We start from the raw sequence: 131,602 nt of genomic DNA on the forward strand, positions 1-131,602 counted from the left end.
CGCGAGATTTCCCCAAATATCAGGAAATCTATTACGCGCAATGATAGGTAAAAAATCTATTACGGGAGTGACAGGTAATTTTGAGAAATCTTTACGCGTGAGTTTTTGCCTACCCTATCTCTGATTAAAAAAAAATTATCTTATAAGCCCTCTCTTCATAATAACCAGGTGATCCCTCCCTTTTTAAGCTCATCTGAAGGCACCGGCTGTCATATAAAAACAAAAATAATAAAAATAAAAATTAGTAATCAAATAATATATTACACAACACAATCATAATAAAAAATTTCACACAACATAATCCTCATAAGAGATTACTAAAATCTCAATTGAAATAACATATTCTTTAATCTCCTCCAATACCTCAAAATTTTATACTACAATTACTAAACCTTCTAGTTTACTAATCAAACTTTTTCCCCTTTTTTAACTCGTACCTTAGAGATTTTGAATTTAGTATCATAAATTTATTGTTTATTTGAAATTATATAGAGAGACATTTGAAAGACTTCTATAAAAAATAAATAAAAATAAGGCTTAGCATAATAAAATCATGTTATTCCAATCATATTGTTCTAATGACTTATCATGTTGAAACCAATGTCATGGTAGAAACATGTGATTCCATGTAAGTGCCAAAGGCATATAAAATAAGTAGAAAATAAGTAGAAAATGGTGTCATAATGACTGTAAATTGGTACAAGTTATTATTAGAAAATCTTTTTTAAATAGTGATGATGTTATTATCAGAAATCTCTTTGGAATGGTGTGATGATGCTTTTAATTCCGTACTTTAGTGGAATTTTGTGGCAAAAAAGAAAGAAATGATAATTTTACATTTTAGTAGAATTTTGTGACAAAAAAGAAAGAAATGATAGTTTATAGGCACATGCTGGTAAAATGTTGGTAATGCATTTCCTATATTTATTCTAGACATAGCCAAACAATAACAATGTATTTCCCAGGTTGCATTTAAATACTACCCAAATAGTAACAATCATTTACAGGTAATGTATTACCCAGTAATGTATTATGCTAGTAATATATTTCACAGACAATATATTTTTAGATATCCAAACGGCCCCGACTAGGATTACTAGTCGCTCTTCTCTCCCACATAGCTAAAATCATTAATATTGATAGGCTCAGTTGTCTCTCTAGAAAAGTCCTGCAAGACCTCACTATTGAGCTTGAAGTGGATCAATGGCCCCAATACATGATTCATTTGTCCATCTTTTCTTGTAAATCTCCATTATCTCTAAATGGATTGCATATCTGATCCACCAATCGATTTTACGAAGGATTTCCGTCTCTTGATCAGTATACCGAGACTCAGCCGAGTCCAAGTAACTAGGCCTTGCCCTAGTGGTGAGGTGAGATGGGACCCTATGAAAATAAAAAAAGAAATATTAAAAATCCCAAAAAATAGAAATCTAAAAAAAAGAATGGGCCGAATCATGGAATGGAGAATTTTTTTTTACCACTTCACAATTATCTGTTGTGTTTTTATCAAAGCAAATACATCTTAGTAGTTGATTCTAGCTCTTTATAACAATTGGCTTGAATGGGTAGGTTTTTGAGAATTTCCTTTGCATATCCACTTTAGCAAATAAAAATCCCTTCATCAATCACATTGTTAACTTCAATTCCAAGAAAGTAATGTATAAACCTAATATCAGTCATGGATTGCTAAAACCATTAATCATGCTAGGATTGTTCCCATTGAAAATTAAATCATCTACATGTATGCATACTAGCAAGATAGCATAATTGACATTCACCTTGTAATATAAAGCATGATTATAAGGGCATTTAAAAATTTTATTTTATTGAAAATTCTTATCAATTCGTACACTCCAATCTCTAGGTGATTGCTTAAAACCATAAAATGTCTTTTTAAATTTATTTGCATGCCTTTTTGTAATATAACCGGGTCGTTATTCAATGTAAACTTCTCTTTCAAGATATCTATTTAAAAATATGATTTGACGTCCATTTGAAAAAATTTCTATTTATTTTCAGTAAACAAACCAATAATCTAATAGAATCTAATCGAATAATCAGAGCAAATACATCTTAGTAATTGATTCTAGCTCTTTTGTTGTAACTTTGCCCACAATTCTTCTTTGTATCTTTCAACTTCGCCCTTTCCATTCTTCTTTGCCTTGAATCCTATTTCACTGCAATTGCTCTGTCCTTTGGGAAGAGATGTGAGCTTCCATATATTATTCTTCTTGATTGCTTCAATATCTTCATGTATATGCTTTTGTCCATCTTTTGTCTCGGATTGCTTCACTAAAACCTACCCATTCACTATTAATAAAGAAGCAAAACAAAGTATGCTCATTGTTATATCCACAACGTGAGTCTAGTGCATCTCACTCTTTGTTTTCCTGAAGAAGAGTGAGCTGCACTAGACTCATATTATGGATATAAGGGTTGAGCATTTTTTAACTTATTTACTTCCTTCCAATTCAATTGTCAAATCATTTTGCTTTTCATTCTCATTCCAATTTCATGAGGCTTCTTCATTCGGGGCTTGGGGTTTTATTATACCCTTTATCAATTTCCCAAACATTATGTGATCCGAGCAATGCCTTCATTTCAATGCGTCAATTCTTGTAAATTTTCTTAAATGAAGAACTTGTTGTTGAAGCATCGCACTTGAGGAAGTCATACTTTACGTAAAGTGGCTCTGAGACAGGAATGGGATTGGGGTCTCGATGGTAGGACCACGTGAACCTCAGCTGATAGTCTAGGCTTCCATTCCCACTGGCGCATTAAAACTCGCTTACTATTTCTAAAATGGGTAGGGCCTTGTAATCCTAACGATGTTGTTGAAAGGCATAGAGCTTGATTGGTTGTGAAAAGTTATGATAAGAAATCAAATATTGATTTTGATGATATTTTCACTATTGATGTGTGCATGACTATTATTAGAGTTGTTTCGACTATGGCTGTTGTTCTTGATTTAAAGTTGGAACAATTAGATGTGAAACTGCATTTTTGCATGCTAACTTAAAAGAAATGTTTATGAATCAACCAGAAGGTTTTATTGAGGAAGGAAACAAAAATTTAGTTTGTAGGCTCAAGGAATTATTGTATGGGTTGAAACAGGTATCGAGGTGTTTGTACAAATAATTTGACTCTTTCATGGCAAGTTTGAAGTTTCATATATGCGAAGCTCACCATTGTGCCTATGTTTGTGGTTATGGTGATGAAAGTTTTATTATCTTGTTATTGTATATTGATGACATGATTGTTGCAGGACTAAATAAACAAAATATTGCAACACTTAAAGCTCAGTTGGTTAGATAATTTGAGATGAAAGATTTGGGAGCTATTAATCAAATTTTTGGTATGAGTGTACTAAAAAGCATGGTTAACACAAAAGAGTTATGTGGAGAGGCATCAACAACGCTTCAACATGTAGAATGTCAAACCAGTTAGTACCCTATTTCCTATACATATGAAGTTGTCTTAGAAACAATTTCCTAGCATCGAAGTAGAGAAGACATAGATGTCTTGAGTGTAGTATTTTATCAACAATAGGGAGTCTCATGTTTACTACGGTTAACGCCAAACATGACATAGCATAAGTAGTGGGAGTTGCGAGCTGATATATGGCAAATCCTAGTCCTGATCACTAAACTGCTATGAAATGGGTAATTCGGTATTTGAAAGGAACTTATAATGCTGGTATTTGTTACAGTGGGATGAATTTGAAAAGTTGTTGGTTATAGTAATACAGATTTTGCAGGTAACTTTGATAAAAGATCTACTACCGGATATGCTTTTTTGCGAAGTGGTGTTGTTAGTTGATTATTGAGGTAGTGGTCTGTAGTGGCTTTGTCTTCAATAAAGGCTGAGTATTCACTTGGTGCAGAACTTCTTTGAGGCTTGTGGTTATTTGATGATTAGTAATTGGTGGACATCAATTTCTTAGAACAGACTAGTCAGAAACAATTTCTTGGAATAAGCTAGTCAGAATAAAAACGTGTTTTCAAGTGGGAGAATGTTACATGTGAAAGCCATGTATATAAATATTTAGGCGATCACACTACTTCCATATTATTATAGAGTTCCTATTATTTTGGCATGAAATCTTTCAGGGTCGGAAAAGATGATCTTATGTTTGCTAAAAGATATCCTAGTATATGGGATAAAGATTTCCTATTTTGGGGAACGGAGTTTGTAACCCCTTATTATTCGGAAAGTAGTAATGTGAGTCTATGGGAGACATGGATAGACTGGCTATCTCCAATAGGAAAGCAAAAATATGATGGGCTTCATGTGGGTGATATATTGAGTTCTCTCTTTGTAAATTTTATGTTTTGTAGAGAAAAAATGCGGGAGAAGAAAGTATGCAAAGATATAGAGTAATGGTGAGTTTTCTGCAGTCTTTGGGAATTCTAGTGAGAAAAAAACCCTGTTTTAAGGCTAGTGCGAGAATACTTTTAAACTCTTGTATTTTTTATGTCTACATGATGTTTTTTTTATTAGCAGGAGATAGTTTTGTTGGGACGTGGATGAAGGCGTTGAACCGCATAAATCTCTCTGTCTTACTTTTTTTAGTCTTAGGCAATATTTTTCTTTCCCTTTTATATTTTTATTAAAACCTTATTTTTTATCCTTTGCGATCTTTAACTCAAATATATTGCTTACTTTTCTCATATTAGCCTTACTCGATCCTTTTTCGCTTGAAAAGAGTGTCATGTTCTAACAAATAATGATATCCTTCCCCTTGCCCGTTGTGTATTTTTCATCTCAATATTAACTATTATGCAGGAAAAGGACAAAGGAGTTCATAGAAGTCCGATATACAAACAAGGCCTCAAAACCTAGAGATACATATTGGGAACCCCAAAACTGGGTCGGGTTCAGTGGATGGGCCATCTAGGTCGCTACCCCCTTTAATCCCCTCGGTTTTATTTTTTTTAGTTTTTTCCACCAATTCTTTACATCCAGCAATCCCCTTGACTTAATTTCTTATTTTTTTCACCAATTCCTCGCACGTTCATCCGATCCGGTAATCAAGGAAGTTTTTATCAGAACAAGTGTTTGTAAAATCGAACCGGAATGGTTAACCAGACATGGGCACGGAAGTAGTTTAACCGGTAAACCGGTCGATTTAGCCGCTCTAAGCGGGCAAGTCCCGGATGGTAAAAAAAGTGTTGAAAAGAACAAAAAAGATACAAAGAATATACTAAAATATGAAAAGCATGTCAAGAACGATTAAAACAAAATAAACTTAAATGAAGTTAAAAATTAATGAAAAAATGGATTTTAGGGAATCAATTTGTGCCTAAGGGTAATTTTAAAATTTTTTGAAAAAGATGAAAAAATATAAAAGTGAGTATTAATGACCAAAATAAATTTTAATCTTTACCATAATATAAAGAATATTAAAATAGTGCTAAAAAAATTGAGTTGACCAACTCTTTTTTTTAAAAGAAAATGAAGAAAATATTAAGTTATATATAATATAGGCCATTCTTTTTGTCAACCAAGTAGTAAATGGCATAATGGTTAGTGTGCCTAATATTAAAAAACCTCTTTATATGAGGCGCGGGATTCGAACCGTAATTGAGATAAAACTCAATCGTCAAAAGTTTAAATATCGGTTGATCACCAAAACCACCCAAACCCGAAATCGAATAGAATTCAACTCCAAGTTCTACAGCGCCATGTACAAATAAAAATAAAAGGCAAAAATTTAAATTTATATGACCCATTATAGCACTAAGGCAAGGGGAAAAATTGAATATTTCACTAGCCTTGCTTTATGGAGGGATATTTTGTTTATTTTTATTTAATTTATTATATTTTTAAATAGTTTTTATAAATACGTTTATGATGAGAAGTATGGATGTCCAAAATTTGAACTTATTGCATATAAAGAAAAATGAATAAAAATTAAATACAACATTCACTATAAAAAGTTGGACTTAATTGTAAAATATAAAATAAATGAAACTAATTTTAAATTTCTAAAATACAAGAGGGGCTTTTCTTTTAGTTTCCCAATTTGGACTTTGAATCTTTGCTTGTATTTTATATTAAGCTTGTGGCCATATTGTAGATGTGTCATTTCCACACCTATTAAAAACGCATTAGAATAATAATGGGTTTCAAATTTGAAGGATGAGACTCATATTTATTAAATGAAAAATATACAATGGGACCATTTACCTTTAATACGAGTTATACATAAGAGAAGATCCAACTAAAAAAGAACCCCCAGAGAGCAAGAGAGACAGACAGATACTGATTAACTGAATTAAGAACTTTTTATTTAAATTGTCCATTTTATAACAAATGCTATGGATGGGGTGTAACTGAGAAAGTCTCATTCAACAGTGAAATGAGGTGTAACAAAAAGAATCTCATTAAACCGACAAAGTTAAACCTCTAAATCAAGAAACCATGAACAATTAATAAAGGTAAGCTTTCGAACTCCCTAGTGCCCAAGTCTTTGCCAAACAAGTGTTCGCAACTTTCCTAAGGATAGAGTTTCTAGAACTATTTTCAACACATCCCAAGGGTTTTGGGGTAGAAAACGTTTTCTTAGCATCTTTAAGAGTATGTTCGGGTAAAGGAACAAGTCTGTTTATTTTTATTTTTTTTCGAATGCGAGTCTATTGACCCAAAAGTTTATTTTTTTCTTTTCTAGATGTAGTACCACCTTAACTCGAGTTAATGGTCTTAACCTCTATTCTCGCTAACATATTCGAAAAAATTGACTATTTCAAAAACAGATATAACTGGTCATACCTACTAACTTACCCAAAGAGAAAGAAAGTCGGTATCATCGATCTGATGCCCTCGGATCTCCATCTAATCTCACGCACACTCAAAGGCAAACAACCTCTTCCTCTCTCTCAACATCTGTAACACAATCGGTCCCCCTTGAGATATTAAATTCTGGGATAGGTATCAGATTTGTGGTGACTCTTGAGCCAGGTTACAAATGTTGAGCCATGACGATGGCCATGACGACATGAGATAGAGAAAGAGAAAGGGATAAATCTTCTCTCTTCTCTGTCAAGATGTGCCGTTGCCTTTTCCTATATCTCAATGGTTCATAGGTTGTCCGTATTCATGTTAGCTTTGTATTTTCTCGATCCCAATTCCATCCCCTTCCTTTTCCTATTGGGGCCCCATGTTCTTGACGTTTCTTTGCTTCAAGGGGTAAGAAAAGACACTGCATTTTAAAGAGAAAAATCAAACATAGAATAAAAATCCACAAAAAAGCTCTCTCTTTCTCCAAAATCACCTTATTTCATTCCATCAGAAAATAATCACCCCTCTACAATTCACGTCAATCCCTTTTATAAAGGGTCCCATGTTTTTAAAGATCTGACCACTTCTTATCATCCTTAAAGATTAAAGATTTGCTTGCTAAAAAACAAACAACATCTGACTTGTTATACCCACTTCCCTTTTCTAAATGCTTTCCCTTAAAACCACAACTCTACTTATTTTCCTCATAGATACTCCCTATCTCACGACCATCTCAAAAGATGGAACCTTTACTAAAGATTTCTTCCAATTAAAAGATGAACTTCAATGTTAATCTTAGGATATAGATCAACCTATCAAAAACCAACGCCCACAAAAAGAAAGCAAGCAAAAAACGTACTCATCAAACTGAACTTAAAACGTTGGACTAAACATATTTCTAACAATTAATCACAAATAAAATAAACAAGAAGTCTACCCATATTTCTAAAAATAAAATTAAAATTTTGTAACGTGCAACAAAATTTTAATTTTAATTTTATTAATTTTTTTTTTAAAAAAGTGAGCAGACTTTTTAGTTTTTTATTAAGTCCGTTTTTGCTTCCTTTCTTTAATGATACATATATGGTTATTACAAAATTTTAATTTTATTTTAGATATGTGGGTAGATTTTTTATTTATTTCTAACAATTAACCCTATATAAAAAGTAAACAAAAAGTCTACCCACATCTCTAAAAATAAAAATAATAAAATTTAATTTTAAATTTTGTAGGAACCAGGATTTGCATTCAGATCAAGATCTAATTGCTACAATATTTTAATTTTATTTTTAGATGTAGGTAGATATTTTAGTTATTTATTATGTATGTTTTTGCTTCCTTTCTTTAATGATACATTTTATTTTTAGATATGTGGGTGAATTTTTTATTTATTTTAACAATTAAAAATCTACCCACATCTCTAAAAATAAAAATCATAAAATTAAAATTTTGTAGCAACCAATTCTTGATATTCATCAGAACTGAATAAAAAATTTGAATATTTATCATAAAATAGTGTTGGTGTTGAAGCCCACCCCTTTATTTATATATTTGTATTCTTCTCATTTTTTTTTTTAACTTCTATTTTTTAATCTATATAATTTAAGAAAAAAGTTTACATAAGTGCGAGGCTCTAAACAAACAAATCAGAGCATACCTAAAAAATTTCACTAGAAGAGGTGTCTTTGATGCCCAAATATCCTCAAATCGATCATCTCTACATCAAGGCGCATGGACATGAGAAAAAAATGGATTTCGAGTTTTGGAAATACTGCATCTTGTAATACATTTTTAGACAGTCAATTTTTAAGTTTTCTTAGATTTGCTCGATCTACACTTTTTTGAAGTTTTAAATTTTATAATCAAATATAAAAATATATTTAAGACTATCACAAAGATTTTTAGTATTGAAACCATATTTATCAATATTATTTGAAGGTGCACTTTACTTTAATTGTTTATAGCCTTGGTTCTATATAAACCACATCCATAATTTAAAGGAAAAAGTTTATATGGAGCCGAGGCTCTAAACAATCAAATTTGAGCCTACATAAAAAATTTCACTAGAAGAGGTTGTTTTGAAGCCCAAATATCCTCAAATTGATCATCTCGACATCAAGATGCATAGACAAGAGAAAAAAATACATTTCAAGTTTTGGAAATAGTGTATTTTGTAACGTATTTTTGGACCGTCAATTTTCAAGTTTTCATATATCTATCGATCTACATTATTTTTTAAGTTTTAAACTTTATAATTGAACATAAAAATATATTTTAAAGATATCACAAAAATTTCCAGTATTGAAACCGTATTTCTTGACACTACTTGAAGGTAAACTATAATTTGATTGTTTAGAGCCTAGGCTCTATACAAACCCTAGGTGGTTGACGCTCCCAAACCAGTGTTCCTCCAAGTCCCGGTTTCCCTCACCCCCTTTTATCAGCACTTGCCCTAAGAGAGAAAGGGAGAAATGTTCTTGTTGTCTTATCAACCTGGCTAAGACGACGAAAAGTCTTCTAAAGCACTCTCAACCTGGTCTAAAATAATTGGTCTAAAATTGTTGGTCTAATTTAGGAAAGATAAAAGTCTTCGAAAGCGCCCTCGACAAGAAAGAACATAAACAGGTGTGGTGTATGTGCAATCGGGCATGCATCCATGAGTGGTCCAAAATTATTGGTCTAACATTGTTATTAAACAATTATCAGTGCCTTCTCAAGACAATATCAGTGTCTTGTAAAAAATATCTATAATAATAGTTAGAAGTCAAACATAGCATACAGTTTACATTTGAGGATAATAGATTCTCAAATGGATTACGAAATGAAATAAAACAATTTATAAAAATCTAGACAGTGCGTCCAAACATGATAAATCTAAATCCAAAAAATTTATTTATTAAAAATTAATTACTATGAAAACCCTACTTCATGCGAGCGAAACATACACATTGTCCTACAAAACAATCTCACAGGTGTGGTGGATGTGCATGCATCCATGAGTGGTCTAAAGTTATTTTTATTTTTATTTTTTTCGAATATTTCAAAATAGTACTTGCGAGTGGTCTAAAATTATTTTTATTTTTTTAATGTTTCAAATTAGTATATGCGAGAGGTCTAACATTATTTTTATTTTTAATGTCTCAAAGTAGCATATGTGAGTGGTCTAAAATTATAGGGGTAACATTATCTACTCCATAGGCCGCCTGTAATGACCACAAAGGCAACTCACTACAATAGACCAACGCAGATCCTCCCTCTCTCTCTATATATATATATATAAGAAAGCTCTTGCCCCTATCTCTTTCTCTCTCCTGCAAGGAACACAAGTAAAATACAACTTAGACCAATTTCTCTCTCTAAGACTGAGCACGTTGCAATCAACCGTTCAATCTATGTGAAAAATGAAAGTGTGACTAGGAACGTTCAAACAAAAAAAACAAAGTTTTTGGAAGTGACTTAGTGGTCCCAGGGGAAAATTTTCTCTCTTCACCCCCTAGGATAGAATTTTGGGGATGCAATGTCCTCAACCTAGGGACCAACCAGGGTTATCCAGTTTTTGAAGGTTGAATCAAAGTATTCAAGAACTAAAAATCTAATTTTTATCTTAAAAATAAAAGTGATTTACGTACGGACTTTAAAATTTTAGGTAAAATACAAAAAAACTATGTTTATACGTAGAAATTACAAATAATGTTGGTCAATCCAGCTTTTTTTTTTTTTTTAAAAAAAATTGTCCCTCGATCAACCTGAATTTTGATTTTTTTTTTAAAATTTTTTTTGTTGATAGGACAGTGCCCCAAGCTTTAAGACATTGCTCTACTGACTGAGTGACAATTTTGAAAAGAATAAAAAAAATGGGGTTGACTTACTTTCTTTGTAATTTTTGCTTATAATTTTTGCTTATAAGTGAAACATTTTATATTTTATCTAAAATTTTAGGATCCATATATAAATCGCTCTAAAAATAATTATCCAATATTTCTTAAATAAATTTTTTCAAATAAAAAAAATTCCTCCTACTAGCTATTTTGCTCAAAGGAATAAGTGTATAGTTTGCTCGAGCAGAACCATTAACCCATAACCTAACCACAGCTAAAAATACTAATAATAAATAAATAAAATAAAAATCGGATTGAACCCTCTATGTGCTAGGAAAAAAAAAAGTCTCAACTACAGCTAAAAATAATAATAATAAATAAATAAAATAAAATTCGGATTGAACTCTCTATGCGCTAGAAAAGAAAAAAGTCTCAAGATTGTGGAGAGACCGATTAATTTTTAATGGCCGAGATCTAAGTGTCAAAAATCTCAAAATTCAAATTTTTTTCTTTTGAAAATAATCATCTAATAATTCTTAGATGGTCCCTACAATTTCAAACCAAAACAATCTTTTGTTTTTTTGTTGAATAAACTAAATCAATCCTCCCAATAGCTCTTTCAATGAGGGAGTAGAAGTACAAGATGCTCCCGCAAGTACATGCCCTCTTCTTAAACCACATGCCACCAAACCACCCCGCACGATCATGCCTATAAATAACTCCTCTTCACCTACTAAAACACTTGTCTCTCTAAAGGAAAGTAAGTGAAGAAACTGATCCCCATGGCTTCACAAAACTCTTCCCCGCCATTGCAACAGAGGCTCAAAGTTGATAGAAAGTTCATGAATGCTTTCTCCCTCCTCCTCTTGCTACTTCTCCTCTCCTTCATGTCTTATAGATTGGCCACATTACCCACCCTTGAAGGCTTGGAATATTGGTTTTGGGCGCTAGCTTTGGCCTGTGAGACTTGCTTCACTTGGCTCTGGCTTCTCTCAATCAATGGCAACTGGAACCCTGTTCTGTTCAAGACCTACCCTGAAAGACTCCCACTTAGGTATTTCACTTTAACAAATATATGAAAATTTGAAAATCTTGAAAATTGACGGTCTTAAAATGTATTACGAAATGCACTATTTCAAAAAGTTGAAATCCATTTTTTTTCATGTCTATGCGTGTCAAGATAATCAATTTGAGAATATTTAGACATCAAAACAACCTCTCCCCGTAAAATTTTTGAAGTAAACTCAAATTTGATTGTTTAGAGTATGTATAAACTTTCCCTTAAATTTAATTGTTTAATTAAACTGTAATCGTGCTTTTCTTTTTTTAATAAAAAAAGGAACCCCACCTTGACATGATTGTACGGACATACATAACAACCAAGTCAATCAGGGACGCTCACTAATTGAAGTTGTGGATACATAATATATATATATATATAAAATCCGTACACAGTACTTTGCCTATAGTCTTAGGCCGAGTAACTTGGCGGAGTCCAAAAACACTATAATATTTTTGATATTTTTAATAACTGGTTGTAGTCATGAATGATGATGAACCATGAGATTAATGAATGTTTTCAAGGTTTAAATCCGAATTGGAGTTACCGGCGATAGACGTGTTTGTGACCACGGCCGACCCATTCATGGAACCTCCAATTATCGTCATCAACACTGTGCTCTCGATCTTGGCCGTAGATTACCCTACGAGCAAGTTCGCAGTATATGTATCGGACGATGCATGCTCCATCATCACTTTCTACTCTCTGTCAATGGCTTCTGAGTTTGCTAGGACTTGGGTGCCATTTTGCAAGAAACACAATGTGAGTGTTCGGGCCCCGTTCATGTACTTTTCAGACAACAAGGCTGCCTCCGATTCTTTCTCACCGGAGTTTCTCTCAGAGTGGAAAATGGTGAAGGTATTTTCTGTAGGAAAAGTATACGAAGAGACCATAGTTTGCCATTCCTTTTCTCTTTCTGGTGAATAAAGACAGTCAGAAGTGAATTTTTGAGAATTTATACACTTATTCATCCATAGAAATGACTATGTATCAATGGTGGTTGTGTTTATAGAGTCAATATGAAGAACTATGTAGAAGGGTTTCAGAGGCTGTGAGTGGGTCTTGCAAGTATCATCAATATATGAGGAGTGAAGATTTAGCCTTTTTCTCAAGGATTGAACGTGGAGATCATCCTAGCGTAGTGAAGGTATGATTGTAAATTTTTTTATTTTTTTATTTTAATTTTTCTGGTAGAGTACGACATAATCACGCTCTATGTGTCTGTCTTTATTATATATACTAGTATTATGCACATGCTTGTACATCATAGGTTAAGGATGGGTCATTTAGAAAATATAAATTATAAAAAAATTAATAGATAATCTAATTTGAAAAAAAAATCAAATGCTGCTTTTTTATATATCTCCTGTAATAACCATATTGCAATAAAATTGTCCTAAAACTTCTCAATATCTCTCCTAAAATTTCTCAAAGCCTATATATTATTATCTACCCATGAGCTTTTTTACTTTTAGGATACCTACCCTACCTTTCTCTTGGGATAGGGTCCTTTTTATTCATGTGACATGTGTCAACCCTTTGAGTGTGTATGTGCTCATGTGTATGTGTATGGGAAATCATGTAAAGATTATTTACTTTTGATATAATGAAGTCACAATTATTCTTGTCTATTGAATTTTAAATTAAGTGGTTGTGAGTCGGACATTGACTAAATATAAAGTTCAAAGAATAAATTTCAAACTTCGTGATACATCCTATACTCGTATATGGGAGTTAGGTACCCCCAATGGCCATAACCGTCCCGTAAAAATGGACGCGTCAGATGAAAAGGCTATGTTTCTCTCTCAAGTGAAATTTAAAATAAATGGTAGCTTCTCTTGTACAACCCAGTGCCTGGCGAAGTTAGAGAGAGTGGTGGAGAGACGGAGGTGGTAACGTGGCATAGAGAGATGGTTTGGTTGTACGAGGGAAATTACCATTCATTTTGAATTTTATTTTGAAAGAGAAACACGGTCTTTTAATTTAGAGTGCCATTTTGCACAAAACGATCGTAGCCATTGGGCGTGCCCATCTTTTATATATATATATATATATATATATATATATATATATATATATATATATATATAAATGGCTCTGACATGATTTTTGAATATTGTTACATTATATTAGTATACGACCGTTACATAAAATCAATGACCATATATATAAATATTTTCATCTCTCCTTCTCCAGTATCTTCCTTTATTTGGGTATTAATGTTTTGTTTGGCAGGTAATAGTGGAGAATGGGGAGAAAGGGTCAGAAGGGGTAGGGCACCTCATTTACATAGGCAGAGAGAAGCGACGAAAGCATCGACATCACTTCAAGGCTGGGGCCATGAATACTCTGGTATTTCTCTCACCATGCCTTATACTACAACCAAAGCTTTGTCCTTACTTAAGATTCGTTCGCATGTTATACTAAACAAAACAAACATATTTAATGAGGAGTCTTTTATCCATTCCTTGACTGCTTCATGTCCTTGCCTTAAATTAAGGCCTAGTATACTGGGAGTCTCGTTGATGTAATGCAAGGGCCACCAAAAATGGGTAGACATAAAAGAACCGCCATCGATTACAACTCACAAATTTTCTAGAAAAAATTACAAAAATATAAGGGTTTTAAAATGGAAAAGAAACTATTTTAGGAAAATATAAAGAACAACACTTCTTTATTTTCAAGTTTAAAAATAGTTTCGTGGTTTCTATAAGGTTGCAACCTTAAACAATCCAATTAAAGCACCAAATTGTATCATAACTTGTAATTTGGGTGAAAAAATTATTGGGATTATCTCAAGGGAAAAGTTTATTCAAATTAAAGCCTACCTCAAAAAATTTCACTAAAAGAGGTTGTTTTGATGCCCAGATATCTTCAAATTGATCATCTCGACATCAAGATGTATGGACATGAGAAAATATAGATTTCAAGTTTTGGAAAAAGTGTATTTTGTAACGCATTTTGGGACTATCAATTTTCAAGATTTTTAGGTTTTCATAGATCTCTCGATCTACACTATTTTTGAAGCTTTAGACTTTATAAATAAAGATAAAAATATATTTTAAGGCTATCACAAATATTTTCAGTATTGAAACAACATTTCTCGATACTATTTGAAGATAGGCTCTATACAAACCGCTCCTTTATTTCAAAATCTATTTTCATATCTAATTATAAAATTTTAAACTTCAAAAATGGTTAAAATCAAGTAAATCTATAAACCTATGAAACTCTTGAAAATAGACGGTCTAGATAATATTTTCAAAGATGCATTATTTTTGAGACCCAAAATCTTTTTTTTCTCCATATTCATACATTTCGATGTCGAGATGACTAATTAGACTTTTTTCAACATTAAAACAACATTTTCCGATGGATTTTTGAGGTGCATCTGTAATTCTACATCTTAAGTTGAAACCTTATATGAACTTTTTCCTTCATAGATTTTATAGTTTATAATTAAACTAGTGAATTTTAAGGGTGTGGTTTGCAGGTTGCAATCTTAAACAATCCGATTAAGACGCACCTCAAAATTTATCATAAATGTAATTTTGATATAAAAAATTCCTAGGATGGCTTAATACTCTATTTTTATATCTAATAATAAAATTTTAAACTCTAATAATGGTTCAAATGAAGTAGATCTATAAACACGTGAAAATCTTAAAAATGGACGGTCCAGATAATGTGTTGCAAGATACATTATTTTGTGGACTCGAAATCTCTTTTCCTTTTCATATTCATATATCTCGATATAGAGATAATCAATTAGAGGGTTTCCCATCATCCAAATATCCTTTTATGATGGATTTTTGAGGTGCATCTTTAATTCTACATTTTAAAGTTGCAACCTTATATAAATGTTTTCCCTTTAATTTTATATCTCTTTGTTATATATTAGATTCGGATCAAATTTTAGTAGGTTGATACTTAAATTTAGTAGTTCAATACTTTTCACCATCACACATCTACAAAAAATATTTTGAAAAGAATTTAAATTAAATAAATTATCAAATCACCACATAATATATTGCGGGTATTTAGTCATCTATTATTTTAATATTATGTTTTACTACTTTTATAGGGTATGATGGTTTAAATTAAATAAATTATCAAATTACCACATAATATATTGCGGGTATTTAGTCATCTATTATTTTAATATTATGTTTTACTACTTTTATAGCGTGTGATTGTGAAAAATATTAACACAAATAAAATTGAGCTTAATATGTTGTATAAAAAAAGAAATAACATTAAAATATGTTTTATGCTATAAAAAAAATGAGACTAAACTGTAAAATATTAAATATATGAGATAATTTCAAAATAAAATAATATTTCTTTTAACCAAATAATTTTATGAGAAAATTTATTACTTTATGAAAATTGTTATTTATCTTTATAAAAAAAGGAATGAAATAAAAAAATATTTTTGTCATAATTTACGGAAAATATAGCGAAATAAATAAGGACAATTTATTTAAAATTTGTAATAACTTGATATAATAAAAAGACTAATTAGAGACTGAAATAGTTAGTAATTGAAAGAAATGAACTGAAAATTGTGACAATTAGGAAAATGAAAGCGATCTTATAATCCAGCATAACATGAAAATTTTACAAGTTGTGGTTTTCGCTAATAAGAAATAATAAGACAAAAACTGTTTAGAATGTGTAATACTTATAAATACTGAGCAATAATAAGAAAAAATTACATAAACAAATAGAAGGGAAACACATTCAATGGGACTGTTACCTTTGGTATTTTTATTTACTATTGAATTACAAAAATATTAATTTATAAGTTTTATTTTTCTTTCATTAATATACATAAGACATCTATATGACCATCCATTATTTTATGGGACAGATTGGGTGATCGAGAAACAACATATCTATAGGACAAGCGTAGTTGAGATGATGATGTTGAGATGGATGAGCGCCAAGACAAGAAAGAATCAGAGTTGGAATGAATATATGAGAGTGAACTTAGGTGTGGCTTCAATAGGCGATAGGATGATGGAAAGCAAACATCGATGGGTTGGCCATGTGCACTGTAGATGTAATATAGTACTAGTTAGAATGTGCGATTTGGTTCAAATGGAAGACTCTAAAGGGAAATGGGAAGGCCCAAAAGGATATGCATAGAAATAATGGAAAATATATGGTCTTTTGGTCCTATTACGGGTGTGGTCGTTGATAGAGAAGGTTGAAGGAATAAGATTCATGTAGCCGATCCCAAATAATTGGGATAAGGCTTGGATGATTATAATGATAGTGATGACGATATACAAAAGATCATATTTTAACTTTTATAAGATGATGGGGTTATTAATATTGAGAGTAGATTAGAAATCAAAAGCTATGTTTTGCAATGGGTTTCTTAAATGGATGTAGTTTCTATAAGGCGTAGGTTTTATGAAACAAAATAAAGTTTCACTTCAAATCCGTGCCTAGAAAGTACTTTAAGCATTGGAAGTGTCCATTGTGCCGCTAAAATCAATTTTCAACATTGACTATGACATTTAAGGCTAAAAACTGAGTCAAATCTTGCGGATCCATGAACTTCTTGTCAGGGCGAAATGGATTATTTAGATAATTTGTCACCATATATACTATTTTTAAGGCTTGAGATCCTACTTTTTCTCATAACCACATAGTCAAGGCCAAAGAGGCTTTCCAATGCCAGAGCTACAATTTTCCATGATTTTTGAGGTGAGGCTTTACTTATTTTGATAGGGTTGTAGCCTTATCAAAACATTTTTCCTTTTAAATACCATTATTCCTTAAGGGAAAAATGATGTATACCCCCTCTTTAAAATCATAATCCCAAATTGGCCCCATATCTATAGAAGTCTATAGATACTCTTTAAAATAAAAAAAAGAAAAATGTTTAGTCCGTCTCTTTACTTTTTTTATTGTCTAAACTATGATATTTACTTTTTCTTTTGAGCAAGATTTCTGTTTCCCCTACAACATAAAACTTATATGCTTCCTCTTATCCAAATTTCCATTCTGAATGAAGGCCTAAGATTGCCCCAATCACAATGTCAACTCTCTACACTATTTGATTTTTAATTTTTTTCTATAAATTATTTTGACACTAAATTATGTAGGTCCAATCCTCTATTAAACTCGCACTAGAGAAAAATATAAAATAAATATTTCTAATAAAATAAAACAACCAAAATAGTCTTAAAAATTTCAAGGGATATTTTGGTATATATTTTATCGAAAAATTATTTTTAATATTTTTTAATAGATGCACCCCAATGAGAAGTTGACACATTCCAAATTTCATATTCATAAAATTTGTATATAAAAAAGTAAAAATAAAATACATTGAGTTGTCGGATCTAAGATCAAACAGTGAGTGGCTCTCTTTGATCAAAATTGAACGGCTGGATGGAATGGAAAACATAGATCTTCTATGCTGCAGGGGAAGTATAGAAACCTTTCTTTTTTTTTTTTTCTAATAACTGTATCATACAAATGGAATTTGAGATGCTTTTTTTTAGATTGTGAACTTGCTTTCCTTTCTAAAAAGTACCATGTAATATTTAGACAGGATTGAGATGAGAAAATTAGTTAAATTTATATGGTAATAACATATACTAGAATTCTCTCATTTGTGCAGTTTAGAGTGTCTGGGGTGATGACAAATGCTCCCTTCACAATGAATGTTGATTGCGACATGTTTGTTAATAATCCTCGATGCTTCTATGAGGCCTTGTGCTTGCTTTTTGGCTTCGAAAGTGAACGCGATGCTGGTTTTGTTCAGTTTCCCCAAGTCTTCTATGGAGGCCTGAAAGATGACCCTTTTGGAAATCAACTGAAAGTCCTCTACCATGTGAGTTTAATCTCTCTCACTCTTATCCAGTAGGGTTACCTTCTGCATAGAAGCATCAAATATATCCTTAGCTTAATAAATATGGAATTTTATTCATGTAAACCGATGTTTAGAAACCTAGATTGGTCAAGTTAACCAGTCATCTAGGAAATTGGTTCGGATTGGTGAATTATTGATCCAGATCGGCAATTTGGCTGAGAGATTCGGCCAATAAAAAACATTGAAAAAAATAAAAATTGAAAATAACAAATATAAAAAATATGAGAACATGCTGATTCCCTTTCTTTATTTTTTATAATGAAATCAGTAACACTTTTTATTCCATCCAAAAAAAAGTTATTACAACAAATATGATAGCCCCATGGCCACAATTACAAGAAAAAACAACAAAAAAAAGAGCCAAATACAAACCCAGTGCGTATTCACCAGAATTCACAATTATATGACTATTACCAGTGACTTCTGACTTTGCTAAACCATCAGCCTCCATATTGCACTCCCTATATTGCAGTCCCTATAGATATGGCTAAATGTACATTCTATCTCCAAACAATAGTCATTCACCTCACGAATGTGAAACTTCGACGGATATGCAGATTCTTTTTTTTTATGTGGAACTTCCACAGTTGCAGATTCTTTTTTTTATCTATTAAATAATGTTTATAGAATCTCCTTCTACCGTAACTTGTTTTTGGAATCTTTTTACCAATTTAACCCCTTGAGGAACAGCTTTAAGCTCTGGCTGATTCTCAATTCCGATTGTGAACCGGACTGGTTCCCACTGATTCCGTATCTTGATCACTTGATCCAATCCGTATTGGTGTTTTTCAAACACTGATGTAAACCACGGTGGTTTTATTTGATGATTGTAACATGTAACCGTATATACCAATTACATAAGTTTCAAGAAAATGAGGTATGAAAAAAAGAGAGAAAACTTGGAACATGTTTACTACGTATTAAGTGGCGAATTTAAGTATAAACACTTGTGCTGGCAAACGTGTTCGTAGTTATGAAGAAATAGGAATGACAACAGGCTAGGCAGGCCACGGCAGCCTCAGCCAGGCCAACTATAGCCCTAGCTCGGCTCTTGTTCGCATGGACCGGCCCAAGCTTGCCCTGGCCCCTAAAAAGGCTGGGTTGGGCAAAAAACAAATGAAGATAAAATAATAAAAAAAGAAAAAGAAAACAGAGGGTCGGGCTGAGCCGAAATGGGCCAGAACTGACCTTATCTCGGCCCGCAGGCCACAAACTGTGGTGCATGCTATGCTCTTTTGAAGGGTTCTTAGGAATCCCTAGCTTGCAGAATCGGGAATCCTAAATATTGGGATCCCACCCAAGATCATGTATATGGGCTAAATGTAAAGTAGATGAATACAACTATAAATCAAGTGCGAGAAATAAAGCAAATATAAAAGAAACACACCATAACAACATATGATTTACGTGATTCATTACGTATGGTTACATCTATGGCCTCGATAACTAGAAATCCAATATTACAATGAATATTACAGTTTCAGGTTACAAGAGATATCTCTCTCCCTAAATATCGGTAAAAACCCCTCATCAATCTTCTCTTCTAAACTAGCTCTCCCGATCAAGTAACACTGTCGATAAATGTCTTCTTTTCCACCGTAATATCGCTATCGGAAAGATGACTTCGAGAGCATTCGAAAAATTTTCTCTCTCTGGAAGTGGAACTAAATCAACAAAAAAACTTCACAAGAATACAACCTCTATCTAAGAGGTCATGTCTCTCTTTATTGGAGACCCATCTCCTCTTTGGAGATCCATTGTCATAACCCCCAAAGGGGTGAACCACAAAAGGATGGATATTATATCTTCTTTGACTATCTTATTTATATATGCGATTGTATACAATGAGACCATTTATCTTTGGAATAGGGAGGTCACAATTACTCACAACCATCCGATATGAAATTTGATAGCATGGATGTGTCACAAAATTTGAGAAAATTTATTTTAAACTTTGAGCTTGGTTAATGAAATAAATGTATCCACTTAATTTCACATCCAATAGTCAAGATTAATTGTGACCACCTTGAAAAAAAAGATAAATGCTCTCCTTATATAATTTCCCTTTATATATATATATATATATATATATATATATATATATATATATATATATATATATATCACTTTCTCACTTTTTAAAAAAATCCATGTTTTTTTTTTTTTGCTTATATATATATATATATCACTTTCTCACTTTTTAAGAAAATCCATGTTTTTTTTTTTGCCATAATACCCTTTATCTTTTAAAAAAAAAATGAGTATATCACCAAAACCAACACCCCCCGAGTTGCCAACGCTACGAAGAAACAGGCTAACAACCATCATCTAGATGAAAACAAATTTGGAAACGACCAAAATTCCCATTACTGCTTCTAAAAGATAGGCGTATTTAAAATAAATTCCAAAACACTGTTTATTCCAATCGTATTTAACTATATTCCAATTTCCAAAGAATTGTTTATTATATAACGAAGTGTGACTCCTCTTCTACATATTACAGATCGATAGCTTAATTCTAATTCGAAATTTGGAATGTTGGTTCATCAATTTCTAATTGATAGCGATTTTATAATGCAGACATTAGGGCGAGGATTTGCAGGGCTTCAAGGCATGCTGTATTCAGGGACTGGTTGCTTTCACAGAAGAAAGGCTATTTATGGAGCACAGCCCCCAGAGCTACCCAATGGAAAAGGGCAACTAACAAAATACATGAATGGTACTATATTCATTTATTGGTTTAATGTTCCAATTAGTTTTCCTTAAGGGTGCGGTTTCTATGAGTAGTCCGACTAATATGTGCGTATACGCCCCCCACTAAAATTCATTTTAGATTTTTTTTTTCTAATTATTTTTTTTTTTTGTAGATTCGGCCAAAACGATCATAATTATAAAAATAAATAAATTTTTAAACTTAGAAATATAATTTTTTATTATTTTTTATGTGCCGTCCATATCTTATTTATGAACAATACACTTTTAGATAATGTGCATCTTTAGGATGGATGTTTGTAAGTCAGCGGGCTCTTGAAACAATTTTCATTTCCTTAATGCATTCAATCAAGGGAAAGGTTTCTATACTTCCACTACAGCATAGAAGATCTATGCTTCCCCTACCATCCAACTGTCCGATTTGATCAAGTGAGCCACTAACCGTTTGATCCTAGATCCAATGCCTTAGAGTATTTTATTTTTAATTTTTTAATATAAATTGTATGAATATGAAATTTGAAACTACCATCTTCTCATTGGGGCACACCTATAAAAAATATTAAAAATAATTTTTTGATAAAATATAATGACCGTCGTTTTATTTTATTGAAAATATTTTTTATATTTTTTACAAATGTGAGTTTAATAGAGGATTGGAAGCCCAAAATTTAGTGTCAAAATAATTTATATAAAAAAATAAAAATAAAATAGTCTAGAGATGTGATATTGTGATTGGGAAAATCTTAGCCCTCCATTCAGAATGGACGGTTGGATAAAGTAAAGCATATAAGTTTTATGTTGTAGGGGAACATAGAATGGACGGTTGGATAAGGTAAAGCATATAAGTTTTATGTTGTAGGGGAGCATAGAAAGCTTTCGCTTCAATCAATTCTCTCTTTCTTTTCCATTATAAAATAGTGTTTGAGGCATGTGGTCAAACAAGTTTAGGGCAAGTTTGGATGGACCACTAAGTGAGTTTTGTAATATGATCTTCACCCACCTGTGCAGGAATATTAGCACAAGTTTTGTATCTATCGATTTTGAAACCCTGCTTGAGTAGAAAACACCACTAATTGTAGTAGGAACCCTAAACTTATTTAGTGATTAATTTCTTGATTGAATAAACATGTGCATTCAAGATGATTAAGTGCCATGCACAATGTTAATACAAGCAGAAAATACCTTTTAAGGTGTTTCTTTTGTTTCTACGGTGATTATAAGCACCTCGTGCATAAATACAACTTTGAAAAAGTGTTTAATTTCCAATCTGAATTGTTGATCTGGATAGGAATCAATCAGGATCGAACCGGTTCTGAGATGATAAGGGACCAGCCAATTCCCCCCCTAAAAAAATCCCCTTTTATATTTTCTCCTTTTTTAAAAGTTTGTCTTATAGGTCCCCTTAATTCCCCACCTTATAAACCCTTTGATTTGTATTTTATTTTATTTTTTAAAATATTTTTTGAATCACATATTTAGATAAATCCACATCCAATCCAATCCGGATCATTGATCCAGCAATGTGACAAATCTGTAGGCAAAAGATCTACCCCACTTAAAACACAGTTAGAAACCAAATAAATGCTTTGTATTTCTACAAAAATGGGCCTCAAACATACATCAAACAATACCTTTTTGGCTCAACAAAATGCCACACGTTCGAAACCAAGCACCACATGCTTTACAAATATCGTTTATAAAGATTATTACCTATTTTTGCAGGATCAGATGAAGCTAAAATGGAAGAACTGGAAAGCATATTTGGACACTCTGAAGAATTTTTAAAATCTGTTGTGTGTATCCTCTCAGAAGATGGATACTTGGGCTCCTATAACCCTGTTAGCCTTGCCAGCACCCTAGAAGCCGCACATGAAGTTGCTCAATGCACATACGAGAATCATACACAATGGGGAGACAAGGTGATTTTTCTTTTGAAACAACTTATATAAAGTTGCAACAGTTAAGGTTGCAACCTTAATTGTTCATTTTATTTGGATTTTGTAAATTTAACTCTCATCTTAAAAGATACGTTACTTTTCGATTGTCTTAAAAGACATGTCAAATGGTTAGCCATTTCTCCGATTTGTCCTTTGGTCTTGATTTTAAGATATTATCTGTGAGACATGAATCCAAAATTGCTATGTAAAGAAATCTAGTTTGTTAAATAAAACATCTATATTTTATGAAGAAATACAAAAGAAAAATTGAAACTTAATTTTATATTTCATCCATCAATATTGCAGGTGGGTTTGGTTTATGGATCTACCACTGAAGATGTACTATCAGGACTAAGATTGCACTCCATGGGTTGGAAGTCTGCTTCTTGCACACCCGAACCACCAGGCTTTCTCGGGTGCGCTCCCTCCAGTGGCCCTGAAAGCTTGACCCAAAGTAAGAGATGGGCCACTGGCCTTCTGGAAGTCCTAGTCGGAAGCCACAGCCCGTTGCTAGCTGTTGTAACAAAGAAGCTCCAATTCAGACAGTGCTGGGCTTACATAACGATCACTGTATGGGCCTTGTGTTCCCTTCCTGAATTGTGCTATGCAACACTTCCTGCAATTTGCATCCTCACAGGGAGATCCTTCTTGCCCAAGGTACATTGTGGTGCTATAATGAAATATTAGGACTAATTTGTAGCATATGTATGAATATTTAATACTAAGAGGTCTTAATGTACGTTCTCCTAGGAAAATGATGTGTTAAGTGGGATGATCTTAGTATTCTTTTCATATTTATTGGCATAAATAAATCCATTTGAGTATCATTTCATGAAATGAATACATGTGCTTGAATCCCAAGTTCCTTTTCCCAATACATATTCAACCTTTTGTTATCCATATTTCAAAATTAAATTCTTTGTTTTTCTCTATTTATTTCAGCATTTACGTATTTGTTGGTTCATGACCCACGACTGTTGTATTGTGCCTGAAGCTTGTTGGTTAATTCTCATGTATTTTTATAACAGTTAAGAAGCTCTGATCCTTGTGATTATGCCACAGGTAACTCAGTCAGATGCTTTGCTTCCGATCAGCCTCTTCATCTTGTTCAACCTTTACAGCATAATAGAGTACTGGCAAATCAAGCTTTCACTAAGGGAGTGGTGGAATAATCAACGGATGGCGAGGATAAATTGCACGAGTGCATGGCTCTTTGGCCTCTTTGATGTGATCCTCAAGCTCCTCCACCTTTCAGAGACTGTATTCGTCGTCACCCCAAAAGATGACCATGGCTCTTCTGGTGATGAGGCCAAAGACCGTGGCAGGTTGACCTTTGACTCATCCCTGCTCTTCTTGCCACCCACCACTCTCCTCCTCCTCAACTTGGCCGCCTTGGGGGCCGGCATTCCGATGTTGACAAGTGGTGACATCTCATTGGTTGGAGAGATGGTGTGTAGCGCATGGGTAGTTGCTAGCTTCTTTCCCTTTGCAAAAGGGCTGGTGAGGAAGGGCAGATATGGATTGCCTTGGTCTACAATTTTCAAATCAGGTGTCATAGCATCCTTCATTGTACATGTTTGTAGATACATTGCATAGAGGGCATGGCTTCCTTCATTTCACATGGGTCTAGACAGGTTCATTCAAAGAGTTCTACACCACATTTAATGAAACATTTGCATTGGTTTACTGTCTTTTAGAGCTCAATTCTATGTAAGCCTTGAAAGGAGGCTCCATAAAAGAGTGAAGAATGTAAAGAGGTTGGCTTACGATTTTGAATGAAGCGCTGCGTCTCTTATTTACTCTCGATAGTGCATGAGGAGGTCTCGACTCCCCGCATTGTGCTCTCTTGTTGAGTTTTTCTCAGTTTTTTCTTTAAAACGCAATTGTATTTGTTAGGTATCAGTTGCTGGTGAATTTCCAACTGCGTCTAGTGGTATCAGAGCATCAGAGCAGTTGATAACAAAAGACTATCTTCTATCCAAGTTCTTGCTAGAAAAAGATAAGCCTTCCAAGACATCTATCCAAGTTCTTGCTAGAAAAAGATAAGCCTTCCAAGACATGGACTGATCAAACTAAACTAAAAACCTAGAATAAACCTATATGTAACAGTTAAACCTAAATAAAAATTCTACCTACATCTCTAAAATTAAATTTTTGTAACAACCTGATATACATAAAAAAAAAAAAGAAACGAAGAAAGACTACAAAAAAGTAGAATTTTCATTTTCTATTTTGTAAATACGGAGGAATTCAATCCATTTCAGTACAAGATACATTTGAGGTACTTCTACAACAATCAGGAGGTTACAAATGAAACAATTACGTCTAATCCTTCGACAAAGCATGCATTTCTCCAAATACCATGGGCAAGACATATGGTTTTTTGTAGGGGCGGCAACGGACCCATCTGGGATCTGTGTATGGGTCCAACATTTGAATCCGGTGCGTCAGGTCCGGGTCCAAAACCTGGACCCAAACACTATTCAGGTCTGGTTGGAACCGACTCGCACCCGTAAACTGTTAGAAATAAAATACTTCAAGCCCTATTTGTTTGGGTGTACTAAAGATTGTCAATTCATAATCATCTTTAGTTATTAAACGACAAATACAACGGCTGGAAATCTAATGACTGGTGATTGTGACCTTGTTGCCTATAGTTTGGGTATATGATGGTAAAGAAAGGGCAAAAAAACAAAAAAAACAAAAAAACTCATAGTGAGAATGGCAATAGACCTGACCAGTCCCGAGACACGATGGGTATGAGTATGAGTCCAACTTTTAAACCTGACGGTCGGGTCCAGGTCCAAAACTTGGACCCAAATACATTCGGATCTGGGTTCGGGTCCAACCAGATCCGACCCATACCCGAACTGTTGCCACCCCTAGTTTTCAGTTCTTCAAAATTAATAAACATTTCAAGAACCGTTCAAATCTTGCAGAGAATGTGGGCAAAAAAGATCAAAACCAAATGACCGTCTACTCCCATCTCTGTTGCACTGACTACAACAGAGCACCTTGCATGTTGCATTAGGTTTCCTAATGCAGGGCGCTAGCAAATGAATCCTTACAGACCCCAAAAGTGACTACTGAAACTTGTAACTGAAATTTTCAACTGTCCACACACAACAGATACAGAGTAATAATAGCCCACAAATGAAATACCAAGATTATTTTGTTACTATAATAAAATGGAGTATTGAGGTAATTGCTGAATTTGAAGATCGATTTATTTGGAGGGGAAGCTAAGTAAAGATATTGACACAAAAGTACCAAAAACCAAAATATCTTAGGCCCCAGTAAAATGATTCATGAGAAAAACAAAGCAAAAAGTGATCCTTCGGGTGGATAAATGGGATTCCATGCATGATAATCACAACTACTTTGGCATCCATAAATAAGTGACAGCCATTCACATAAACAGATATTTCATAATAAATCGACCTAACCAGTGAAAAACAAGCCTTTGCGAAATCATCATCCATCATAAGTAAAAAACGACTAGGCTGATATTCTCCAAGTCAAACTCAACAAGAGCTCAAAGTTTCAGGCTTGGCCGTTCAGATTTCCCGCATCACCGTTCACTTCAGCACCACTAGTCATTGCAGCACCATCTGCTTTTTGGGAGCTCCTAGGGAGATTTTTAATAACAGATAAGTGAAAATCAAAATCTGCTTTCAACTTACAACACGAGGCTTGGATCCACTTTTCAGCCACACTGGTAGATACACTATCTTGGCTGTCCTTCTCATGTTCCTCAATAACCGGCCTTATTTCATCATACAAAGAATCGAGCTTTGCAGAAGCAGTTTTCCTTGCTTCCTGCAGAAGTGTTCAGAAAGCAGTTTTTAAGAAGAAAATAAGCTTCTTCAATAATGCAGAGCAACGGAACAGAACTATGGTTGTATATGGTAATCAAAGATACATATACCATCCATTCTTTACTGATGGATGGCTAAAGATTAACTGTACATGGCTAACTGTCCCTGTGGGCCCACTTGAGTTAATCCCATCTATACCATAGTGCATTAAACTATACTTTACTTTCCCAATTAATAATGGGAAGCCTTTCTATATGCCACTAGGTATAGGAACAATATATGTGTCCCCCCGCCCTCAGCTGTTTGATCTGATTGTATAGCTAAGATGGCCTTAATCACAATGTCACATCTAGACATTATTTTATATTTAAATTTTTTTCTACAAATCCTATTGACATCTTCAGGGGCAGTTTGGGCATTTCATTTTGTCAGAAATATTGTTTTTAGGTGTGCCCCTATGAGAGGATGACACACCCAAATTTGGCGTTTATATGATTCGTAGAAAAAATAAATAAAAAATAAAATTCTCCGAGCTAACATATTGTTAGAGGCTCTGAAGTTATCCCAGCCATCCACTCAGGTTGGACGGCTGGTAGAGGATGGCATATATGAGTTTCCCACACCTAGTGAAAGGTTTGCCATTATAATTAGTTTTTGCTGAGTAAATATAGAGCAGCCTGAGGCAAAAGGACAATGATAATCCATAAAGCTTAAGTGAATATTAGTCTCCAGTGTAAATTACTTTCTAGACAATATTCCAAAATAACATGGGGTTAGAGAAGGCTTGCCCCAGCCTGAACCTGCCCCTACCACTTAAATGGACCACGCTAGCCCGGCCACTTAAATGGACCATGCAAGCCCAGCCATCCCAAGCGAAGCAGGAAGGTTGGGCCCGAACCCAGTGTGAAATGTTAATACTCAGCCTAGGCCCGGAGCTATCTGTCACAATTAAATTAATTAGGCCTGGCCCCTGACTCTCTCTTTTCTTTTCTCTTCAAATATGAAGAGGATATATAATGTAATGACTAAATTTGTGTCATAAATGATCGCTTGTTCGGTTGGGTAGTCTGCTGATTCTGAAGATTGGCTTTGTCCCATATTTGGAATTCAAATCAGTTTGTAATGCAAATACACCACTGATAGGTTTTGTTAAAAGCATACTAGTGGTTGTAAGTATAATAAAATAGTCCTAACTCAAGCACCAATCAAGTGGTAGCCAAGACGGCAAATACAGGGTTTAGTTTTTCCTAGGATTGAATCTAACCACTAGCATTTCAGTAGAAGACCAAAATTCCCTTAAAGATTCAGTTTTCATCTTACATGTGGAACTTAATAGAAATAAAATGTCTAAATGATGTAACCTAGGATCAACCACTAACTAATCTTCGATTACAAGACCTTAAAACATGGTTGGAGAGTACTTTAAATTCAATTAAGGCTAAATACCTACAATCAGAAAGTATTCAGCCACAAAACAAAATAAACAAACTTACGCAGATGAACTTGCAATTTGAAGCATTTATTTTAATGTCTGAGGGATGGGATTTAGAATCCATAGTGGATTGAAACCTATCCTTAAAAAAAACCAGCTGAAACAAAAATTGATCCTGATCAAATTTAAAGCAAGCCTATGGCCAGGAGAAAAGAAGTCTAGCCTACAGCCAGAAGAGAAGTGGGAGTAGAAACATTTTAAATTTTTCCGGAAGGTCTCCACAATTAGTTCTAGAGTTTTGAAGTTAAAGGGGTATAAAAATATTAGGGTTTTGACTTTAGATACAACATTAGGGATAAAGTTTCGAGGGATTTTATCCAGGATTAATTCTAGGGGGAACCTATGGGTTAATTTAAGGTGGCTGTTTAATTGGGGAATTTTGGTGGTTTGGAGGGTTATGATGAAAGTAAAAATTAGACGAAAAAAATAGGAAGAATAAGAGATAAAGAAAAAATTAATAAAGGAGAAAGAATACTAAAGAGTTCAAGGGAAGAAAAAAAGTAAGGGCAGAAAAAAAAATGAAAGAAACAAAGTAAGACGGTAAAGAAGGAAATAAAAAAGTAAGGAAAGAACGAAAGAAAAGAAATACGACAGAAAAGAAGAGAAGAAAAAATTGAAGAGCACCTTGTAAGAGAGGGACCTAACCAGGCCCATTAAGCCTCCTCTGTGGCCTTCACTCAAAGAGCTCAAGAAGCCCTTCTTTAGGGTTTTTTTCCCCCACCATGTGCTCAAAATAAACATCCTAAGCAGTGAGACATCCCTCTCCATCTTTATACATATTTAGTTAAACAAAAGGAAAATTGTTTCATGCGGGCTGGACCGCATGACTACATATGCGGCCCAAAAAGTGTAAAGCATCCATCTTAAAGATGGATGCAAGTAGGTGTTCCATCAAAAAACAATAGAAACAAACGGTCCAAATGTTTTTTTATTAGAATTATTATTTCTAGTTTTTAAAATTTACTTATTTTTTCATATTCATGTTTTCCATATTAGAGATTACATGTTCCTAAACATTAAGTCCAAAAATCAATCTCAAACATAGATTTATTAATCGGCCCGCATTTCTACATATGTGGGCTTGGCCACATAGAAACCAGGTCCTAAACAAAATGGCTTAAAATACCCCCAATTAAAATAAAATACTCGAATAACCAAAGTGCTCCTAAATTCTCTGCATCTCCCGAAGGCATAAATATCAAATTAACAAAATATAAAATCCAAATAATTGTGGTATCATACTAAAAAAATTACAACTAGAAAACTAAATATTTAATAAAAGGCTAAATTAAACCGGTCCTATAAAAGGCCGTAGTACCCTCATCAATTCTCCTTAAGTTGGAAGGAACTCAACTCTGTCGACATGCTTCCATGCAACATTGTTAAAGATCCTCCCGCTTCCTCTGTAACTCATGCTCATCAATCCACAAACAATCAGTCAAGGTAGATTTTTCTAATGAACCAAGTATCGCTTGTATGACCCACAACATATATCAATGGTCCAAACATCCACCACATCCTCTATCTCGTTCCTGATTAGTTCCCAGTAGCTCTGCAATCTCCAGCGAACCGGCATCCAATTATACATGTGAGTCACCTCAAAACTTGCAGAGATCGGCAATTTTAAAGATCAATGAGATGTGAGTCAAGAAGTTAGGTGATAATGCCTATACCCTAGACTTTCCAGAGTTCTCGTGAAGATTATGCATAATTAAGTCGCATGGAACAAAAATCCATCCTAAAGAACAAACATGGAAAATACAGATCTACACCAGTAGACTCTCAAGATTCCCATATAGGACCAAGTATGAATCAATAACGTATTGGTGGTCCTTAAGGAACTCAAAACCCAGCACAACACTGTATGAGACAATGTTCCAAGAAGGAACAATCGACGACTCAAGGAATCCACCACTTTATCATGAACTCCGAATTTGTGCAGCGGTAAACATGTATTCTTGTAAGAATGTGATCAATTTGGAATGTCGGCTACTTAATGCAGATTAAGAGTCAATGCCTCAAACTACCTCTGAATCAAACAAACCCTCCATCGTCAAAGAGCCTGAATGATTGCATAAAATTGGAAATAGTATGTCGAGTATAGAGAACAAGCATCGTTTAATGCCACAGTTATCCCCAAGGACTTCGTACACCCCACACCAGGTCTCCTCCACCGATGCGCACGGGATCTTGATCTCTTTTGAATCTCAACAAATGGAAGCTAAGGTTAAACCCTCTTCTTCAAAATTTGCGTGCCTGCGTGTGCATAACATGGGGATTTTCCTCTCTAAGTATGTGGGGCTTGCCCCCTTTCTTTATTGACAACCTAGGGACGTGCCCCCTTTCTTTCTTTTCTAATCCTTAAGAGAGTATGAGAGAAAGAGGGTGTGCTACCCAAGGAGGAAGATAGAGAGAGAGAGAGATCAAATTAGGTGTGGGTAATGGACCTCCCAATGTGATGTATTTATCACAGACGGGCTAGGGTTTGGAATTTAGGGTATAGCCATATTAAATGGAGATTCGATCTTTACTGTAGATCATAGGTGACCTGGGCGGTAAGAGATCTTAACCACACAATCCTTAAATCAGCCATCAAGATCTAAAGGAAGGTGCTAGAACCTTATCTCTCAGTTTCCTGTGCTACTATTTGTTCCTCAAGGAAAGGCTTTTAGATGGAAAAGTATATATGTCATTTAAGAAGGGCTACAATTGAAAATATTTTGTTACAAGGGATGCGAGAGGAAGACTAATATTTTAAGAACGGTTTGGTTGTTGATGATATGCTACCATACTCTTTCCCTATCCTTCACTAGTGAAGGTACTCCAACATCTTGTTCTTGACAAGTAGTAGATATGGATTTTTAACGATATGTATTACCTAGGGAGGACTTCTATTTACTGGTGGACAGTGCTTCAATTCTAAAGAAGGAAACGATGTAAAAGTGACAAGGTAGTAGGAAAGATGATAAACTGTCAGGAAGAAGGAAAGTAGCAGATAGAGAAGAAATAAGAAATAAACTTTCAGGAAGAAGTGGCAAGAGCAGAAAGCAAGAGAGAAGCATGAAGGAAGAGAACAGAGGGAAAAGCAGGACAAAAATCCCAACTTGAGAAAAGTCCTTGGGAGTTGAACTACAACCTTTTTTTATTGTGAATCAGTGGGGATGACGATCCCCTACCCAACACAAGGACTACCCAGACTACCCACCTTTGTATCAAAACTTGAAACAGGAATTGTGCTGAAACCTGATAACATCCAGTATTTAATGTTTAATGGAATATCTTTCGTGATCAAATAAACGTGTTGGGTCATAATTTCGCGCACAGCACAAATTTGAAAGCTAACTGCACTGAGACTAAAAAATCTATTCTTTACTCAAAATAACCCATCAAGATTTCTAACATCACACTCAAGTCCTTTTGAACAAGTGTTGACAAATACCATTCTAACCCAACTTGGTTATCTGATGTAATGGGTGTGATAACAAGCAACCACTTAAAAGATAATGACAGAGAAGTTAATGACAGAGAAGTGCCACCAAAAGAACACTTCAAACAGTAATATCAACTACCAGATAAAGGGGAAAGGGGCTGGGGTCGTGGTGGTACACCCTAGTCACCACGTTGTGGTTTCCATTCCCACCACTAACAACACCCACTAATACCTTCAAAAAGCAACTCCTATATCTACTTGAAACAACGGGTAGGGGCCTGTCTTCCCCACTAAATTACCCAAAAAAAGAACTACCAGATATAGAAATGCAGTGGTTCCAAACTCCAAACAAACACCGACACCCTTTCCATACCAAAATCAAGAAAAAATAGAATTTAATACAAGCCTCTTTATTTTACTCAGGAGTAAGCTACCGAGACATCCATAAAACAAGGGAAGAAATGCACAAAATAATTTCAGTTTTGATTGATTACATGCCAGATGAAGCATATAAAGAACCCAACCTATAAATATTTATCCTACTATTGCTGAAAAAAGATAACACAGAAACTTTACCTCCAAGGCCAAAATTTCTTCTTGGGTCTCTTTTAATGATAACAGCTGACAGATACCTTCCCCATTAACCTCCTTTTGGGTAAAGTTCTTTGATTTTCCAGAAGAATAGTGATTTAAGTTTTTGGGCACATGTCGATGCTGTATGTGATAGTTGCGGCAAGCACTGTTACTTCGAATACGAGATATCAATGCATTCTTAGGAGGAAAACTTTCGTGGGTATTCTGTGAGTAATTTTTAGTATGTTCACTAACTTCAACTTTCACTTCTTCATTCATTATATTACCTTCCATAATATCTGAAGCAGTGGGCACGATTGCATTCTCTAGGGAGTGAGTGCACACCTCAAATTCTGGATAATCATCTGTTTTCATAAAATAATCATCCTTCGTCACAGCATTTTCCTCTGTATCTTTTAATGTATCAGTAATCTTGAAGAGTTTGGAGGTGGGTTCATCCTCCTCAGAGTCGTAAAGAGGAATGTTCTCGACAGAGTATCTGCAGAAAGGCAAATAGTACAAATTTGACTGAACAATGATTTTAAGGTTCTGTAAAATCAAAAAACAACTTCAAACATTATATATGCTGCAGCATCATTAGGAATAGTAATCATTGAAGCCAGTCAGACGATTCCCAACAAGACAAACTGTTTTTCTCTACAAACCATCTTTAAGAAGTAAGAATTAACAAAATGACCAATTCAGTTTGAATGAACAAAAAAACTTTTATCAAGCTTACATATTCATCTGGTATACTGATAAAAAAAAGGAGGCATTTTTCAATCTACAAAAAATGTAATCACGCCTTGAGGACTGTTGAAAAGCATCCTAAGAATGTGCTCCATATGGGAGAAAGATAACAATATAGATCAATAAAACCCAGCAGTTTGTGTATACAGAAGGCTAGACAAGCCCTCGAAACAGCAGAGCAAAAGATAGCCATGAATGGTCTAAACACTGCTATATCTATGGTGTAAAATTCAAAAACATTTACATAAAAACCTGATTCAAGCATATGCATATAGCTCACTTGGAACAAATTACAAAAATATACCAATGCAAAAGACTCATAACTACCACAAATGTGGCCGAAAACAAGGTCCAAGACACACCTCTAACTTGCCGCCACACACTTTTCCAAAAACTCAATTGAGATTGCTAACAACATAACAATTTACACTTAAACAAAACTCTATACAAGTATAACAAGTGTAGTGCTAAGACATATACAAGCGTTAATACAACACTAAAAATGCAATCTCAATTCTGCACATGCATCAACTTATATGTCATTGAAGTCATAAAGCAAAATGGACCATGGGAAGCCTTAAAATCACAAGAGTAAGTTGCCAAAAGCAAAATGAACCATGGGAAGCCTTAATATCACAAGAGTAAGTTGCCCAAGGCAGCCTCAAGGGAATAGTACAACCCATTGCTGGAATTCCAGTTTTCCACCATTACTAGCACCGGGATCCAAGGCCTACCAAGCCCAAACTTTGGGAAGCCTAAGAAGATTTCAAACTCTCACTAAAGGGATGAATAAGAACCTATATGGGATAAGTAGAACTCTTATAGATCAGTGTGCTAATGTGCTCCGAAAATACGCCAAAATCACCTATACCATTAACAACACATGAAGCAGTGTGTTATCAATCAATGGATCTCAATGTGGGTGCCTATGGTAATCCAAAAGGGGTTAGACGGAGACTGAAAATGGCACTCTAAATCGCTGGTTACGGCCACAAGGAGGTTCATTGAAGACACAAAGAGAAGGGAAAGAATGTCGTGGTTGTGTCGGAGGCTATGCAGTACTAAGAGATATGCATTATGGACCATAAACAGCTCAACAATGGCTACAGCTCAATCAACACAAGAAGGAAATTAATGAAGTGGGGTGTGAAAGACTAAGTGCACTTTCAAGAGAAATTTGGGCAGTATAACACTAGAATAGAATCGATTGAAAATGAGCCTCCCATGCCCTTTATTTATAGACGAGAGCAAGGGCTTTATAAGGGCCTAGACGCTTCTTCTTAAGAAGGAGCAATATGGGCCATTAATTTACGAACTCCATGGGGTAAAGCCATCCATCCCTTGATGAGCTATCATCAATCAAAAGTTGGGATTAAACACCTTATCCCCTAAATTTCCAAACCTTAATTTCTTTTGATCTCAAACTATACATAATTCTAGATTAACTATCATATTAGCGCTTAAAATATCTAGATATTTTAATTTTTCACATTATGCTTAAATTGAAAAACGCAAAGAGAGAAGATGGAGGCATGTCACATAAGGAGACATTCTCTCTCCTTTCACATGAAGGAAGAAAGGAAATATTCCAAAAATATCTCCTTTACATCTTTAACCAACCCACACATGTGACTAATTAAAATAAAACATGTACATAAGATAACTTTACATATAGGATGGGTCTTAGGTGACATGTCTAGCCTTAGCCAATATCCAAAATGCCTTTTGAATTACATCACATCACATCTGGCTAAATTACAATAACAAATCACATCACATCTGGCTAAATTACAATAACAAATTGCCCCATAACAAATAAAAGTATGACAAACAAATCAAAGCCTCCACATCATGGTGATGTCATCACTTGGTGGCCCACCAAGTGGGCCCCATTGCTCATGTGGGGTCCATTGCCCACTTGGAAACGACATGTGCTATGGTTCCCACCTACTTGGTCCTTACGTGTCCTTCTTGCAGTTGGAATTTATGGCCAATTTCTCTTTTAGAAAAATCCCTAAATTTCTAAAAATTCTCAAAAATTGTTACTATCATAATTAATAAATTCAATTTGCTTTGGGCTCCCAAGAAAATTATCAACGGGAACTAGGAACCATGGGTTTGGAATCAATGAACTAGGGCACTGCACTTGGCTTAACTCGGAACCCCTAACTACTTCCTCAAATCAAACCAACAGGACCAATGACCCATAGTTTCCAGAAGAGGCTCACGATTAGCCGATCAAAGCCGACAAATAGGTGGTGGGATTCTAAGACTTAGTGGATTATAGGTGCACCCCCAAAACAAGTACACTAAGCACCACACCCGAGGATGCGAGAGTTCAACACTATGCACATGTGCACGTCCTTCGTCAGGGCTCCCCCAGGAAGGCATCTTCCTATAAAACGCAAGTGCCTTAGGCACATGCCGTAGATGAGGCTGTGTCGAGGATTTGGCCCTTGCCCTTATAAGCCACTCTTCTACAAAGGAATACTCTATCCAGGCTCCGATCACAGGCACACAGCAATCGCAACTGAGGGATTTCACAATAACGATAGAAGTTATTGCCCAAATCCCTCTGAAGCCAACAAATCAACCAAGGGTACCAGTCACACATTATTAAGGCAACACAAGCTAAGTAAGGTAAACAATCAATCTCAATGAATCAAAAGGTAGTCCATCAACCAACAAAATATGTTCTTACAGACAACATAAATGTAATACATAATTTTAAAACCCAAAACAAGATACAGAACTAATAAGCCTGGTGAGTCAAGGATGAGTCAGCTCAGCAAGTCCGCCCCAGGTCCCAAGAAAAGCGGAAAAAATGTCCCAAGAAAGGAAAAATTAGGTTATTAGCGGTAAACAAGAAAAGCAAATAAAATGTGTTTATCTAGAGAAAGATAAAAACCTATTTAGATATCGAGGGTTATAAACAGTTTTTGGCATGTTCCACTATGGGGCATACATTCAATTGTCCAATTAAATTGTTATTACAATATATACTACAATTTCGAAAATATGTTATAAATGTTATCACATATCAATACCCTCATTCATAAGAGCATACAAATTACAAATACAAATTCAAACTTCAAAGTTTTAAACTAATTTCAAGTTCCAACAACTCTAAATTAACAAGTCAGATATCGTGTCACAACTAACAAGTCAATTGAAAAAGATTCCATTGTAAGCCCTGAGTGAAAGAAGCACATACTACATAGAGTTGACTTGACTATTGGAGTCACAACTCACAAAAGAATAGAAAGCACTAAAGTATAGCAATAAATGACTCAAACTACTGCCAAAATGAATGATGAGGAGAATCACAATCATCTCGGCCATCTTCGTACTGGTTCAAGAATGACTTTAGTGGTTGGGTAGCCTGAGTAGCCCCTCCTAATCCAATGTCCCTAAGGCCAATCCAACCCTTGTGCTCGCCCCCACCACAGTCCTCATGGTAACTCGCACAGCCCCTTATGCTACACTGTCCACTTCAATGTTGTCATCAACCCCAACACCCCCTCCTTCCTTTCCTCCATTTTCCCATTGTTCCTTCATTATACAATTGTTTCCACTACTGCACCTTCATCCCCACCTTCCATTCCCTCCACACAGATAGGCCCCATCTCTTCTTCAAGTATCTCCTTATTAAGAACCGACACCTCAATTTCCACCAACCACCCAGTCAAATATTCTACAAAGATATGGTCAAAGTCAACTGCATCTTTTAGAGGTTTAAGAAGTATTAGATGTAAACTAGCTAGTGAAGTTCGGTTGCAATCAACCTGTTCTCCTTGGCATGTAGATCTATTTGAATGTATTACAATTTTGCTCACACACCATTGCGGAACAGGCTTAGCTGGGCACCTCAATCGCAAGTTTTTGTAGGTTGGAAACCGAAGGGCCATTTAGATCCCACCACCTTGCTAGATAAATGATAAGGATCTCACAAATAGACAAATATCCAAAAATAAAAAATGTCTAATAGAATAGTATAGATCCATAGAAACTTGAAAGTCAACTAGTTCTAATAGAATGTGAGATCTTCGCCAGGCAGCAATGTTCAAGGAGACCGAGGCCGCTGCCCAAGCGATTGGGATTCCTATACACCTGAGTGGTTCCACTGGTGCCCAATGACCAGGGCAGCCATTGTGTAGGGCAGGAGAGAAAGAAAAACCAGGAGGGAGAAGGACTATTGGAGGGTTAGAAACAAAGCCAAATATAACCAAAAATATATTATAAATTTTGAAATGTGCATTACCAACTGCTTTTTACTTCTCCAAGTTACATGGTCAGCTCCATCAAAAGTGCAAGGGCCTGATATAGGGAGCAAGATCCCTATTTCTATAACCCAGCTCCCTCTAAGATCCCTAAGAGGAAGACCAAGTTCCTAAGGTGGGACCGTGGCCTTACCCCCACGGTTCCCGCACCTATGCATAAATTTCAGCAACAAAGGACTTTCCGATAGAGAAGAGGTTTCAAAGAATGATTTAGCCATTGTGATACAAGAAAATTTTATAAAACAGTAAAATTAGCAAGAAACAAAGCAAACACAAGTACAATTCAAAGAAACCTAGGGTTTATTCTCCATACCCCAGCCTAAGGTTCCAAAAATCTAAGCTTTTCTCTCTTTCAATCAATGATTCAAAAAGCGGTCCGCCCAGCGCCTAGGCGAGATGGGGGCCTAGGCGCACCGCTTAAGCCTGGGCAGACCAACTAGGCGGGCTGTCCCTGGGGATCGAGGGTACCTAGGCGAGCGCCCAGGGGACTGGGGTATTTCTGGCTTTTTGTTTTTTTGAATTATAAAAAAGGCATGAATATTGCATATTTTTTACAAAATATGTAACTAAAACAAGGTTACTAAACACCATTTGCCCCCTTTTTAACCTAACCGCCCAGGTTCTATCCCCTTGGCCGCCTAGGCGCCGCCCGACGAATCTCGATATGCATATTGAGGAATCAATGCAAAATTATCAAATACGGCAATCCTTGAACTCCAACTGAAAATAGTGTAGGAAATTTCATACCTAATTTTCTAGTCTTTAGAGGTGTTCTGGACATATACTTCATTTCTTCTCAAATTAGGCTCACAATTGGTGGTATATGAGTTGACCAAGTTTCATCTGCACTACTCTGATTCCAAAAGCCTATATTTCTTGAATGCTCTACCTCTTCGATATTAATGAGATGGCCATGATTTGGATCAATCCTACAACCTTCTCTCCATATTCTTCACATTGTTCTAGAATATCTTCATCATCATCTTAATCCTTATCATAGATCAAATCTCTTACGATCTTGTTTTTCACATAAGTATGTATCGAAGATTGGAGGTAAATCCCAATCTACAACTTGTTGATTTTCGATGCAATCTATGTCAAAATCAAGAATCTCATCCTCGAAATTGAAAACCTTAGAGCGAGGTTCCCCGGTCCAGGTCATCTGTCACAATCCTCATCACTCGACTCTCTTGTCTGAAAGATCATAGTCTTGCCCATTATTGATGCTTGCAAACTAAGACATCAGTTGCTGAACTTGCCTTTCAAGTTCCTCAATTTTGTCATCAATGGGAACACGAAGCAGATCTACAAAACCCCCCACTCCCATTGCACAACCCTTTCTTGCCGCGATGAAATCGCCGAAATCACAAACCCTAAGCAAATGATCAACAAAAACTTGTTGAAATCAACAAGATCTAGAACTTTGGCCAAAATCATCAAACCCTACTTCCCCTCCTTGTTGTTGATCTAGGGCGCTATAAAATCTTTTTTGTACAATGGTACAATAACTTCGTACAGTGTTGTCGAATATTCTATGTAGATCACAGGCTCTAATACCAAATTGATGCAAGAAAAATTGAGAAAACAGTAAAATCGGCAAGAAACAAAACCAAACACAAGCATATTTCAAAGAAACCCAGGGTTTCTTCTCAATACCCCTCAAGGCCCCACACACGTTTTATATTTTATGATTTAATGTCCCAAGTAAAAGAAAAAGTCCGAACAAATAATATATTGACTCATATATCCTAACTTTAAACTTAAAATTCGTAATGACAACTTTACCCCTATGAAAAGTACCTGTGATCAGTACTTGTGAATAGTACTCATGAAATAAGTAAATAAAATATAAGAACCCAGGAATTTCTAAAAAAACTAAAGAACCCTAGAAATAAACCCTACAACTAAAACTATAAGATACATCCTTTGAAATTGAATAAAAATTAAAAATAAGAATAATTTCACCCTCTATCACATTGCAAAGATAGAGATTTAATATAAGAGAGAGAGAGAGGGAGAGATTTGTGTCTCAATAGAAATGGAGAGAGATTTTGGTGTTTTTGGATTGAAAGATATAGAGAGAATATTTTCAATAACAGGAAATATATATCACATTTCAAGGGTAGATTGTAGCAAGCAAAAGAGATATCTATTAGGGCTTCGGAAAGTTGCCTCAAACCAAGATTTAGGAAGCCAAATGCTTCAATCTCAATGGAGAGAAGATAATGAAGGTCAATAGGAAGGTTAAGTTTTCGTTCCAGATCGATGAGGTGATCAGCGGGTAAGGTTGTTTCTTCTTCCTTTTTGCTCAGCTGTAATGCTTTGATACCACGTTAAGTTTTTAGAGAGAGAAGAACGAAGTAATGTTTATTTGAATATCTCATAAGTACCTATCGAGTATGAAGGGTAGTAAAATGACAGAGTTACCACCATACAAATAACAAACAACAATAAAACACAACAGAAATCAACATGTATTATACATATATCTTAATAGTGGAGAATAAGTATATTTTTTACATATATAGTAGATAAGGATTACAATGCATCGCTCCTTGTGGAAACATAGTGGACTCATGGATACGCTTCACCAATATTCGCCAACACAAAATATTGAGGGTCCTTTCCTTAATTCCATATGGAACATCCAATGATGGAATATTCATGCAAAAGGAAAAGAAAAGCATTGGGCGGATCTTTGGAAAATTCTCTAGTGATATCTGAATTGGATATATAGGTGGAAAGATTTCTTTCCTCACTGTGTGATGCCTGTCATTTGTCCTTCTATCACCTTCACTCACTACTCCATACCATCTGTGTGTCTAATTTAACAAAATATTTTTGGACTTAATAGAAAAGCAATAAAAAAATATGCTAGATGGCTTGCAAGAAAGTTATTCTATCACATATTCCATACTAGGGAATCTGCAAATAAAGCATCCAGAATCCCTTTGTGAGCATTTCAATCTTGTTACATACCATTATGTAACAGGTGCGGTTTGTATAAGGCCGAGGCTCTAAACAATCAAAGTAAAGCGCATCTTCAAATAGTGTCAAGAAATTTGGTTTTAATATTGGAAATATTTGTGATAGCCTTAAAATATATTTTCAACTCTAATTATAAAATTTAAAGCTTAAAAAATAGTATAGATCGAGCAGATCTATGAAAACTTGAAAATCATGACAATTGAAGGTCCAAAAATGTATCACAAAATGCACTATTTCCAGAACTTAAAATCCAATTTTTTCTCATGTCCATGCATCTTGAGATCGAGATGATCAAATTGAGGATATTTGGGCATCAAAACAACTTCTTCTAGTAAAATTTTTGAGGTGTGCCCTAATTTGATTGTTTAAAGCCTCACACTTATATAAACGTTTTCCTTATATAACATGTAAAAAGCAAACAGTATTTGATACAATATTAAGTGAAACAACGCAAACCAAAAGGAATATCCTAGAGACCATACTATCTAATCAAGCAACCATAGTAAATGACAAATCCACTTGATAGATTACAGGAGCATTCGATATAGAGTACACATCGGAACTTCAATTCTCAAATTCTAAGATAACAGAGAAGCAAAAGAGAGAAGAAGATTGGCAGTACCTGTCATCATCATCTTCCCAAAGATATGTATCTTCCTGCAAACACAGGGCCAAACACGAATCAACTATTACACGAAATAGTCAACAAGTACAAATAGCAAAAATAAATGTATTCGGAGAAAAGAGTAATTGCAGCTGAAGTGGAACACTCCTCAATGGTTCCAACATAGAGTAACTTCCAAATCTCTCTCTCTCTCTCTCTCTCTCTCTCTCTCTCTCTCACGCACTCACATAAATAAAAGTTAAACTGATAGGTGTGGCTGTGTAGAACTCTGAAGTATAATTTTTTTTATTAATAGCTGGAATATCTTCGACTGACAATTGCTACAATACAATACATAAATAAAATCTACAACAGTCTAGGATCTTTAAATCTCGTTGTCAAAAAAAACTTTATTTAAAAATGAACTCGAACTTACCACTTATGAAATAAATAGTAAATAGGAACAGCATAATAAATAAAATTGAGAAGACTTGTTAAAATATCGTCTAGGGTTATCCTCTTAGGACATGGCAAACCCTACACCCAATCATATGACAGATGGCGTACTTGATCCTTAGATCATGTTGAATCCACCAATCTGAACTGAGCATCTTTGGAACACCCTTATCTGAAATCCATAGGGTTGAGAGTATGGGTCATGATTAGGGTTTCTTAGATCCTTTTCAATCCTTAGGGCATATGCCACTAAGTGGCACCCCTAGCCTAGGTAGGGCGTGCCCCATTCTCTTTCAGTTTTTTTGAGTCATGCATGAATCCCAATGTCCTTATGAGGGTGGTGTGCCACCTAGAGAGGATAAAGGGAGCTAGAGAGAGAGAAAAGAATGGCATGGATAGGAGAGAAAGAGGGATGAAGTGTGTGTAGAAAATGTGGGGGGGCATCCCCTCCTTATATAGGCCTCAAGAGCCTTAAGGTGTTCCAATTAGACCAGGATTCAACATGAACAAATATTTAGGTAATTTGTAAGGTTAGAAAGAGAAATAATTTGTGCCGTCCATCCCTGATATCAGCCATCATGATTTAGGGAGAACTTCAAGAACCTTATCCCCCGAATCTTTTGACCCATATCTATTTCTAGATAAGATAGTTTTCTTTTTTAATTTGAATTCTAATCAAAGTAGGAGTCTTAGTCCAAGTAGGAATCCTAATCCAAATAGGCCTCCTAATATAATTAGAACTCCTCAAATAATAAAACATTACTTTAAATTTAATTAGGGGCATCCCACTTTCTGTGACGAATATGTGGCCCTTCTGGGCCCCACTTCCCACCCAATGTGGCCTACCCACGTGAAGGAGCTAGGCCCCTAGCCACCCACGTGGATTCCACAAAAACATTAAGCCCCTACTAAATTGTAAATTATCAATTTTGCCCTCTCTAAAATTTTCACAGTAAAAGAGAAATTTTCAAAACATTTCTAAAATAATACATAATCATAATTAAAGCAAAAAAACAATATTTTTAGGTTTTTAGATTCAAAAAACAATTTTGAGGTTCTTATAAAAAAAACCTCAAAAACACTAAGAAATACATCTAGATATGAATCAGTATCAATAGATCAAGAAAAGTGACTGCCAGGGCACTCCACCCAAGCCAAAAACTATGATCCACAGCTATCTTCTCAACCCAACGGGACTCGTCAGATGCAAGTATTACTATAGTACAAGGGGGACTTTCTCCATGCTCATGTACGCATATAACCCTACAAAGTTGCTTCCAAAAACTATGGTTGTCATATGTACATACTGTGCGGAAGTTTTGAATAGGATTTAGCTATTACTCTCACAAGCTTACATCCGCATGCAGGAGACTAAAAAACTCTGCTGGCCTACAAACCATCATGGGGCATCTTTCTGACCTTAACAAATGATGAACCTCCAGAACTCAAAAGTAGTGCCTATGCCCAAAGGAAAGGGTTTTGAACATGAACCAGACCATAGACTGCCTAAACCTATGCCAGTCAACAAATCATACACTCCCACTAAAGTGCACAAATCACAATCATTTATTATACTTACATGCTCTCACGGGCATTAAAGGCCACAAATCCCATCACAAAATCTCAATACATACTAAAGTGAAACTATTATAGATGGCATCAAGAACATTATCAACTGAGTCTATGAGATTTGACCAGTACAGTATAGACAACATGCCTAGTTTGCATTACAAGGAACTCTCATATTGAGATGCAGTAACCCACCAAAACAATTACGGTCTCAGGCAATAGGTGTAGAGTTGTTAACTATTGAGTACAAAATGTGGACTCCTTATGCTGCGAGTTTGATGTGCTATACGCCTAGCTGCAGTCTTGATGCCGGAGCATCACTAAATTTAAAAATTCAAAAAAGAAAACACCTGCCCCTCAACAAATAAGGGCCAATACAGTTCTTTAGTGCAACAGTTGGTATCACAATTTTTTCCTTAATCTAGTGGCACCCCCTTTCTTATTCTGAGGGATTTGTAGGAATTCTAATCTAGCATTTGTGTCCAAGATATCTTCTGTTACAGTCACTTATAGCCCGATAAAGTGCAACACGAACATATTTTGTCTCTATTCTCTAGTGCAATTAACATGTGAAATAAATTGATCAATCCCATGTATTAATTTTTAAATACAAGACAAAAGAGTCAGCTATACCAAGTTACAAACCAGGCACTTAAATGATAAAATAGCATCCAGCAACTAAGTACCGTGACACATATAGCCAAAACCAATAATGTCAAATACTAAAGAGTGCAATTGCACTTCACAAGGACATAAACTCCGGATACCAAAGTTCATAACATAGAAAAATAAAAAATACGCTCAATGAGATGAGTCATATCATGTACATCTCCTTCTATATCTCAAACCAAAATCAACTCAAACATTCGCCTAAAGATTCCACAAACATTGTCAAAATCATTGAAGTCGAAAAAAGAAAATAAAAGTCAATTCTCGATTTTTTGCATTCATCGCCTTAGAACCACGAATTTGGTTCAAAGGGCTGAATTTTTATTTATTTTTATTGTGGGAGGGGGAAGGGGTGGGGGAAGGTACCATACTGCCCCCGCTCGTGGCGGCGGAACACATAGTCTAATTCACCTGCATATGCAGGGGACATGTAGAATATGTGCGAATCATGCTAACCCACAAACGCAGGCACATGCAATGCGCCCAAGGGTATATCCACATTTGATGGGGCCGCATAGAGAGATACAAGGCTGCATTTGATTACTATGGTTCAGAAAAGGGGGTGCCAATATCCAATGCAGGTGATGGAGGAGACTTTCAAGGCAACGACTCAATGAGCACGCGAGCAACTTAGTAGATTCTCTCACCCGTGCAATGATTGACTACTTGATCCATGTGCCGAGTACTTGGGCCCAGCACCCTGGCAAGCCCAAGTTACCCCGAGTTGGGTGTCCCACTTAGGGAGATTAAAAAAATTCAAAAAATAAAAAAAAATCCGAAAGATTAAAGAATTTATTTTTGATGTGTTCTTTTATATTTTCTATCATTTTGGCAAAGATTGGAAAGTGATTCAGCCAGAAATACTTATTTTCACATTTTCCCATCTTTTCTGAATTATTTGGAAAATACCCCCAGTCACAAGGTGATTTTTTAAAGGAAAAAGTTTATATAAGGTAGCACCTTTAAAATGTAGAATTACATGTGCACGTCAAAAATCCATTCAAAAAGGTTGCTTTAATGGTGAAAAACCTTCTAATTGATCATCTCGATATCGAGATATAAGAATACGAAAAAAAAAAACAAGATTTTGAGTGCAAGAAACAATGCATCTTGCAATACATTATCTAAACAGTCCATTTTCAAGATTTTCATATGTTTATAGATTTACTTGATTTTAACTACTTTTGGAGTTTAAAATTTTATAATTAAATATGAAAATAGATTTTGAGATAATCCTAAGATTTTTTTTACACCAAGATTACATATTATGATAAAATTTAGAGGTGCGCCTTAATTGGATTGTTTAAGGTTGCAACCTAATACAAACCTCACCTTTTTTAAAAATCTATTTCTTTACTACTTTTTTAACCTCATTTTGAAGTGTTTTGCCAAATTTTACTTTTTCAAATTCTTGTATGTTTTAGAACTTTTTTAACCTTTTTTTTGCTGCTATAGTACTCGGCACTACTTAGGCCGAGTACTCGGATTGGGCATGGGCCAAGTACTCACCCCGAGTAGTGTTCTCCAACACTGGCGACAAGTACCTCAATAGATAGAATTTGGGTGTCAGGCAAGAAATATTATTATTGGGTGGAAGTAGAAACTTTTTATTAGAGGCAAAAATAGTGAACTGATAGTGATTGCTCATCTTTACAAGCAAACCTTGTGCGGACCAAAAATCTCCAAGGGATGTATGCAAATAATATTTCAAAGTTGGAAGTTTTGTTAAAAGCATTAACTTTGTACTTTGCTCTTGGCCATCACTTATTGCGTGGGAGATATGCTTTTTCCTCTACAAAATGCTCTCACTATTCTTCCTTTCTTTTTCACATAAACCATTCGTCATATTCCTTTCCTGATTTATATGGACAATTCGATCAAGCATAACAGCTCAAATGAACACAAATTTTATCCCATCTTAAACCTTTTTATTCTAAAAACTGTGAACATCTAAGCTCTCTCTCTCTACAGTGGCCCAAGGACAACTGGCAGACATTGACAACTCTTTCCCTCAGCGTAATTACCCAGGTTTTAATTTCTCTCTCTTCATAGAGAAACTAACATTTTCCTGGAGAAAAAGCCTGCCTTTGCACTAGTAATGAACTGCTTCAACATATGCAGGTGACAAGCAACAACACATCCATTGATACATACTTAACATAGCCTCCAATCGATTTATTGGGTGGGAATCCGAGAATAACAGATCCACAACCACAATAAATATTATAGAACTAGGGGCCCTAAACGACACACTGTCTAACTACAGATTGGACTGGTGGCTGGATGGCTTGGCTACATATCTAGAATTTGCCAGTTTAATAATATTTATTAAATTATCTTCTAAAGATATTTTCACACTAGTTTCTCATTCAGAAAGCATAGTTGCCGGAATATCTCGCCCAAGGTCGCGGTTCCAATTCAAAATCCCCATTCCACGATTCCAACAAGGAATCTTCACATAATCCATTTTCATGAAGTCAGGAATCTCAATTCCAACACTTATAGCATATTGTTTCCAATATTTATCAATTTTCGTTTCCACAATAGTTGAATCTTAATTTCAAATTTGTTGAATTTGGATTCTACATATAACGATGCTATTTCCATCAAATTAGAAACACAAACATAGGGCCAAGAACTACAAAATAAACAATTCAGAACCTATAGGAAGCATCAAAATAGAAACTCATTTCCAAAGATATCAGAATCTCGATTCCATATATGAAGGAATCCCGATTCCATGTGGCCTGCTTCCAAATAGCTATGAAAACTGATCCCAAAGATGACGGATTCTCGATTCCATATATGTAGGGATCCTGATTCCATTTGGGTTGAATCTCAATTTCTATAAAATAGGAATCTCGTTTCTTGCCATTCCACTTGTTACAAACATCATTTATGAAAACATTAATCTTCTAGCTAGCTGCAATTTCGATTCCTAAAACAATTCAGAATCTCAGGTGTTTCCAACAACTGTCACAAAGAGATATGATTTACCCGGAAGAGTCTATGACGAATTCCTACCCAAGAAATGGGGTAAAGGTAGCGGTGTGGATGAAATAGGTCAACGAGTAACTCAATGTGTGCTCAAAAAATGACAAGAAAAATATATTTAGAGACTCCTAAGTGTCTTCAGCCCATATGTGAGTACCTTTGAATGCCATTCTAGATCCACAAAACAAATTTTCGAATCAACTATTTCTTGAAATTTCAAAATTCACAAATTAGGCTTTCATGTTTAACACCAACTCGGAAGCCGCACACATCTCTAGTTGAAGACTAACCCCAAAAAAATCCTAGGAAATTTAATTTTTTACAGTCTAAGTTTCAATCTACAACAGGTATCTGCTCTTGCATTGTTTGATTACTGAAAATTTGACTTTTAGGGCACATTTGGTTAGCGTGAAAATATTTCCCAGCGAAAAAATTCCCTCATGTGGTTTAGGTGTGACAAAATTTTCATACTAGATGGTCGCAATGCATCACACCAATTGGCAAGCTAATTGGTGTGAAAATATTCCCACAACCAACCACATGAGGGAATTTTTTCACGTGAAAATATTTTCACGCAAACCAAATTTGCCCTTAATTGTTCCTTTTTTTCATAATGTTTTTGGTTTCTTAAAAAAAATCGATTTGCATATTTTTAGACTGTATCTCAGCCAAATCTAGATGTTATCTGCTGTTCAATAACTAGATCATGCATTTTTCTTCATTTCAATATTTATTTATGAAATTTTTTTAGCAAGAATTAATTTTGGGATTGTAGTTTTTCCCAATCATTCATAGTTTCTCCAATGTGTTATGGATTTATCGTGAATTATTCTCTTAAGAATTGTTTGCTGCTTTTCAATGTATTTTTTCATTTAATTCAATATTTTCTTTCTTTTTTTTCCTTCTAGTGGTATTGTTGCATTCAGTTTGGGCTAACATCTTTTTCATCAAAATTTAGGACTTCCCAAATTTTTTGGGCATATAAGGCTATCTCATTTATTTTTAGAGCATTCAATGTTCATTTTATCATAAATATGGGAATGAAATTTTTGTTTGGAATTTAAAAGCTTTTTTTTTTTTGTTTTTTTTCTGCATGTTTAGGTTCATTTTTTTTTGCTATCTTTATGTATTTGTACGTTCAGGTTGGTCATCCTGCTATCAATTTCATTAGAAGTAAATTGCAGCCAAAAGGGGATCCCAAATTGGACAATGAGGTTAGGTGATATCTTAATAAAAGGATAAGGTTATATGAACTTTCTACGATAAGGATGTGGGTGGCGGTATCAACCACCTTAATCATCACCTCGAGCTTTTTGTGTCACTGTGGATTTGGAGCTTTTCTAGAGCTCCAAATCAGTATTTTTGTGGAAACAGTTTCTGGAGTGTGAAAGAACGTTTAGGACACCACCTCATCTCCCCCATGCCTGACTGCCGTATCCCCCCCTCCCTCCCTCCCCACCCCCCCCCTTCCCCCCCCCCCCCCACACACACACACACAAATATTAAAAATAGAAATAAATTCAAAAAAAGGTTGATATTTCGAGAACACCTAACATCCGTCTTACTGATATTGACTGTTATAAAATGTAACTAAAGTGACTGCAAAAGATGCATGGTAATCTCGAAAACAGCTGCCCAACTACTGAGAAAACATCATACTGGAAAGTGATTGTGAACGGAAGGACAACATGCATTAACACCAGAGAACCATAAATAATGCACCAACAGAAACTGAAAGGAGGCATCTTAATGTGATTCACTAGAGAGCATCTTCAAAATGGAATAAGAGCAAAATAACCAAATTAAAGAAATGCATACTTTTATGTAGGCAATAATAAAAAGTAAAGACTCACTTGAAATCCACGAGACTTTGCCCCAAGAAACCCCGTACAGGAAGCAGCTCCACATAGACAACGAACCTTAGCACCACCAAACCATTGAAAATTATAATTATACGCGAGTTCTGTACCCTCTGAAATGTCTTTTTTAGCAAAAATCCCAACCCTTATTTCTCCTAGCACCGTCCACTTCCTTGTCACACAATTTGGTTCACTGTATTCTTCAATTAATTCATTAATCAAGCATCAGATCACTATAACACGGTTTAACAAACAAATTAACAATAGATTGTCTAATATCACATGGTATCAATTAATCAAAAGTATGAATCCATAACAAACAAATAACTGCACACAATGATTATTTATCCAACTCCTTAATATATAATACACTGCTATCACCAAGGGCAAACAAATTCTATCTCCATATCAAAATCAGATATTCTCCAATCCATCGATATTCAGAAATCAACATGAGCATGATAAATGTTAACCACTCCAAATCACTAGATGAATCCTACCACGAGTGGTTGATGAAACGTGCCAAGCTTCCTTTTCTAGTAGCATCAACCGATTCAGATGAATCGAGGCATATGATGAAGGCATCTTTCAACCCTGTCATGTAGCCACATCAACATATAAATAATTTTCAAAACATCCAGAAAAGAGGTATCTGATTGAAATAGAAATATACCTTCTGCTTCATAAGCATGGGACCTTCTCACTGCTTCTCGCCAAGAAATTACTTCCCCACAATATTCAATTACAAACTGCCCAGCCTGAACAAGTTATTAAAATGGACAAATATCATTTCTGAAGATGACATATCCACAATTGCAAAAAAAGGGAATCTAAGATAGCAAAGAAAATCCAAGTTATTTTGCTTAAGGATAAATTTTTCAAATGTCTAAATTCTCTGGTTCTGATTGATAACACAATCATTCAACAATAGTCTCGGATGGGAGAGAGACCAAATTAGAGGACCATTTTCGGGTTTTTATTCACTAACGACTTTCAGTTTATTGATAACATTTACAAGTTTCAGATTTCAAACTCCCTTGGACGACCCATTTACAACACCAGGTGCGAATTATGATCAGGCAGTTTCACATGGCTATGAGAGAGAGAGTGAGAGACAGAGACGGAGATGTGGGCACGTGATACAATCCTACCCCTGCACAAAGAAACAGAGGGAGAGTGTCTCTACGATTATCTTTAAGTGGTCATGTCAGCAGCCAAAGCATCTATAGAGGATTGTAGCGGTAGCCATAAGCTCCCTCTTTCACTTCCTCCAGATTGTGGCTGATAGGGGGTCCATTAGAGAGGCATAACAAATAGTATAAACAATGTAGACAAAAGGGAAAACATGCAACGATTCCAGCCAATAGAAGACATGCTAATCAATAGAAACACATTGCATAAAACACAAAACAATCACGAGGTCATCAGATGTTTATTACACAGTCTAAAGCTGAACGCATTCCATGCTGGACAGAAGGACACATATACAATGATCAAGTCCAACTATAGTTTGTATCCAAAGTAGCTTGTGAAAGTCTGAACAATTTTGGGAAAATCTGTGAACAGACGCACGTCAGAGTTTCAAAGAAAGATGGTTTAGGCTTCTATAAAGCATGTTTTTACTGGTAGTCTGGAACTATTCTGGAAATAGGAAGGTTACTTATGATTCATTGGAACTAAGAACTCCATTAGTATTTGATCCACGAGTGCCGAAATGGAAAGAAAGAGGCCATAGAGAGGATAATTTCCCTCCTTCCCACACAACGGAACAATAGATCCATCACAAGAAAATAGATATCTCTCTCATAAAGTAAAATATATTTAGAAGGAAAAGGTCTATATAAGGTTGCAACCTTATACTACAGAATTAGTAGAAATGAGTCTTCTTATCTATGAAGATAAAACGAATTAAAGTGTTAAAAATAGTACATCTCATAATAAGTTATCTAGACTGTCTATTTTTCAAGAAGTTTTAATATTTATATATCATCTCAATCTACACCGATTTTGGAATTTAAATTTCATAATGAAGGTTCAAAATGGAACTCCGCTATGGCCGGTTCCAAGCCGGTCATATGCGGGTCCCAAGCACGGATAAAGGAGGAGGGTTGTATTAGGTAGGGTAGCCAGCATAAAACTTTGCCACGTCTTTCATGAATGAACCTATCTTGTTTGGCGGAACAGGATCGTGTAGCCGACCACAAATAGTTGGGATAAGGTTCGGATGATGATGATGGTTGACAATCAATTTTCAAGCCATCGTGACGTTTCCAACACCAGAACTATATCATCCAGCAAAATTTAGAGGTATGCTTACTTGTATAGTATAAGGTGCGCACCTTATACAAATCTTGATGTGCATATAATTTAGTGAAACCATGTTTCGAAATTAGTTGTATTTGTATTGTAGATTGGTCATTGTTTCATAAGCATTGTTATGACTTTTCTTTCAAATGTAAACAGAAAGACTTGGTTGGAGGAAAATATCCAAATGGAGTTTAGGAAATTTCAGTCCAACCACTCCAAGTCTTCAACAGCATAGGCAACATACTTGTCCAAATAATGTTAACAGTTCTTCAATAAAAACCGCCACAATCACACTTCGGCATTTATAACTACTCCAACCATGTTAAAAAAGGGAGACTCTTGAAAGATGAGTGAAATGGATGCAAGCAATATCTCTTAGCCTAATGTACCTTAATATCCTCAGCTGCCAAGAGACCCCAACCTCGACCTTCGGTCTTGAACAGTTTGGACTTCGCATATTCACATTTTTGGAATCTCTGTACAGAAGCACGCGATGTTTAATGATTAAATTGAAAGATACAAAACCCAAAAGAAATAAAGAATAGTTCCTCTGAGACTCACGGTACATGAATGCATCACAAAATAGAGCAGCTACATGAAACATGATTTTAGATCAATTAAGCCCCTCAAGCAATATGCTAAAGGCTCACACATACCAGAACTAGAACAGGAAAGGCAATTATAACCATGGCAAGTACCACAAAAATCTCTATTGAGATATCAGAAAACCTAGGAACAAATAACATGTTTACTTGGCACGCAAACGCAATGAATAGTGACAAGTTTGAAAGCGATAAAAAAGCAAAAACTACATAAACTCTTTTGTCCAAGGGAATAGGAAAATAAGATAACACCAAAACTTAATCACAAGATGGGGCAACGACTCATATTGCCAATCCAATTATGCTCAAGCAATCTCTAACCACTAAGGTGGGGCTCGAGAAGGATGAGTCACAAGAGTACGCCTCTGCCTCAATATAGCGACAAATCCCCATCAACAATCCATCAAATATTATTTGGGCAAATGTTCAGAGTAGGCCTCTGCCTCAAAGCAGGCTTGCAAATACAATAACAGTGTGTCAGAGATTACAATATGAACTGCCATCAACATTCAACTTCACCAAGCCACTAGGAGGTAGCCTCAAAGTGATAATGGTCATGAGACAACAACCTGAATGCAACTATTCTCCAGTCGTTGATGAGAATTGAGGTCCCAAAGTCAGGGATTCACAGCTATGAACCACTTTATTATGCCATACCTAATGTGATCTTTTGATGACGGAAACCTCAATACATAGGCCATGTTACTCCACTCCTTCCACACGCGCTACAACACATCAACAGCACTTACTCCCCATAAAGTATGACCTTGGTAACGAATTTTCCGCATGCAATCCTATATTGATCATAAGAACTTCATACAATCAATATCTTTGATGAAAAAGGGGCCCTGGAAACAAGTGGCTGTAAATAAAGCCAAGAGGAAGAATACAATCAATCTCTTCGATGTGAAAAGGGTCCCGGAAACAAGTGGCTATAAGTAAAGCCAAGAGGAAGAAGAAGCTCTGCTCTTCTTTCATAAAAGTTCAAAGTCCAAAAACAGTAGCCCCTATTTGGGACGTCGAAGTCTTACTTTGAAGATGTTATTCTAAGAAAATAGAACGAAAACAAAGAAACAAATATATTTTCCCTCCAACTAAAGCACCCCTCTCACCAACCTAACTGTTTAGGCCTCCTGACTTCCTCTCTATGCCTCTCTCTCTCTCTCTCTCTCTCTCTCTCTCTCTCTCTCAACACCCCCCCTCCAAAAGAAAAACAGACTTCCTCTCTCTAGTAAATCCCATCAAAATAGGATCTTCTCTCCCAAGTCACATACTACTCTCAAATTTTGGACTCTAAATGAATTCCTCCTGTCTCTCTCAAACTCTCTTATTTTACCTGCCTTGGTTGGATTCACTATTCTAGGAGGCTCTTCTTAGAGGCTCTTCTTAGACCCACGTATTTCCCATCCCAATCTTATCTAATTCACCTACTTTCTAGGAGTCCTCATTAATCTCCAACTTAATAAGGAGATCCAACTATAATAGAAAAAATGACATCCAACTATAACTTAAACAATGACACAAAAAATACGAAATCATGGCACTCCTACTGAAATTGGACATTAATAGTAATAAGAATCCCTACCAATCTCTCACACTAGGCCTAATATTTAATCCATTAAAATAAAGAAATAAATAAGGCCCCAGATTTTAAATGAAAAATAAAAATATTGAATTAGCCCATCTCCTAATTTGCATCATCCTCTCCGCATTGGAGAAGGCTCGACTCAGTCGTGTCCGCATAACCATAAAACATAAAGAGATCTCGCATTCTGGAGACTGAAGAAACTCCCCATCAGGCTTGCCACTCCTCGACTAAGGCAAACATCCAAACACATTCAAATACTTGCACATGAAATATGCTCTTTGACTATTTGTATCAGCCAATCAATTCTTTGTGCAAGAAACATCTTTCTCCCAACCAGCTTTCTTCTTCTTGGGCTGCTTCTTTGTTTTGATCCCAAATAACCAGGCCCTGATTTTCGGCTCGTCGATTAGCTAAGAAGGCTGCAAGTCTTGCTATGGATCTGAGGTGATCCTATCTGACCCATTGAACAGTAACAACACAGAATTTTATGCCAGCCATATGATCGTAGAGTATATAATGAGGGACGAAATATGACGGCATAATTTCAGATTCCATCAGTCCTCACCTGGCCTTCCAAAACAACATATTGGCAGAAATCGGCTCATCTTTCTCTAACTGTCCTCAATATTTCAGGTGAAAGATCCCTGTGGAATAGGTGAAGAGGTACTAATGAGCCCATATTTGGTGATCAACATCCATGGTACATCCTGACATGAGAGTTGTCATTTTGTTGCCACGAGGCAAAACAATATAGTAAACATAACTGCCTTTCAAGATAGTCGCCATGGTCATGCCAACAGCTGTGTAATCAACTATTACATCACCTGGCTTATTCTATTTGATCTACTTCTTCATCAACATCTGCATATTCATAGAAACTCCGGCACTTTGATGAGCGCCAATCAAGTTGGCAAAAGACAATTGCTAGTCATCATTATCATCATCATCAGAGCCTCTTCCCAACTATTTGGGGTCGGCTACACCAATCCCGGTCTGCCATTCCACTCTATAAAGGGCCATACCCTCAGTGAGGCCATAAGTCCTCTTATCTTTTCTCATTACTTCCAACCATGTCATTTTGGGCCTACCCCTTGCCCTTTTTTAACCTTCCATTTGAACCAACTCGCACCTCCTAACCGGTGTTGTATTGAGTATGTGCCGCACATGGTCAACCCACCTAAGTCTACTTTCTCTCATCTTATCGTCTGTTGGAGTCACACCTAAGTTCTCCCGAATGTATTCATTTCGAATTCTATTTCTTCTTGTCATGCCACTCAATTAATCTCAACATCCTCATCTCAGCTACACTCACCCTACAGGTATGTTATTTCTTGACCGTCCAACATTTCGCCCCATAAAGCAAAGCCAGTCCCACAGTTGTCCATTAGAATTTCCCCTTCAACTTTACTGGTATACAGCGGTCACGTAAAACTCAGGTTGCACATCTCCACATCGCCCACACAGCTCAATTCTATGCGCAACATCTTCCTCAATCTCTCCATTTTTCCTGAATTATCAATCCAAGGTATCAAAAGTGCACTAGTTTTGCTATTTCTTGGTCGTCAATGTTTGGCTTTGTTTCTTGCAGTCACAGTCCCACCCAAGGTATGTCCAATGTTTTTTTTCACCCAAGGTATCGCAAGGAATGTCCAATATTTTTTTTCTTTCTTTTTGCATGAATATTTCATCATTGGGTGTCCCATGTGGGATGAAGGAAACGTCCCTCATAATTTTGTATTAGCAAGTATTGATGAACCCCATCCATGAGTCTACTATTTTGCCACAAGGACCAATGCCACAAACAACCTTACCCGCTGATCACCTCATCGAACTGAAACCCAAACTTAACCTTCCCGTCAACCCTCATCATCTTCTCTCCATTGAGATCGAAGCATTTGGCTTCTTAAAGGATATTTCTCTCTCACTAGAATCTACCCTTGAAATGTGATATCTATTTCCTCTTATTGAAAATATTCCCTCTATATCTTCCAATCCAAAAACACCAAAATCTCTCTCCAATTCTATCGAGATACGCAAATCTCTCTCTCTCTCTCTCTCTCTCTCTCTCTCTCTCTCTCTCTCTCTCTCTCTCTCTCTATTATAATATTTATTTCCCTCTTAAAAAAAATCAATCTAAAGCCTCTCAAACTTTGAAATGTGATGGAGGGTGAAATTATTCTTATTTTTAATTTTTATACAATTTCAAAAGATATATCTTATAATTTTATTTTTAGGATTTATTTCCAGTGTTCTTTAGATTTTTTAGGAATTCTAGGGCTTTTATAATTTTTTTACTTATTTCAAGAGTACTATTCACAAATATTGTTCATGAGAACTGCTCACGGGCTCTCTTCACAGCGGTAAAACTATCATTACAAATTTTAAGTCTAATGTTGGGATATATGGGTCAATGTACTTATTCGAACACTTTTTGTACTTGGAACATTAAATTATAATGTATAAGAGGTGTGTGGGGCCTTGAGGGGATCATTCCACAAGATTTTTAGAAAATTGCAAGAGAGAAAAGTTTAGGCTTTGGAACCCTAGCATGGGGTATGGAGAAGAAACCCTAATTTTTTTTGAATTGTGCTTTGTGTTTGACTTTGTTTCTTGTCGATTTTACCGTTTCTTCAAATTTTCCTGCATTAATTTAGTATCAATGCCCGCGATCAACATAGAAGGTATTGTAGTAGCATACGGACGTTAGTACAGCACTGTACTGAAGTTACTATAGCATTGTACGGAAGTTACTGTAGCATCAGTTTTTGGTGCCCTAGATCAACAAGGAAGGGAAGTTACAGTGGGGTCTAAGGTTTGCTGATTTTGGCCAAAGTTTTGCCAAAATAACCTAGATCTTCTTGATTTCAAGAAAGTTTTTGTTGATCATCTGCCTAGGGTTTGTGATTTCGACAATCCCATGAAATACGGTGATCTTTCAGCCCAATAGATGACAAAATTGATTTACTTGAAAAGCAAGTTCAGCAGCTGATGCAGCAGTTTGCGAGCCTCAATAATGGGCAAGACAGTGATCTTTCAACCCAAGAGGATCTTGAGTACTAGCCTTTTCACTTTTGCGGTCAACGTGGGGAATCAAGTGATGAGGATAGCAACAGAAGACCTAGACAGGGGAACATCAATCTAGGGTTTTCGATTTGGAAGATGAGATTCTTGATTTTGACACAGATTGCAATGAAAATTAACAAGTTGTAGATTGGGATTCACCTCCAATCTACGATGCATACTTAGGTGAAGAACAAGTTCTTGCAAGACACCCAATCTATGATAAGGATTACGATGATGACGAAGATATATTGAAAGAGAGTGACGAATATGGCGAGAAGGCTGTAGGAGGATTGATCCAAATCATGGCCTTTGAAAATCTCATTATATTAAAGAGGTAAAGCATTCAAGAAATTTAGGCTATTGGAATTAGAGTAGCACATATGAAACCTGGTCAACTCATAAACCACAAATTGTGGCCCTAATTTCATAAAGTAATGAAGTACATGCCCAAAAAACCTCTAAAGAGTAGAAAATTGGATTTGAAATTTCCACCATGATTTTCGGTTAGAGTTCAAGGGTAGCCATATTTAATAAATTTGCATTGATTCCTCAATATGCATATCAAGATCTGTTTTTTGAGGAATTATTTTTATCACGAATAATATTTGAGCCAACAAAGAAAAAGAAAATTGAAGAAGGTGGTTTTGACATTGAATTCAACTTAGCACACTTCAAAACTTGAGCACAAGTTTTCTCTAACTAGCAGAAAATGATGGAGGGTGAAATTATTCTTATTTTTAATTTTTAGTACAATTTAAAAAGATGTATCTTATAGTTTTAGGGTTTATTTCTAGGGTTCTTTAGATTTTTCAGGAGTTCTAGGGTTTTTATATTTTTTTTACTTATTTCATGAATACTATTCATAAGAATTGTTCACAAGTGCTCCTCACAAGTACTGTTCACAGGGGTAAAACTGTAATCACAAATTTTAAGTTGATAGTTGGGTCAATGTATTATTTGTTCGGATACTTTCGTACTTCGAACATTAAATTATAATATGTAAGAGGTGTGTGGGGCCCTGAGGGGTCATTCCACATAATTTTTGGAAAATTGAAAGAGAGAAAAGCTTAGTCTTTTGGAAGCCCAGCTTGGGGTATGGAGAAGAAACCCTTGTTTTCATTGAATTGTACTTGTGTTAGACTTTGTTTTTTGCCGGTTTTACTGTTTTCCTAAATTTTCCTACATCATGATGCCTTTTCCCTTGGCCTTAAACTTCTCAACCAGTTGCCTAATTAGGAAAATAGCCTCAATTGTCAACCCCCCTAGCACAAAACCAAATTGGTTTTCTGACTACCCGTTTCATGCCTTAATCGATGCGCAATCACTTTCTTCCACAGCTTCATCGTGTGGCTCATAAGTGTGATCCCTCAATAGTTCAAACAATTTTGTATGCCTCTGTTTTGATAAATAGGTACCACAATACTTTTCTTCCATTCATCTGGCATTTTCTTTGTTTTCAACACCTGTTAAACCACTTGGTCAGCCAGTCAAGGCCGATCTCCCCCATACACTTCCAAATCCTCTATCGGAATATTACCTGGTCCTCAAACCTTTCCTATTTCCATCTTCTTCAAAGCTTCTTTTACTTCCGATATCCTAATTCAATGAATGTGTCTATGACCTCCACTGTCAATTATGCCTCATTGCAATAATTTTTTAAAATAAACTCTCCAACTTTCGTTGTTATCCCCACCCTTTACCAAGACCCTTTGATACTCACTCTTAATGCATTTAATATGGTCTAGATCTCTACACCTTTTCTCTCTCATTTTGCTAATTTGATGACATCTTTTTTATCTTTTCTTGTTCCCAATTACTATATAGATCATCATATGGCTTAAGTTTTGCTGTACTTACTATTTGTTTAGAATTTTTCTTAGCATTTTTAAATTCTTCTAAATTTTTATCATTCTTATTACATTGCCAAGTTTTATTACATGATCTTTTCTGGTAATGGCCTTCGGAACCTCATCACTCTACCACCAAGTTTCCTTATCATAATTTCTTAATCGTTTGTCATCTACGCCCAAAACTATAGCCTTTCGAGGTCCAATAATATGGCATGTAAGCATAGTAACAAGGTATATGGGACCCACTCCTATTACCAATACATTCGCCTTTGGTCCAACATTTGCCCTATGACAAGCATGAATACCAACACCAACGGGCTCACTTATGCATCTTCATCCAAGCATGCATTTTTGGGTAGATTGAAACACCAATAAGTAGGATGAACAACCAGATTTGCAAGAGAGCCATGCATTTGAGGTGTTGCAAAGGCACCAATTGAAGCATCTCTCTATGGGGTAATTACAAGAGTAACAACTAATTCAAGGTTCTAAAGCTACGTCACCAATAACTAGCGTCTTCACCTCGCTCCCAACTTCATTGATGATATGCCCAATTACCATAAGTTTAGGCCCTCCCTACTAAATTGATCATGTTCACCAGATCTAGCACTACAATTTGAACCCAAAACAAAAGAAGCAAACACGTCTTCATAGTTTGCATTATTCGTGCTCTCACACCACAAATCCCAGAAAAATGCAACAATAATGCTCCCTTATCCAACTGAAACACTTTCATCCCTGACAATTGACATTTCCTACTAAACATCAACACACTCCCGCAGCAAATTGTGGTCCTCACAAATTTTAAAAATGTCAAATCAGTAACATTAACCACTAGTTCCCACAAAACATGATGTTGTTGGACCCACACTTCAAAGTCACACACCAACTTATAAATTGGTACGAATAAAAGACCAAACCATCCTAATCAGTGAAAGAAAAAACAGCCGGTTCCAACCGGAACCAGCCAGTAAGAATGGAACTAGGACCCTCCCAGTTCCGTTTAACCCCAATTTTGGGGTACTAGTAGTAGGTTTTACTGACCCACCCCTGCCCCCCAATAAAATATCCGAACCAAAACCGGCCCGTTAGTACCCAAACCAACTGTATTTCTACCTAACCGACCGATTTTTGCTAACCAGACCGGTTTTTGATAAAACGTGACATTATTAACGTCACAACGACCGTTTTACAACAGGGACTGTTATTTTTTTTGATAGTGACGGACCGTTATTTAAAACAAAGACCATTATTTGCAGCAGAATCCGTTTTTTTTTGTTTTTTTATTCATTGTTCTGTTATATTTTGGCATTTTTCAATGTATTTTTTATGTAAATCATCATATTTTGTCTATAAAACAACTATTTTGGACTGAAAGATCCATAAAAAAAGAGTTTTAGTCCACTGAAATGATGTTTCTTCACGATTTTAAAATTTCCGCAATTTCTTCAATTACATCTTCATTACCGAATTATTTTTGTAAAATTTGAGGCATTTAATAGATAATCTTACCCTCTATCAGATCTGTGTTTCAATTTGTTCGATCTACATAAGCTTATGGGTCCAGTTTGGCCCAAAACGCTGCGTTGAGAAAACCTGAATTCGATACAAATTTGAAGATTTTTTTATCAATTTATTGCTCATTTTTTATCAAATTGAATTGGTTTTTTATCATCAAGGCTTCATCCCTCGAAAAAAATAGGCCAGTTTATTTATTATTTATTATTAAGTAATTTTTTATATGAATTATTTTCTTGCTCAATGTGGTGAAAATTTTATAGATCTGAAATTTCCGCCATTTTTTCATTTAAATCTTCAATACCGAATCATTTTTAATAAAATTTGGTGCGTTTGAAAGATGATCGAAGCTTTTAAAATGCATGCGTTGATTTGTTCGATTGTCAGAATATTGCGGGTCGTTTTTTGCTCAAAATGTTGCTTTAGAGGTTTTTGAGAAATCGAGGTTTCTAAAAAAAAAAAAACATTATTTTGCTTAACAAAATTTCGTCTATTTTTTCTATTATTTAATTGTCTTTTTTTATTGTAATGTTATATTTGTCTCTAAAAAAAATTTATTTTGCTTAATAAAGTTTGTTTTTTTTTTTTCTAATGTTATATATGTTTTTAAATATTGTACTATTTTTATCTTTTTTAATTTTTTATAACATTTAGACGCTAATGCATGTGTATATGTTTGTGCCTGTTATTTTCTTCTTTTTTTTAATAATCCAGCATGTTCTTTTTTTTTTTTTCATGATAAATGCTACAATTTGTTTATTTTTAATCTTCATGTATTTTTGCTTGTTTAATTGTAGTTGAGGTTTTCTCCTATTTTTGTAACAGCAAATCTCTTTGATAGGTAGATTTGTAATAGCATATCTATTTTGTACGAATTAAAAAAGAAAAAAAATTCCCTTCTACGTAGTGTGTTCTTAATCCTTGAAATAAAATTAGCTCTCTATTATGGAAGTATAGTCTTTAGATGGATTAAATTATAAATTAGCTATCTATTACTAATCTTTTGTTATTTGATGAAAGAAAAATCTAATTTTAATTTGATTTTTTTAAGATAAATGTAGATAATAAGATAGTATACATTTAATTGATATTTTTCCCTCTTTTTTTTTTTTTTGGAGGGGCAGAGGGGGTTTGACCCATGAAAAAAACACAAAATTCTACCTGACCAAACTAGTGCGTTTAACTGCCCGGTTCCGATCTAACGATTTTCAACCCCTTGTCTGGTTTACCGTTCTGGTTCGATTTTTTGAACACTGATACTAATTCATCACAACCATCCCATATATCATAGTGACGCTTTTATGAATAAACAGCCAACCACAACTCTCTTGAATCGTACCAACAATTTCAATACTTGCACCACGCACTTCCCATACACAAAACACCATTGTCACCATTCACTTCAATATTGACCATATCGTCATCTACAACCTTAACATCATCAGTCCTTTCCTCTATCAGTTATTGAATTGATAGGAGAGTTACATCTTCCTCTTTACAACACTATGGTAGAATCTCCTCACTCAACGGCAACAAAGATGGTTCATGTCTGGCCAACAACACTTTCGGTTCGATCGGAAACCACGATCTCTATTTACTTATCCAATCCCAATTTATTCATCCAATCCCACATCCCCTTTGACTAGAGTTTTGGGTTGCTCTTCCTTGTTTACTAGGAGGGAATCATTTGCAAATTCAACATCATCTTCAACAAAATAATGTTACATATTGCTGAATTTCTTAATTATCGCATTTAGAATCCTCCATCCTTTCATTGATAAAAAATTTCAAGCACATACCAAATTATTTCTCCCTTGTCAGCAGGTTGATCTACAAGTACATCTACCCTTTTCTAATTCGATTTAGGGCTCTATGTATCTTTATATGCATCAACCTTTCCAATGACAAATCTAGGATTTTCTTTGGTCAAAAAATGACATATCTTTGTTTGTGCACTTGTGTGATGCTCAATTCCACAGTTTTATTGTAGGGATAGCAACTCTTGGGTTGGAAGTGTCAATCTCTGAGCCTGGGACAATCTTAGGGGATGGATCTGTATGAGGTTCTTCTCTGCTCGTCCCTACACTCATCTTGGTCTACTCAACAAAGATTGATTGATCGATTGAATAGTTCGGTCGACTCCCCCCATCTAGTTGAGTTCGGAAAGGGGAATCGGGTATATGGTCTTCTTTAGGGCACCTCAAAGTTCCCCCTAAAATCCTTTACGTGGAAGGTGTGTTCTGAAGCTATTGCTACTAAAAAAAATGCCCTCCGGAAAAAAAAAATGCCCTAAGGAAAAAAAAGGCGAGCTCCTCCCCGTTATGCCTTATGCCAATCACATTGGCTTTGGGATAGTCAATTACTTGACTCCTCGCATTTATGCTCCAATTGACACCATCGTTCATCGAACCCATAGGTGCGATCAAGCATAACTTATGGTTCTTCCCACTCACTCTTATTTACGCTGACCTCCACAAAACTCGCACGATATGAATCTAATACCGTATATCTATCTTGCTCAAAGTACATCATTGCGATCTTTGTTTATGCAATCACTTTTTAAACATCTTCGTCAAGTTGTGGATTTTCATGTTCCTTTAGTCCAGCTCAGCACCCATATGGCCATGACCTCCACAAACAAGTATGGTAGTGGCTGACTGTTTCCAAATACTAAATGATGCAAAAGGGGTACGGAAATTAACTCCGGCCTTCTTCGATCTTAAAACAAGCCAAAATTCAGTAAGAATGGATGAAACAAGTGGCTGTAAATATAACCACGAGGAAGAAGAAGCTCTTTTATTCTTTCATAAAAGTTCAAATCCAAAAGCATACGCCTCTATTTGGGACCTCCAAGTCTCATTTGTACAAGCCATTCTAGGAAAATAGACAAACAAAAAAAAAAAAAATTCCTTTCCAACTAATACATCCCTCTCCAACACAATTTTTAGTCCTACTGACTACCTCTCCACACCTCTCTCTCTCCAAGCACTTCCTCTCTAGTAAATCCCATCAAAATAGGAGATCCCATCAAAATAGGACCTTCTCTCCCAAGTTACATACTACTCTCCAACTTAAATTTTGAACTCTAAACTAATCACCCTTATCTTTCTCTAAACCATTTTTCTCTCTTAGATCCACTATTGTAGGAGGCTTTTCTTAGACCCACGCATTTCCCATCCCAATCCTATCTAATTCAACTGCTTTCTAGGAGTCCTCTATCTCCAAAGTAAGAAAGAGATCCAAGTATACCATAAACAATGACACCGCTTTTTGGTAGCCTCCAACAAATCCTAAACAAATAAGAAATCATGGCACTCCTAGTGAAATTCAACATTTAACTTCCGATCTCTCACACTAGATCTAATATTTAACCCATTAGAATAATGAAATAAACACGGCTCGCATTAGCCCATCTCTTGATTCGCATCACTCTTCTAAACAAATCATCCACATTTTGAGGACCTAGAGAAACAGTTAATGAGGGAAACGATTTAATCCATCTTAACAAAAAAAAAAATGAAAAATAAGAAAAAGTGAACATGAGAAATGAGCATACTTACTCAATGATAAGGTAGAACACATTGGTTGCCAACCCTAAGAAGGCACCCCAGATGAAAAGTTGGCAGAAATGGTTCTTTTACAGCAAGTGAAGTAATATTTAAACAATACTTTAAAAAAAGTATTGTTCTTGAAGTTGATCCAATTGCTCTAAATGTCTAACTTAAAAATGGCTATAGGAGAAAAAGGTGGAATCAAACCTAAAGGGGCAAATTTTTCAAAATTACATCAAGTTATCAGCTTTCCTTCAGGAATTAGGTTTAAATTATGTGATTGAGATAGTAATGAAGAAGGCAGCTGTCCTAAGAGATGCCCCATTTTATTTCATACAGCCACAAATTCACAAAATTACCATAAATCATTTACATCACCAGGAATTATCCAAACAGTATGTATTTCATTTTAGAGGAAGAAATAGAGGACGGATTCTGTTTCTACTTTTCAGATGTGCTTTTTTGTATAACTGTTGACAATTGTATTGATAAAAGGAAGAGAGGTACAAGGTTAGTTCCAAGGTAGCCTCAAAGCCAAGGCACCTGGTAAAAAAGATACTTTTCAGATGTGCTTGAAACATTTACGGAAGCAATCTAAACAGACTCATATTCTTTTATTATAAGTTCTGCCCAAATCACTTCATGTTTCAGCATGAGGGTGGTTTTATGAAGCAGGACAAAAGAGGCTCATTGGCATGCTTGGAAGCAGTTTTCAGAGTACAAACGTACTAAGGCATAGCAGAGACACAATTGCATCATTATAAAGGGGCATTAATGGATAGATTGGTTTGTTCAACATATAGTTATTGGAATCTCTCCACCGACCTCGCATTTCTGGTTCCGAAACCCGATTCTATGTTTTCGTTAAGGAATCTCCACGGAAACCATTTTTCGGAACCAAGGAAACTCGATTCCTTGATTTTGGAATCTCGAGTTGACACATCTTTAGAAACCATTTTCGGAACCAAGGAAACTCGATTCCTTAATTTCAGAATCTCGATACAACATATCTTTAGAAACCATTTATCTGAACCAAGGAAATTCGATTCCTTAATTTTGAAATCTCAATCTAACACATCTTTGAAAACTTGAACCCATTAATTGTGGGTAGATGTTCCCAAATATATCGAATTTGGATTCTAGTGAGGATTAAATCTTTGATTCCATGTCAATTGGAGTAGAAATCTTCCTTCGAATGCTTCTAGTGGTTACAGGGTTTCATTATTTTACTTGTGCCATACTGGGTGGCCTTTACCTTAAATTTAAAATATAACTGATAAATACAACATATACAATTAGAAGTAAAACCATTTTGTCTTTATAATATTACCATCATTATTTTAGCCTTTTCCCAATTCATTGGGGTTGGCTACATGAATCATGTTTATTCATTCTGCTCTATTAAAGGCCTCAGTGAAGCCATAAGTCCCCATATCTTTCCATGTCTTTTTGGGCCTACCCCTTGCCCTTTTCAGTCCTTCCACTTGAACTAATTCGCACCTCCTAACATGTGTTGTACTTGGTCAGCACCACACCACACATTACCAGCCCACCTAAGTCTACTCTCTCATTTTATCGCCTATTGGTGCCACGCCTAAATTCTCTCGAATATCTCTTCTCCTAATACAAGTTTAATTAATAAGAGCCTATCACCTATTATTTTGACATTAACTACTTTATCTTTTAAATATTTATCTACTATTATGCGTACGCCATTTCTATTATTATCCTTTCCTGTATACCATAGTTTATACCCATTTTCTCCTTTCCATTTAGTTTCTTGTAGACAAGCTATGTTTACTCTCCTTCATCTCATTGTATCCACTAACTTCATACTCTTACCTATAAGCGTTCCTACATTCCATGTAGCTAAACGAATCCTATTCTCTTGGACTACCTTCTTTACCCGCGCTGGTGGTGTCACGACAACCCTTGCCTATTTTTCACCGCAACCGGACGGCGCTGAGGTTTGTCGCTTCTGGGGAACGCCCTAGCTACCCCTTGCTCATTTCTCACTATACTCAGGTTCCGGTACAATGCATCGCATCCAAGGAACGCCTTAGTATAAGTAGATACAATAAGTTTATTAGGATTCATGATGGGTTTTGGTAAAATTTTACGTTGGCTGCCTACTTAACACAACCATGCCCATTTATTCGGGTATGGGATGGGTTAAGGGAAAGTTTAAGGTCATCACCCTTCTTCGACCATTTGTCTTTATAATAATGAAGTCCAAATCACCATTTAGAAATACTTGTCTTTTGTATATAATGACCATAAATTCAATAGTCAACACAAACACTTTAAAATACGGGAAACCTTTTAATAAGAGACATCAATATAGGTTCTAAAGTTGAAGAAGCTAAAGATGTGTTTGTGGCTTCCTTCTCCATTAAAATGAAATATCGATTCCTGGTGGGGATCGTCAAACGCATTCCATAGTCCATATTATTGTAAATCTCGGTCTCAAACTGGCATGGATCTATGATCCATATACTTCAAAAACTTGATTCCAAATATGTTAGAATCACAATTCGAAACAGCAACATATCTCTATTTCACATATGTCAGAAACTCAATTTTGCATATTAATGAATCTTGACTCCAGGAGTGTCGATTCCAGACGGATGGGGATCCGATTCCAAGGAGGACAGAATCTCGATTCCATATGTAAATGAAACTTGGATCTATTTCGGTCAAAACATGATTCTCAAAAGCTAGGAATCTCGTTCCTAGTGATTCCTATTGTACGGACAACGATTCTTAAGACAGGAATCTTCTAACCGGCCACGATTCTAGGAATCTTGTTCCTAAAACGATTTGGGTTCCTAGGCGTTTCCAACAACTATGGTTCAACATCATCAAGTGATTGATCATTTAATAGGTTATATCCATGAACTAGAAAAGGAACGTGTGGTCGCATTCATTGCATGCGCTTATTGGATAGTACAAAGGGCCTTCCTCCCATAATGAGATCCTACCTGGATAAACCACCCTTACCCTCGAGCTTTGAGGTATGCCTTTGAAACTAACACTAAGCAGGACCTTAAGACCAGCATGTGTGACGTGTCCTCATGATGATGTCAAAGTTATATCAGAAGTTGTGGGTCCCCTAAGGGACGGTTTGTAGACAAGTCTGAATAATTCAAGGATCTCTCTTCTAGGATCATGTTTACACATAATTTTCCAAGTTACTAATAATGGAGTGTGATTGGCATGATATTATCAGATGACATGGATGGGTTTGTCGTATTCCATGAAGAATGAGTTTCATTGCAAAAAAATATCAATCTTTGAACATCAGTCCGAATGGTTATTCATATTGCCCATGTACATAGAAAGGAAAACTTAATTAAGGATCGATACCTTAGTAAATCCTACCAGGGTCGAGCATAATGATGTAGTAGTATTTGCATTACTTTCATTGAACCCACATGCTCAATTTTCTTCAGTAATAAGAGATTGGCATCAACAAAGAAAACTTCCCAATGACAGTTCACAGTGGTAATATAGTAATGCCCTTAAAAATGAGCACAAAACCATATCCCTATCATGTATATCACAAATTTTAATTATTTTGTTATAATCCATCTTATTTTGTTATAATCCATTTTAATCATTTTTGTCGACATACATTATAATAAAATCTCATGAAATCCTCTCTTGTTGTATTGTTTTGGTTTTCAATTTGCCACTTTCCAATATCCACCATCTATCCTCTTTTCATCTTTCCACTCACAATACCTGTTCAAGCAACTAATATCTACTCATATGGTGAATGTGAGAAACATAATTCTTAAAGAAGAGCAAAGCATAATTAGATGAAACACAACCTCTAGTAGGAAAAACCAACATAACTGGCTCCAGAATTTCAACCAAAATAAATGCAAGTAATCAAGCTTCCAGAAGTTTCTTGAAGGACTCAGCATAGATAAGCACAATACAAATGAATAACAAGGAGTTAAAAGATACACTTGTCTCCAAGAAAAACCAACCATGCTGATCCCAGTGGAACATCCAAATGAAAATAAAAGATGGAAAGAATAACCTTCAATTTTGACCTGATTCTTGCAATAAATGCCACAGGGGCAATGGCCAGGTGTGCATTCCGTGCTAGTCAGTACATTCAAACACCTCCCTTTGCATCCGCCCTCAGGATCATTAGCATCATATTCGCAATCGCAAACAGGGATATCCTCCACTTTCTGCTTTTTGTGCCTAGGCAAAAAATGAATATTATCCAAAGTGACAAATGTGATTAACATACCAAATATTCAGTATGCACTTGAAGGATGCAATAAACAACGATATTCTACATGTACCTATGTATGTGATGCACGCCCGTGCCTGGACAGATAGGAGAGAAGGATTAAAGTAAAGAAACAGTTCAGAAATGTACACATCCACTGCTGTAAGACAGCCTATGGATGAGCCACTCACATTTTACTTCAATGCCCCAGGCCTTTAAGATACACAGTATCTTGTGTTTGAAAACAATAACGTATTGGCACAGGTTTGCTACTACACCAATTGGTTACTGCCCAATTGAAAAAGAACAGATGAGTTACTGTACCATAGCAACTTGGTTGTGTTAAAAAGCTGTAAGTGATCCGAGGTAGCCAGGTTAAGGGTAACAGTTGTATATATGCTATGAATTAAAGTAAAATTGAACTTGTGTGGGTTTAGGTCCCACTGGATGATAAAAGAAACAGGTAAGACATGCTCCATCTTTCATTAAATCTTGTTTCCCTATCCAATTGTGAATACTATTGTTGTTGTCAACATCTTGCTTTATTTAGGGCTGCTTGAAATAAGTCATCACCATCGTCAAAGCCTTTTCCCAACTAACTGGGGTCGGAGACACGAGTCCTGGTCCGCCATTATGCTCTATTAAGGGTCATACCCTCAGTGAGACCATAAGATCCCATATCTTTTCTCACTACTTCCAACCATGTCCTTTTAGGCCTACCCCTTGCCCTTTTTAAGCCTTCCAGTTGAACTAACTCGCACCTCCTAATAGGTGTTGTATTGGGTCTGCACCATACATGGCCAGTCCACCTAAGTCTACTCTCTGTCATCTTATCGCCTATTGGCGCCACGCTTAAATTTTTTCGAATGTATTCATTTCAAATTCTATCTCTTCTTGTCCTACAACTCATCTATCTCAACATCATCATCTCTGTTACACTCATTCTACGGGTGTATTATTTTTTGATCGCCCAACATTCTACCCCATAAAGCAAAGCTGGTCTCATAGTTGTCCTATAGAACTTGCCCTTCAACTTCATTGGTATAAGGCAATCACATAAAATTTTAATTGCAGATCTCCACTTCGCCCACGCAGCTCTAATTCTATGCGCGACATCTTCCTCAATCTCTCCATTTTCCTAGATTATCGACCCAAGATATAGAAATTGTGCTCTTTTTGGTATTTCCTAGTCGTCAATCTTAACTACTTCCTCGTCTCTACTCCTATTATTACTAAACTTGCATTTCATATACTTCTGTCTTAGCCCAGCTAATTTTAAAACCTTTAGATTCTAGAGCATCCCTCCAAAGTTCTAACTTTGTGTTGACACCATTTCGAGTCTCATCGATCAAAACTATGTCATCTACAAACAACATGTAACACGGTACCTCATCTTGTAGTTGCCTAGTTAAGTCATCCATAACTAAGACAAAGAAGTATGGGCTCAATATTGACCCCTGAGGTAGACCTATTGTCATTGAAAACTCACCCTTCTCTCCGCTAATTGTTTGTACCCTAATTAGTACCCCATCGTACATATCTCTCACAAATAGTACGCATTCATAATTGGTAAATACCAGATGCTAAGAAACCAGAAACCCTATCTGGCACCTAGATTACTGACTGTTAAAGAAATAAGTAAAGCTTTATAACTCCACCAAATTATTTAGTCTATCTAATGATATACCAACCCCTTGGTTTTTATAAGTAAATCATATTCCAACTATAGAGGAATATAGAAAGTGAGTAATCAAGTGTGGAGAAATATTCTATAGGAGACAGGAAGGTAACACCCAAAATCCAAGAATCGTGAGCACCACCCACCAAGTCAACTATGCTAACATCAATAAGGAACTAGGATTCTAGCCATAAAGAAAACAGAAACATGTATAAAATTGCAAATGGATGCAGAAATCGTTAGAACAACCAAATTTTTTATCCCATTCATATACTTGCATGAAATGGTATGGTGGGTGCCCTCCTTCTAATCAGAAATGACATACTCAGTAACTACCCACTGGATAGGATCTATATGATCCATGAAAATGTATTTTCTTTGTCATTCCAGGGAGGCAGACCAGTGCATTTCCAGAACATCTATTTTGACTCCCCTACTATAGCAATGTTCATGCCATCATCTAAAGTAAATCAATCTCATCAAACACTAAGGAGGCATGTTGGATTGGACTCCACATTTTGAACTTCATCACGTATGGAGAGTGGTACTGGCTCTATGAAAATTATGAGCACCAAAAAATATACTACTTAAACCAAACAATGTTGAGAATTTCAAGCGGAATTAATAACAACAATACTAAGAGACCTAATTTATTTCACCCCACCAACTAGAATCAGTATCACACAAATGAGGAGCTAGTTTGGAAGCCTACATTGCCAATGATCTAGTACATTGTCATACATAGTGATTTGGCCACATATTGGCAAATGAGAAATAGGGGCAATGTCTACAGGTTGAGGAAGATGATGTTAAAGGAAAATAACCCTTTATTTCTTACTATCGAAATAAATAAACAAAAATGAAATACAATTAGCATCATTGCAATAGCAAGAAGTGATCTTTCCATTCCTTACATTAAGTAGTTATCAGATATATGCATTTATATTTAATAAGTGAGACAATGAATCTTCTGGTCAATCATTTACAAAAAAAAAAAAAAGTATATTCAAGTGGAAGACTTCTAGAGAAACCAAATTAGCCAATAAAACAAAAAATCACAACCTTCCAGGAATAAATCAGCAATTAAAAACTTACTTGCGATAGGTAAATTCATTGCGTTCAATATATTTGTATGCAGGTGGGGACTCCATTTGGTGATCCTAAGAACAAGATAAGGTGATATGTCATAATTAGCACAAAATTAATAAAGCAACACTACTTTGACAATCCTTTCACATAAATGCTTTATGCTTGGAATAAAAATTTAGACAAGTTTAACCACAACCAGCTCATAACTGATCAACAGCAAGTGGAATAAAAACTGATGACAACGACAACAGAAATAAATCTATATCACAACTCATTCAAACTGGGGAACAGAAAACAGTAAAAATACACAATCGCAAAACAATACCAAGCCTATTGATGCAGGAGAATTTGAGGGAACAGTAAAATCAGCAAGAAACAATGCCAAACACAAGCATTATTCAAAGAAACGTAGGGTTTCTTCTCTATACCCCAAGCTAGGGTTCCAAAAGCCTAAGCCCTCTCTCTTTCAATTTCTAAAAATCAAGTGGAATTACCTATCAAGGCCTCACACACCTCTTATATATCATCATTTAATGTTTCAAGTACAAAAAGTGTCCAAACAAATAATACATTGACCCATATGTTCTAACTTAAACTCAAATTGTGTAATGACAGTTTTACCCATATGGACAGTACCCATGAACAGTATTCATATACAATAATTGTGAATAGTACTCATGCAGTAAAAAATATAAAAACTGTAATTGTGAATAGTACTCATGCAGTAAAAAAATAAAAACCTTAGAATCCATAAAAACTAAAATCCTAGAAATAAATCCTAAAACTAAAACTATAACATACATCTTTTAAAATTGAATAAAAATGAAATATAAGAATAATTTTGCTCTCCATCACATTTCAACTTAAAGCGGTCAAATTTAAAAAGAAATTTCATGAATGTATTTCAAACAAACACAATCAACTTACAGTAAATCTGTGTACACAAACCTAGCAAGTGGCAATACTAAAATCAATCAACGTGACAAAAACAATACGTAGTAACCACGACAATTAAACTAAAACAAGAGCTTCCCACTTTAAAGAAACAAAATTCAAAAAGGGAAGAAAAAAAAAACAATTTAAGTACATCTGCTTCAAAATCAGATGCTTCATGGCAAACAATAGATTGACATACCATAATAACAGGAGTTTATCTTTCAACTGCTTTTTTTTTTCAGAATAGTTAACCTGTAATGATATGGGGTTGTATTAGACAATTACAATAAAGGCACTGCCAAGCCTTTACCGGTAGACAAAAGCAAACCAAAAAGGTCATGTGCTCAAGCCAATTATACAGTATACAAAATCTTAGGTGAAACCCCTCATCGTAATATGTGAAGTATTAGAAAACTGGGTACAACCCCACATCACTAAAATTGGGGTAGGCCCCTTAGAAACAATCCAAAAAGTATATGCTGCCATTAGATCTAAGTCAGACTCACACTAGCAGGCACTCTTTTGCAAGAACATTAGCAGCAGTGTTGGCCTGCCACCCTAGGTGCTGGGAACTGACAAGTAGAGGCCTGCAAAGTTCAAAGATATAGTCAACAATGAGTCCCACAAGGACATGGAGCAAGTATAGTAGCCCAAAGGACGTTTCTAGAGTCTCCTTCCACAATCAACAGTGTGCCCAGTGAAAGGTCAAATCTGTTTAGGCTTCGTAGGACAAGCACCTAGGCCATTGTGGAGTCAAGAATGCCTAACTGGCCTGAGAAGGGGAAAAAGGTATGACCATAAGCATCCCTGAACATACCCCAAAAACCTGCAGGCCTGGATTTCCAAGGAAGCAGCCATCAGCATTAAGTTAATCAAACTTGGTTCAGGTGGTCGCCATGGCTCGATCTAGGGATTTCTATTGGCTGGGAAGAAAGGATCGTTGGCCATTTGAGTGTGAAATCTGCCACTGCGAAAGCACTAAATTCTTTGCACCCCTCGACCCAAAAGATGGTCAGTGATTTGTTGCAGTCTTTGACCACTTGTATAGTTTCCTCTTTTCCTTTGAAAGCACGGCAGTTTTACTAGAACCAGATGGTACAAATGGTAGCCATAGTTGAAGCTCTCCACAAAACTACACCAGCTTTGGGGTAGGGAGTATTGAAAAGCTGGAAAGAGTTGCTTAATGGATTACGGTGCACCAACAACCAGTCAAAAGAAAGCAACAACATGGCTCATTGTTGGCTAGCCACTGAGCAGGGTAAGAAAAGATGTATCTTGCTCCCTTATACACATAATGCAGCTGTTCGGAAAGTGGAAGCCTCGCCTTTGGAGTTGGTCCACTGTGAGAGCTTCTGTATGACAGCATTATCCAGTCAACGGCCTGGACGATTGGGGGTATGGGAGAAAGCAATACTTTGTACACGATGGCTATGGAAGGGGACTGGGGTGCAAGAGAGTGGTAGAAGGATAAGGCTGAGAATTTTTCGACACTAAATGGTGCCCATACCAGCACCACCTTATCGACACCTTTCCTCCGTATGAAACTACCCTGCTGTCGGTGTAGTGTGGCCAGCTCTTGTAACTAGGTATCCCACAGCAACCACCTGAACATGGGTTTCACACCGATGGCAACCGCTCCCTTCCCCACCGCCCCGGGGTGGGAAAAAACAAAAAACAGAGCACTTCATGGGACTGAGCCTCTTTGGTATCTGGTAGTGTGGCCAATTGAAAGAGGTTGGGAAAGACCACTTCCAGCTTTGTGATGCCCACACAAGTCTTTCCAGAAGTGCGACCTATTCCCTTGCTTTGGTGTGAAGAAAAGTGAATGTGCCTCATGAAGTATTGGTGAATAGCAAAGAGGCTCTCTCTTTCAAGCTCCAGAGGCTCATGAGTTGGGGATCTTTGGGAAACCAGCTGGAATCACCACATCCATATTTGTGAGCTATGACCAATTGCCACAATTGACCTTGTGGTGTGGCCAAGCACAATCCCCACTTTCCCAATAAGACATTGTTACAGTCCTCTATTTTGTGTATGCCCAATACTCCCTCCAGCACACCATCTCGCAAGATATCAGGTGGACCTTTCAAAGTACACCTGACCCCGACCATAGGACGTTATTCATCCTAGTCTCCAGTCAATTGTTGTTGGCAGCTGGCATTTGGAAAAGGGACATATGATAGATGTGGATTGTGGAATATTTTCCCATATTGCCTTGATGAGGGTGATATACCCCCAAGGATAAGGTACCATCGCTTCCAGCTGGCTAGTCGTCTCTCGAATTTTTCAGCAGTGAAGTTCCAAAGTTGCTTGCATGACTCACCAGGGTGGAAGGGCAGTCTGAAGTATTTTGAAGGTACTAAGTCGATTCTACAACATAATCTCTTGCCCAGCTACTGATGGATTGGAGGTCCGCACAAACCCAGTTGGAGTCTTAAACCAAAGAGAAATCTGCCCATCTCTTAACTGAGTAGGTCAACCATCGTTGGGGTATTAGGTCCACGATTTGAGGCTCCTCCAAACACATCATTTCAAAATGAAAAGGTTTGTGTCAGGAAGGTCACAGAAGGGCATCAAGCAATATGGGTTTGTGGTCCAAAGTCGGCTTTAGGAGCCAATAGGAGTGGTTCCCAGGGAATGCCTCGTCTCATTCAAGTGAAATGAGGAACCTATCAATACTCCATAGAGGTGTTGGAGGCATGATTGGCTTAGGTGAATGCAAGCCATTTAGGGGGCTGTCTAGAAGATTGTTTTTAAAGGTGAAAATGAATAAGGAGGTCATGCAGAGCGTAAGCCATCCATTCTTATTCTTTTCAAAGGATCATCCAATAATTTTGAAATCTACACCTAAAACCCAATAGTAGCAGTGTTTTCAACTGTAGGATGCGGTCCCGATGGGGTAGGAGGGCCGATGCGGTCCAAATGCAGGCGCATTACCCTAATGCGGTCAATAAATATTGAAAATTCCAAAAAATCTCAAAAAAAATAAGTTAATGTGTGGAAATAAGTTAATGGGTGGAAATATGGAGATGATTTATGTAATAGTAGGCATTTAATTTATTCACAAACTCTAATATTAGCAGTTGTTGGAGACATTGATTCCCCTAATAGAAAACATTAGAAACTAGAACTAGAAACTTGAAATTAACTTTATAGAATACATTAAAAAACATTGTATTATCATAATTCATAAACATCCAAAAACCATACTAACTTTTGATAAATCATCATCATCATCAAATAAGTGGATTTCATTCATTATATCCTTTTGTTTCCTTCTCTTCTGTTCTTTTTTTTTTTAAGCTATCCATGTATTCTCTAATCTCACTTTTAATCTCTTATGTAGTTTATGGGCATGCTCTGTCATTCCCAGTAATGCCGGCTAAGTGCTCTTTTGTCAAAAAATACCCCCTATATAAGCATTTCTGCCAAAGAACAAATAATGCAAATTTGATCTCTTGGATTTTGAGTCTTGCATCATTCCAAGCCGGATCCTTGCTATTCAGAGATTGTGATGACATTGCCCCCAAAAACAAAAGTGCTTGGGAAAGAAAACTTGCGATTAATCGAAAAAAAATTTGATATCTTCTCAGCCCTTGAAACCCTCGATTTGTTGATGAGTCTATGCTCAAACATTTTCAAAAAAATGTCCAAGCTAATCCCAATCAATAACCCAAAACTGCCCATGCTCGTGGGCATTATTTTCTCCCACGAGCGTGGGCACACTATGCAGGCGCATGTGCATTGGGATGAGCGACATATGCGAGTGCATCCCTATCAAGCACATGTGATGCCTGAGGCAGTGCGCCTCATGCTGCATATAGTGGCCACAATTTAAAAACAATGAGTAGTACAGAAAGTAAGGAGAGGGATCTCAAATACTAGTTGTAGAGGGGGTGTTTGGGGGACACAAAGGGGGGCAGGATTTCTAAGGTGCACTAAGCAGAAGGAGGAGTGGAGAAAGGCGAAAGGAGGGATTAGAAGAGCTACGGGGATTTGAAGGCAATGTTGAAATATTCACCCCGCCTAAACAGGGGAGGGCCATAGGCATATCGCCTAAAGCTAGGCTGGTACCTACAGCAGGGGGCTCTAGGCGCATGCCTAGGCCAAGGCAATGGCAGGGAGGTCCCTAGAGCCTTCGTCAATGTGGGTGCCTTATCCTACTTCATCCTCTAATTCTTCCTCTTGCCTTCTTCTTGTCTTCTTCTTCTCTTTGTCTTCTTCTACTGCAAACACCCCCCGTCCCCCCCCCCCTACCCCCCGGCTTCTTCCTCTTCTTCTCCTTTTTTTCTTCTTCTTCACCCCACCCTGGCCCCATGGGGCCCCCCCCACCCAGGGGTTAGCACATTTAGGCCGCCTGGGAAACTAGGTGTCACCCATCCACCTAGCCAAGCATGACCCCTAGCCGACTAGGCAGCAAAATCCATATTTTCAAACACCGGTTGAAAGAAACTAGAAGGTCGGTGTTGGATGGTATGGAATGGTTGAGTAAGAGGCTCTAGGCACCGTCCACAAGTACAGCATGCTCGTCATAGTCGTTCCTCTTTGTTGCAGTCATTCAAATAGCAGACTCTCTCTCAAAGCTAGAAAGGGGTCAGTGTAAAGTCAATGGTAGTCAAGGGGTCAGTGTTATTCAAACTGAACCACACTAGCCAGTCCAAATTGGAAGACCATGGTCCACAATGAAAATTGTGGTCCAGTCTGAACCCCTCCGCTAGAAAGGCCATTGAACCAGTCAATAACTGATGGATTGGTCGGATGAGATAAGCTCAACAAATCACGAAACATGTGCCCCTTTTCTTGGTTTTGGAGTCCCTTTTTTAATTTTTCGAAGGTTTGTTTTGTCATTTTCACTTTAAATAGGTGCATTTTGGCCCTTTGAATATAACGACTGAGTCAAAGGGGCTCTTTTCTCCCTCACTCTCTCTCTCTCTCTCTCTCTCTCTCTCTCTCCAAAAAACCCCATGTCTTTGGCCAATTATCAGTGTCTTTCAGGGGGGTTTAATTTTTAGGTTTTTTTTTTTTTCAAATCAATCTAAAACATTGTTTATTGCACTTCAATTATTGGTTGTTTTATCTTTAATATGTTTACTGTTGCACATTTTTTTCTTTTTTGGAAGTTTATGCATTTTAAAATAAATATTTGATTCTTTCTACTTTTTATTTTTTCATTTTCTTTTTTTCATTCTTTAGCACTTCAATAAAACTATGAACTATGGATAAGAATGATAACTGATATATGTTTATTTTTGGTTTTTCAAAATTTGTAGTCTTATACTTTTATTTATTTTATTTTAAATGAATATTCGTTTTTATTTTGTTCATTAATGCCAAAAATGCCTACTATGGTAGCATGGAAATTGTGTAACATAGGAAAAATATTTACACTTGATGAATCATGCAAGACATTCCAATTTCCACATTATGGATTTTTTTTTTCATTGTTTACTTTTGTATAAAATCAAATCTTTATGCATATTTTAGTTTCATTAAAAGCTTAAATTTTACTATGGAAAATGTTAAACTATGGAACTATTTTCAAATTTAGGATTTTGTGCATTTCTTTGTAATTTCAATTAGAATTTAGAGAAGTAAAGCTTTTTGTAAATACTTTCTTGGTTTATTTATTTTTCCTTTTTAAAATTTATGTAGGATTGCTAAACTTACAATTCTTGATTTGTGATGTGTGCTTGATCATTTGGAACTTTATTTTGGTGGTTTCTTGATTTGTGAAGTGTGCTTGGTGTTTCTTTGATTGACTTTGGTTCTTGGGTGATTGAATTAGGAGCTTAGGACTGAAATCTCTTCTAGTAGGTCGAGGCAAGGGGGCATGTAAACAGAGGAAAAAAAGGAGATAAGCTGGAATACATATGCATGTATGGTTTGAAACAAATAAAGGGCGAGGCAATACATCGGGTGAAGGAGCATTTGCCATACAAGCAAGGAAATGTCGCCAAATGCCCAAAAGCTCCCCCACACATGATGAATGAGATGCAAAAGAGCATTGACGATCATAGTGCTGAAAAGCAAAAGAAGCACAATCCTTAATGAGAGTTGGAACCCTCATCTGACTCCTATCGAAGAGGACGTTGAGAAAGTGGAAGAAAAGGAGGACCGATTGTCTAGGTCTAGGAGGAAGGGAAAGAGCTTCCTCGTACACCTTCTAGTGAGATTGTGTCTAGCAGGCCTACATGGTCAGGTGGGATAGCGAATTATTTCCAACCTATGACAAGACCACGCTCTTAATCCGCCATCAAAAGTGTTTTGGCTGGGAAGAAAGCAATAGAAAGGGCACACATGTATTTAGCCTCAGCCTATGTTGGATGCAGTGAAATCCATAGGCCCAAGTTATTACAGCCTTGGCTAACATGCTCTGAGGAGTAGGTTGCTTAAGAAAAACACAAACGAGATCAAAGAATACAAGAAGACCTATAGGGAGATATGGGCTATCCACAGGTGCTCTATTGTGGATGACGGGTGGTAGTCTGCAAGGGATAGGCAATTAATCAATGTTTTGGTTTACTAACACAAGGGACAATCTTGTTAAGGTCTATGAATGCATCATAAAGACTGGGCTGCATTGTTTGAGTGATTTAGGGGGGTTGTTGAGGTAAATAGGCCAGAGAATTGGTCCAATCTATTACTTACAATGCAGTCAACTACTCACTTGAAAGGTAATTGCTGTAATACCATTATCCCATTATGTTTTGAACTTCGCATGCGGCATACTACGAAAATTTGATGCTAGTGGCTATAGGGAGGATGTCTCGTATTGAGGAGGTTGTAGATAAGGCAAAAGACATATAAAATTTATTTATAACTACTTATTTGTCCTCAATATTATGAATAACCCTACAAGGCTGGCAATAACTAGATTGCTACTAACTTCCTCACCTTACAAAGTACGTTGCAGCAGAAGGATGGTTAAGAGCCAGCGTTACATCATTGGCTTAGCATGATTCTGTATGGGCAAGAAGATTAGATGGAAGGCCATCAAGTGGGTTTGGGACCCAATTGCCAACATAATTAAAGTAATAGAGCACCCAATGAAGGTGATGAGGATTCTGTTGATGGTGACTCTAGGCCTACTATTGGGCATGTATATGTGACAATAAATAGGCCCAAAGAGGCAATAGCTGCAACATTTAAGCATAGGAAGAGCTACTATGAGATGTACTAGGATATAATACATGAGAGATGGGATATGCAGCTGCATCACCCTATACATGCAGCTGGTTACTGGCTCAACCCACAATTCTACTATAACAAAGCCAAATTTTCTAACCACCTCTTTAGGAGGAGTTTGCACGGCCTGACAAAGATGTTATACCTATAAAGAATATCAAAGACAAGATTAGGTAGGAAATATGCTCATATGAAAAGGCAACAAGAGAGTTTGGGTGACCAATAGCGATCAACCTATGTGGTGAGATCCTCCAAGGTAATTCACTTTATTAATTTATTTTTTATCCTCTTAATGTTCGTTGCATGTTATGATGTCTCAACCTCACGATGTTAATGACTAACTCTAACATTTAATGTCCATATTCATTTTTCAGCAGGTTGATGAGAACAGTTTTGTGGGGGATCTCCAAACCATCAAAGTGTGCTATTTGTATCATTAGCCAAACTTACAGCACGAGTGGCTGCAAAAGGAATTGGAGCATTTTCTCACACATCCATACGGATGTGCGAAATAGGTTAGAGCACAAGAGGCTCAACAATTTGGTCTTTTTGCAAAGCAACATGAGCTTGAGGCATAATAATTGACTTCGATTTCTTTTATTGTTCCCTTATTATTCAACTCATGGTTAGAGTTTACACTTTAAAATTTAAATAATATAACTTATGAAATGTTATGAAATCCAGGACGATGCAAAGACCCATCTACTCAGAACTCATTGACATAGATAGGATAGATGTTGCACATGAATGTGTTGTCAAAACAGAGTTGCCAAGTCCTGAAGGAATTGAGGAGTAGCTGGATGATTGGATGGAGATGGAATCATCACAAGAACTTAAGTTTTAAATTATTCTTTATTTTCTAACTTTCACCACTTTAAATGATTTATTGATTTATTCTTAGATAAATTTCATTAACATTTAAACATTGATAACTTACTTTGTAACTTTGTAGGAGGGTTGAAAGGATGATTTAGAGATCAATACAAAGGAATTCAATAAAAGGAAGGACGTGGAAATGAAGAGGAAACAGATGCAAATGAAGAGGAATATTGACTCAATAAGACTTTTTTTATATTTTAAAAATTTAATAAGATGTGATCAGTCATGCAATTTAATTACGTGATTATTGTGCTATAGGATGTGGAGGTGTCGACTTGTGAGTGTTGCCACTTTATCACCTCAAGTTAGGAATTATAACCATTTTCCTTTAATAGTTCAGTATTTTCTTCATAATTTTTGTTTGCATTGTTTATTGGTTTATTAGAATGCATCATGAGATATGAAATTATGGACACATTGTGTGTTATGATTTTAAATTTGTTCCAAATAAGTTTATTAAATTTTTGGTATAGTTTAGTAGTTTTTCTCATTTTAATTTTTTGCATTTTTCGAATCTTTATTTTTTTTAATTCTTTGACTGATCTAAATGGTGAACCAATCTGGCCCAGTGCCCTCACTGGTTGTCACAGGTCCAGTCTTAACAACGTTGGTACAGATGGAGCCAACGATATGGGCTTGTGGGGACATCGGGCAATGATGATCAAGAGATGGGGAAGCATTCAAGGGCCAGGGTATGATTAGGGACATCCAAAAGTGTGGGGCAAGATGGCGCTTCTGCATGTTTTAAATTTTAAAGGATTTGAGATCCTTGGGAGCAATACACATTGTTGATGTCTTGTATGCCTGCGTAAGGTTGCTGACCTGGACCAATCCAGTGCTGTAACCTTTATGCATCCTCCTCTGCTTAGGGCTTACGGAGTTGATGATGTCTCCAGTGGTTGAACTTTCTTTGTTGATGCCAACAGACAACCATATTCCACTCATGGTAATTAAGCTACCTTCCTCTTCCTATGGTCATGGTTCCGTTCTCCAAAAGTCATGCTCCATTCCATGGGTGGAGGCCAGGACGTGACAGCCACTTGAAGGCAAGCCTTGTTCTTATTTGTTACTGCTTATGGATATTTGGAAAATCTAGTGGAGGAAGATCAAGAGATCCAGAAACAAAGGAGGGGTCTATAGTCCGAATAAGGATATAAAGTGATCCCATAGGGACAAAACCAAAGGATTGCAAGTGAATTTTGCACAAAACCACAGCAACTATATCCAATTTGCTGAAACATGTCTTAACGCCAAGCATGGATTAGGATGTCCCCAACCTAAATCAACATATTTTTCTTTCATAGGGTGACAAAGTTAGTACAACCATGGTATGAGATGCAGGGCACCACCTCTAAAGTTCAAGTCCTTTTTAGTCAAAGCTTCTTGGATCCTGCTAAGATGAGTTCTAGGAGGATCTAGCCCATCTCTCAATGCCCTTGAAGTTGTCTCTAGGGGTGGAAAAAACTACCAAAGATGCTTGCAGAAATTGAGTGCAATTCATTGTGAAGCCTCCTTGTTGGGGTGAGGTGTGGAGGATCACTGTGAGACCATCCAGGGCTGGTGACTATGCCAAACCTGCTAATGAGGTGGAGATTTAGGGCCTATATGGAGCATCACTTCGGAGGCAACCTGTAACTGGGTTGGTTGGGTTGATTTTGCTACCTTCTTTAAAAGAGGCAAATGAAACTGTGATTTCACCTGATCTCCTCAGATAATGCCTACATGCTTATGGGAGAGAAATGACAATAAAAACACATGTGGTCGCCCTGAATAGGTTGCATCCATTTGAAATGATTCACCAAACCACTAGTCCATGGTCTAGGTTCAATGGAGTGGGAATGACGAGTAGGACTTGGAAAGAAATAGTGGGTCAGTCTCACTCTCTAGTGAGATAGAGAAGCAGAGGGAGGGTATGATCTGTTGCAGGGGAAGGTATTCAATACTGCAAGAGTGGAAACAAGGTCCTTAGAAGATTAAGTTCATGAGATCATAGGGGAGTCAATGGTTGTTTGCCAACTTGCAAGGAGGTTGGAATGTTGCCATGTCGGCATGTCGGTTTTTCATAATCATTTTAAACGCATTATAGACTTCCTTTTTCCTCAATTTCACATCCCAACTCTCTCCTTGCGTTTGAAATCTTCAACCTGGCTTCTCTCAACCCAATTTCACTCATTCTTATTCTTTACACTCTCCCTCTGTTTAGACATGTCAGTTCTTCACCACCGTTCTTAACACAGGTGATGGATTTCCTTTTTACTCAATTTCATATCCCGACCTTCTCCTTGCTTATGAAATCATCAACCTGGCTTCTTGCGCAATTTCACTCATTCTTACTCTTTCCACTCTCCCTCTCAGTGAATATATGTTTGCTCTTTCAACTTCTCTCAACTATAGAAATTGGATCCATAGTAGCATATGCACAAGGCCTTTAGGTAGCAACCTAATATGTCAATGTAACATCATACATGTAACATCCACATACAATGACAATTAAGAGTGCTTCTACAGAATAACAAATTAAACACGTGAAATTCCAATTATGGCTTTAAAGTCCAGAATTAACCAAAAAAAATGATTAACTATAGTTAAAACTGGAACCATATGTCAACTTAAATATTTAAGTTCAACAAAGAAAATTATGAATGAATCAAGGCATTGAGAGATTAAACTCAGCAATGAATACCACATCCCACCATATGATTTTTTTTGTTTTTTTTTTTTCGTGCCTATGATATGATTAGTGGAACCAATTAAATAATGCAACACTCAAAAAATTGCATACCAAAAGTTGTACAAGAGATTAGGAATTTCCATGCAAATTTGTGGAGAAATGCAGTGAAATTCAGATGGGGAGATAACTAAAAGAGAAATGTAGAACATGTTTTTGCATAAATAGCTCCTATTTACTCTGCAAGTCGAAGCAAAAAGGGCAGAATAACCACAACTTCTGATCTGTAAAATGCAAACATTCCATACATAAGTCTTCTAGAATGGAAGTCAAAAAGCTAGAAACACAGTACAGAGAAACAAAGATTTTCTCAAATAAGATCAAGTTTGTTTGATATTCAAATAAGAAAAAATTGTTAACCATTTTCAAAAAAAAAAAAAAATTGGGGATCAGTTAGGCCAAAAAAGAACCTATCAAAAAACGGGAAAAACAAAAAAAAATTGTTGTGACAGTAGCCATTAGAAACTATCTTATATTTAGAGAAATTGCAGAACAAGAAGAACAAAGGAAAGAAAAGCCAAAGATATGGCACATTTCCAGAGTTATTAGGGTGAATATAGAGATTAAATAGAGAAAACATAGCACGAACTTGTCGCCTTATATGAACCCTCTTCTCCGCCGCATTCAACACTGAGAAGCTCCGTATCAAACGCTGATCTTCATGGAATAAGTAGGGCTTCAAAATTTGAGATAAAAATCCAAGAGAGCAGGAGAAGTGACTGAAAGCGAGCTGAATGCTAAGTTTAGAGTGCTTCGGCATGTCACACCATTTTGTTGAGAGAGAAAGTGAGAGTTCAACTGCTGGTATCAAACCCATAATCCGGAGTAAATATGTTTCCCTAATTTTTACGTTCGGCGCGGCAGTTCAAGCCGCCCTTTACCGGGTCCGCGTCGAACCGGCCGGGGCGGTTGTATCAAAAAAAAAAACATTGTTTAATGCGGGCTGGACCATAGTCGGCAAGTCTCTTATTAAAACAAAATTTTTTCGATTTTTTGAAATCCATTTCGAACTATGAGTTTTTCAAAAAGATCTTCAAAAAATCGTATTTTTTTCATGGGACCGATGTAAACTTGTATTTCATCTCTTTTCAAAAACACTTTTCAAAAAAAATTTCTTCCCTATAACTTCATTTCTTCGTTAACTTAATATTATTGAATTTTTATTTAAAGATAAGCAAATTAATAGGAGTAAATTAAGAACTTGTATTTCATTTTTTTTAAAAAAAGACTTTTCAAAAAAAAATTCTTCCCTATAACTTCATTTCTTCGTTAACTTAACATTATTGAATTTTTATTTAAAGATAAGCAAATTAATAGGAGTAAATTAAGAATCTTGATTTAAAGTAAAATTCCATAAAACGTTTCACCAATAATTTCCCATAAAAAGTTTACAAAAAATTATAAACAATATATTCTCTAAAAAATAAAATATCAAAACAATTGTATATCTCAAAATAATAGGTAGAGTCAGAAGACTAACCTAATGAAAAATATTTTTTTTTTTCTTTAAACCCCAGTGCATCTTTACAAAGAGCATTTTGTGTGAGATTCGAATTTTCTTAAAGATTTTATATACTAAAGTTTTAAGCGGATAGAAAATCACTGTAAGATTTGAATTTGCTTAAACATTTTATTGCTTTCTTTATATATAGAGAAGTTTGATCAATTGTATTTTTTTATTTCATTGGTGTATATAACATAGCATTTTGGATGGACTACTATTTTATGTATTTGGGTCTATATTTTGTTTTAGTTAATTGCAATCCTATACTAAGGATCTTTTTTGTGTTTTTTTTTTCTTCAAACAATAATCCTCTTTCTTAGTTTACCGTTCTTGTTATCTACTAATGTAGTTCTTGTGTTAAGTATTATTTATATTTCATTTAATGCTCCAAATAAATATGCAATATGTTTCGTGTTGTGACAACAGAGTAAGCACTATTGTTGGACTTACTGAAAGTTTAGACAATAAATTGTCAAGTATCACTCAAGTGACACTAGTTAAGGTCATAAAAATTATTGTTAAATGGCTTTAATGTATCAATACAATAACTGCAAATCATAATCCTATATCATATAATCTTTACACATTCGAGTTTTTCACTTCGTTTTTTTTAGACAAATCCGAAATATTCATGACTTCATAACTTACCTCATTTTTTGGCGATCCGTATTTTTTATCCGATTTTTTCCACCAACTTTTTGAAACAAAACCAATTCATTATCGATGTTTTAGCTTGCCGATATATTATTATCCCCCGACTTGCTAACTATAGGTTGGACTGCATTTGTACAATATACGTTCGAGAGGTATAAAGCATCCATCTTAAATTCTCAAAAGTTATAGCCCCCTTAGTGAATCGTGTCCTCTCTTCCCTCTTACCATATGGAGTAATTTCTAGTGGGCAAGAAATGCAAGATGTTAGGGATCTTCACCTGGCAAGCTGGAAGACCATTTGCCTAAATTTTGAAGAAAGTGGTCTGGGCATGTGAAGGATCTTTTAAGTTTAATTAAGTGTGCTTGATGAAAATTGCATAGCATATAGTTTCAGACCCTAATGCCCTTTTTCCAAATATTTTAAGCACATTCCCCACAAGAATACTTCATTCGGTAGGTGGGATTTTGGAAGGTATGTTCACATGCAAGGAGTGGTATTACAACAGGTCTTAGCGTGCTTTGGGGTGAGGTCCATTGGCTGATTAGTGATATGGAACATGTTGCTTTCTCGTGCATGCATTTGGCTTCTAAAAAAGGAGTTTGGAGTCTCAATAACCATGAACTACATAGATAACTAAGTGCCACTAGGGGGTAATGGGATGGGTACGGGGACCTGGACCCATACCCAAATAGTATTCAGACTCAAAATTTAGACCCGTACCCACACCCGTCGATTCTGGGATTTACCCATCAAGTCCTTGATCTGGTTGGATCCATTGCCATCCCTAAGTGCCACCTCATTTTCAATAGTGGCTGGTTTTATTCATGGATCTTCTTAATTATTGAATTTTGCCTACCTCGATCTCCAACGGACTCAATTAGACCTGAAATACTACGTGATCCTAAACATTTCGTGTTGATCCATTGGATGCCAAGTTTTTTAGGTTACATGCAACTGATGATAATTGCACCATCAAAATGGATTGGGAACATGCTTGGCAGAGAGAGGACTTTTGAGGCGTGGTTTTAAGGAGGTTTATGAGACGGTTAATCATCTGAGGGTAAAACGGTTCTCTTGGCTCACTCTTCATAGTGAGCTACACATCTTTAATGCTTAGTTGTAGTTTTTATAAGTTTATGTGGCAATGTATCATATTGAAGATCATCTACATCAAACATTCTTGATATAGTGAAGATACATATTCAAATCAAAAGGTATGTCATGCGTATTTCTCGATTACAATTTGGTGTCCTTGGCAGTAAAGCAATAAATGCATATTCGAAGGCTAGTATGAATCAAGGGAAAATACCTTATGTACTTTTCATGCTTTTATTAGGGTGTATTTGATTTTTTGAAGATATGGTTTTGGAAACCGCATCTTTCAAGAAAGTGAATACCCCAAGTCCTATGGTCCCCCATTAAACTAGCGACATCTACTTTTTAGCCTTAAATGCAAGGAAAATGGATACCTTGATATCCACTTTACTACCTTTTTATCAAACAAGGAAGTTTTATACTACTGGAAGACATGGTTTCTAAATCATCGTCTTTTAAAAATCAAACACACCCTTAAGGATTTAGCAAATGTCAAGAATTGGGAATCTATCAACATCTTAAACTCATATGGTTGGGCTCTAAACCACCAAATTTCTCCTTTATGAAATGGGCTTCTACATCACTAGGTTTGTTTTAATCTAATATAGATGATGCTTATTTTGGAAATGCATGTGTAGCAATGAATGGTGGTTTAATTGGTGACCAAATGGGGGTTATCTTTTGTGTTTTGCTTCAACAATTAGCATTGGTTCAGACAATGCAACTGAATTTAAGCATCTTGAAAAGGGCATATAGTTGGCCATAAAACCCAAACTACTAAACTGGTCATTGAGAATGATTCTAAGCTCTTGGTTCAACCTAGGTTAGGATATGCTCATGGGAGTACAAGACCCTCTTAATTGTTGTAGGAGGGTTTCCAACAAAAACATGGCCCATCAATAAATATTTTTTGAGAAGCAAGTTGTTGGAGTGTAGTTGAGTCAGTTGCTTTACCAACTTGTAAATCTCACAAACAATATTCTTATCAATTTTTCTATGAGAAAATATAGCAGGTAAAAGCCCAGAGTTTAAAAGAGAAAGCTAATTTTGAGAATATGGGTGTCCTAATCTACAATGCCAAATATACCAAAGAGAATTTGATTGACTTATTTCATGAAGAAATCAATTTACACAAAGTAAACAAAAAAATAAAAAACAAAAGCAACCAGAAGGAAAAGGATGAGTATCAAGAGATGGGTTTAGTGAGAGAAACCCATACCAAAAACAATATTAGAAATATACCTCAGTAAGGAAGTTGCTCGAGAGGTTCAAGGATGTCACAACAAGATCTTTGTTGGCCTTGAGTGCTTGAGCCAGAGCAAGGCTCCCCGATTGCATATCTCATAAAACCTCAGATTAAGTGAAGTAAAAAAGCGTCATTAACAATTTTCAAGCTACGAGCTAAACACACAGCACCCCGGATCTGAAAAATCTGTGAAGGGTCTTCTGTTAGAAAATTTGTAATGAAAATTTGAGAGATCGAATATTGCTCCAATCATGAATGAAACCAAAATTTATTTGATTACTGACCTTTGCAAAATAGGGCGATCTGTGAGCAATAAAAAAGAAGAGATGATCAAATCTTTGGAGCTCTTATACCATATTAGATTTAGAGAAGATAAAAAGATGAGGAACAATCTAGAGAGATAAACAATCTCGATTGATTCTCATTAACAAGTAATGAAACCCTAGAAGGGTTTATATACAAATACAAATTTAGTGTATACCACATTATCCCTATACAAATATACAATGACAATAAAGGACAACTGAAAATTATACATTTTAGTTTTGTATACACATTATTATTTTTCGCAGTTAGTTTCAGTAAAGTTCCTTCCCATCTTTCACAAGTTATGTCAATTTGTCATCTTTTTCCTTCTCCTCACAAAGAGGATATCGTTGTTTTGATCCCTCTATTAATTATATTAGAATATCCCGGCATGTTACATTTTCAAGCATATATGCTTCCACCAACACTGCCCACACCCTAATTCAACCACACATGGACCTGAATTTTCATTTTTTTCTTGTTTCGATATTTCTCCTTCACATTATCATAAAAATAAAAAATTACCGCATTCAGTAACTCACTTTGATGAGCCGTATTTGTCAAGTATTGATCATGCACAACCTCCAGTTGTTGATCCTTTTACATGTCATGTTCACCTTCGACGGTCACTTCGAAAGCCTATTCTACCTGATCGTCTTAATTTACCAGTGATTAGCCCATACCATACTTATTCTTCTGCAATCATTACTAATCCATTGTTTCATGAGCCATCTTCTTATTCTTAGGCATCTAACCTCCAATGCTGACGTATAGCTATAAATGAGAAAATTACAGCTTTAGAGGCAAATCACACTTGGGATTTGGTCTTATTGCCCCCAGAAAAGTAGGTCATTAGTAGTAAATGGTTTTATAAAGTCAAGTTACGAGCTGATGGTACTCTTGATCAGCACAAGGCCTGATTAGTTGCTCAAGGTTATGCTCAGGAGTATACCATTGATTATAAAGAAACTTTTGTTCCAATTGCTAAGATGACAACTATTCATACTCTTATTGCACTCGGATCTGTTCGTGAGTGACCCATATAGTAGATGGATGTCAAAAATGCATTCTTTAATGGCGAACTTCAAGAGGAAGTTTACATACGTCAACCACCTGTGTTTGTTTCTTAAGATAAGTCATTGGTTTGTCGATTTCGTAAAGCAATTTACGGACTCAAACATGCTCCTCATACGTGGTTTGAGCGTTTTCGTGCTATCCTTCTTGCAATTGGCTTCACTCAAAGTAAACATGATCACTCCATGTTTATTCGTACCACAAAGTATGGAATTTATATTATTTTATTATATGATGATATTTTTGTATCTGGCAATTATTTCACTTTCATTAAGGATGTGAAGCGACGGTTGCGAGAAGAATTTCAAATGAATGATATCGGGGGAGTATCTTATTTTTTGGTCTTGAGATCTCTCGCTCTAAACGTGGTATTTACATCCATCAACAAAAGTATGCACTTGATCTTGTTTCCAGTGCCCTATTGAATGATGCAAAGGTTGTTAATACACTTATGGAACTCAATGTTAAACTTTCTTCACATGTTGGAGATCCTCTTCTTGAGCCTACGATGCATTGCAAACTCATCGGCACCCTCATCTATCTCACCATGACTCGCCCAGATATTGCATATGTTGTTAATGTTGTGAGCCAATTTGTTTTAGATCCTTGACGGCCACATATATCAACAGTTCATTGAATTTTATGCTATGTTCGAGGTACTTCTATTCGTGGATTATTCTTTGACTCCACATCCTCTTTAGATCTCAATGCATATGCAGATGCAGATTGACCAGGTGATCCAGACACTTGTCGTTCTACTACAGGATATTGTGTGTTTCTTAGGTCATCATTAATATCATGAAAATGCACGAAACATGAAAATGTTTCCAAGTCAAGCACTGAAGCTGAATATCGTGCTATGTCCTCTATTGCTAGTGAGATTGTTTGGGTTCGTGCTCTTCTCAATGAGTTTGGTATCTCTATTTCAAATCGCACACCTTTACATGCCGATAACCAAAGTGCAATTAAGTTTGCATCTAATCCAATTTTTCATAAGCAAACAAAGGATATTAACATAGATTGTAATTATATTCATGATCGTTATCTTAATGGTATATTATTTCTCCCTTATGTTTCTTCTACTATGCAAACGGCTGATATTTTCACCAATTCTGTTACTCGGAGCTGCCATGATTTTCTAATGGACAAGCTAATGCTTTACTCATGTCCTCATCAACTTGAATAGGGGTAATAATGTGTATAAAAAAATAAAATCTATAATTTTCAGTTGTCCTTTATTGCCATTATATATTTGTGTGGGGATAATATGATTTACACTAAAATTGTATTTGTATATAAACCATTTTAGGGTTTCATTCTTTGTTAATGAGAATCGATCGAGATTGTTTCTCTCTCTAGACTATTCCTCAGTTTTTCATTTTCTCTAAATCTAATAACCCGGTGGTTGATGCATTCACTAATTATTAATTTTCGTTTGTTATATCTTCTTTTTGATGTAACAAATATTACACATCAATGGATGACCTAGTGTAATTTATATATTTTTTTGTTTGAGTTAGTGAAATGAACAGGGGACCCTTCTGCCACTGACGTACTCAAAAAGAGGGGAGGGGAGGGGGAGTTAGAAAAAAGATCAAACTGTTAACTCATATTGAGTAAATGATATTCTACCATAACTTTTAGAGAGGACGATTACAAGAGGTTCTATCCTAATTATTAGAGAGAAAGATCAATAGAACTAGAACCTAAACTATCCCTTTAAGTTTACAACCCATATCCCCACCATGTCTACAAACCTCTTTTAAGTTCATGACCTTTTTCTAACTACTCTCAACGGTTTTATTATAATTGCTTTGAAGGGATTCTATTAAGGAAATGGCACCCCCAATCATGTTTTTCTCAAACTTTATGTGGAAATACAATGCAACTGAAAATTTACAAGCAGCCATCAACCAGCAATACAATCACATTTTAGAGAGAGAATAATAGACTGAGAAGAAATATGCAAGAAAAAACATAAATGTGAGCATCCAAGACCTGCACTACAAACCACAACCAAGAGGAAAGAAAAAGTAAGAGCCAATGTCTCCCTCTGTCTCTTCTATTATTTATTTATTTTTTTGTTCATCAAAACATAACCAAGCCTCTTTTTTTGCAATAGACTTCCACCATTTAAAAGCCTTCCTTCTCAAAACGTCCCATTCCAACCCTTTACTTAAAAAAATAAAATTTCCTAAAGATCTCCCTACTAAATTAACAAAATCCCAACTTTTTTTTCTCTAAAAGTAAACCTAAACCTCTATGCCACTTAATCTTCTTAAAAAAAATAAACCTTCCTATTATCTATTCAATTATTCCTACTTACTAAAAGAAAAGCCTCTCTAAAACAAAATATACTCTTTCCATTCCTAAAAGATGATCTCCACTTGGCACTGCTTTCTCTATCCCCACAATAATCTCTACGCAATAATTCTTAAAACTTAATGTCCAATAAAAGACAAAAATTATATTTAAAATAAAACTAAAAAAATAATTAAATTTTAAATCAACCAAGTTTGGATCTGCATCATTCTCCTCTAGTTGGAGAAAACCCGCCATCGAGTTTTAAATAAGCTAAGCCAAAGTCTTTGTTAGTTTTACAATTAAAACATAATAATTATACATTGAAACTGGGAAACCTTCAAAGAAATGGTTATTGTATGTCAATAATATGTTTACTTACATAAATTTGTTGAAATTGTGTCAGGTCAACCATGTAACCCTGCGAAATTTGCCTTAGCTCAACCCTAAAACTAACCAGGGTGCATCTTCAAGATAAAACCTAGATTCAATAAGTGAACCAACAACTTCACTTATCAATTCTCCTTTAAGTCATTCATCTTTTCCTCATCGAATATCAAGTCAACCATGAAATCATGATTATTGTCATAGATTGGTCATAGATTGGATCTGCTATAATATCTTGTTCTTCCTCAATTTATGTATCAAAAATTGGTAGCAAATTTCAATATACAACTTATTGATTTTTTATATGACGTAAGCCAAAATCAACCTTGTTCTCTTTCAAATCATGTTGATCAACTTTAATATTGAAATTCATGATCTATTCTTCCAAACATGAGGCTCCCAACGTGGAGCGTGTGTAGAGAATGGGTTCTTGAAAGCAGCATCTAACTCATGGTTGTTATTATAGTGTGTCGAGGCTGGGTTTTACGTCAAGCGTTAAGTCAACTCTTCAACTTGCCTTCTCAAGTCTTCTATCTTAATATCTCGGAGGTCTCATTCTCGCTGGATGGACTTGTTCCCTGTACTTGAGCACATCCACTAGCTATGATGCCTTATCAATGTACACCACAATCACACAAGAGTTGATGCTCTAATACTACCTGACGCAACTGAAAGTTCACTGGCCGCCAACAATTGATAAATACAACGACATTCTAGAGAGAAAAAAGAATAAACCGAAAAGAAATATGCAAGAAAACGAACAAACATAGGGATCTTAGGCCTCCACCACGCACCACAAGCAAGAGGAAAGAAAAAATAAGAGCCAACCTTTTCCTCTCTCTCTCTTCTAGGTTGTGTTTTTTTATTCATTTACCAAAACATAACTCAAGTCTCTTTATTCAATAGACATCCGCCATTTAAAATCCTTCCTTCTAAAAAATGGCATATTTCAACCCTTTAGTAAAAGAAAAACTTTCCTAAAAGATCTCCCTATTAAATTAACAAACACCCACCCAATCTTTCTTCTCTAAAGATAAACCTAAACCTCTATTCCACTTAATCTTTATAAAAAAAATATAAGCCTTCCTATTATCTATTCCATCATTTCCTACTTATTAAAAGCCTCTCTAAAACAAAATGTACTCTTTTCATCCTAAAGGGTGATCTCGTCAAAGAATGGGGTTGGGGTCGTGATGGTAGGACCACTTGTGCCCCAAATAAGGTCTAGGGTCTATTCTTACCAAACGCATTAAAAAACCACTAACGATTTCAAAAATAGGTAGGGGCTTGTCATCCTCACTGAATTACCCAAAAAAAGGGTGATCTCTTCTTGGAACTTCCTTCGCTATCCCCACAATAACCTCGATGTAAAAAGTCCTAAAAATTAACCCCCAATAAACAATAAAAAATCTACCCACATATCTAAAAATAAAATAAAATATTAAATCAACCATGATCTGCATCAAAATGACACCTAACTCATGTTTCTATGACATATTAAGCTTACGAAACTGTGTTTTTTTTTTCGCATATAACCAATTGAGCTTCTTCAAACTCTATATGGAGAAATGACACACCTTGGTCGTCTTATTTTATGTATGATTGATTGAGTTGTTTGTGACCCCAGTGTATGAAAAATAAGTTGTACGGTTGCTATGGAAAAATACAATGCATTATTTGAAAATAATAATCTCTTTTAAACTATAATGTTTTGAACGTGTATATTGTCTTACTTGTAGAGAGAAAATTAGTGGCTCATTTATCCCACATTTAAAAATGAAGTTAAAAAAGTCATATTTAAACATAAATTCATCCTCTTCACTTGTTTTCTAAAAACGAGAGAGAAAGACTTATACAGAGCATGTGAAGAAGAGCATGTCAAGCACGTTATTTGTAGATGCATGTATGAAGTTCCTACAAGTTCCTCATAAATAAGTCAAAATATGCCCTAGAAGTCCATCAGAGGGCAGTATTGATATTACAAGTGTGAACTGCTCCTGTAACTATTTTGGAACTCAAAGAGACACCTTTTGAACTATATGATTTTGGAACTCAAAGAGACACCTTTTGAACTATATGATTGTGGGCTACTAGTCGCATATCAGCTGGTGCATTGAACGTTCACGATAGGTGAAGGTGATAACATACACCCTCTTTATAGAGACTTATTTTTCCTCTTTTTTGTAATTAAGTTTTTTATTATTTTTAGTACTATGGCAACCTTTCAATTTTTAGAAAAAAAGTAACTTTGGAGCTTTAGATCTTGCGATACTTGTGCATTTGTATCTACAAGATAATTTATCAATTTTCTATTACCTCATATCCCGAAGACAAATTTTCCTAAAAGAACTTTGATTCATATCAGTAAAAGATAAATATTGTCTTGTGATAGCGATTAATTCATGCCTCAAAATAAAGAAGATTGAAGTTCCAATTTTTGTTCACAATCACAAAATTTTATTACTATTATGCTTTGGCCCGTTTCACCAATCACAAATTCAACAAAATAGAGTTATCCTTGCATATATGTTCCAACGATACGATTAGGGCTATTAACAGTCTAGGTTTGGGCCTGGCGTGCCAGCTTCGAACCCGGCCTGAAACCATGTAAAGTAAACCCTATAATGGTGCGGACCCGAAAATTACATTTTGAGGACAGGACCAAGCCCCACTAGATATCATGGTAACAAGGCCCGAACCTAGCCGAAACCAAAAAATCTGGCCGGGTTGGGCCTTGTGTAAACACTAGAATTTTTTTTCAATAAACTGTGCAAAAATAATTTCGGGCTGGGCCTGGGCCCCAAAAATACACCGTGCCTGTAGGGCCCTCCCAGGCTCACGGACCTTAACAATGCAGCACAAAACTTGGCCTCGCCGAAAGGCCACGTCCAGCACGGCGTGTTAGTAGTTTTAGATAAGATACGTGAGAGGCGCATGCAGCGCGTCCAATCTTGCAATGGAATGTGAGGAGGAGTCCCCTTGGCGCCCAAACCACACGAAAGCGCGTCAATCTTTTGCATGCATCAACATCACACGCCATCTCTATCATTCAACACGACTCTGAGACCCATTACAGTTTCTAACAAAACGGCTATTTTGGGAAGGTTCTTACGGTGTGGTTTGTACAGTGCCGAGGTTCTAAACAATCAAATTAGAGCTCACCTTCAAATAGTGTCGATAAATATGGTTTTAATATTAAAAAATTTTGTGATAGTTTTAAAATATATTTTTATATTTAAATATAAAATTTAAAGTTTCAAAATTAATGTAGATTGAGCAGATCTATAAAAATTTGAAAAATCTTGAAAAATGATGATCCAAAAATGCATTACAAGATGCACTATTCCAAATCTTGGAATCCATTTTTTTCTCATGTCCATGCATTTTGATGTCGAGATGATCAATTTGTGGATATTTGAGCATCAAAACAACCCATTATAATGAAACTCTTGACGTAGGCTCTAATTTGATTGTTTAGAGCCTCGGCTCCATATAAAATTTTTCCATAGAATATATTCTCTATTATTTATAAATATAATCCAATGCAAGACTTCAAAAGGTCAATCTCCATAAATATAGATGGCCCTCCTTAATACAAATCCTATGGATTATGACATATACAACGATAACACAAAGAAAATAACAATTTGATTATTATTCTTTTTCGGAAAAAACTCACTCCAAAAAATATAAAAATGACTCTAAAAGAGGTGAGTATAAGAAAAACAGAAAATATCATAGAAAACAAAAAATGAAAACATTCAATTCAGGTAAGGAAGATCCTGAACCTAAGAATTAGAAACCAAAAAGAAAAATACCTATTTATAAAAAATGTGGCCGTTATGGGCATTATGCAAATAGATGTAGGGCAAAACAAAACTTAATGAAATTTCTGATAAAGGACTAAGAAGACAATTAGAACAAATCATCCTTATAGGAGATTCCTTTGATGAGGACTTATGACATATACAACGATAACGCAAAAAAAATGCACGAGGAGTTAAAAGAAAGAGACAATGGAAGTGGAGAGAGAGAGAGAGAGAGTAGTACTTCACAAGGTCAATCTCCATCATTGTTCGTAAAATCGTCTGATCTAACTGCTTAACCGCCAGGAAGATCGGAACCGACCAATGGTTGGTTCCGGTTTTGGGCGGTTAGGGTGATCAACCGGTAGTTTTTAAAAAAAATCAAAAAATTTTATATAAATTCTCAAAAATAAGGAAAATATTTTATATAAATTCTCAAAAATAAGGAATTTGATTTATAATGCATTTTAATATTCTTTACATTATGGTAAAGACTAAAAATTGTTTTGGTCATTAATACTCACTTTTATATTTTCCTATCTTTTTTAGAAAATTTTAAAAGTAGCCCATGGAAAATATAAAATGGGTTAAAATCTATTTTTTCATTCATTGTCAACTTCATTTGAATGTGTTTTGGTTTAATCATTTTTTATATGTTTATCATATTTTGGTAGATTTTTTTTGTATTTTTGTATTTTTTTTAACACTTTTTTGACCGCCTGAGACTTGCCCAGTTAGAACAGTTGAATCGGCCGGTTTACCGATTAGGCCAGTTAAACTGCTTCCTAGCCTACGTCTGGTTAACCGTTCCGATTCGATTTTACAAACACTGATCTCCATGTATACAGATTGTCCTAAGAAACATTAATCCATTGGAATCTGATATATTAAGATCAAGTAAAGAGCATGCATCTAGAGTTAGAGAAAATGGAGTTGGAGAGAGAGAGAGAGAGAGAGCTCTTCAAAAGGTTAATCTCCATCAACATAGATTGCCTACCAATCCATTGGATCATGACATATTAACATTGAACAAAGAAGAGTGCATTATGTACGGACACAAAAATACTAAAGTACGCAATGAGTCAGGTTTGAGTTTAAATTACATGAAAGGTCGGTCATTCTTAGGTTTTTTCAAAAAAAAATTTAGTTCGAGGATACTATCCTCAAACTATATTTTAACCTTTTTTTTTAAGTTTTTTCGATAGTAGGGTTGTGCCATAATGTTTTGGGCAGTGCCTAGTTTGTCCGATGTTAGCATCATCGGACCGCCTTGTCTGGTGCTCTTCATAGAGATCCTAGGTTGGCATCCTCGGACCGCATTAGCTCATTTGTTTGCTAAGAAATAAGACGGGCAGAGGATGCCAACCTCGGTCTGCCCTCTAGACTGGGCATTGCCCCTCACACTAGGGCACTGCCCTACTAGCAAAAAAACTAAAAAAAAAAAAAAAAATGAAAGAGTTCCGAGGATGGCATCTTCGAACTGAGGAGCAATTTTGAAAAAGAAAAAAATAATTTTTACTTAAAATTGACCCTTTTCATATATATATATATATTCTATTTTTTTTTATGTCTGTAGGTAAATCCCTCAACAAAGAATACCAACCAAGAGTTAAGAGAACAAGAGAGAATGGAAATGGAGAGAGAGACCACAGTATATACATGAATAGCTGTGTTGGTTTATTGGTGAAACGGAGAGAGAGACCAGAGCATACACATGAATGGTTGTATTGATTTATTTGGTGAAACGGTTACTCAAGGGGGAAGGTATCGGACTGTGATTGCACATGTATGAATGACTCTGCTTAATTTCATGTGGTGAAAGTGAAACGGTTATACAAACTGAAGAGTTAGAGAGAGAAACTCTAGAGAGAGAGAGAAAGGATTAATGATTGGCATTTGATAGATGGCACTGCTTGTATAGACCCGAAAGCAATTAGTCGGTGACGGCTGGGCACACTTTCGTAAGCTTTTAGTTGTCACGATCCCTAATAACAACAAAAGGCCCCATATGTAACAGCAGCACGCCACGCCCCCTTTCAGAATCTGCAAAAGCCTGCAGGATTATGGAAGAGCAATCATTATCAATCCATGGTAAAACATTTCTCTCTCTCTCTCTCTCTCTCTATAGAGCTTGGTAGAGATAATGCTTGTGGAGAAATCATATTAGGGTTGACAACGGGCCTGGGCAATGCCAACTCTGGCCCTGCTAGGGTCGGGGCGGACTGGGTAAAATTTAAAAAAAAAGCAATGTTGAAAAAAGCGACCCCGTCAAGATGCATAGACATCGAAAGCAAGTCGTAACAAAACAAAATAGATTGTATATATAATAAGATACTTATTAACAGTTAAATAACCAAGGCATTTGGATATTGACCGAGACGAGCTATAACAAAACAAAATAATAAGATACTTTCTAAGGACATTAACAGTTAAATAACCAAGGCACTCGGATATTGACCGAGACGAGTTATAACAAAACAAAATAAACGGTATATATAATAAGATACTTACTAATGACATTAGTAGTAAAATAGCTAGTTGAACTAACGACATTAGCAGTCAAATAGCGTACCGGTTGAAGGATACGGGCCTCTCAAAGAGGTTTTGACAAGACTCGAACCTTTAATATAAACGTGTAGAGGCATACATGATAGCCAAAAAAACAATTCAATTTCGAGTGAATATAATTACGGATATATAATATTTATATAAAATCGGTGCATAGCACTCAGTCTTGCCTATAGGCTGAGGCCGAATAACTCTATAGAATCCAGTTTAAAAACAATGGAAAAACAAATAAAGAAAAAAAGGGCCGGCCAGGCTACACAAGGTTGGGTCTATGTTGGTTTGGCTAATGCCCAACCTTCGGGCTAGCCTAGGCCCAAGTTTTATGGACTGGGCCACCCAGCGCGTTACCATCCCTATATGGTACCCATTTAGATAGAGAAAGAGAGAAAACGCGGAAAGATAATCACACTTTAGAGAGAGAAACGCGTAAAAGGGTAAAGGGTCCCTCTGTTTTTTCGAACTAGCGATGAACACTAAAAAGATCGCATGTAAAACACCCAGTTTTCAGTGCCAGATTTGTTAAGAGATAACGGCCGGTATCATGCCCCGCCTCGTACTTTTTCCCGCCCCCACATGACGGCTTATTTGCGTCATTTTCTATATTTTGTCTTTTTTCTTTTCCCTTATTTCCCGCAAAGATTACATGTATATACCCTCTTGAAGTTTTTAAATGATGAATGTGACCTAAATAGTAAAGGGGTTTCAATACTTTTCGTAAAGTATGGAAGATATATACTTCTCTCCATCCAGCTGTCCGATTTTGAGAAAATGAGTCATCGTTATTTGATCTAAATTCGATATTTCAGAGTATTTTATTTTTAATTATTTTTGTAAAAATTATATGAATATACAATTTGGTATGTCTCATCGTCTCAACAAGAGCACTTAAAAAAATATTAAAAAAATATCTTTGATAAAATAAATTACCAAAATACCCCATATAGTATTTAGAGGTATGTTGGTCATTTTATTTTATTGATATTGTTTTTATATTTTTTTTGCAGGTGCGAGTTTAAGAGAGTAGCGGAAGCCCAAAATTTGGTGTGTTGTATAAAAAAACATTAAAAATAAATAGTGTAGAGGGGTGACATTGTGATTGGGACCATCTCAACCATCCATTTAGAATGGACGGTTAAATAGGGGGAATATAAATTTTATACATTAGGAGAAGTATAGGAAGCTTGCCCAATATTAAATTTGTGGAGACTTGAAGGGAAATTTCTGTCGAATGTTAACTTTAAAGGTGCGGTTTTTATAAGGCCTAATCTTTATGAAAATAAAGCAAAGCCTTTCTCACCTCGAATCTTCATCTGGAAAGCACTTTGGATATCAAAATTTTGATGACAGCTCTAAAATCAATTTTCAACACCAACTATGAAATTTAAAGCAAAAAAATGTATAAATCTTGTGGATCCGTGACACTAATTTTACATCGAAATGGACGGTCTAGATAATGTGTTACAATATGCAAATTTTAGAGCTTAAAATCGTAATATTGGTTCACAATCATAATGATCAAGGCCGAGATGATAGATTTGAAGGTTTTGTGATGCTAGAAGTAAAGTTTAGCATTGAATTTTAAGGTGAAACCAGCGTTCGCAGAACAGACCGGTTAGAACCAGAACTGGTTGGTTAGATCGCTACCTGTGAGGTGGCGATTCTGGTTAGGGCTGGTTTTGTGGTACATATGGTATGACAGAACTCTCCAAAAAAAATCGACGCCAAAACCGGCTGGTTCAACTTCGAACCGGCTGTTTTTTTTCAAAACCGGCCGGTTTTCCTAACCGTCCGGTTTACTATTATTGTTTTCGTGCATTATAACACCGTTATAACATATAAAATCACGGTCGTTATTTGACACATGCCCACTATTTTCATAGATCAAGATTTTGCAGCATTTTTTTTGTCCATTTTGTAGTTCTTTTTAATTTTTTTAGTCAAATATTAATGTTATAAACCGTAAAGTTTCTATAGATTATCTATTATTGAATCAGAAGTCTAAAAACAAAGAGTTTTTGGCAGATTGAAATGGGATTTTTTAAAATTAGAAATTTTTGCCATTCTATCAAATGCAGCATTAATACCTCATAGATTTTCATATAAATGGAGGGTTTTGATTGATTGTTGAAGGAATCAATGTTTACATATTTCAATTTTTCAAAAACGATGAAGATTTGCGGTCTTTTTGGGCCCGACGTACTGCAACTTGAAGAACTGTTTTCATCCAAACAAATTGATTTCTGATCGATCGATTTTTATCGAATTAATCACTAAATTTTGATCATAAAGTCCTTATCTATCAAATAAACTGCTTATTTTTATGTACCATTGATTAAATTTTTTTATATCAATTTTTTTTTGCTGCGTTTTTTCCTGAAATTTTTGTGAAGTAAAAAATTCGTAATTTTTTGAATAAAGATCTCAATAGTGAATATGTTTTCATGAAATTTGGTGCATTTGAATCTTAATTCAAGTATCTATCATATCTCCATATCAATTTGTTCAAAAAATGAAAGATTTGGGGTTGATTTCGACTCTAAAGTTTCTATATTCTTTGGCTCGATTTTAGGGTTCTTAAAACAATTTTTTTAAAATAAAATTACATTTTGTTTTTATAAAAATATGAAATTTGTGATGCATATGAGAAAAAAAGAATATAATATTTTTTCTAAATTTATATATTTTTGATGACCTTGTTAGATTGTTTTTAATGTTATATTTTTTTTTTACAAAAATATGTTTATTTGTGATGAATATGAGGAAAAAATTTGTTTCTTTTCAATGTTATACATTTTTTGTGTGCTTGTTGGATTTTTTTTAATGTTTTATATACTTGTTTTATAAAAATATTATTTTGTGATGAATATGAGAAAAAATTTATTTCTTTTTAAGGTTATTTTTTGTGTATGTTACTGATGTCTGTGTTCTCAACTTCTTGTTTAGCTATGACATTTTATTCTAATTTGTTTTTTTATTTGTTACAAGCTATCTATTATTTGTTGTAACTTCAAACTCCTTAAATCTGTTTATTAGCCTCTATGAAGAAAAGAGGTAGAAACTAAAAAGTGTTTTACTCATCTCTCATGTTTTCACATGCTGAAATGGATAAAAACTTAACCTGCTTTTTTTTATTTTATTTTAAATATACATCTTAATTCTACATTTTAAAGTTGCCATCTTATATATATATATATATATATATATATATATATATATATATATATATATATATATATATATATATATATATATATATATATATATATTGAAACCCAACTCAAAAGGTTACTGAGTAAATGAGGTTTGGCCATTTCAAAATTTATTTGGTCATTTCAAAATCGATTTGGCCATTTGAAAATCGACTTGGACATATTTTTTAAAAATATGTGATTTGGCCATTTGAAGCAGCACTTAACACCTTGACCCACACCCTGCATTTGATAACCAAGTGACTAAGTAAATGAGGTGCTCTCTCTTACTACCTTGACTCACAACCATTCGAAAAGCTGGAAACATCATGCTACAAAAAAATATGCTCTCAAACCCAATTCTAAATCGTATTAAAGGGTTTTCAACATTAAAACAACATTTTTCAACATCAACATTAAAACAATATAGAAGCATATATTGTTGCATCATCCATTGTTAGTTGGACTTTATAACTTCACCCATTGAATTTATATGAAATTATAAATTGCCTTGCATATTTTCATAATATTCAAATATTAAATTATATAAAAAGTTGTATCAAATTTTTTTATAAGATAAATGTATGTAATATGATGGTGTATACTTAATCTAAGTTTTTCTATTTGTTTTTAATTTTTTTTGTGCATTTTGACCCATTTTTTTTAAGAAAAATCGACTTGACCGGTTAGTCCTGTTAACCACTCCGGTTAGTTCAGTTTCGGTTTGAACTACTCCTAGCCTCATGACCGTTTAACTATTCCGGTTCGATTTTGCGAACATTGGGTGAAACTCTACTTATTTTGATAGAATTGCGGCCCTATGAAAACATTTTCCTAATTTGAAGCTTTCCAATAATTTCATTTCACATTTATAATTGTACATTATATTGTTTGTGTCAAAAATACCTATAGAACTGTACACTAAACCAAAACCTAATGACTACGAAATATTAGTTGTACACTAGATTGAAAACTTAATTGTACAGTGAAGAGTGAGAAATATCTGAACCTTGTTAAAGGTTTGGAATGATTGATTGACTCTAGTACGATAATATCATATTTTGTACTCCCCGCATCACCATCCATTTTGGAAGGGTGATTAATCTCATGGCCAGACATGATTGACGTGTCCGAGTCAATTTATGAAGTGCAAGTCAAATGAAACAGATATATATCAAGCATGAGTCTGGTCTGAAAATAGACAGACTCTATTTTGAAAACTCCAGCGTGTCCTGTTCCCCATCTCATCCAAATATAGAATTTTTCATTTCTTTAAATGGATTGTTTACAAAGAGACCATTTATCTTTTGTACATAGAGGACACAATCATTCACACTCATTAGATATCAAATTCGATGGTTTGGATGAGTCACGAATTTAAAGATTTTTTTTGGAACTTTGTGTCTATTCAATGATACTCTTATAACCACCCATTTTGAAATTTAAGGGATAAGAATGTACAAAAGATAAATGGTCTCTTTATAGACAATCCCTTTTTTAAATAGAAGTTCTTTTTTAAAAAATGCAACATATCTATAGAATATATTTATTAATGGGGAATTGTTTTAGGGGGGTTGATGCCTCAACATTTCGTCCCCCACCATTAATATGTCAAAAGAAAAATAAAATGTATGTACTAAATATAGATTACAAGAATATCAGATATATTTAAAATTAGATATAAATTGTAACAATATATAAAAATAATGCACTGCATTCCTCAAAACACATACAGAATAAGCACTACACATGTGCGCTTAGTACTAAGTCTTGTGTGTTGTACACCATGCACAACACAGATCACTCCGTGTGTACTATTTATTTGCAAAGTGTAGGTGCATTTAGGAAAAGAGCCTTTGCTTAATTGGTTAGCGTTTGACGATTTGCAACGCTATGTCTTAGGCTCAATTCTTATCTATGTTAAGAAACACTTATGACGAGCGTTGTGCACCCGCACACCATTTAAGTTTGGTCGAACTTCAATATCCCTCAATTAGATAAAACATTGGATGCTCTTATGATGCTATAATTCTCTAACAGAAAAATAACCATTTAAGTTTGGTTGAACTTCAATATCCCTCAATTAGATAAAACATTGGATGCTCTTATGATGTTATAATTCTCTAATAGAAAAATAAAAAGTATACCCTATCCAAGAAGTTATGATGATTCATATGGGAAGTCTTTTTGTTTTTTTTGGTTTTTTTTTTTTTTGATAATTTAGTAGGGAAGACATGCCCCTACCCGTAGGAAGCTTTTTGAAGGTATTAGTGAGGTGGTATTAGTGGTCCACAAAAATACATAATTGATCCTCCAAAAATAGGCAATGGTATTCTACATGCAGCTCGGACATTGTAATTAAGTTTCCATATTTTTCTTTTTGCGATACCCAAATCATTGAATATGAGATAGGGGTGGCTCGGACATTGTAATTAATTTTCCATATTTTTCTTTTTGCGAGACCCAAATTCATTGAATATGAGATAGGGGCTAGAAGGCTATCCATATTTATAGCCCAAAAACAACTATTCTATGCGGTTTCTATGAGGCCTAGGCCTCATGAGAAAAAGCAAAGCCTGACTTCGAAACCTTATATGAGAAAATCTTCAGGTATGGGAAATCTTTATAATGACTATAAAATCTACTTCCATCATTGATCATAGGATTTGCAATTCAAAAAAGGGACTGATTTTGTAGATTTGTGAATACTTAAAAATAGATTTGCAATTCAAAAAAGGGACTGATTTCGTAGATTTGTGAATACTTAAAAATAGACAGTCTAGATGATGTGTTACAATAAAAACTATCTTTAAGATTTGAAATCCTAATTTTTTCTATTAGTATAATTTTAAGGTCAATGATGATTGATTAGAAGGTTTTTCGATGCTAGAACTACGATTCATTGTGTTTCGAGAAAGGCAATTTTTTTTGGGAAAGGTTTCTATACTTCCCCTACATCATAGAAGATCTATGTTTCACCTACCATCCAGCCATCCAATTTTAATCAAGAGCACCACTCACCGTTTGATCTTAGATCCGACATCTGAAAGTATTTTATTTTAAATTTTTATTATACAATTTGTATGTATATGAAATTTTGTACATTGCATCTTCTCATTGGGCTGCACCTATAAAAAATATTAAAAATATTTTTTGATAAAATATAATGACCAAAATACCCCTTGGAATTTTCAAGGGTATTTTGGTTATTTTATTTTATTGCAATTTTTTTTTTTTTTTTTTTACTAATGAAAGTTTAATAGAGGATTGGATGTACAAAATTTGGTGTCAAAAAAATTTATAAATAAAAAATAAAAAATAAAATAATTTAAAGATGTGGCATTGTGATTGGGACAATCTTAACCCCCTTCCAAAATGGACTGTTGGACTAAGTGGAAGCATATAAATTTTATGCGGTATGAGAAGCATGCCCATTTTTTTTAGGCCTTATTTTAACCAATTGCTTGGTAGAAACCTAAATGACCAAATTAGGTCTCTTAAGGCATATGAGAAATCCAGAACCCGCCGCCACTGAAGGGCAATTTGGTCTTAAATATCAATTTGTTTGGGCATTTTCGTCCTCCCCAGAAATCCAAATAGAATCACCAACCCGGCCCCCGCCCTAGAAATCTTTCGAGCATGCGCGCCCGCCACTCTCTCTCTAAGGTGTCTCTCTCTTTACATTCTCTCACCTCTCTCCTTTGTTTCGACGCCATTAACGGATCATCATATGATTGTATTTTGGGGTTTTCTTGCAGGCGAATCATCACCCATAAAACCCCATCTCTCTCTATCTACACCTGCATCCTTCTTTCTCTCCACTTCGCCATGGCTAATGAACTAGAACCAGCTCCAAATAATGAAACCCTATTCTGGGATTTTCCCTCTCATCCCCCTTCTCCAAAGCCATTACAGCTCTATCAAGGCCAACCCATTTGGCCTCTCTCCAATTCTGATAACTCCTCTAGTGAACCAGGCTTTGCCATGGCTTCAGCTAAAGGGACCATGGCGTCTAACTCGAATAGCCCCACTTCTTCGAAGCGAGCTATGGTGCAAAACCATGGAGAAGAGGCCAACCCCAAAAGAAAGAAGAAGAAGAAGGGGAAGCAATCTGAAGAAGAAGAAGGGGAAGAGAGAGAAGATCCTTCTTCTTCTGTTCCTGCTCCTCCTCGCTCTGGTTCGAATTCGAAGGCGACAGAGTCTGATCATGAGATACATATATGGACAGAGAGAGAGAGGAGGAAGAAGATGAGAACCATGTTCTCTAACCTCCATTCTCTGCTTCCTCAATTGCCTGCAAAGGTAAAGAAACAGAACCAGTTTCTCTCACCTTTCTCTTCTCTTACCAATAAAAATATTTTCTCTCACCTCTCTCTTGTTTTAGCTGGTAAATAAAATATTCAAATGATTAAAATATAGTATTTGAGAGAAGACCAAAAATTTATTCATTGTGATTTTGCTTCAAACAACTAGAATACAGCTAGAAATTTAAATGTTTGATTTAGCTTTTGTTCTTGCTCCTCCTCTCATCTCTCTCTACTTTCATCAAATTTTCTTTCCGAGGGTGTTGTATACGTTTCTCTCTCTATATATTTTTTTGTAATACAGGGTTCAAACTTCAAACCCATAACCCTAAATTTCAAATAAAATCATCTTCCATTTCAATCATTGGCTTGAAGACGTTTCTCTCTCTACTTTCATGAAGCGTTATTACCCAGAGAAGCTCGACCCGCTTCTCTGTAAAGTTTTTTAGAGAGAGAAGGGAATCCGTTTTTCTCTCTACTTTTTCCCTTAGAAACGCTTTTCTCTCGATTTTCATTATAACTTAGTAGGCAAACAGGTTCGACCCCTTTTCTCTCTACTTTCTCAAAGGTTTAATTAGACAGATATGACGTGATTTCTCTCTCTAAGATTTACAGACAGAGAAGCCCCCGTTTCTCTCTGTAATTTCATAAAAAACATTTGCAAAAAAACGAAGAGAGAGAGAGAAGATGATTTTTCTGATTTGTGTAGGCGGACAAATCGACGATCGTAGACGAGGCAGTGAACTACATAAAATCACTGCAGAAGTCTCTACAAGCTTTGCAGAAGCAAAAGACGGAGAAGGGTAGAGCTGTGGGCTCGAATGAGTGCGAGTTGGGCGCGCCCCGGTTCGAGTCGAGAGAGTCGTTTCTGGCGGATCAGGGCTCATCTAGGTCGTGTGTGGGCTCGGTCATTCAACAACCACCTGTGGCCTTTTCTCCTTTCTCTCCTTCTTCTTGCTTTCAGACCTGGTCGTCGCCAAACGTTGTGGTGAGTGTTTGTGGGGTTGATGCTCATATTGGGGTTTGTAGTGCGAGAAAGTCGGGGTTGCTGGCTGCTATGTTCTGCATATTGGAGAAGCATAGGTTGGAGGTGGTCTCCGCTCAGGTCTCGGCCGATAGGTGCCGCGCCATGTACATGATCCATGCTCGAGTAAGAGCCTCTCTCTCTCTTAGTTCAATGGGGATGATAGGCCTTTATTGGTTTTTTCAAATATTTTAAAAATTAGTTTTTTGAAATTATTAATAGGTGGTGTTGATAGGAATAAAAACCACAACATGGTGACTAGGGTGCATCTACTATTAAAACCGCAACCCTTTTCTTGTCGTTTCAGTAGATGAATCTAACTACACCATGATGACTAGAGTGCAGAGATGCTACCCTTACTATCGAAAGCCCTTTAATTTTTTTTTTTTTATAAATCTAACCACAACATGATGACTAAGATAGGATGCGGAGGTGCTACCATTATGACCCAACCCGTTTCTCGGTCTCTTCCCATTACATGAATCTCTTTCACATGCATATCGGTTAATGGTGGAGGGGCCACGCAAGCAAGAATCTCTCTCTTAATGATGCATGTCATGCCGTATAGCCAAGAATCTGTCTCTCTCTATGAACATTATGAACGCCAATATAGGCCAAGCTCAAAGAGATTCTCTCTCACGCACACACCAATGCCTGATTATCTCTCTCTTACATACACATACATAAATTTGAGTACACGCTCATATAAAAAAGCATTTCTCCCTGCACACGCACACGCACACGCACGTATTCATCAAATTACAATTCATTTCTCTCTGTCAACACACACAAGCATATCCATCAAATTACAATCTTTCTCGCTATCTCTCTCACACATGCGCATGCACCTACACAACCTATTCATCATATATACATTCATCGCTCTTGCGCAAATTCATGCACGCACTCAAACATGTGCACAATTTAAGATTCTCTCTCTTTCTCACACACGCTCACACACATAAATGCAAGCACAGTAATTCAAGAGCCTCTCTCTCACATACACGCACTCGTTCACACACACACGCTCACACACAAATGCAAGCTAGAGTAATTCAAGAGCCTCTCTCTCTTTCTCTATGTTTATTTTACAAACGCAATAATTCTATGTCAAAGCCTCTCTCTCTTTCTCTATGTTTATTTTACAAACGCAATAATTCTATGTCAAAGATTCATTTTAAAACGGGTAAGGGCTTGCCACTTACCTCCGCAAAAAGGAAAAAAAAAAAAAACACAAAATTCATTTTATCTAAGACCCAAGTTATCCTTCAAAAGAGAAAAAAAAAAAAAACAAAAAAGGTGCATTTTACTTCTCTAGCTGTGAAAATTTTATTTCGAATTTCTGCTACATGTCACTGTTAGAGTTGTGTCTCTTTTCCTGTTTCAAATCTTATCCATAACGTTACAACTCAAGTTCACATTTTGCCTGTCTTTGAAGCAGGCAAATGGCACCGATTGTTTCACAGAGGCAGTTACAGTCGAAGATATATACAAGTTAGCCGTCGGAGAGATGATTTATTGGCTTTCATCATAATACAAATCACTTGTAAATCTTGGCTTTCATCATAATACAAATCACTTGCAACTCTCTCTCTCTCTCTACAGGGAGATGGTTGCAAGGAGTTTATTCTATGAGATCGGATGCCCCCCATTAAATTGAATTGGATTCTGAGCAAAGAAATTCAAAGTTTTATCAAAAAGGTAATTTGTTTTTCTTTTTTATGTTTCTTTTTTTCTTTGTATGAAGAAACTGAGAAAGTTCGAGCCAGTCCAAGTGTTTTTGTACATATTCATTGAATAGGGTTCTATTTCCTACGTCATTTCCGTTACTGGTCTGCTCTTTATTTAATTCTGATAAGGTAAGGTTTATTCTTATGCATTCATGGCTTCATGCAAAGAAAGTTTGATTCTTTCACTCCATTACCCACTAGCTTTGACTGCAATCCTATTTAATTTCTCATTATAATTGCCATAAATACTATCTCCATCGGATGTGAAGAAAATACCATCTCCATTCAGAGTCTAAGATTCTTCAGAAATACTGTTCCTTCTGTTGAAAAAAAAATCTGAGTTTAAAAGAAGCGTTTCTTTAATGGGGGCGTTACATTACATTGGATAAGGCTTATGGATTATTAATAAAAGTCCCAATAAATGGCAACTCTATTTATGGGCTATCAGTAAAATGGGGTAAGTTGAGCAGGGTCATGACTTATATGATTAGCATTAGATAAAGATTAGCTTTAGATAAGATTGGCAGTTTTTAGTGCATTAAATGTTCTTTTACAACTTAGATATGCACTGGGGAGCATCGCTACAACATGCTCCATATGTTTTTCTCTTTTCCCTGCATCTCCTTTCAAATGTTGAAGTGCTTGTGCATTATATGCATTATTTGTGGTTATAGGCCAACTTGTACATTATTGGGGGATAAATATACTCACTGCGGAGTATAATGCAGCAATGCTCCTATAAAAGTCAACACTTGTGGTTTCCGGTGGCAGGAGAAAGTTGAAAACATGATATCGAAAACAGAAAGTTGAAAACATCCATAGAGAGAAAATAAGGTTGTTAGGCCTGTGAGAGAAAGATAGGCTGATAGAGGTAATGAGAGGAAGAGAGTTCTGGGAGTACATTTTGGAAAGAGAAGGATGTTGTGTGGTTCTTTCATATTCATGCAAGTAGTGTTAAATGTGGACTTGTGTGTGTCCTAAGTGTGGGTGAGAATATGGTGAGTGATGTGTGCCATTTATTTGAGTTGTGGAGAGGAAAAGAAAGAAGTTTTAGAGAGAGGTGTTTGTGTGTATGTATATTTTATTAAAATATAATTTTATTTTTTCTCTCCAAAAAATAGTTTTTATTCCAAGTGTAAATTTCCTATTGTACAACTCTACAATTGGTATCGAAGCTTCCGAAAATCTCTACATTTGGTATTAGAGCTATTGGAAATATGGCCTATCAGGCCCTTTTATCCCAGAAATTTATTTTTCAATAATGGTACAAAAGCCATATTATAAAATATATGTGAAATCTCATGTGGTTGACATGAAGCAATGTCATATACTTAGATCTATTTTGGAGCTTTTATAGGATGTTGCACTGGAGGGAAAACCCAGTGTCACCGGAGGGAAAACCTAGTGATGTGTTTGAATTCTTTGTAAGAATTGTTCTTTTCTATACTATAGATGTACAAAATTATTTGATTTCTAAATATCTTTTATTAAATTGTAGGAATGCTTGGATGACATCCTATTATGTGAGTCATTAGTGCACTAATGACAAGTTTAGCTCATTATATAGGATTAACAATTTGGTGACAACTTATTAATCCTAATTGGCTGCACTTAAGGGAATTAAGGTAGGAGTTATACTTGGATCTCAACTCCTATAGACCATGAATATGAGAGTTACAAAAGATGGTTCTCTATAAAAAGAGGTTAACCCCTCAAATAATAGTACACAGAGAATGATGGAAAATTGGTGAAGGAGCTTCACTAAGAGGACTCTCAAGATAGCATGTCACCGGATGGCTTGGTCTATAAGTTTTGGTATGGATCCTTAAGTCCCTTGTATGATTTAAGAATAGATCCGAGTAAGTTGTTCATCGATTTTATTTATTTATGTATTGATTTTCATTATTGGGACTAACAAGAGCTTCACGAAATTCCTATAATTACTATAAGAGAGGGTTCGATCAAGGGGTCATCTTAAGTGAGCAGTGAGACACTATGAAGCCGATCAGTCGGAAGTTGAATTTCTAGGTGTTGAGATCGACATACGGTCACATCAATCATGGTGTACATGAGCAGTGAGATGCTAAGAAGCCGATCAGCAAGGGACTGCATTTCTAGGTGTTGAGATCAACGTGCGATCACACCAATCACAGTGTACATGAGCAATGAGATACTATAAAATCAATCGATCGGGAACTGAGCTTCTTGGTGGAAGAGATCAAAGTGCAATCACACCAATCACAATGTCAGATCTTGTAGGATGCCAAGGAAGACAGAGATCGAGAATGTAGTGACAATTGATGCACAACTATAGTCGCACGACGATGATGTTGACTAGGATGCGCAAGCGGGGAGTTGCTTAGGTTGTATAGACAACCTCGATCGGAGTTCACGATGACTAGGAGAAATCCCTTGCTCTCATCACGTTGGAGGTTGGTGAAGCCTAGCCTCATGCGAGAGAGGGCACGCATCATGTTGTAGGGACTGTGTGTCGCTAATGAAGTTGAAAATAGCATTATTGATTGTGTAGCCAATGAAGTCGCAGGAAATAGGGTCCATGATGGCTCTGTGGAAGTGTTGAGAAGTAGCAATTGTCACTCATGTCATCGGGTGATAAGACTTTGACGAGCAAGTCGATTAGTCCATAGAAGATAGACACATTGGAGGTTCGTGATGTGAAAAGTGAGTCACATATTCGAAGAAAACAAAATAAAGAAACGATTAAATATAATGCCAGAGTAAGCCAATGTTGTGGAGGAAAATTGTAAAAGTCAACATTGGTGGTTTTCGATAGCATGAGAAAGTTGAAAATATGTCACCGAAAATGTTAAAAATAGGTAAACCCTACGACGATGTTGTTGTACGTAAAAGCTCTAAACTCAAACGGTTGATTTTAGCAAATAAAGTACAAGAAAAATAGAAACAACAACAAGCAAGAAAAATAAAGCAGGAAAGAAATAACATAAAGAAAAAAAAACAACAAAATTTACGTGGTTCGTCACAAATGTGATTATGTTCACGGATGAAGACGATCGATGTTTTTCCACAAATCAATCGGAAAAAAATTACAAGAGACTCATACCTGAGAGAACCAGATAAGAAACCCAATGTCCCACAATGCATTTTTCTCTACAATTTTCTCTCTCTAGAAAACCCCAAAAATTTTCCCTTCTTTTCCTTGCACACCTTTTCTCTCTACAAAAGGAACTTTATCTAGAGAAAAGTACACCCCCAAAAAGTGGTATGTGATGGTCTCCTACAACATCCTAACTTTTATGGAGTATTGACCTTATCCAAATCTTGGTCTATAAGTCTGTTCTAATACAATAAGTATGAAACTACCTAAAAATAGAAGACCTAAGATAAAAGGAAACTAATCCCATAAAATAGGGATTCAAGGCATATCATTAACAAATCTCCACCATGGCTTGAATTCCAAAAGAGATTCTCATCGACCGTCTTCTCTATACGTGCCCCCACAAGCGCTCACATTGGCAATATATTAGTTAAGTTCAATCACAAGTTGAACTTCTATAATTGAACCGGCTTTGTCAATATATCCACAACATTTTTTTTGGTGTCAATATTCAGTAACAAGATATCACCTTCAACCATTATATCATAGATAAAATGGTACCTAACATCAATATTCTTTGTCCTTATATGATATACTTTGCTCTTCGCCAAATATATTGCACTCTGATTATCCCGATAAATAATATTCCCATCTTGTCGTAAGCCCAAATCACTTTCAAGTCCTCTAAGGCAAATGGCTTCTTTCATTGCCTCGGTTTATTCTGCTTCAGTCGTAGACAAGGCAATGGCCTTCTGTAACATCGATCTCCAACTGGTCAGAGTTTCTGCAACTATAAAGATATAACATGTAGTAGATCTCCTAAAGTCCAAATCACCTGCAATGTTAACATGAACATGACCAATAACCTTGTCACCAGACTTGTTATTTCTATCAAATACCATACCCACATATTATGTCCCTTAGGTAATGCAAAATCCATTTTACCACATATCAATGCTCCTTTAAAGAATTAGTCATATACTTGCTAACAACACTAATAGCATGAGAAATATCTGGACAAGTGCAAACCATTGCATACATGAGATTTCCAACTGCACTCCCATAGGAAACAAGTGACATGTATCCCTTTTCAGCATTTGAACTTAGAGATAATGCTGCTGATAATCTGAAATATGCAGTAAGAGGAGTAACCACAGGATTTCAATTTTCCATACTAAACCTAGTGAGGACCTTCTTAATGTATTCCTTCTGAAATAGCCACAATTTACCAAAGTTTCGATCTTTGTGTATCTCTATGCCTAAAATTTTATTTGTTGAACCTAAGTCTTTCATCTCAAAGTCTCTAGCAGGTTGATTCTTCAATTTATTGATTTTTGAATAATTCTTCGCAGCAATAAGCATATCCTTCACATGAAACAATAAATAGATAAACAAACCATAAATAAATCTTCTAAAATAGACATAATTATTATACTTACTTTTGAAATACTCGTGTCCAATCATGAATATATCAAAACGCTTGTACCATTGGCTAGGGGACTGCTTACGGCAGTATAATGACTTCTTTAGCTTACAGACATAGTCCTCCTTACTTTTAACGACAACTGAGTCGTATAATTTTGTTCTTCTAATTCTTTATAAAGGAATACAGTCTTGAGATCAAGTTGCTCTAAATCCAAATCAAACAATGCAACTATGGCTAATACTATCCGAATAGAAGTGTGTTTTACAACTAGAGAGAAAATCTCATTATAGTCAATACATTCTTTCTGCACATAGCCTTTTGCAACCAAATATGCCTTAAACCAATCGCTGCTAGTCTCATATGACCAATCTTTCTTCTTACAAACCCATTTACATCCAATGACTCTCTTGCCTTTAGGCAATATTACGAGATTCCAAGTACAATCCTAACTAGTGTTGATTGATGGAGATTGTATCATGTGTCTATTTAGTGCAATCTTGCCATGGTAAGGATCGGCTTCTTCTATCCAATTTCCATTGTTAATTATTGTCAGCTAATCAATTTCTCATTATGTTCCCTAGTTAGCACAACGTTTACTCTACACTCCATACCATTTATAGATTTTTCAAAGTTAAATATTACTTTATTGTGAAATTTATCAAAATGCACCTAACTTTTCAACATTTTACCCTTTTCCAACTATCCCAACTCATGGTCATGTGTATTTTGATGGGTCTTTTGAAATTAAATGAAAAGAATTGGACAAAAGATTAAATAATTGATATCTTGTATGTATTTTGATAAACTTCCCTATTTTGTAAGATGCCTTTTTTGTTTTTTTTTTTCTCAATCCGTTGGGGGTGGGGGGAACCATGAACTTGGCCTCTCTTTTGTATGGATATGCAATAAGCCAGTCTCTTTGAAATTGGTTTGGAAGTCTACAATAGAGAAAAGAGAAAATTCTTTATTCAACTTTGTCTATTGAAAAATAAGCTCGATTTTGAGAAAGGCATTTTTTATATATGCAAAACATGTACTATGTATTTTTTGAAGTATTAAGTATAGGAATTTCATATAATTTACTAGAAATGTAATGGGTATTTTTTGAAGTCTTGAGTGTAGGAATTCCATAGAATTCACTTAAAGGGTGAACTTTAAATTTGAAAAGTACCTAGGTGATAATTTCTTAGATGAGAATGTGCAGTCGTCCATGCATGACATGCAAACTTGGAATATGTGCTTCTAGAGGAATTGGGGTTGGGCATTGCTGGTTGGGGAGTCAGTTGTCTCAACATATCGTTCTGGGGCCCATTTCTATTAATACTTCTTCACTTTAACATTAACCTTTATTACACATTTTGATAAAGAAAACGTAGCTAGGTGGGTGATAGAGAGTCTAAGAAAGTTGGTCTATATTTACATGCACTTCGTTTTTGTGAAGTACGAATGAAATTTGAGTCTATGAAATTCATATTATTGGCCTAGATTGCAATTTTCATAAACTTAGTAAAAGAAATTTCTTCCTCCCTCCTTTCCAATATTGCTAAGAAAAGACTATAGACTGAAGAAGAGAGGGAAGTCGGTTCATGAGTCTTGAAATGTTTTAGGGCTATGCTTGTTCGATATTAATCTGACAATAAGCACAAATATTCTCCAAAAAAGACAGCCTCTTCTAGGAAGAAGAGGGGATTTTCATTATAAGAACAGGGAGTGCAAGGAATAGGGTTGGACTATTGCTATCAAAAAAATTTGATAACAAAGCATCACACTTTAGATGCACAAAGGAAACATAGTGATGGAATGTTGAGTAACCTTCTTCCCTTCTTCTTTTTTTTCGCAAAGAAAATTAACAGTAATGGTCTCTCTAATTCTTAGGTGATCTTTTTTTTGGGTGAATCCATGGGGATGAAGGCCCCTACTCATTGTATTAAAAGTCAGTAAAAGATAATTGCCGAACAATCATTTTACAACCCTAACCAGGGGAACATTAGCAAACATCATAAAGAAGTAGAGGATCTAAGAAATCTTTGGGGGTGAGTATGCCATCGTTGCTTTTGACATAGATACAAAGGACAATATATTGGCCTTGTAGTTGGTTGAGAATATTCATAGCTTCCGAGGCAGCTTACATCGTTGACTCAAGGATTTGACAAGTAGTCTTTCAATGATGAGGGGCTTGTAGTCGAGTTCCTTCATTAGAGAGATGCCCAGGTCTAATGCATGAAATTTGGCAACATTATTAAAATTGAGAGACAATTTTGGGAGAACATAGATAGAATAGTTCAAGACATACTAAATAGAGAGAGAACCTTTTTAGGTGGGGACCTAAATGGCCATGTGGGGAAGGATAATAGAGAAGGGGTACATGGGGGATATGGGTTCAGGAAAAGAAATGTGATGGATGAAACTATCCTAGATTTTGCTATGATCAACGACCTAGAAATAGCAAACACTTACTTTAAAAAGCGCAACAAAATTTAATAACCTACAAAAGTGGACACAAAAAAGCCAGATAGACATCTTTCTAGTAAAGAAGGTAGATCGACCAACTTGTAAAGACTGCAACGTTATTCCAGAAGAGAGTTTGACTACCCAACATAGACTTGTGGTCATGGACGTCTGCATAAAGACATAGGGAAGAAGGGGTAAAAGTAATGAGCGTCCAAGAACTAGGTGGTGGAATTTATAAAATGAGAAAATCAACTTAGTTAAGGATAAATTAGTTGAAAAAGAAAAAGAGAAGTCGATGTAATATGGAATGAGATGGCTGAATGTATCAAGAAAGTGACACAAGAAGTTTACGAGGAATTTAGAGAGAAAAGAAACTTCGATAAGAAAACTTAATGGTGGAATGGTAAGCTTCATAATATCATTAGTGAAAAATGATCATGTTATAAAGCTTAGCACTGTAATAGAAATGATTAAAACTTAGAAGAATATAAAAATGCTAAGAAAAATGCTAAACAAATAGCAAGTAAAGTTAAACTTATGGCATATAATTATCCATAATTGGAAACAAGAGAAGATTTAAAAGATATCTTCAAATTAGCAAAAATAAGAAAAAAAAAAAGTTTATGGATCTAAACCATATTAAATGTATTAAGAGTAAAATCAAATGGTGATGAGGTCAACGAAAGGTGGAGAGTGTATTTTCAAAAACTATTAAATGACGAACAAAATGAGAACATAGTGGTAGAAGGGACTGTTGGTACATGTGACGGGGGAGGCCATAGATACATTCGTAGGATTATGATGTCGAACGTGAAAGAAACTTTGAAGAGGACGAAGATAGTAAAAGCTTTAGGACCAGATAGTATCCCGATGGAAAATTGGCATTGACTAACTAACAAAGCTGTTCAACAAGGTGTTGAGAATAATGAAAATGCTAGATGAATTACAAAACAAACGAGACGTACAAAATTGTGCAAACTATCGAGGGATCAAGCATATGAGCCATACTATGAAGCTCAGGGAAAGAGTTATTGAGCAACAGCTAAGGCATGAAATATGTGTATCTGAAAACCAATTTGGTTTTATGCCAGGAAGGTCAACAACTTAGGCTATTTTCCTACTTAGGCAACTGATTGAGAAGTTTAGGGCGAAGGAAAAAGACTTCCACATGGTCTTTATCGATTTAGATAAAGTTTATTATAGAGTACCTCGAAATTTGATTTGACGGCTGTTGGAAAAAGAAGGCATCTCTAGACACTACATCAATTTGGTGAGAGTTATGTACGATGGAGTGGTTACTAGTATACGAACAACTGGTGGAGAGGCAAGTAAGTTTTTAGTGACAATAGATCTACATCAAGGGTTAGCATTGAGCCCGTACCTCTTTGCCTTAGTTATAGACGACTTAACTAGAAGCCTACATGATGTGGTGCATGTTGTTCACAGATAACATAGTTTTGAGTGATGAGACCCGAAATTGCGTCAACACAAAGTTAAAACTTTAAAGGGATGCTCTAGAATCCAAATGTTTAAAATTAATCGGACTATGACATAGTATATGAAGTGCAAATTTAGTAATAATAGGAGTAGAGATGAAGAAGTAGTTAAGATTGACTGTCAGGAAGTACAAAAAAGACTGCACTTTCGATATCTTGGGTCGATAATCCAGGAAAATGGAGGGATCGATGAAGATGTCGCATACAAAATTAAAGCTGGGTAGGCCAAGTGGAGAATTGCAATGAGAATTTTATGTGATCGCCGCATACCAATGAGGCTAAAGGGCAAGTTCTATGGTGAGACCAACTTTGCCTTATGGGGCAGAATGTTGGGAGGATAAAAAACAATATAACCATAGAATGAATGTCGAAGATATGAGGATGTTGAGATGGATGAGTAGCATGCCAAAAAGGGATAGAATTCGCAATGAATTTATTCGAGAGAAGTTAGGCGTGGCACCAATAAGCAATAAAATGAGAGAGAGTAGACTTAGGTGGGCTGGCCATGTGTGATGCCAACCAAGTACAACACCTGTTAGGAGGTGCGAATTAATTCAAGTGGAAGGACTGAAAAGGGCAAGGGGTAGGCCCAAAAGGACGTAGTTGAAAATACTTCGAAAAGATATGGGACTCATAGCCTCACTGAGGATATGACCTTTAATAGAGCATAATGGAGAATCAGGATTTATGTAGCCGACCCCAATTAATTGGAAAAATGATAAAATGATAATGAAATTAGAATTAATGCATACCTGGGGGCTACAAAGGCTACTATAAAACCACCCGTCATTTCTTATAATACCCCCGCTCCCAATAGCACCATGATTCTAAATAGAGAAACCGTCTATGTTGAACTTGAAGTAACCTTTTGAGGTGGGGAGGACACCATGCCACATGAATGGATAGGTGGTGGAGGGCTCCACACGCCAATGTAACTTGATATCTTTTTTTTAAGTGGTGGAAAGCCCAACCCTTCCTTTTAGCAAACAAACTGACTAAGGAGATCACCCACCGTTGAAGGTGCTCCCTGGATGTCCTTTTTCCATGATGTTAACATGGATTACGCTCGGTCCAGAAGATTCAAAGCAGAACCTAATTCATTTAGCCAACATCATATTAGTGGAGAAGCGGCGCAGTTAACCGCTCCTGCTTCTCCCTTAGGAGTGTCCACGAAGTGATTCGAGAGCATGGAAGTAGAAAGAATGTCCTAAAGGCCATTATGGAAAAACCCGAATGCTCCTAGGGTATCCTGATTCTCTTGGTTGGCGTACTAAAGTAGGCTTCTCACAACTAATAAAATCCAAAGAACGGTATTCAAGTAGATAACGTATGCTTCATGTGCAAATCAGAAATTGAGACTCACGACTACCTATTCACCACTTGTAAGTGTGCATTGCATTCACCAAATAGTAGGTGAGATTCAATACTCACTTATTACCAGCTTCATGTACCCATGACCACATAGACAAATGGTTCAAAAAGTGATTTTCTCACAAGTTCTTTAATAAAATGTGGAAGGTAGCTCTTCATATCATCATAGAAATGGATGGTGATCAAAATCAATCCTTTTAAGTGATGACAAATTCGAAATGGCATTCAAGATACACACATACCAGTCCCAAAGAATGAGAGCACAAGCTTATCTAGGAGAGATGTGAACTTTTCCCCTCACACTGGGAGCTTTGAGTGAGCATTATACTGAACATGGAGACCTTTTACACTGCTTTTCTTTCTTATATGTACATTTTGTAGTTATTTCTCATATCAATACAATGGGAGGAATACCCTCTCAAATCCCTCATTAACTTATTTGAAAAAAAATAAAAAAATATCTATCACTTCAAACGAGACTTAATCATTCTTGTCTAGGGTTTGTTGGATATGGATTGAAATCCATATAATCTTCTTTTGCTGTAACTTGAATTTTGTGGAAAATGGAATCCTTTTTCTCCAACTTGGTGTAGTAGAGAATTTCCCTAAGTAGGTGTTGCAACAACCCTACTTGATGTAATGGTGTGGGGCTGGATCGACCTTCACTTCTTTCCCTTGTTGACATCGATCAAGAACTATTTCCTCTTGTTTGATTGCCTAAAATGATAGACAAGTGATTGTTGCTGAATTGATCTCAAATCTTCTTTATTAATAATGCACTCGATTTTTCACTGAAGTCATTTGCGTTGTTAGATGCATGGCTCTTTTGAAAGACAGGAAAGGGAAATGTCATTTGCCCTTCTAAAGAGCTCAATCAAAGCAAAAACTAATAGAGCAAAAACTAATAGAATTTCAATATCTTAGAGAAAACATCTCGTACAGGTTTTTTCTTTAAAAATCCCTACAATTATTTACTTGATCACTATGGTGCTACGAATGTTCACAAAACCGGCTGGTTAGAACCGGAACCGGCTGGTTAGATCGTTACCGGTGGGGTGGCGATTCCGGTTAGCGCTGGTTTTGTGGTACACATGGTAAGACGGAACTCTCCAAAGAAAATCGTGGTCAAAACCAGTCGGTTCAATGTCGAACCGACGGTTTTTCTTCAAAACCGGCCGGTTTACCTAACCAGTCTGGTTTACTGTTGTTTTCATGCATTATAACATCGTTATAAGGCCGTTCTAACGCACAGAATAATGGCCGTTATTTGACACATGCCTGTTATTTTCATAGATCAAGATTTTGCAACATCTTTTTCTTCCATTTTGTAGTTTTTTTTGTTTTTTCAGTCAATATTGATGTTATACATCATAAAGTTTCTATAGATTATCTATTATTGAATCAGAAGTCGAAAAACAAAGAGTTCTTGGCGGATTGAAATGGGGATTTTTTAAAATTATAAATTTTCACCATTCTATCAAATGCAACTTTAATACCTCATATATTTTCATATAAATGGAGGGCTTTGATTGATTGTTGAAGGATTCAATGTTTACATATTTCAATTTTTCCAAAATGATGAAGATTTGAGGTCTTTTTGGGCCCGAAGTACTGCTGCTCGAAGAACTATTTTTGTCCAGACAAATTGATTTCTGATCGATCAATTGATCGATTTTTATTGAATTAATCACTGAATTTTGATCATAAAGTCCTTATCTATCAAATAAACTAGGTTCTTTTATTTACTATTGACTAACTTTTTTTATATCATTTTTTTTTTGCTACGCTTTTTCCTGAAATTTTTGTGAAGTAAAAAATTCGCAATTTTTTTAATAAAGATCTCAATAGTGAATAAGTTTTCATGAAATTTGGTGCATTTGAATGTTAATTCAAGTATCTATCATATCCCCATATCAATTTATTCAAAAAATGAAAGATTTGGGGTTCATTTCTACTCTAAAGTTTATGTATTCTTTGGCTCGATTTTTGGGTTCTTAAAATAAAGTTTTTCTAATAAAATTACGTTTTGTTTTTTAGTAATGATCCTATGAGACCCTCCCACACTCATGTGTATAGGACTACATAGGATCACCATTAAATTTGACACAGATCTCTAGCAAAGTTATCACATGGGTGTAGGACTTGACTTTTGTAGAGATTTGTGCCAAATTTAATGGTAATTCTTTGGGGTCCTACACACATGGATGTGGGAGCGTCTCGTAGGATCATCACTCTTTGTTTTTATAAAAATATGAAATTTATGATGAATATGAGAAAAAAAGAATTTATTCTTTTTTATATATTTTTGTTGAGCTTGTTGGATTGTTTTTAATGTTATATATTTTTTTACAAAAAAATGTTTATTTGTGATGAATATGAGGAAAAAAAAATTTTCTTTTTAATGTTATACATTTTTGGTGAGCTTGTGGATTGTTTTTAATGTTTTATATACTTTTTTTATAAAAATATTATTTTGTGATGAATATAAAAAAAAATATTTCTTTTTAAGGTTATTTTTTATGTATGTTATTGATGTCTGTGTTCTCAACTTCTTGTTTAGTTGTGACATTTTCTTCTAATTTGTTTTTTTATTTGTCACAAGCTATCTATTATTTGTTGCAATTTCATACTCCTTAAATCTGTTTATTAGCCTCTAAGAAGAAAAGAGGTAGAAACTAAAAAGTGTTTTACTCATCTCTCATGTTTCCACATGCTGAAATGGATAAAAACTTAACCTGCTTTTTTTAAATAAAAAAATATGTATCTTATTTCTACATTTTAAAGTTGCCATCTTATATAAATTCTTTTTTTCATGTTAAAACCCAACTCAAAATGTCATTGAATAAATGAGGTTTGCCCATTTCAAAATTGATTTGGTCATTTCAAAATCGATTTGGCTATTTGAAAATCGACTTGGTCATATTTTTTTAAAATATATGATTTGGCCATTTGAAGCAGCACTTAACACGTTGACCCACACCCTGCATTTGATAACCAAGTTACTAAGTAAATGAGGTGCTCTCTCTTACTACGTTAACTCACAACCATTCGAAAAGCTGGGAACATCATGCTACAAAAAAATACGCTCTCAAACCCAATTCTAAACCATATTAAAGGGTTGTCGACATTAAAACAACATTTTTCAACATCAACATTAAAACAATATCGAAGCATATATTGTTGCATCATCTATTGTTAGTTGGACTTTGTAACTTCACCCATTGAATTTATGTGAAATTATAAATTGTCTTGCATATTTTCATATTATTCAACTATTAAATTATATAAAAATTTGTATCAAATTTTTATGAGATAAATGTATGTAATATGATGGTGTATACTTAATCTAAGTTTTTCGATTTGTTTTTAATTTTTTTGGGGGATTTTGGCCTTTTTTTTAAAAAAAATCTACTTGACTGGTTAATCCGGTTAGCAGCTCTGGTTAGTCCGGTTCTGGTTTGAACCGCTCCCAGCCTCATGACCGGCTAACCATTCTGGTTCGATTTTGCGAACATTGGGTGATATTCTCCCTTATAAAAAAACAAATAGGGAAAATTTTAGAAACGGTGTTGAAATCCCTTCAGTTATTACTAAAGGGTTACAAATTACACTTTAGGGTATGCTTTTTAAATTACTATATCAATTAGGTACCTCCTCAATAAAAAATATTAAAAAATTTTCAAACTACCCCTACCTGGTTTTTGGGATCCTGAATAATTAGAGGTACTTTGATAATTTTATCCCAAAGAGGCCCTACTAAATGATAATTGTGGGGAAAACTATCAAAGTACCTTTAATTGTTTGGACTTCTCACACTGTATAGGGACAATTTGGAAATTTTTAATATTTTAATTGAGGATGTAATTGATTGTTACATCAACGTAAAAGCATCCCCTTAAATATAATTTATAATCTTTTAACTTTTTTAGTGATAATTTAAGGATTTCAACCCTTTTTTCTGATATTTTCCCAAACAAATATCACGAAAGCTCAACTGTAGGTAGGGTGTGGGGATTCTAAATAAGGACCGACATAAAAGGTGCAGTGAGATAAACTAGGCCTACTTTTTGTTTGGGATGGGAATTATAGTCATACAAGCACAATAAAAGTATTCACATCTTAAATCCCCCAACTATACATGCGATTGGGTAGTGAAGTTGAATTCTTATTTCGGTTTCTATACAAAACTAGCACCAGCTTTAAGAACAAACATCAAGTGAACTTTGCATAATATACAATATAAACAAGAGACCGGCACATGGCTTTTCAAATTATTCCTGCTCAAAATCCTTTTGCAAAAAAAGAATGATCTGATGCAAAGATTCTTTTTTTTCTATCTATTTTTTGGATAAAAAAAAAATGTTTTTTTGGGTAATTCAGTAAAAAAGACAGGCCCTTTTGTTCCTGTCTATCTCTTGCTTTACTTACTCTCCCGCCTGTCTTTCTACCCAAAAATTCATAAAACTCTCTTTGAAACGACGAACTGCATGTCCCATTCTATCCATGGCCCTGATAGTACCTAGGCTCCCCTCCATTGTAACACCCACATTCTAACCATGGGCTCCCCTCGTTTGCAACACCGACACTCTAACCGTGGGCTCCCCTCCATTGTAACACCCACATCCTAACCATGGCTTTCATGGCACCTAGGTTTCCCTCCGCCAGAACACTCACTACCACATTGGAATCATCCCTATATATCTTCAACCAAGACACCAATTTCCTAGAACCTCCTGTCCGTCACTATGATTCCATAGTTCAAAATTTTAGTGAATTTTGGGAAGAGAGTACGTCCTTGATTTCATACAAAAATAATTCATCAAATAAGTAAAAAAAACAAAAATGCTATAAGCAGATTGATCAAGATCAAACGTTTAGAGGCTAACTTGTGAGATTATGACTAAAGTTATTCCAGCCATTCATTGAGATTGAATGACTGGAATAACAATCACATGTATTTTATACATTGGAAGCGCCACATGTAAAGGATTCCCTAATATTAATTAGAATGTTTAAAGTTCTCTACTCATAACATTGTTCGCTCAAGAGGTTTATCGAAAAGAGTGATTTACGTATGGAATCTAAAACTTTTTTTAAAATGCAAAATGCTCTATTTATAGGCAGAAATTACAAAGAATGTCACTTTTTTTATTTATTTTTCAAAATTACCTCTCGGTCTGATGATAGAATTCTTGGTCCGAATTTTAATTAATATTTTTTTAGTTTTTTCGTTAGTATGGTGGTGCCTTAATCTTGAGGGCAGTGCCCTACTAACGAGAAAACTAAAAACAATTAAAATATTGTTCGAGGGTGTCCTGGGACCGAAGGGTAATTTAAAAAAATAAAGGGGATTGACCGACCTTTGTTATTTCCATCTATAAATGTAGCATTACGTATTTTATAAAAAAAAATTATGGCCCATATGTAAATCACTCTATTGAAAATAAAGTATAAAGTTGGCATTTTTCCCAGCATTAAGATGATGCAAATGCCACACCATGTATCACCTTACAGTTCTAATCGACGCTGGAGACAAGTCGTAGCATGGAAAGAAGTCGATCCTATGTATGATATACCATGTATCACCTTACGGTTCTAATCGACGGTGGAGACAAGTAGTAGCATGAAAAGAAGTCGATCCTACGTGTGATGTCACATGCAACAAGCACATACCAGCCTTTTCCTAAAATGATAAAGTATCATTTTCGAGGTTATAAAATCCATTAAGATAGTTAAAACACCCCAATTATCATTATGGGGTTTGCTTTTTTAATGGTCATTATATTCAAATGCCTCCACAAAAAATATCTTAATAATGCCCAAGCCCAAATGACTGTCGTTCAAGGTTAGAAACCCCAAACAAGAAGGGAATTTCGGTAATTTTACCAGCCACAACCCGAACCAAATAATGAGAGGACCTTACTTGTTCATGGGGTCAAATTACTAAAATACCTATCCAAGATTCTTAATCCTTTTGATTAAGTAAAATGAAAAATAAAAAATTAACGCTCTATTGTCAACTGAGATCTGTTAATCACTTAATAATTTTGTAAAAGGTTTTGACCCTTTTAATAATGATTTTCCAAATTATTATTATTATTTTTTATTTTATTTTTTCAATGTTCCATCTTGCAACTTAATTGTATAGATGAGGAAAAAAATATGGTCATCCACATTGTCCCAGAAATTTTTATGGTCTAAGGGGCTGTTTGGGTATGTGGAAATCTATTACGTGACAATAGATTACAAGAAAATATGATATTTACATTGTTTGGGTATACTTTAATAGTAAAGAAATGAAAAGACATTAACCAAGATTTCTTAAAAAATCACGAAATCCATTACACCCGGTGAGGCATGAAAAATCTATTATGAGGTTTACAAGTAATCTTTGGAAATCTTCCGCGTACGTCTACCTGCAATATGTGCGCTTAAAAAAACATTTTTATCTCTCAATTATACACTATATTGTATAATTATTAAGGTAAGTAAAAGTGAAACTAGGAAATATGAAAAGGGGAATCTAAATTGATTTAACAGGTGTATGGGGACAATTTTCTACTGCAATTATAATAAAAAAAATTATACATCCCTCTATCCGTAGTTTAGGTTATAGCCCCTCATCTGACTCTCATATCAAAACAAAAAAATTTAATAATTTGTAAGTGAAAGTAAGGAGAAATCTAAATTGATTTGAACAGTTGTAGAACATGACGAGGGACAGTTTTTTACTACAATCATAGTAAAAAAAATTCTTTATCTCTCTATTCCCAATTTGGGTTGTAACCCGCAATAAGCTTGAGTATAATAATAAAAATAATAATTGGTAATCGATGAGAAATTACAAAACACATTCATAATAAAAAATTTCACACAACATAATTCTCATAAGATATTAGTAAAAGTTCAATTGAAATAAGATACCTCTTTAGTCTCCTTCAATGCTTCAAATTTTTCTACTGCAATTACCAAACCTTTTAATTTACTAATCAAACTTCTTTCCATTTTTTAATTTGTACCATAAGATTTTGATTTTGGTATAATAAATTTATTGCTTATTTGAAATTACATATAGAGAGACATTTGAAAGACTTCTATAAAAAATAAATAAAAATAAGGCTTATCACAATAAAATCATGTTATTCCAATCATATTATTTCAATGACTTATCAAGTTGAAACCAAAGTCTAATCATGTTAGCCAAATATAGCCATATTTTTCATAGTTGGTTGGTAAGGTATTTCTCATATTTCTTCCAGACATAGCCAAACAATAGCAATGTATTTCCCAAATTGCATCTAAATACTTCCCAAACAGTAACAATCCATTTGTAGGTATTACATCCGTAATATATTTCGTAGACAATATATTTCCAGATATCCAAACAGCCCTTAAGTATCATCAATTGCCGACGCAATGGATAAGCCCTCATGTAAAGAGCGAAACTAGTGGGTCCAGCACCCTCTCCATCATCCACTATTTATGGTTGGCCTCTAGGTTACAAACACAACATTGAGCTGGCATATTGACTTGATCGTTTGATTTGGATTGGAATCAATAGGTGGGCGATTTTGTTTTGAGAAACCTTTGAGTCACTCGATTCTCTCAATTTTTTATATTCTTTTTTTATTGTACCAATGCAACAATTCAACAATGGAATCGTTCAAGCCGGACGGGTTGTCTAAGAATCGGTTCCCTTGCTATTCAAGGTGCCATTTCGATTTTTAAATCCGAGTTACAATTTTATTTTTTTTTCAAATTTTAAGATACATCCAAGCTATCAGATTTTACATCATATGATTATTAATAATTATGACTTCTCTATACCAAAAATATATGGTCAAATAAATCCTTAGTTATGTGCCCTAATTATTCAGACATTGTAGCAAGATTCACAAAATGCTAATCATGCCCTGAAGGGGATTGTCATGTAACTACAACAATATGTTAACATTGTCTAAAGGGTATGGTTTCTATAAGGTTGCAACCTCAAACAATCCAATTAAAGCGCACCTTAAAATTTTATCATAACATGTAATTTTGTTGTAACAAATTCTTAGTATTATCTTAAAATCTATTTTCATACTTAAGTAGAAAATTTTAAATTCCAAACAATGGTTAAAATCAAGTAGATCTATAAATATATGAAAATCTTGAAAATGGACGGTCTAGATAATATGTTGCAAGATGCATTATTTTCGAGATTCAAAAACTTTTTTTTTGTATTCATAGATCTCGATGTTCAGATGATTGATTAGAGGGGTTTTTCAACATTAAAACAACACTTTCGATAGATATTTGAGGTGCATATGTGATACTACATTTTAAGATTGCAACTTAAATAAACTTTTCCCTTGTCTAAAAAGGTACAAGGGGAAAAGGAAAAGACAACTCACGTCAAACGGCTTCATGCTCCCTGGGAAGTACACCAGACATTTACTCTCTTGAGTGGAGCCCAATTTAGCAAAAATTTTAGGATCCCAAATTTTGGGGATGTAATTTCTTCAACTCATTGACTAACCCCAATAAAAGAAGAAAAAGGTTTATTTAAGGTTACAACCTCATACTATAGAGAAAATGAATGCTTAAAAATCCATAAAAAAATATTTGTTTTGATGCTGAAAACCTCTCTAATTGATCATTTCGACCTCGATACATGATGATGTGGAAAAAAATAAAAAGATTTTAAAGTTCCAAAACGGTCCAACTAATAAATTATCTAGATTGCCCCCTCTCAAGATTTTCATATATTTGTAGATCTGCTCGATCGGTACTATTTTTTGAGTTTTAACTTTTATAACTTGAGTGAAGTTTTTAGGTTATCATTCAAATTTTTGACATCAAAATTACATCTTTTGATGAACTTTGTAGGTGCGCCTTACTTGGATTGTTTAATGGACACCTTATGAAACCACACCGATAAAAGAAATTTCCAAATTGTACTCTCTATGCACTTGACAAGACTAATGTCTTAAGACTAACACAACTCTTGAAATGAATAACTCCTTAAGATGTTAACGTTCAGTTTTTGGAAATGACATCTAGGAATTCACAGTCATCATCTTAACCTTATTTCAACTATTGGGGCCAGCTACATAAATATTATTCGTCATTCGACTCCATCAAGTGCTATCCCCCAGACTATAACATTGGATCAGGATTCATGATCGGGATGTGGCAAAAGTTTGCTACTAGTTGCAAACCAACATTACCCTCTTCCTTTATCAGTATTGGTAAATGCAGAGTTGGGTAAGATCTAAGAGTTAAAAATTGAAAATTCATTTTTTCCTTTCGACAATTATTAATGATTTTTAGGTCGTTCCAGAATTTCTTATTGAAAAAGTATGTAGTTATTTTCATTGAGGGAGTAGGTGAACAATATATATGTTGTAGCAAGAGCATAGTACGCGTGTCATAACTGAGAAAACTTCAAAACTTGAGATAACATTTTTTTAATTAATACCACTTTTAATTAAAGGATATTATTAGGTTATTTATGCATGAAATATTTCCTTAATATATTCAATATTTTTGGACACTTGATACTTTTAACCCTGTAGTGGTTTTTTTATCTGGGGTCTATTGATAATTAATCATGCTAAAATAAAATTTATTGATAGAAAGAAAAATATTGATTAATATAGTGGAGAATGACATTATGTACATGAGATATGACATCATCACATAGTGTATTAATTACTTTTTAATCACTAATAAAATATCATTAGTTTCTTATAAAATATCTATTATAAAACAAAAATAACGAGTGTACAATGAGTATCGAGTACACTAACGAAATATCCATATATAAGATCATAGGTGTGCAATGTCGAGTACCTTTAAAAAAATATCCTATGTAAGAGAACCCTAACAAAACCCTTAATTAAAAAGGCCATTATTTCAACTACCACCGTGATGTCCATTACTATGAAAATAATCGTTTTTCTTTTTGGCCTTTTTCGACTTATCATTTTGAAAACTCCAAATATACAAAATAAATCCTTTACATCTACGAAGCAGCCACAGCTTTTGAGCAAAACTCCCCCTCTCTTTTAAGAAGCGTCTTATTCCATACTCGTTAGTGTTAAATTGCGCAATGGATGGGGTTTTATCACGATAAAAACTGTTATTTTCCCGTAACACCCATGTTTTAGGATTTGTTTGGATATCTGAAAATATATTGTTTGTGAAATATATTAGTGGCGTAATATATTACTGTATAATACATGACCTCCAAATAGATTATTATTGCTTGAGTAGATTTAAATGCAACTTGGGAAATACATTGCTACTGTTTAGTTATGTCTTGAAGAAATATGGGAAATGGGGAATTAAAGTCATCATTACACCATTTCAAAAAGATTTTCTAATAATAACATTATCACCATTCCAAAAAGATTTTATAATAATAACTTGTACCATTCTAAAGTCATGATGATACCATTTCCTACTTATTTTGCATGCCTTTGGCACTTACATAGAATCCCATGTCTTTTAACATGTTAGATTTTGATTTCAACATGATAAGTCTTTGGAATAATATGATAGGAATAATATGATTTTATTGTGATAAGCCTTATTTTTATTTATTTATTTATGCAAGACTTTCAAATTTCTCTCTATATAATTTCAAATAAACAATAAATTTATGATACTAAATTCAAAACCTTTATGCTACAAGTTTAAAAATAATTTCAAATAAACAATAAATTTATGATACCAAATTCAAAATCTTTATGCTACAAGTTAAAAAATGGGAAGAAGTTTGATTAGTAAACTAGAAGTTTTGGTAATTGTACTTGAAAATTTTAAGGCATTGGAGGAGACTAAAGAAGTATCTTATTTCAATTGAGTTTTTACTTGTATCGTGTAATTTTTACTTGTGTAGTGTAATTTCTCATTGATTATCAATTATTATTTTTGTTTTTATATAAGAGCTGATTGTATAATTTCTCATTGATTGTCAATTATTTTTATTATTTTTGTTTGTATATGAGAGCTGATGACTTCAGATGATGGTTACAATTTGGATAGAGGAATATAAAAATGCAGTTACAGAGGAGATTGTAGAAATAGATATGGGGTTACAATTTAGGGATAGAGGGATCTAAAAATGGGGTTGCAATGGATAATGTACAAATGGCTATACGCGTTTAAACTCTTATAGGTGGAGTTTAGAGAGAAAGTAGAAACGGTTATAAATGGAGTTTAGAGAGAAAGTAAAACTCTTATAAGTGGAGTTTAGAGAGAGAAAGTAGAAACGGTTATAAATGGAGTTTAGAGAGAAAGTAAAAACACTTATAAATGGAGTTTAGAGAGAGAAAATAAAAATAGATGTAGAAAGGTGGGAAAAATGAATGCGCATAGAAGGAGAATGGTAGGATAGATGATTTTTTTTTTTTGGTACTTAATGGAAATGGATTTCACAGCGATTATGCATGTAATAGATTTAGCCTATTTTATTTTAATTTTCTGACTTGTAACTAAAAAATGCACGTAAATGGATTTCACAGCCATTGTGCCGATAATAGATTTCACGTATTTTATTTCCATTTTGTAATATGTTTGCCTATATTATTTTATTTCCATTTTTTCATGTGTACCTAAGTAACTTGTAATATGTTTACCTATATAGATTTTCGGGTACCGAAACGGTGCCTTATGGTTTGCACCAGTGTTTAAAAAAAACGCGTAGTCGAACCGGACGTGCCGGTTCAGGCAAATTACACGGAATCGCCCGGTTCTAGAGAGAATTGGGTGATTCTGTACAGTGACTCGCCGATTCACTGTACGGAATCGGCGAGTCCCTTGAAGAACACGGGCTGCACAGTGTTCTTCACGAGATTCTTCAAAATTTGTCATTTTTTTATCATTTTTCTTGTTTTTTTTGTCATGTGATAAAAAATTCAGGCTTTATGCAGCTTTTTTCAGCCTTTTCATGGATTAAATAGTGGAGATTTTTCGTGTTTTTGGATCATGAAAGTTGCGGTTTTAGGGTTTCCGCCTTTCCTTTTGTTTCATGCCAAATAGGGCATGAATCTGTGAAAATTTTTAGGCATTTTGATCATAAATGTGTTCATCAAAAAATTTTGTTACGAATTTGTGATAATCTTTGAAAAAACAGAGTAATTTGGAGATTGAAGCCATGGTTCACGAAACCAGGTAAGAACTCTGGTTTTTTTTTTTTTTTTCGCCATTTGATCAATTTCAGTTCATATTTTGAAAATAATGAGTTACATTTGTACGGTTTTAAATCTTTATCGTGTCTTTTATAATTTACCATATTCTTTTTTATTTAATTTACTCAATTACAGCCTGATTTTTTAGATGAACACAGTGATGTTTGTGAAAAAAAATTTCTACTGTTTTTTTTTGTTTTCTACCTTTCGATTTTTGTTCACTATATATTACAAATAATGTGTTAGATTTCCTAGGTTTTTAATCGTTATAGTCTTGTTTATAATCAGATGTATTCAATTTGAGCTTCATTTTTAGATTCAATGATTGTTGTCTGGGAAGAACTGCGTTTTTTTTTTTTTTGCTCAATTTAATAGATTTGATTTGATTTATTGATGATAATGTGTTCATAATTTAGGGTTTTGATTATTTATATTGTTGTTTATCAAAAAATATACTCAATTAGATGTAATTTATTCACTTGGAGGTGGATTTTTGAGTTAAAATGGCTGATGTAAGGTGCCTCTATGAAGAACATAGATTTTTTTTTTTTTTTTGTAATCCATGATCGAATTTTTTTTTTTGTAATACATGATCGAATTTTTTTTGTAATCCATGATCGAATTTTTTTTGTAATCCATGATCGAATTTTTTGTAATCCATGATCGAATTGTTTTTTTCTTTTTTTTTTTGTAATACATGATTGAATTTTTTTTTTTTTGTAAACCATGATTGAATTTTTTGAAATTTATTTATTTATTTTTTTTTGTAATCCATGATTGAATTTTTTGCTTTTTTATTTTTTTAATCCATGATCCAATTTTTTGAAAATTTGTTTTTTTTTTTATAATCCATGATCGAATTATTTGTAATCCATGATCAAATTTTTTGTAATCCATGATCGAATTTTTTGTAATCCATAATCGAATTTTTTGTAATCCATAATCCATGATTGAATTTTTTGTAATCCATGATCGAATTTTTTTAAAATTTGTGATTTTTTTTTTGTAATCCATGATCGAATTTTTTGAAAATTTGTGATTTTTTTTTTTGTAATCCATGAACGAATTTTTTGAAAATTTGGGATTTTTGTTTTGTAATCCATGATCGAATTTTTTGAAAATTTGCTGTACTTTTTTTTTTATTTTTTTATTTTTATCTATGACTGAATTTTTTGAAAAATGATGATTTTCCCAAAAGATGTGAAAATCGTGACAAGGTTTTTATTATCATGCGGTATTAAACCATATTTTTAATTTTTATTGTTTGAGTTTGCTGTACTTTTTTTTTTATTTTTTTATTTATCCATGATCGAATTTTTTGAAAAATGATGATTTTACTAAAAGATGTGAAAATCGTGACCAGGTTTTGATTATCATGAGGTATTAAACCATATTTTAAATTTTTATTGTTCAAGTTTTTGTTGAAAAAATTTTATGTCGATAGATTATCTATGCAAAAAAATGCATGTTATCATATTTTTAATGCAAAACTGTATTTTTTTAATTTGTTGTTAATGCATTTTTGAGTTGGAATGACTGATGTTAAGTGGCTCTGTGAAGAATTGTTTTATTTTTTATTTTTTTTATTACATGATCGATTTTTAAAAAAAAATCGTGATTTTTCAAAAAGATGTGAAAATAGTGACCAGGTTTTGATTATCATGAGGTATTATTTAATGTTTGGGTAAGAACTTTATTGAGTTGTTATATTTGTGAGGAATAATGCACTAAAACGAAATATATTTGTTTTAGCTTGCTATGTATATGGATGCTGTAGAATCCTTCGGAACTAGACTTGCCAAGAATTCTTGAACTAAGATGGATCCCGGTTATCCCCTAGCTAATATTTTGTTCATTCATATATTTAATCTTATGAATTGTTCTTGCCCTTACAATGCTTTTTGTATTTTAATATAGCTGAATGGTGGGAGATATATGGTATTGATGGACCTCACCGAAAGAATATAGCAATCAAGGTGCTCTTCCAGACATGTTCTACTACTGGCTGTGTGCGCAACTGGAGTACGTTCCAATGGTTGCACACTACTACGAGAAATCAACTCGCTTCGGAAAAGCTTCATAAACTAGTATACGTTCATTACAACTTAAACCTCCAAGAGCGACAAATAAGAAAGAAGCTTGAAGATTATGGGCCGATAGAGTTAGACACAATATTTGTCGCAAACATAGTAGACCAATGGGTAGTAGAAGAGGAGGAGCCAGTGTTGCACAAGAGAGCGTTCCTTGAGGCTATCGATGAGGAAGATCTTGAAGAAGGTGATGAGCAGCATGAAAAAGGAAGCAGTTAGCCAACGTATTCACAATTCGTCGGAGATATCAGTGATATTGCACCTAATGAGGGAGAGTGAGAAGGGGGTCTAAGGGAAAATGAGAGAGATGATGATTCCGAAGCCACCTTATCCCAGCCACATTATTCACATATCGAGTCCCAATAGCAATAGGGTAGGGATGAGCACGATAGTGTAGGTGAGTATGAATGATGGACAA

At 35.2% G+C, this 131,602-nt stretch overlaps 3 protein-coding genes across 19 annotated transcripts; 2 read left to right on the forward strand and 1 right to left on the reverse strand.

The window, feature by feature from the left end:
• The first annotated feature begins 11,345 nt into the window (after positions 1 to 11,345).
• Positions 11,346 to 25,001, forward strand: LOC18436830 (cellulose synthase-like protein H1). The gene is made up of 9 exons (XM_006847052.4): positions 11,346 to 11,655; positions 12,186 to 12,519; positions 12,674 to 12,808; positions 13,897 to 14,013; positions 18,302 to 18,514; positions 21,134 to 21,272; positions 22,988 to 23,184; positions 23,509 to 23,859; positions 24,265 to 25,001. The coding sequence occupies exons 1-9, from the start codon at positions 11,384 to 11,386 to the stop codon at positions 24,796 to 24,798; spliced, it is 2,292 nt and encodes a 763-aa protein (XP_006847115.2). The 5' UTR covers positions 11,346 to 11,383; the 3' UTR covers positions 24,799 to 25,001.
• Positions 25,002 to 26,469: 1,468 nt separating this feature from the next.
• On the reverse strand, positions 26,470 to 82,729 carry ASHH1 (SET domain group 26). Of its 16 annotated transcripts, none has more exons than XR_016044313.1 (12): positions 82,497 to 82,569; positions 82,087 to 82,131; positions 70,186 to 70,250; positions 67,225 to 67,381; positions 51,381 to 51,467; positions 49,358 to 49,442; positions 49,185 to 49,278; positions 48,679 to 48,877; positions 41,156 to 41,190; positions 32,803 to 33,014; positions 32,519 to 32,656; positions 26,470 to 27,021 (listed from the first exon to the last, which is right to left on the reverse strand). XR_016044313.1 is itself a non-coding variant. In XM_088851773.1 (12 exons), the coding sequence occupies exons 3-12, from the start codon at positions 70,239 to 70,241 to the stop codon at positions 26,746 to 26,748; spliced, it is 1,281 nt and encodes a 426-aa protein (XP_088707899.1). In that variant the 5' UTR covers positions 70,242 to 70,250; positions 82,087 to 82,131; positions 82,497 to 82,569; the 3' UTR covers positions 26,470 to 26,745. The 16 variants fall into 16 exon arrangements, 13 of the variants coding, with proteins under 13 accessions (XP_088707899.1, XP_088707900.1, XP_020524501.2 ...); XM_088851773.1 differs by having other exon boundaries at positions 32,861 to 33,014; XR_016044315.1 differs by lacking the exon at positions 32,519 to 32,656 and having other exon boundaries at positions 32,861 to 33,014; positions 48,679 to 48,884; positions 82,497 to 82,729.
• Positions 82,730 to 103,666: 20,937 nt separating this feature from the next.
• Positions 103,667 to 107,190, forward strand: RGE1 (basic helix-loop-helix (bHLH) DNA-binding superfamily protein). Of its 2 annotated transcripts, none has more exons than XM_088851574.1 (3): positions 103,667 to 104,339; positions 105,051 to 105,491; positions 106,807 to 107,190. In XM_088851574.1, the coding sequence occupies exons 1-3, from the start codon at positions 103,677 to 103,679 to the stop codon at positions 106,897 to 106,899; spliced, it is 1,197 nt and encodes a 398-aa protein (XP_088707700.1). In that variant the 5' UTR covers positions 103,667 to 103,676; the 3' UTR covers positions 106,900 to 107,190. The 2 variants fall into 2 exon arrangements, with proteins under 2 accessions (XP_088707700.1, XP_088707699.1); XM_088851573.1 differs by having other exon boundaries at positions 103,670 to 104,339; positions 106,804 to 107,190.
• The last annotated feature ends 24,412 nt before the right edge of the window (positions 107,191 to 131,602 follow it).

The sequence above is a fragment of the Amborella trichopoda genome, chromosome 11, assembly GCF_054954075.1.
Source record: "Amborella trichopoda isolate Santa Cruz 75 chromosome 11, AtrichopodaSantaCruz75HAP2 v2.0, whole genome shotgun sequence".
Classification (NCBI taxonomy): domain Eukaryota; kingdom Viridiplantae; phylum Streptophyta; class Magnoliopsida; order Amborellales; family Amborellaceae; genus Amborella; species Amborella trichopoda.

Bases quoted from the DNA above. Each gene is read 5' to 3' on its own strand.
- LOC18436830 (XM_006847052.4), top strand. From the start codon at position 11,384: ATGGCTTCACAAAACTCTTCCCCGCCATTGCAACAGAGGCTCAAAGTT. The intron at 21,273-22,987 runs GTACTATATTCA...CTATTTTTGCAG, and splicing joins ACTAACAAAATACATGAATG to GATCAGATGAAGCTAAAATG. The intron at 23,185-23,508 runs GTGATTTTTCTT...TCAATATTGCAG, and splicing joins ATACACAATGGGGAGACAAG to GTGGGTTTGGTTTATGGATC.
- ASHH1 (XM_011626056.3), bottom strand. From the start codon at position 70,241: ATGGAGTCCCCACCTGCATACAAATATATTGAACGCAATGAATTTACC. The intron at 51,468-67,224 runs GTCAAAATTGAA...GCTTCTGTACAG, and splicing joins GCATTTATTGCAAGAATCAG to AGATTCCAAAAATGTGAATA. The intron at 49,279-49,357 runs GTATATTTCTAT...GCTACATGACAG, and splicing joins CCATGCTTATGAAGCAGAAG to GGTTGAAAGATGCCTTCATC.
- RGE1 (XM_088851573.1), top strand. From the start codon at position 103,677: ATGCGCGCCCGCCACTCTCTCTCTAAGGTGTCTCTCTCTTTACATTCT. The intron at 104,340-105,050 runs GTAAAGAAACAG...TGATTTGTGTAG, and splicing joins TTCCTCAATTGCCTGCAAAG to GCGGACAAATCGACGATCGT. The intron at 105,492-106,803 runs GTAAGAGCCTCT...CTGTCTTTGAAG, and splicing joins TGTACATGATCCATGCTCGA to CAGGCAAATGGCACCGATTG.